This window comes from Vanellus vanellus (assembly GCF_965231255.1).
Source record: "Vanellus vanellus genome assembly, chromosome: 16".
NCBI classification, from domain to species: domain Eukaryota; kingdom Metazoa; phylum Chordata; class Aves; order Charadriiformes; family Charadriidae; genus Vanellus; species Vanellus vanellus.
Genome location: NC_138921.1, coordinates 6020273 through 6133546, shown reverse-complemented (window position 1 = coordinate 6133546; position 113274 = coordinate 6020273). Strand labels below are relative to the sequence as shown.

Here is a 113274-nt window from a genome sequence, read left to right as displayed (position 1 = left end):
ATGGGGAACCCAGGCAGCTGACCCCAATTAACCATTTTCCAGAGGATGCTGGGAGGGGGGGGGGGGGATCTGGGGCATATATAAACCAGAGCCAACTCGTTTGGAAGGGTAAAAAAAAAAAAAAAGATGGCAGCATGCAGAGGACAGAGAATGCAAGCAAGGAAAAAGAGGGAGAAAAAAAAAAAAAAGAAGATGAAAGCAGCTCTGGAAAAGCAGCACAGCAACATGGAGACACCCTAGGAAAAAGGTACTGTGTTTGAAAAGGGGCTTTCAACAAGCTGTGGCTGGCATAGCTAGGAAACTTTGGAGAGATAAGGGAGCCTGCAGAGAAATGGGTATAAAAGGTGTACGTTTCAATAAGAGGATTTTATCAGTATTTAGGAAGTTCTTCTGTTTCACTCCTCTCCTACCTCTCCACACCATGGCAATCTGATCACCAAGTAACAGCTTGGTGACAAGCACTTCTACACTAGTAAAACCACACTTTCAACACTGCAGAAGAGCTGTATGTAGACCAGGCCAAAGTGTTTCCCTTTAAAGCTCACTTTCTACAGTTAGTGCTTGCAAAAATCAACAGAAATGCGTTAAGTATGTCAAAAACAGGTTACAAGTATCAGCCCTCCTAAGTTTCCTTATAAATAAATGCCTCAGCTTCAATGTAGCTCAATCAATGGTTATTTGCATTTAACACACACTGTTTTGGAAGGTCAACAACAAGCTTAAGAGTTAACAGAAAAGAGCAGCTTCTAATACAACTGCTTAGAATACATAAGCTTCAATTATTGTCCTTTAAAGAGACCATCATTTTAAATGTACTACCTTAGGACAGGTTCTCTTAAAACTAAGTCTTCTTCAGTTCTGAAATTGCATTTTTGTTGTTGCTTTTTGTTAGACAGTAATGCACAAGTTGCATGTTTGATCTAAGATTAGGGCTCTTCCTACTGAGCAAGCCAGAAAAAGTCCATGGAAGTCTCAACAGGAAAGTTTTTCTTCTCATACTTCTCTGCTATATACTGGTTCAGTCTTCTCCAGCTTAAGGCCCAATAAAGTTTTAAAAGTGAAACTAAATTCTGGATGACACAACTATGGTATGAAGGTCAGGCAGTGACTTCAGTTGTATGTATTCCAAATGTATATTAAAAGAACCGTCTAACTGCAGCAAGCTGGAAAATGGGCAATGCTAGCAACGTGCCATTAAGTCATCATCCCACCTCAAACGATGCTAATGATAGCCAGGAAAATGAAGCAGCAGTGTAAATCGGGCAGAGGGAATCATTCGTTCTCATCTGGGTTTTGAGGGTCAAATATTTTGACATGTGTGAATGGGAAGAGCCCTTTTCGACCATTGACTTCTCCTTCCCACTGACCATTTATATTCATCCTTGTAACCTTCACAATATCTCCAACCTGTATAATTTAAAAAAAAAAAAAAAAAAGAAAAAAGTTATCATACATGGGAATCTCACTTCCGATACAAATCAAATGAAGAGGAACAACAACTACAAGCCCATCATAGGGAAAAAAAAAAAAACACCCTCTTCTTGGCATAAGGTTCAATTGAAAAGAAAAGTTACTTAACTAAAATACCAACATTTTGCTGCTGAACATGATAATGTTGTCTGCAGTCTTTTTCAGACTCTTGATTAAATGTATATTTACATATTCAGACAAATTGCTGAACTAGACCTTTTCCTATAGGAAAGCTTACAACTTCATGCAACAATATATTTAGCTTAGATATAAATTAACATCAGTAATGAGATGCAATACCCATTCAGAAGAGCATAATACTCATAATGGTTTTAGCATCAGCTGGCTTATTTCAAAGGAAATTTAGTTTTTCAAAGTGAGATTCCTAAGGTAAAGAAACCATTACTTGAAGTTCTAGTTCTATCACAGTCTAAGAAGCTTCTGTAGTTTCTAAAATAATGGTACACTTCCAAAGAAGGCAAAAGCAATCTCAATTTTTTTTTTTTTTTTTTAAGTGTTAGATGTACAGATTCTAGCTCTATTTGCTGTTTTCACCTCTACTTCCTGCCAAAGAATTTGAAACAGGAACGATGACATCTCAGGCCTTTCCTACAATAACTGTGTCTCTTCCTATGTGGTGGTGAAAGATGAGAAGATCTAAACTATGATCAAACAAGAAACACCAGCCCAAATGATGATAAGTTATACTCTTATCATTGTTCAATGCCTGTATTTAATTTGGATTAGGATAATTTACAAAGCAAAGCACCCAATGTGACAAGTAGCATTTAAGACTAGCTAAATAGTCATTTCTCCCTTAAAGGCTTCAGAATAGCTGAACGTGTGGTCTGTTGCAGTAGCTCTCTAACTTCACACCTCCCTTCCTGTTTACTTCATTTACTCTATGTGGTAACTATAGTAAATATTAGAAAAGTGACATTAGCATCTAATAACTAATTTCAGAAAAAGTAGAACCAGCCTATGACCAACACCAAACAGTTTGTAAGTTTCTTCCTTAAACCAGGTCCTGAGCTCTTTGTAGTTGAGTCTCAGCTTACCAAACCACTTCTGTGAAATCCAGGTAACCAGCTTTGATCTTCTTATTTAAGGAAAAAATAGATTTTAGTCCTGATACAGTGTGTATAACAATTTGTCTACTTTATTTAAATAGTATTAAAATTTAGACCTGATGCAGATAGTTTAAGGACCTCGGCCAAGAGCCTTAGATTAAAAGTTTTCAGGTAAGACCTGTATATTTTCCCTTAAAGAAAGCAAGCCTGAGTTTACAAAATAGTGTGCATGTCACTGGATGATCTGAAACCTGTTTTAAACCAGTAACCATTACTCCATAGATTTTTATTTTTTTTTATAAAGATCACTCAGAAGCAAGAATCCTTAAGTGAAGTTTAAGATACTATAACAAACTCATCGGCAGTCACTCGGTGTTACATCTCTTAAAATGAAATTTCTCAAACTTCGAAACTTTTTAGAGATTTAAGCTTTATGTTGCACATTGGAATGAAATATTAAAATGACATTTAAGCAAAATGTGTTGCTCCCCCCCCCTAAATATGAGACTGTCACACTTGGAACAATTGTAATCTTGTGCTTTTAAGAGAGGAGAAAATCCTCTGAACTCACGTAAATTCTTGGGATATAACTGAGACTATATATCTTAAATGGACATCTTTACTTATACTGTTCCTAAACTCAAACATGAAGCCAGCATATACTATTATGTAGTTATACACTGCCCATGATAGTCAGCACATACATAGAGCATTACTTTGACTGGTTTTCATCTCTTCACAGACTACTGCAGCATGCTTTAATTGTGTGTTTGATAAAAAGCAAAATTTGTCAGACTTTTCACTGGATAGAAAGTCTAGAGAAAGCTTTAAATAGTAACAAGATGACCCAAACAGGAACCTAACAAATGTCTCTTTAGGAAAAGGCCAATAACATCTATAAATACTCAGTGTTACACTGCTAGACTTAAATAACCCTTGAAGATAGATCTAAATTCCAAGTTTTAGACCCAAATTCAAGAAGACACAGCCAACATCGCAACAGTTAAAACCTAATAAGAAACTGTGTTTGCACCACACTGTAAAACCAATCCACTCTCAAACACTGTAGTCTTATTCATGGGAAAAAAAACAACATCTATACTACACTGGATCAAAAACATGGACTTGCATTTTCTGAGAGCCTGACAATTTAATTTTGTTCATGTGCTGTACAGATCAATCCATTATTCATTTTGAAGCTCTAGAAAAATATATCCTTCAATTTGACTCGGAATGATTTCTACAACATGAATACCTTTGGAAGTCTTCAGCTGAGTGAAAAAAAATATTTACAATATAAGTCTACTGCATTGCAACAAACTACCATGTAGATTAACAATGTAAAATATTCTTTAGACTGCTGGGTGGGCAAAGTTACTACAAATCAGTATCTGCCATTGAAGAGTGCTAGCTGACAACAGCTACTCAAAAAATACTCCCATATGCCAAGAACCACTGGAATAGTAAATTGATTTGCACTAACTTTAGTATTTTTCAAGAGTTGTTTGAGGTTTTGGGTTTTTTTTAAATGAAAGCTTCTGAATATCCTCCTGTGCTATACTATTACAAAAAAATGCAGTTCCCCTCAGAAGATTAATGAAACAGCATGTCTTTGGAGAAGGAACCTTGATGTCACGATAGGATAATTAATGGATCTCATGTTAAAGACCTCTATTTTGACAATGCCTAGAAGAATCTGGTCAAGTAGTCCTTCTGTATTTTTTTCCCAACCTACTAAAAGCAGTATTTGGTAAATGTATCTATAATATGGTCAGCTGAGGTATGATCTCCCACTAAAATTATTTAATGCACTGTTTTTTTTTTTTTCAAATAATGTTTTAAGCCAGTCAGAAGGACTGTCTTATGATTAGGCGCAGGACAGAGTCAGGAGATGTGGTTCTATTCTCATCTCTGCCACAAACTTCCTGTATGACTCCGGACAGCTCATGGCCCTTATCTATAAATTAGGATAATGCTTCCGTAGTCTCAGCTTCTCTCAGATAAGTTAATTCGCTTGTAAAGCATGCCAGCATCACTGGATGGAAGTATCAACTGTTTAAATGAGTAATACTTCTGAAATGCAGCCATTTGGTTCCACCCAAATGATAAAAATCAAAACATATTTTAGATAGTATCCTTTCATTTTGTCCTTGCTACAGCACGAATTCAAAGCCCTGGGGAAACACAAGCTATGGAACATGCCAGCCAGAAAGGTTACTTCATTCACTCTAGACTCTTCCATACCTGTCTTCCATTTGAAGCTGATTCATACCCTCCAAAAAGTTTCCTGCATGCCATTTTAGTCACACAGTCAACCAACTCAACGTGTTTTACAGATACTCCAACAACTGTATATTAATATTTCTACGGCTGATAGAGTTCTGTAATATAAGTTTAAGGAGATAAAAATGCATTAAAACTCTAAATCATCGTTTTAGCCTGCCGGGTCAATAGCTGTAGAAAACATACTGCGCTCTGGAATTTACAGGGTGCTGAATCTTAGTCATCAACCTAATTAGTGTCACAACTCACCTTCTTTGGTAACACTAGCATTAGTACCAAAAATGAAACAATTGTTAGACCAGCTGCCTGTTCTGGAGAATAATAAACAAGGCTCAACTCTAAGAAATTACTTGATAGCCCATTGTCCCCAAAAGGTATAAAGCTGAGCTACACAAAAGACGCAGAGTTCAGTCCCACTGCAGACAGGACAAAATGACACTGAAGCAGGTGGTGCTTTACGTATTGGAAGATTCAAGAAACCAACAGGCTGAAAACACAGCTTAATTATCCTTCACTTCTGATGTTGCATGCCAGAACAATAATGGTTAATGTCCGAACCAGAGAACTGAGTAGTTGAGAGGAAAGACCTTCAACTATTCTTAAGACATGAAAGCATGTCAAAGGGCAGTATAGAAATGTTGAAGTCCTAGATGCAATTAATCTAGCCTCATCTAGGAACACAGTAAAACAATAGAAGTTTGCATTTCAAGCATATCTAGGACAATTGCCAGAGTTGGTGTTCCAGCACTACAGATAAAGTGCTGCTTTTCATTAAACGATGGTAGCTTGGCTCCACCTGATTAAGCATGCTGTCATGATTGTACAGAACTTGGAGAATTCAAAACTCCCATAGCCACACTAAATCTCACTGTAGCACGGGATCTTGTCTAGGTTATCCATGTCACTTTCAGTTTCACCTGAGAACAAACTCTGCAAGCAGTTCTGAGGGTGAATGTAAATTGTGAGGCACTCAGCACTATCACAATGGGAACCGTCAATAACTTCAACTGGAAAAGGAAGTTACAAAGATTAAGATTGCACACAAAATCTCCCAAGTAATTGTAAGTTGTAATTTCAAAGGTAGCATACTGAAAAGCTGGTGCATGTCAGCACAGAAGCAGGAATCCTACCACCAGTGTCACTTTCCATTCAATAGTTATCAGAACTAAAGCTTCCTGATCAATACTTCACAAGGATAGGCTCAATGTTTTGCTTAAAAATTAGATCTTGTGGCTTAGATGCATTTTAATGTTTAACACAGCAATACTCATTTCCTTGGCTTAAGAAAAGCACAATGCTTGCTGTCTAGTGAAAGAAGTAGCCTAATTTCCTAATTAAGAAAGTTGACTACCAGCACATTTTGGCCTACTTGTCTCAACTTTCCTTTGAAGAGGAAAAAAGTTGACTGTAACCTAATTGTAACGAGCTCAAGAGAAATACTGTAAGTCAGTTATATAATTATCGTGAACAGATATTTATTTCACCAAAACATTTCAGTGACGGGTTAACTCTACTAGCAAACAGACGTGTATATGTTTGATGTATCATGAATAGAGAAACTACTTAATACTATAACGCTGACACAAAGCTAGAAAAAGACATCATTAGTATAAAAAAAAAGCTATAAAAATATAGTGAAGCTCTTGGTTAAAAAAAAAATCTTCAGATTTCATAACACTGTCATGTTAAGTCTGGAGTTGAACTCTAGGACTACTACTGCCTTCAAAGTGGTCTATGACACTTATTGCAGTGTTTGCAATATATTTAAGAACCATTTTTAAACACATGGCAGACATAAATCTAGTGGCTGCTGCTGGTCTCCCATTTTCTGGTTCCTTAAGCTATTTCATTCCATTTTATAAGTGAATTCCGAATTTGTTGTTCATGTCCTGAATCAACCTTCAAACAGTTCACTAATTTTTAAGGGAATTATCCACCATTAGTTTATCTACTCCCTATGCTGGGCATAAAGAAATTTGTTGTATAGAAGTTAGCGAGCAACCAACTACTCTGGATCCAAACCAGAAGTACCCAACTACCAAGAGATAAGCTACTTTGAAGTAAAACATACCAGGACTTAGTCTACTGGGCACTGCATACATGTCACGTGCTGGTTAGAGCATGTCCGTTTAAAACAAGGCCTCATTAGCATATTATTGTTAACAGGCTGGCTATAGAACTACAGGTTATAAAATGCTGAGAAACTTTAAGGTAGACCTTGCTGTTCTTTATCATAGTAACAGTGCCAAAGAATCTCTGCTCTTACAAAATTCATCACCTTCTTAAAGTTCTATCCTGTATGACCTTTGAACACGGAATTGTCCTCCTATTGTTCCCAAAGAAAAGCAGGACTGAAGAATAACAGTATATAACCCTATAATGTAGAGTTCTAGTCCCAATAAATACAGGACACTGTATCTCTGTCCTTCATATTCCTTCCTCTAGAGCACCAGAAAGGAAGGAAATGCTTCTTGGCTAAAAGCACACAAGTAAAGAAACAGATCTGGGTCACTGGTTGGTTGGGGCTTTTTTGGGGTTTGTGGTGTGTATTTTTTTTTCTAATGCAGTACCCATGAAAATACTACACACATTAGTAGTAAAGTTAGTTATAGTGAGAAACTGCAGACTTTAATAATTTCATTAAAAACATTAAATCTGAACTGCCAAGGTAACTCACTCAACTGACACAGTGTATGTAAATCTTAGAAATATGTGTAATTTATTATAGGCTTTACTAATTGTTCACTGGTGCAGGGAGACGCCCAAAGCTATATGTATACCAACTGTATGTGTTAAGATAGTAGTTATACTTAGAACTTTTATTTTAGCCTATAAACAGATTACTATTTAACTTTTTTATTTTAGAGAATAAAAGTCAAGCATATAATGCAGTGGGACCAAGTCAACATTTAGACACTTCAATAATACCAATGTGAGTGCTAAATAATTTTAGCCCAGCAAGGTCTGAATTGTAATAAATGCCGTATTAACTAGTATCCTTACAGGAACAACATTGTAGTTGCCCTTAAACTGTGACACTTAAAATACTATTTAAAAGTTAAACAGTCCGTCATTATCCAACCAAACAGATCTTGTTTCAGATTTTCAGTAGAACATTCATTTGTTTTTACAAGTTACATTTTTCATGTGAGAAATTTTTTTTTAAAGTAAGTATACCTTCCTTACAAAACAAAATTCTCTGTAACAAGCTATGAATCTTTATCTTTTTTTAAAGAAAACTTCTGACAGCTTACGTAAACAATAGTGTACAATAGAAAAACTGGACTTGCAGGCAGAGAGCTTGTCCCATTTTCAAGCTGAACCCAGGAGAATGACATCCCTCCACTTAAAAGGAAGTCAAGCAGATTACTACGCAATAGCTTTATTTACTCCAGATGGTGTTCTCTTCCTTTTAAGTACTGTCTGTGTGCTGACCACACAAAGCTTGAGCCAGTAAACAGATATTTTGCTCTTATATTGTTTTATCAGTTTAAATGTGCAATCAGGCACTGTATAATTATGCTAACAAGTACACCGATACTAAGGTGGAATACTGGCAAATACTATTATTCTGAAAGAACACCATTAACCTTCTTCCCCAAAACATTCCCATAACCCGTTCTTTCTCTACCACTAGCTACTTTCAGTGCTCTTACAAAATAAAAGCTTCAAATAGTCCAGACTATTTAGTGAGATGTAGAGCCCTGATAAGGCTGGGATTAAATACATCATCAGGGCCCAGGAGGTGTTAAGCAATCTGAATGAAGATCATGAAAAAAAATGTAGATATTTTTCTTTAAGAGTAGTGCACGTGACAAAAAAAATATTGCTATAATGAGGTTGCTAAAGTTCCCTATACATGGATAGATATGGAGAAGCTGTAATCACCGATTTTAACGAAAATGTAGATCAGTTCCCAGAATTTTGTTTCTGAAGCCTCTTGAGAAGCCACAGTGTGGCTAAGGTGCACTTGCAAAGAAAACAGACTACATAGGAAGATGAAATATGCCAGTGGTAGCAGGCACAAAGACATGAGGCAATAAGTGATTAGAACTCAGTGGAAGAGAAGAATCTCTCAAACAAAGCTTCTGCAATTTGAACGTTCAAAACAATTCAAACATACATGTTTGTCACAGAATTAATCCTACTGGTATACCAGAGTAGCTAAAATGACAGGATTAATGAGGTCACTAAAGAGCAAGCCAGAAAAATCTGTTTGTGAGACCCATACTTCCAAGTGGTTCTGCTACCCTGCAGCAAAGCAAGTTCCCTGAAGTAATTCCATGACACACTGATAACAGAACAAAATCAATCGCTTGCCTTGCTTTGTTTTCAGAAGCATAAGTAGTTTTGGGAGGAATCTTCTGTACAGTGCAGCTGGCAGTGAATTTACACTCTGCTCTAAGATAATTTTCACACACTGCTCACAAATAACAAGCTGCTAGATTTCATAAGACTCATGGAAAATTCAGTGACACATTTAACCTGTAGAGGTTTTACAAATACAGGAGGAAAAACACTTAGGGCAGCTATTATGAATAACTGGAAAACACAAATACAACCTTTCAAATTTCAGTCAAAAGTATCACCTATAGGCAAGAGCTTTACCTTGCAAAGTAATTGAGCAAAAACAACAAGAAAAGTTCAAAAGTATTTTTAAAAGCACTATTATTTTACTTGCTAAAATGGTGTTGCTTCCTTTGTTTGTTTCCTCACTATTGCTCCTTGAAGTATTGTAGCACGTTCAAATTTCATCTTCGAGACTAGCACTTTTTCTAGGCGAGACCTTTTTGAACTATGGGTTAACTAGCCTTCAGTATAATCTAAATGTAAAAGTAACAGTCTCAGTGTTCTGGATATAGCTTTAAAAAACTTCTTCCAATCCATCATTTATGCCAGTTGAACTAGAATTGTAACATGAATTCTTTACCATTTAAAGAATAAAACTCTAAAGTCTTAAAGACATCCCTAATGAAAATAAAATAAAAAATGCTTTGGCAAGCACAGGAACTTATTAAAGGTTGAACGCAAGTTTAGAGGCCACACTACAGCCTTTCATCTAACCCCCTTGCCCTCAATTTAGATCTCAAGGTTTCTCAAATTCCACTTCTGAAAACCAAAGTAAAAGGGACTAGAGAACTTCTGATATATTTCTGCCCATATTTCAGCAAGATACTCAAGAGTATCTCATACTACAGCTGAGGATCAGAAAGACTATGTCTATCAGCAATCCTTACCTTTCCCTGAAGGACGCTACTGCCAGTTCTCAACCTGGAATACTGCAATGATTAATGAAACATCTGTTTCCTTCCCCAGGATTAAATGGAGAAGCAAAGTCATCCTCTCGCTAGCACTTGCTTCCAGAGCAGGATGCATACACTCCACTACCCTTGTAACATATTTGCAGGCAAGAAGAGAGGGTAAATACAGGTCCTGAAGTAACTTGGTCACTTTTCTCAAAGGAAGTGGTATAGATGAAGCAATTTTTGTAGATCTTTCTTCAGAATGTAACCTAACTTCTTCTCAGTCTCTTGACATCAATGAGCAGACTCCATATGAAGTCATCCACACCAACTTTGCCACTAACAATTTTTAGTTTTTTATTTTATGAAACAATTGAAAACCATAAGACTTGAGAAGAAAAACTTACCTCTAATGCCAGCGCAGTCTTGTCATAAGCACAGGGTACTCTCTTTTGGATAGCTTTGGCATAGACTGGTCCATTCTGTGTTGATGGCAGAGGATTAATCACTGCTCCGGGTGTACTGGATACTGAGGGAAGGGGACTTGCAGTTTGAGGCTGAGCATAAGCATGGGCAGGTTCTGGAATACCGTAACTGTTGGAATTCCTGTTTCCATGCTTCCCATGAGTAGATCTGACTAGCTTTTCTACATAAGGAACAGGAATCATCCCAATCCGACCATCCTTGTTTCTGGCACTCCACCACTGTTCTTCGGGCTTCTCTACAATTACCAGTATCTCGCCCTTTTTAAATGGAAGATCCTCAGCATCATTGCCAGGAAAGTCATACAGAGTCCGAACATACTCCACATTTTCTTCTGCAGTGGACATAGCAGGGGCAGATCCAGATCCCATTGGTGGGCTTGGATACCTAAGTTTAAAAAAGATTTGGTGTAATCAATAGCTATTGTTTTGTATTTCCAGTAACAAAGCTATGTACCAGTTTTACAGTAGGAACACCAATTAGAGAAGAATTACTTATTCAGCTTCGTAACAAAAGTATTAGCTTGGTAGCACTGTGAAGCATTTAACAAGTAGCTCATGCTCTCGAGCAATTACTTAAATACCCAAATTAAACCAAATAAAACGTAATAAAACCCCAGAAACCCAATAAAAATCTATCATGGATGCAGAAAATTGAAAGAAACAATGCAAAATCTTCATCCACCTGTTTTGGATTCTTGTGAGGATCTTAGGATAGAATAAAATTAATTCTATGGCTTAAGTTATGACAGTCATGATACATAAAACCAAATGAAAATTATTTGGGTGACTTGGGGTGGAGGGGCTCTAATGCTGTCCAGTGTTGTCTTTCTGATTAGTAGTACAGCATCCTTCTAAACAAATCCTACTACTTACATGCAGAATTTTGGGGACAGTCAGTCAGGTTTATACTGAAAACACCTTTCTTTAAGAAAAGATACAGGCAGATCTTGTGTTTTTAGGAGATGCTTTTCCCCTCTTTTCTGGAAAGTAATATGGAATTGAGCTCCCTACTCTTATTTTCACAACTTCAGCTCTCAAAGGGTTGTTACAGAAAAAGTATTAATTTCAAAGTACTTATCTTTACTGCATATTTAAATACCTAATAACCTAAAGGTGACATCTTCATAAAAGACAGTATGAAATACATCCACTGGTAAAAACGGAGTAAGACATAAAAAAGTTAACCATCTAGAAATATTCCTGTGTTTTATTAACCATATTACCTTTAATTTATTCACATCATTGTTTACTACTTTGCCCATCATCTGTCCAATACAGTCACTTCATTGTCTGTGATAATATGTAAGATTGTTCATCAAATGAGACCATTTTCACTGCAATCTATTTTCACCATAAACTTTACACATTTTATTCAAAGCAGCTGTCAGAATAAATATCTGCTATGGCCTATATACGTTAAGACTTATCTAAGCTACAATAGCAAGAATGCATGTCATTAGCCTACTTCAATTCTCTTTTGCTACTTGCAAGATAAGATGGAAGTCAAATCCCTATGATTTTAGCAAGATATGCCAGAAGCCCCAAACAGAAAGATACATACTGCTTTAAGACACCCTGCAGCAGCCAAAGCCCAGGGAGAGGGGGAACCCTTTAGAGAGCAGTCACTCCTCATAAGCAAGAGCTCAGGAACATCTCCAATGACTGTCAGAGCTCATTACTGACACAGAACAAATAGAAAGCTTAAAACAGTTGGTTTTCAACTGTTTAAAATGTCATTTCCAAGAGCTAAGAGTGTTGTATGGCTATATACAACAAATTACTTAATTCTACCACAAAAACCACTTCATACTCTACTTTATGAAATTAAAAGAATCAACAGTCTTCAAAAGCTCAAGTACCTGCATGCGATGTTCCCCTGAAAATGCCAGAGAAATTAGAATTAGTAATAACAGTTCTGAAGCATATACTTGTCCACTCCTATTCTAAATACAGTCTATTAACTAAAAATAAATTAAAAAAAAAATATCCAGAAATACTACCTCTCATCCTCCCTCTTGCAGCAGGAAGTCTCCTTCGAACAGAATTTCAAACCATCAACCATGTCACTGATTTTTAAAAAAAGAGTTTAGAATAAAAATCATGCTAAGGAAAGCCACCTAGTTGATCTCATTTGTTGCTTTATAAAAAAGCTTGTCATTTCATGGTAGGCTAGGTCCCATCTGCCTCTGTATGCTGAGAGAACAATATGCAATCAAAACCTTGATAATAAAGTGGTACTGTAAAACATCCATAAAATGTTCCATGCAAACTTCCTAACAAATACCAAGTGGAATCAGCTAACTTTTCAAGTGTTTTGAGAAAACCAAGTCAGTCATTGCCATAAATTATTAAGAACAAGCTTTTACATCCAGAAAGGCACAACAGTACCCAGGTTAAGGTGAACCGAGATAAGCATAAAAACTGCTTCAGTGTAGACTCTTTTCCTCATAACTGTCCACAAGTTTAAGCATGCACATAATACTGGGCACCTCCATTTAAGGTTCCTGCAATGGCGAAAATGATATTTTTTTTTTTTTTTTGCCTACCCATCTCTAGCCACAGCACAATCACTACCCGGACTTCTCAGCAACTTTGAGTTATTGAAGCTAGTGCTTTCTGTCACATCCCTCCCATCACCTGACAGCTTTAGAGAAAGACTTTTTTTTGACCACTTGAGTTTTGCAACTTGACAAGCTATTGTCAACCTTTGTTAAGTTACCGATTTGTCATTAATAACTGGCTTATGCCAAGGTTAAATTGTGACTATAAACCTCAAAGTTATTCTTCCTCCGTAAGAACTTGCTGATCTGTAAAACATGGTAAGATTTTAAACTGCAGAATTTAAAGCAAACCAATTTGAATTTATTTTTTTAATGTGTCATTATTTTTCTAGTTTTTATTTCACTTCATTCTATTCAGGAAGCCCAAAAGCTTTGAAATGAGATACTGGGAAAGGCTTCATTAATTAAAAATAAGGAATATGTTCTAGAGTTCTTGGTAAGCAGTTTACTGATGCAAGTTGCAGGTATGTCTCATGTTGGGAAGAGGACAAAGAATGAGCTCATAGCCAAGTCACATTTTCCAATCCTCCTAGAATAGCATTTCTCAGTGTAGTGCATGCAGTATGCAGATATAGATGAACAGTACCATAACCAAACTGTGAGAAATGTATCTTTTACCTTTTTTTGGTGGGTGGAAATGACACTTTAAAAGTTTGGGAAATGTTGTCCTAGAATCTATTAAAGCTGACTTAACACGATGAAGCAGTCTAATCACATAAAGGCCTGTTCTACTGTAATCACTGTGGATGCAGGGACAGACAGCAACTTAAGCTCAGCGGCTATACTTCAGTCACTGAGAAGACTTGTGAACCAGCTTCTCAACCATCCTAGGAGCAGGACAATACCAGAAGAAAAAGTTGACACAAAGCATGACCACACCCTCTTGCAAGGCAATTATAGCCCGTGGTAGAGATGTACATGGTAACTTTACATATGTGTACACACACTGTAAGGACAGGCCCCATGCGTGATCTGACTGTAAGAGCGATCCATAACGGTCACTGAGATTAGAGGGCTAAAGACCACTGTTAGAAACAGCTTCAAACGAGGGCGATAAACAAGTGTTTCCTTAGCATGGCCCCATTAAGTTAAGATCCTGGAGCTACGAGGTTGGACTAAGACAACACCCCTCCTTGCGCCACCTCGAGCAAAGATGGCAGTGGGTGGGGCGGAGGGAGGGTGGCACTCACCTGGGCGCAGGCTCGATGAGGGTGGTGGTGTCCAGGTAGTGGATCTTGTAGAACTCCAGCAGGGCGGGCAGGTGCTCAAACTCCTGGTCGCCGATCTTAAAGCGGCGGTTGGGCAAGGAGTTAATGATGTAGTGGGAAACCCGGGAGTTCTCGGACACCGAGAGGACGTAGTCCCCCGGGCAGGTGGACGAGTCCCGCACCAGGAACATGCCATGCCGCTGCCCTTGCAACCGCGTCTGCGCCTCCGCCCGAGACACCGGGCCCACGTACCAGCTGGAGCGGTCCGACGAATCGAAACGAGCGGCGGAGGACATGGCTCCGGGCGGGGAAGGGGAAGGGAGGGGAGGGAAGGAAGGTGAAAAGCCCGAAGGCCCAGGCGAAGGAAGAGACCCGGGGAAGGGAAGGCCTGGGCAAGGAGGCCTGGGAGGCGGAGCGGGCTGGGGACTAGGAGAAAGAGGCTAGCGCTCAGCCCAGCAGAGAGCAAGCCCAGGAAAGGTGAATAAGGGGGAAGGAAGCTTCGTGCCTCTGGAGGCGGAGGACCGCTGGGGTGGGGCTGGCCAGACGCGGCGGTCAGGGCCCCCGAGTCTCCCTCAGCGGCGGGGTGTGCAGGGCATCCTTCCCGCCTCTCTCTCAGGCCTGCGGCGGGCCCGGCTGGGCGGGTGGCGAAGAGCAGCGGCGGCTGACAAGGACAGGCGGCGCGGGAAGGTGGCGAAGGTAGCCTGCTACGGTGCCTCAGCGCCGGGGGAGGGGGTGTGGGGGAGGCAGAAGCGCCGGGCTCCCGCTTTCTCCTATCGGTTCCCTCCCCTCTCAGAGCCGAGCACCAAAATGGCGGCGGCGCCGGGCGGTAGGAGTTCTCCGGAGACACCGCCCCGCGCATGCGCGTTTGCGGCTCGCGCCGGCGGCCGGGGCGGGGGGGAACAACGGCGCGGGGCTGCTGCGTGCGGCGGGGGGAGGGGCGGGGTGGGTTGGGGGAGCCCGCGGCTGCGCCCGCCTCAGCGAGCGAGCGAGCGGCCGGCCGCGCTGAGGGGGGCGGCCGTGGCTCTGTGCCTGGAGGGAGCGCCCTCTCCTTTCCCGGTCTCTCCGGGCTAGTCATTCAAACCTTCCCCGGTGCGCAGGGCCGTCCCGGTTGGGGGGTGAATGAACGTGAAGGGCCCCGGTGGCGCGTTGAGTTAGGCGGGGTGTGGGACCCCCGCGCCTTCTGCAGCCCCTCAGGGAGTAGGGCCGCCCTCCCCACACACCACTTCCCAGCTGTGCTGCAGGGATGCTTTACCACAGGTCACCCCAAAAAAACTGCCCAGTCCTTGGGCTGAAGACAACTGAGGGTGACTCGCCAACGTACCTCCTCCATCTTCTCCCCATCCCTCTCAGCACCTCCTCAGTGCTGCCTGCCACAGGCTTTGCCATGGCACCCCGCGAGGCACACTCTGCTTCCCTTCCTTCCAGGGTCCCCCCTGCCCTGCCTCAGCCTTCCTTGGGCCTCCCTCCCTCCCACACCTCCTAGCTCTGCGGGATGCCCCACAGCCAGGCACCCTGACCGCAGGCAGTTTGGCGGCAGAGGTCACCTTCCCTGAGGTTTTCTTTTTTTTGTTAGTTGATTATTTTTTTTAAGGAACAAAATAGACCGCTGCGATAATCTCCTCTGATCTTGAGGTAACTTCCTTTGTGCTCTGAGAGGCAGTTTCCTGTCTCATATAGCCCTGTTCCCAGATAATGGGGGTCAAAGCCCTGTCCGTCGGGGCGCAGGCAGGAGTGAAGATGGTGTTTTAGCCACTGAAGAGGAAGGAAACCCCGGAAAGGACTCAGCAGGCCTCAGGGGCTGGGAGAGCTCTTGGCGCATGGTGCAGCGTGAGCGTTTTGAATTTCAGAGGGAGGTTGGTGCGGGGTGACCTCAGGCGAGTGGCGTGGGCCTTGGCGTGGCCTGACTCACGTTTGGGAGGGCTTGCAGTGGCAATCAGCGTGTCCGGTGGCAGTAGGCAAGGGCGCGACAAAGTAACTGCACTCATTCCCCAGATGCGCTTTTGCAAATAGTGTGATTTCAGCTCTGTATAATTTGTGCTTTTGTTTGTTTTGTTTTGCTTTGGGGCTGGCCATGTGAAATGAAGCAGCGCTTGAAAGCAAAAAGCATTTAAAATGGAGAAATGGATTTAAGATGACTGTCTTGAAGCACTTAACTGGACTGTTGTGCAGTCTTATGCCAGCTTTGCTGTCTTGCTTTCACACGCTGCCTTTTCCAAAAGCTCAGTCACAACATGGTCATTTTTTTTCTCTTTGTTCTTCTTCCTACATTGGCAACTAGTGCCAGCTGAGGTATTTGGATTGGAACATATTGGTTGTGTCTCTGTAGACCTTTAGCAGAGTTCAAATCATCTAAAATGGGAGACTCATCCAGTGTAATTCTTTTGTTTTAGACAACATCATCCAGGAAAGTCTCATAACATCACTAACACAAAAGGATCTTAAAGTAGGACCTGAATACCTACAGGTATCACTTTACCAGCCACTAAAGTACAGCCATCTCCTGGGCGGAAAGCAACAGCTGTTTGATCATGTACAGCAATACTAGCAAAACAGTAGACCCAGAGATGAATAACACTATCTGAAAATTCACATCCATGCAAAAATATTTTGTCCATTGCTAGGGAAGCTTACTTAGTAGCTATACCTTTGATCCATTCCTACTGGATTAAGTGCTTGCATCTGCCAATGAGAGTCAGTTTTAAACACATGTAGATAGGCTACAATAGATTATGAAAGTTACTATGTTTCCTTCTGTCATTCGAACAGATTTGGATCGTTTTCTGTTTGGCCATGGCCAAAATATAGATTAAAAGATAGTACTTGGACTTGCAATAACATGCTAAATAATGTTTAAAAATAATTACAAAAGCCACAAGTTAGCAGCAGAATTAGTAACTCATAGTATATAAAATAGAATTTAAAATTCCTATTGTTGCATTTTATTGAATTACAATTTTTGTTATAATAAAAATAAAATGTAGTAGGTCAAATACGTAGTGATTTTGTTTCCATTTCGTATAGATAATACTAAAATCTCAAAAAAGTTGAAACATGTCAAGAATAAATAGTATTTAATTATAAACCGGTTTTTGTGCAATATTGCACAGGCCTGGGCTGATGCTGGAGAACCAGCACACCCACTTTCCCATCCAGAGAGGTTTCTAAAGCATGGAGAGGCTTTCAGTTTGGAAGGAAGCACCACAATTAGCTGTTCTGAACTTGTATTCGTGCAGGCTGTGTGCATCCTTCAAGTAATTCTCCACTCAGTTTCAGTAACTGTGGTTGAACTAGGCCAGGTATTCTTGGTAAAAGATCCCATGTTTACTTACATATGAGAAAGATGACTTGTTCAAGATCATTAATGTTATCTGATAAGACTGGGCTTCAGCTTCCTAGACTACAGACAATTGTCTCAGGTATCTTTACATTCCTACAACTGCATTTGGTTTAGGAAGAATGGAGACATATATGATACCACTTTACCTTTTTATTGCATAAAAACACATTTATGCTCTTTGTCTTACCTGTTGGCTGCTTCCACCCTCAGAGCATGGCCAAATAGTTGTAGCACAACTGAGGAGGTGGGGAGCTCTTGAAGTGCATCAGCTGCTGATGAAATAAAAACTCGGTTGGCAGAATGTTCGCTTGAGAAGATCCTGTCCCTCTTTCTCCATGCCCAGCTGCTCCATCTTCCTTATGCCAGAAGCTTCTGACCCCATCAGTTGGGCTGAATGCCAAATAAATTGTACATGTGGCTGGTTTCTAAGTAAGGAGAAGTAAATTTCTGTCAAGGGTATAGAATGAGAATCCTTATTTGTTTCAAATGAATCATTGTGTATGCTTCCAATGCAAAATTAACGACCCTAATTTAAACCACGAGGAAATGGGAAAGGATATGTTGGATTTGGAGGTAGACAGCTGGAGAAGAAATACAGTAGTGAAAACAGTTATGAAACAAAACCTGAAGCAATTACAATCACTTCTCCAAATGTGGAAGCCTGAAATACTTCAGGATACAAGTCCACTAATTACAATTCTAGCAAATATGCCTATACAGCTTTACCTCTGTGCTGGCAGGAAGTAGGAAAATAGATCATCAAGAAACCTAGTTATTATTCTTTTGGACTTCCTAATGTATCAGCAGTTTAAGTGTTGGTATTTTGATCACTCAGTTCTGGAAGAGTTGTTTGGCTATTCTCTTGCAGACCAGAAATAACTTAAGAGTTTTCTTAGTTCATCGTCCATCTGTCCACAATGTCTCGTGCTATGCTGTCTCTGAGGACTCGCTGTAAAAAATGAATGCTTTTTACTGTAAGATACAAGACTGAGAGGAGATCAGAGAATTTATAAATTTAAAAATAAGGAATCAGCTTAAAATCCGTATGAGTACATGGTTTTCCTAAGATAACACAAAGTTTAAGTGGGCTCTTGAACGCCAAGCTCCCAATGCATTGTTCTTGATAGGAAAACCAATCAATAATAATTATAGCTCTGCGTATCAATCTGTAACCTCTCCTGCAATTTCTTTATATAGGTAACTGTAGTAAACAAGAACAAAGCTCTTTCTATCTGCCGAGTTAGATAAAATTGCCAGCTGTATAGCAAAGCAATTTTATTATTGTTTAGCCTAAGTGTTAGTTTGAAAAGTTACATGCTGGACTGAAATGAGCTACTGCTAAATGATTAGGACGGTTTGAGCTAAACTAAACTCTGTGGGTCTTTACCTATACAAAATACATGCAAGTAAGATAGTACATACCTTAACTTTCAACAATATTATGCTCAGATGAAAATAAATTTTGGTTGTGAAAGCAACAGTTTTGGTTTTATCAAATCAAAATGCATAATACCTGCCCTTAGGTTTAGTTCATGTAACTTAGGGGTATTATACCAGTAACTAAAAAAAAAAAATAGAAAAAATAATGCAGCACTTCTCTCTAAGGTAGGTGATCTGCTTTAAGGAAAAGTAATTTACTTGTAACTGCATTCTAAGCCTTATATTGATTTGCTTTGCACAGCATCCAACTGCAACATTTAATAAATAATGCAATCACAAAATTGCATATACTGATAAATGGAAAAACAGATCACCTGACTATCTAAAAATTAGTACTCAAACACAGAAGGAGTGATAGGGTAGAAGCTGGAAAAAAAATCCACGAGTTTTCTCAAGATGTTTCTTTAACTTAATAGTTACTCATGAATGTCTTATATTCTCCTATGTAATCTAAGAATTAGCCTATATCAGCTTGGTTATTTGTAATAGTAAGTAATACCCTCTAGTGGTATACATAGGAAAAGGAAAAGAAGGCACTAGTTGAAGTGGACAATGCGCTGCAAGCATTAGACTTGTGTTAGATGTCTGGGTTTAGTTAGAACAGCTGGGTCTAGAATATGACCTGGACCACTAGAAATCTTGAATTGCTTGTTGTTTGCAGACAAACCAAATTGCCACTGCAACCCTTGCAGTCTGGAAGCAGTGGTTCTAGTGATGTCCAGGTCAAAGAGATCTGTCCTTACATCTGAGGGCTACATTCAATTTCTACACATTAAAAGTAACTCTGTAGGCAAAATAGGAATACTCGTCAGTCTCCAATACTGCAGTGTAATAAGGTCTGTATTTCCAGACTCCATATGCAGTTCAGAGTTCATTATAAAAAAGATTTTCTGAAGAAGCTCATATACAGGTTTTCCTGCAGTTACCAGATCTTTTCATTTGACAATTTGCAAATGGTCAGAGATTGAGGTGAAAACTGATAGTGCTGGAGAAAAAAAGTCCAACAAATGCCCCTCTTTCTTACCAAGAAAAAGCTGTTGAGCTTATTAAAAGACATGTGCAAGTACTCTTGAATCTTTCCCAGAAGCCCAGTCTACTAATGTAGAGTCATCTAGGTCCATTTTGAAATCATCTTTGTTTATATAAATAAAATAATCCTAACTAACAGTAATATCCAGGAACTTCTTCCATTTCTCTAAAGTCAGCGTGCACAGTATTTGTCATGATGTAATGATACTTGACTAGTATCATATCATTCTGATTGTCACTTTGGTTTTGCCCTTTTCCTGCAACCCCATTATTGCTAGAAGATTTAAAAGCTTTTGGTAGTTTGTCATGATTTTCTGGTGGCACCAATTACTTCCTGCCCCTCCAAGAAGAAGGATCCCATACTATATTCAGGTATCCCACTGGTTCAGACTTTAAATCAGCTTCTAAACTGTTAGTTAAGCAAGATGGTAGTCAGAAGCCAATTATTTTTAGGGCTCATGAAGGAATGATTTACTATGCCATATCTTTCTGAGCTGTAGTAATTCTGTATTATGTTCCTGGCATTAGTTCAGCTACTGCAGGGTCTTGGACCAGTGCAATTTTCAATAGCTCTAGTTATCTCCTTATTACTTTTTTTCTTACGCTGTGGCAAACCAATCTCTGCTCTCTTTATCCTCTTCTAAAGCATATAATAAAAGAATGAAAAAAAATTGCCCATCTCCCAAGCTGGTGTACTTTCACTGATATTAATGTAGTACTATAGGATCTAGTTAAACTCATTAACTTTCAGAGTCCACATCACGGTTAATAAAACTGAGACAGTAGTTAAAAAGATAAAAGTTCTGATGAGGATTTATTAATTTATGCTTGTGAACAAATGTGTCTGACAGTTGAATGATGAGATTGCCATACTTTGTACAGAGAGTTTTTTCAAGAAATCTTCTTTCCACTGTGTTGACAGAACTTGCAGTATAGAAGTTCAGGAGTGGGTGTCAGTTCACAGACTCTAACCCAGTTACAAAGATGGCTGCATGCCCAGATGAGATGAAGGTTCAGACTTTTCTTGCTACTGTTCCTGTTTCTGTATGTTCAATCTTGCTGAAAAACCAATCAAGCTGTCTGACACCTGGCACAGGAGGAAGACACTAGGTGTTACCTTCCTGTGTTAAGCTGGCTAGGAAGTTTTATTACCAAAAAGAAAAAAAAAATCTCAAAAAGCTCTTTCAAGCTAAAAGCTGGAAGGAGAGAAGCTAGTCAAGCAGAGCCTTCTGTGCCTTTTTGTCTGTCTGTGCTGAAGGTTAAGAAAAGTCTCCTTCAAAGCAAAAGAACCTCTATACTTTAACTGGGGGAAAATGGCAGTTCTGAGGTTACTTTAAAAATGCTGCTTTCTGGCAGTCAGGCAGATACTGACTGTAAGTGGCATTTTGTGCAGAACACTTGCAGATGGGCAGATATTGACTGTGAATGGCATTTTGTGCAGAACATTTATTCTTCAAACCTTTAAATACTGATTTATGTATATAAGAAAGACATATAAAATATCTAAGTATTTTCTCCAATCCTTAATTTCATCATCCACTGGCAAAAAATAAATATTAAAGTTTTCTAATCTTCACTTGAATTGTCAAATTCCTCCCAGTCTGATACGCTCATAACTTCTGATGGAAAGTCAAGGTGATACTTCACACGGTCTGCATGCCATTCTGAGAACCATTTCTCTGTTTCCATTAAAATAGCCCTGGGCAAAGTGAGGACACAGGCAGCCATCCCAGAAATATCATCCTCCAGCTGGGGTCCTTCCTCCCAACAGTCTCTCTCTGCATCGTAAATGTGGACATAGTCCATGCGGATTCCTCTGTTGTGGGATCTGCCTCCCAAGACATAGATCCTGTTGTCTAAGACTGCAATACCTGGCTCTCCATGTCCTGCAGGAAGTGGACATACGTTTGTCCACTGATCAGTGCTTGGACTATAGCAGGCAACCTGTACAAAAAAGAAAGAGATTAGCCAAAATCAAACATGTATCTTAGTGACAGAGTGTCAGAGCCTGGCCATGTGGTAAACTATTTAGGAAGCCACGCAATATCATCAGTCTTTTGACAGGGTGTTGGTAATGGAGAGAGCACATCACTATGTAGTAGAAGCACAGTACTCGGCAGAAAACTGTGCATAGTTGCCATATAGCTTTGAATCACAACTTCGGACCCTACTGCTGGAGTCACAGCTGTATGTCATTCAAAAAATGTATACAAAAGTGAAAGAGATGGGGACATGTGCTAATATAAGCTCAGACATAATGCATCTGTTTGCATTAGGAAAAAATGTGCTGGAACATACAAATATGACAAAACTGCTAAGCTGTCTCCGCACCGTATGTTGGGAAGTTTTAGATTTCATTGGGTACCTACTTGGCTAACTGCTTTTATTTGTAAGCACCTTTTTATCATTCAGATACACTTTTCAATTAGATTTATTACTGACATCTTCATTGACTTTATAAGAGCAGTTACTTTTTGTGTCTTCTTTTCATGTCTCTAGGAATTCTAGAAACTGGAATAAGACTCAAGAATTCTCTCCAGCCATCACTTACCATCAGGTACTGTATATTTAATTGCATTATGCAATTGCCATCCAACATATCCTTAATAACTCTGTTCTGCAATTAAATGTTGGTAATTCAAAAGTCCTCGACTTTTAGAAAAAAAATGCATGTGAGAAGACAATACAAAGTAAATTTAGTTGGTGCACTAATTTTGGGTATGTGCATCCCAATGAATGTTATCCTTCAAAGATGTTTTAAAATTGGTAGGAATTCCAAGTGCTAGACCTTTCATGCTTTGTGGGTTAGACAATGCGTTCAAGACAGACAACAGTAAATAAATCATTGCAAGTTCTGCAACTGAGTGGGGGAGGACTGGTGCAGTAGCTATCACTGGGCAGACAGTTTTATTTGCATACTTAGTAGGAGAAAGACATTACATCAGAGTACAAGCATCCATAAGAAAGAGACTCTTCCAAGAAAGACACAGGTATGACATGTTCTCACCTGGTGAACATCCCTTCTGTAGCCAGAATCATTGTTGCTTCCTCCAATTACATAGAGCTTTCCTAGCAGTGCAGCCATCCCATGCCAAGCACGTCTCACTGGACCATCTGCTAAAACATCCCAGCGGTCAGTCTTTGGGTCATAACATTGTAGCTCCTTCAAATAGTCTTCTCCTCTCCTCCCACAAGTAATATACATCTTCCCATCCAGGGCTGCTCCAGCATGTGCATATACCTGTATCACCACATGGGAAAGGAAGAGGTTGAGGTCTGGATTTATGTATTTCTCCCAGTTTCAAAGTATGGAATAGACATTAAGGGAGTGACGTTCTTCATGAGTTACGCAGATATCAACATCTGAAAGGATTTTCTTACAGACAATTGCTTTCTAGGTGGTTATGCTACACGCATGAATTTCTGAACGAAAGACTAGTATTTCTAAAACTTCCAGAACTGCAGTGGGTTCTCATTCTTTATTGTTCCTGGATTAGAAGATCATTCATACTAGTATTTTTCTCCCTAGTCTGCTTGGAAGCCTTTCTGTTGGTGATTATTCTTATACAAGCAGTGTTATCAAAAATGCAAAATACCCTACTTAGCACTCAATTGGACCTTAAGGCTTTTTATATTCTCAGCATCAACACACATTTATTATTTGTGACCTCAGGCAAGCTGTTTATCCTCTTCTGCCTCTGCATCCCTTTTGTAAAGTGGCAGTAATATTTATATTTTTAAAGTGTCCTGAGATTCTCAATTGAGAGGCATTATGAAATCACAAATATTATTTTGTACTGGTCACTTGACCCAAAGCTTTTAAAAGGTGTAGTAGAAATCAGCATAGTTTCTTGAAAGATTACTCAGGATTTTAGTTTTCTTCCTGAACCAAGATTCATCAAGCAGTTGTTTGTATTTATCTTCCTCCTTTGCAACACTTCTAACCTGAAAATGGAAATTCTTGCCTTTATTAGCAATATAAGAACTTAGAACAAACTTTTCCACTCATAACCCCAATTCCCATGTCACCACACCGTTTCCTGGTTCCTGCGGTCACAACTGCTAGTTTGGCAATTGCTGTTCTAGAAGGATAAATGGTACTGATGACAAAAGATAGCTATTCACTCACATATTTCAAATGAGTAATGGTCTTACGTTAGCTGACTGAGACGTGATTCTGCATCACATAAGCTATTGTCACCGGAACTTGTTACCCAATCTCAGTTCTGTGTCCAGGAACTAAGTAGTTTATAGAAACTGATGTACCTTCTTAGTGAGGCATTATCTCTTCTGATCAGGAGTAAAGCATGTTGTCAGGACTGTAAATGAGAAGCTTATACTACTGTGGCTCATGGTTTACCTGCCTAGGAGAAATGGGAACTTCCTGTTCCCAGAGGTTGTGTTCAATTTTAAATGGTTTTAAGGATTAACACAACAAAGATGCAGGGGAAAACAACAAGAAAACAGGAAAAAATAAGCATTTAACCTCAAAAAGGAATTTACAAATATTATTATTCTTTCTTGATATTAATTTATCCCATATACAGAGGCTACTGTTTCCCATCTGATTATCACCAAATTAAAAGCTAGACATGAGAAAAGCATCTAAAAAGATGAAATCAGTAATTGTAGAACTGTAGTACTGTGTGTGGCTAATGCACTCCTTACCTCCTTCTTCAGAGGTGTCACATATTCCCAAGTGTTGCTTTTAGGGTCATACCTCTCCACTTCCCTCAGGTCTTCATGGTAATCTCGGCCTGCGACAGCATATATATAGTTGTCCACAACACAAACACTGAGGTCAGCATGCTCTTGCTGTAGGGACTGGATCTGGAACCATTTGTTGTGTCGCGGGTCATACCTTGTAAAAGAATGGGATCAAAGAACATTATTCATACAGCCACAGAATCATTGCTGGAATACCAGACAACACCACAGATGTGGGTTACTGTACTGTCTTTGGCTGAAATTGAGCTCAGCTGTAAGTGGAGTGAAATTTGGCCTTGTCAGCATTTTATTATTAGCAATGTTGGTTTACTCTATTTTTAGAAGATTTATTTTAGCTGATATAATCATGCTATAAAAGCCTAGGTTTTCCACTGTCTTATACGCTGCTGTCAGGTTATACATCAAAATCTCAGCTTGCACAAAGCCATTCTATAAGGTAAAACAGTCTAAAAATAGCACAAAGACTGAATGTGAATCTTCAAGAGGCCAAGAAGGGCATAAATATGTGGTGGGTTCTTTGATTCTTTTCCCCAAATATCTGCTGCTCAAAGTGATCCTCATGATTCATTTTCAGATCAAAATATCTATCTGGTCTGGAAATTTTAGTTACAGAGAAAACTGGTCGTGAAGTGAAACTATGCATGCAATAAAATAAGGGCAACTCAGCTAAAACTAGTAAAAATGACCACAATATAAAGACAATAGGGTTTATATCTGGTTTTGCAATGTAATGGGCATTAAAATTTAAAATTGATCCTTCCTCCTGTTCTTTTCCCTGGCACAGAATGCTGATACTTCCCTGGAACGCTGCTATTGTGCACACAAATTCTCGATAATCAACCAGTAAAAGCCTTTTATTTAAAAATCCTTTTTGTTAGCTAAATCCCTTTGTATTGGGACCAAAACTACACACAGGAGACTTCTAGAAAATCCTAGTTCAAGAGCATCTAGACAATCTAGGATTCTATGTAATCCTAGTTAACTACGGCTTCCCACGCCTTTACTACTTCCCCCCTCCAACAAGGCAGTAAGGTAGCACACGTAATACTCTTGAATGAGTAGCTGTTTCTACCCTGTCAGGCTTGGCTTTGTCCCATAAACACTGCTGGAAGCTTCCTGTTACTATAAGGTTCATTTCTTTATTTCTTGTTTTCTTTCAGTGAGGTCCCTGCTCAGTTCCTAATCTTTTGGCTGGCAAGCATGCAGACTGCACTACTGGCTTATTGACTCAGAGATGGGCAACAGGGTGGTAATAAAAATAATAGCAGGATTATCCTTATCTTACCTCCAACACCTTGACTCTGCTCGAAAACCACTTACATTGTTGTCTCCGCCAATTAAATATACAAAATTATTGAGAACAGCAATCCCTTGGTTGGACATTCTGGGGGCTAGTGCAGCTGTAAAATGCCTCCACTCTCCCAACAAGGGGTTCAGATACTTGGCTTGATCACTGAGGACAATGGATGGAGTAGAATGCATCCCTCCAAATCCTACTACACACTGGAACTCTGATCTCAGCTGTGTCTGGGAACTCTGAAGAATTGGCTGAAGACATTCATTCTTGTGGTACATTAATGCATCTGCCACTGTATCTTTTAAAGGACAGGAACTTAATTTGTCATGAAGCCTTTGCAGGATCTGAGGTTCCATCAGAGGAAAACGAACTGTCTCAAGTAGCTTAAGGGGCTCCATCAGGGAGACCTGATCTGTCTCCAGTTGCTCTGGAGAATAATGATAAAAAAGTGCCCCTTCATAAACTTCAAACTCATAGTTAACCTCCAAACGGTTGCTGCTAAGAAGGGAGTAGACCTTCTGCAAGGGTAGCTGTCGGTACACTTGTGTCCTTGAGAAAGCTGCAAAGTTCTTCAAAATGTAGGAGTCCAGTTGATCACTCAAATGTCTCAAGTCATAATGGTCAGCTAGTCTGTATATGTCGAGGATGTTCTCTTCATCTACCCAGGACATGAGAAAATCACAACAGAACTTAATGACTTCTGGAATCTGCAAGAGAGAGAGATTTTTCATTTCTGACACCACTTGCCTCACGCTTAGGAGACAGGTGACAGAAGCCTGGGATGACTGTAAGAAAGTTGTCCACAAGACGACTGCTCTCCTCACAGTCTGATTACCATGTTCATTTGCGCTCAATTCACCTTTCTCCAGAGAAAAAGAACAACTCAACATGGGTATGTAGATGAACATAATATAGATCTTCTAGCCACATTATACCGAAGCCGATGAATTTGGCTTCAGGTGCAGCAGCAATGTGTCTTCCAAGATACACAGGACACTGGACAGCCAGGCTGCCTGGTTTGTTAGCATAGCACCAAGCTGCAGGCTGCCCAGGAGGCAGTTATGTAAACGGAAGGCATGAAGCACATGGTAAAAGCCAGGTTTACAGCCACTCTGTAATTCTTCTTTCAGCGCACTATAGACATCCTGTATCAAAGATTCTGTCTGTAACAAATATATCTGCATCACTCAAGAGCACAGGAAGCCATTTGAAAGGAAAATTAATATTTAGTGTTGTCTTCTGAATACAATTTGACTTTGTACCTGGCAGGACGGACTACTGGCAAACAAAGAACTAACTGCTGTTCAAGAGCCCCTCCACTAATAAAGTGGTGCTAAGTGTGTAGAAACCAACCAAAGCAAGCACCCAGAAAGTTTAAGATTTAGTACCAAAGCCTTGTGCAGCAGTTAGCTGCAGGGGAAATAAGAGAAAAAACCCTTGTCGTTAAGGCACATGAACTCTGCACTTAGTGCAGAAACCATAGTGGTAGGATTTCCTGTAGTGACGGGGTCAGGGGAGGTTATGTGCCTGTGGACGCAATCTGGGGAAGTTCTTGGCAGGCTTCAGCTGCACAACAATTTCTCAGCAGCAAGCCCTGTCCTTTACCATAGGCCAGAGGTATTCTATTCTAGGGAAGCTTTCATAAGCAGATCACTGTAAGCGGGTGCTGTATAAAATAGTCCTCTAGACAAAATGGTAAATTTTTATAAGTAATAAAACCATTGGCACAAATGAGATATGCATGCACTCATTCATTGTTCCTACCCTTCCATAGTTACTCCCAGTGGATACAGCATCCCAAAGAAATGCTTATCAGACCCATGCTCTTTTTCACCCCCTAGCCCTCCATCTAACCAAATATCCGTGGGGTTTTTTTTCATTGTTGCTTTTGCTTCTTGCTTCTTTTTTGTCACATCTCCCAGTACCTCACCTGAAGCTGACAGGCTGCAGCTAAGGTTTCCTGTACACTGTTCACACTGAGTTCCAGCTCAGAAGTGTAAATGAAGTTCAAGATTTTACACATTGCATTGTAGGAGATGCCATGAATATGAACTTCTTCTTGTTCCATCTCTCTCAGTCCTCCTGCAAACATTCCTCTGTAAAAAAGACAATGGCACATGCTGTGGCAGATTTGCATTGAACCTATATTCAGTTTGCTTATCTTATGTTGTCCTGGGAACATAAAAAATACTCAGAAAGAGAAAAACCTAGCCAGACACTTTTATGGGATTACCTCTTCTCTAAGCCAAGGATAGGAAGAGTACAGGCCTTTAGGACCTAAGGAAGTAACACTCTTCATTGTGCAGCAAAACAGTAGGGGCCATCTGCAAGGTACAATTCACAGCTGAAGGACTTAAATGCAGACACAGTACATATGGATAGTCAATGGGCAGAGGCAGATACTCTGAGTGTGGGGAAGAGGAAAAACAGAGGAACTTGGGACTGTAGGAATTTTTTTCTAAGCTAGAGCAGTTCTTCCTCCAGTTAGAAGTTTGGCTGGATTGCCTTGGGATTTGCTTGTTTGCTCTTTGAAAATAAAGTCAGTTCAAGAAACTACTAGTCAAATTGACCAGGGAATGCCTGATTTAATGGACAGCAAGCCATACTACAGGCATGTAACAGAGTGACCCACTTCTACTGTCTTTTTGTATATTATGAAGTGATCACGACAATGGACAGTCTTACAATGCTAAGGATATGTTAAAAGCCACCTAGAGTGCATTTATGCAGAAGACACCTGTTCAGATAGTCTCTTCTCTTTATATACCTCCAAGTACCACAGGCAGTGAATTTAGTGGAGGTAAGCTCAGTGTGCAGGATCTAGATCTTTATTTCTGTAGAGACATAATAGAGAGATGAATAGAGCCATACTTAGTATTTTGAAATACATTCAGCTCCATCTTATGGGTCTAATTTTACCTCAAGAAGCAGTGTGCCAAGACAGAAGATTTGGATGTTGCAAGTTTGAGTAACATTCAGACACACGTTTGTTACTGCTGTACTGAAGTGTACCTGAAATAGTCACAGGATGCAGCTAGAAGTATGCGATGAGCCTCAATAGGTTTCTCTTCCACTACCAGAACTACATCGAAGAGGATGCTGCTGTCTCGGAGAGATACCAAGCCACTGAGCAAGGCCTGAGAGTGCTCTGCACTGCGGTATGTGTTGCTGGTGCGCTGCTGAAGGGAGGGCTCGAGTTGAGCTTTGTGTGGCTGAGTCAGCTCCTGATCCTCCGCCATCCCAGGCAGAAATGCTCAACCACCAGCTGTAGCAGAATGAAATCTGTGAGACAACAGAATCAGCAAAGGTTTGTACCTTTTGCTTTATGAATGGTCCTCTGACCCCCGCCTATCACAGTAAAAAATCAAACCAACTCTTTATTCAATGGAAAGACATTCTACCCTGAAGAAATTATTCTGAACGATGATACTGAAAATAAACAGGCATATATCAGCACACCAAACTGGCAGAACATGGTTTTTCAAGCAAGTATTCTGACTTTTGGGGTTTCAGTCTAAGAGTCAGAGTGGGGATATTTTTTTCTTAGCAAGAGTTTCTTTGCGTTTCTGCATAATTTATAACAAAGAACAAAACTGACATAACTTTTGCCAAATTCCAAGTTTCCCAATATCCTTTGATAACTTTGCTGGAATATAAATTGCACCTTCGCTCTTTCTCGTGATATTTTACTCCAGAATCTGAAAGCTCTCCTCTCTCTGTCTCGTTTTTCATTTTCCTTAGCTGAGCCCATTTCCATCTATCATTCTCTAAAATACTGTATGAAACTGTAGGCTTCAAAGTGAGTTTCTTTATTGTGACAACTTCAAACTAGCTTTTCACTTCACCATGATTCCCTGCAGAGAGAGGGTATTTCCTCCAGCATAGGCACTGTAACAGGGCTATCCCGTACCTTTTTCTAGGGCTGCCATTGACACTGTAGGAAGGTCCCCTATGGCACATGGGGAAACACCTGTAAAAAGCTAGCTGGAAGTGATTGTGTTTCACGTCTATGGTTAAGCTCTCAAAATCTCATGAGTCCTCTTCTACCATCCTGTAATTTACCCTTTCTATTGTCTTTGAAGAATGTCAGAAGTTGTAGCAGTTAGAGCTCGTAGACTCTATGCAGTTGTCAGAGCGCATTAAAAAAACCCAACACATTAGCAAAAGGAAATAACTTAGCTGATATGACTGCTTAGGACACAGTTATGCAGCCTGGGAAATAGTTTAGTGGCACAAGGGATAGTCACAAGGGGTTATCAGCAGTCAAAGAAGCAAAAGCAGAACAAACCCAGCAAATCCAAACAATGAAGAAATGGAGCCATTGTTTAATTGTGCCAGCCATAGACAGAGAATGTAGCATTGGAAATCTCTCAAAGTACTGCAAGGTATTCTGTGTATGGTCAGTGAGGAAGGAGCTATCTGGATGACACCAAGAAATATGAAAACGTTTATTGTTCTGAGGGAAGTTACCCTACACTGTCCAAAACAAAAGGAAGCTAGGTGGCATTACATGGTAAATGGGATGGAAAAAAAAACTGAAAAAGCATATTAATGGTTGTCTGCTTTTTGCCAGCAAAACCAAGACAATCAGGTCAGAAGAGGAGCTCTGATGAGACAGCCTTGTACGGAGCACATTCAGGTTGATTATATGGGGAAAACTATCCATCATCAGCTGAAGAGATAAGTAATGGATTATTTTACATGACAGGTAGATGCTTTCCTAGAAATAAGATGACTGCTTTTGAAGCAAACAAAACACTACTCTATCATTTGATTTGCTCCTGGGGAATACTAAAAGTGATGGATTGAGGCAAGGGAGATAATATAGTAAGAAAGGCAAGTGAAGGAGTGAGTGTTACTAAATGTTGATCAGAAATTTCCCATTTCACTAGAAGGGAATAAATGTACCAAAACCAAAGTACGGTGACATATGGTCCAAATGAGGAACAGACTCAGATAAACCACATTAACTCTGTTAATGTGGTTTAATGTGGTTAACACTCCAGAGTTAATGTGGTTAATGCCCTCAAAAAGGTTGCATCTTTTCCGCTACTTATAGAGCTATATCAAAAGAAGTCTCTATGAGAGTAAAATCATTGCATCAAAAAGCAGAAGTAAATGTAACAAATGAACAATTTTCTGAATTCAAAGACTTGTTGGGTAGAGGAAACAGCATGACCTTTGATACAAGCTTATAGCATGTCATATTGTGTAGCCATTGGTGGAAGAGAGGCTAGGGAGAAATAAGTGGGATATATTAAACTACACAGACCATTGAACCCATGCAACAAGTATTAGAAAAGAAATATATTGTAGGAGAAGTGGCTTCCTGGCAGAGAGAGAGAGAGATACATGATACATGCAGAGTAGTGTAAAAAAACTGTATAATCATGCCAAGCCTTTATTTAAATATAAGTTTAATTAATATAGCCATAGACAGTTACTATTCAGAATACATTCTGCATCCAAATAATCTTAAAAAGGAACAGAAAGGGGGTGAAGCTTTCAGCAAGTAAAGCCCCAAAAGGGATCCTATCTTACAAATATGGTAACGGGAACCAGGAAAATCAAATAGTATTATCAAAGAGAGTAAATAAAAAAAAATAATAAATTCAGGGATTTTGATGCCTGTATGAACATTAGTATCTGCAGAGCTTTCAATGACAAATGGGGCTGTCTTGGAGGTCTGCAGAGAGTTTATCTCACTGCTAGTTCTACTAGATACGGGCTTGACCTATCCCACAATTGTCAGCAATAGCTGAACAAGCCAGCACTTCCAGCAGACCTGAGGTAAGCCCAGTGTGGTCATACATAGATGCTGGGAGTGCAGCTGAACCATCCCCCACAGCTGATTTTTGGCTAGTCAACAGCTGAGCCAACAGGTATTTTGCTACGCTATATTTCATGAATTTTGGCGGTTCCTACTTCTTGTTCTCAACTTCTGCCCCTGGATTGTATCTTAGCTATCACTGATGAGCTGGACTGTCTTCAGGGTGGTCACTCATGCATGTACATCAACACAAGAGCCGTCTTGTGCGTTTGGAGCACAGAGTAACTATGATATGGAAATTCATCACTCTCTATAGCTACCTGTGAGTATTTTGCCATCCACAGTAACATTTGCTGCCAACCAGTTAGCTGTAGGTTGAATACCAATGCTGCTGTGGAAAAAGGGTAGGAGTCTACTGAGCAAGTACAGTGCACATGGTCTAAAACTTGCCAGTGCTCGTGAGCTCTTTTTATACACAGAGACATGAAGTTTCTTAATTACACTGCGGCTACTCAGAGAGCCTATATCCTGTCATGTATATCTCCCTGCTCTCCTAAATCAGGCTTCAATGCTCATAAGTAAGTATGAATGCCTATTGTCACAGTTTTAACCAGTGGTAACACTCTAGAAAAATTCTCACTCCTGATTTTTATGAATTGTTGCCTACTTATAAAATTAAAGGTAAGCACTTATGGTATTAGTCCATGTGTCTGACTGACATAGGTGGTTAAGTCCTCTTTGAGCCAAAAGCCAAGGAAAGTCTCTTAACTAGTACCTAGGTAGCCTTAGGAGCTGATAGACAAGACCTTTAAGACAAGGAAGGCTTGTGGGGAGTGGCCAGCAAGATTCACTTTGCTGATTACTGAGTGCCCTCAGCTTTGTAATAGGTGTACAAGGAGCAGCTGGGGTTGAGTAGGTAGGAAGTTAAAAAGAGTGGTTGTTGAAGCAGGGTTAGTGCAGTGGTATTGTGGGCTTCTTTGAAAGAAAAGCGGGGTGGTTTCGGCATTGAAGTTTTCTGGATTAAATGCAGTATGCTTGGTGAGCTGACAGTTTAGTGTATTTCTCTGAATAATGTTCTAAATATGCTGACTATAAATTTGCTGGGGAGGGATATTGGTGTTGGCACACCACCTTGCTTCTTAGGCTGTGTGGTCTAACTATGACCTTTCCCCTGTGTGCTTTGGGCCTTTGTTACTGTCTGGTACCCGAAACAGTGAAGCGTGCTGCTTTATGTGTGGTGTACCAGCTGGGTAGGGGGGAATGACTGTTAATGTACCTAGGAATTGTTATGCCTTTTAAGTGTCCATCAATCTTAAAAATAGCAAGGAACTTTATTGAATAACATCTGTATATTTTTAGCTGAAAATAATTTAACTTTGTCTCCTCAAAACTGTATTTTGCTTAATCTTTATTGCCCTTTTAAAAACCAAAAGGTAAATGAGGTACAGGCACAACAGCTCTGAATGGAAAGGCAGAACGTGTTTGTTCAGCTTCTTGTGTGCTGCAGAAAACCTTCTATTTGCTGTTTTTCCTTTCTGACCACACACAAACTTTGCTGCCTTTTAGGGTTTGAGACACTACTTTCACAGACTGGCATATCTGTCCCTGTAAATGAAGGAGCTGTAGGCAGGCCCTTACTAGCTAATGTAAATGCACGATCCCTTGAACCATGCAGCTAGGTTCCCTATATCCTGAGCATCTCTCAAGGAGCATTGAAGGGGGCTTGGAGGATGTTCTTGAGGCCTCTCTGTTTTCTTGCATCTGTTACTGAGAAACTTGCTCTATGACTGAGCCAAGTTCTTAGAAATCTTGGTAATACTTTTTTTTCCTCTCCTCTTGTGTAAGTTTTCAGTGCTGGTCAGCTGTTAACAGTCAGATTCAGTGGCTGAGCATTGCAGGACTGACCTTAAGGTAGAAGAGACAAGGAACTCTTTCTGTTAGCTGTGCTTTTTAACAGTAGTAAAGATAAAAAGTATTGTCTTATGTGCTGTGGGATGCTGTCTCCAGGAAAAAAAAAGGGAAGGCAAGTCCTTGTTCCAACCCCTTTGAAACTGCAGAGAAAATCAGATTAGAGATTTTCTTAGCTGGCTGCAAGGGGTATTTGAGACTGCAGTTATATATGTTTGCATTTGTCTTTTAGAGGATGTGGGTTGATGTATTGATTAATTTTAGGGTATTACACTTGATTGCCCAGTATGTAAAGAGAAAGAAGGCATATGAGGTCAGTAATTGTAAGTGCATTTCTATAGGCAATGCTAATGTAGGAAGACATGCACTGTTTGGTCACTTCACATAAAGGAGTTAAAACAACAAAACAAACAAACAAAAAATCCCCCATAAACAGCAAAACCCTCAAAGGTGCCTAGAAAGACATGACTGCTCTTTTTCAATAGACTGAATTTTTCCATATTCTGTACCTGGATTCCATTTAGGAACTGGGAGAAAGCAGCCATACCTTGCAATGGTAGACATGGAGGAAATCTAGTATTTCCTTCTATTTCCTGTACTATACTGAAAGTTTGCTGTGTCAGTAGTGGTCTCTCGTAATAAGCTATGGACACAGTGGAAGCTACAGTGTCTCAGTAGCTTGCTGATAGCTCTGTCTGATTGTCTTGTATTCAACTTTCATTGCCACAACATGCTTCTTCAGATTACTTGTATGGAAAAGTACAAGTCTGTGAGGCTTTTGATTATTCAACTGAAATAATTGCTTATTTGTACATCAAAAGAGATGTGGTTCGGTTTTTTTACAAAATCACCCCTCTGATCAATGATAGAATATTTGCTTTCACAGCAAAGGTATGCGGTTTATGACTGAGGAGGTTGGCACTGGGACAGGAGGAATTGAGGGAGTGGATTGTGGCTTGATCATTCAAACGGCAAAATGGTGAGACTGGTATGCTGGCTTGCTCTTGTAGTCACTGAAAATCCTCATCCTTTTAAGAACACAAAGTATAGGAATGGAGTAACTGAACTAGAACAGGGAAAAGTTAAAGGCATGGTAAAATAGACGTGGTGGAACAGAATGCAGTGTTTGTCCTACTTGAGTTTTTAAGTGCAGATCAATTGTCACACCAAGGTGTTTGTATGCTGCTCCAGTAAAGAACATTCTGGGGAGCGGGAGTTCATACGTCTTACAGCATACGCTTCCCGAGATTGAGAACAAAGTCATACTTCCTTAAGAATATATCTGTGTTGTACCTGGGAGAGCTTCCCAGCATCTGGGTCAGGGCATATAAATGGATGCATCCTGCTGCCATTACAGATATACTCAGCTTTTATTCTCCAGGGAGGTAAGCTGTAATCCTGCACTTTAAAAAACATAGCATAGAAAACTTACAGTGCTGAAGTCTGTTATTGGTGTTGCATGGTATGACATACACCTAGACAAATATTCACCCCTTCTACGACTAGCATCTATGTCATACAGTGATGCTTATTGGTGTGTGGGTTGGTTTTGGTTGTGCTGACAGCCTTGATTCTGTACTGTAGAGAAACAGCTGGATACAGGAAGGATTATCCAAGTTAGTTTCTATGGAAACCCAGACATTTTTGTATTGAAGAGCTCACGGCTGTCAGTTACATCTCTATAAAGAGGTGTTTTATGCAGATAGTGATATTTTCTTGTGCATCAGCTGTGCCCAAAATAAACTAGTGCTTGCTGGTGTCGGGTATCCAAATCTGTTTAGCTTACTGCCATATGGACAGGTGGTTCAAGCTTGGTGGGAGTCCCAGGCTTTCTTAGAATTGTGGAATAATTTAGGCTGGAAGACACTTGGGAGGTCTCTAGTCCAATCTCCTGCTCAAAGCAGGGAAATCTTCGAAATCGGGTCAGGATGCTGAGAGCCTTGTCTAGTCAAACACAGAATCTCTATCCTTGTCAATATTTGGAAAACTGAGTGCTTAACCATCAACTTTGTTTTCTTCTTTATCCTGTCTGAATTTCTTTTCCTGCAATTTGTGACACTTGCCTCTCATCCTTGACACTGTGCACCACAAAAGAGTTTGGCTCTACGTTTTCATGTAACCCATTAGGTATCTTAAAAAACAGCAACTGGCTCTCCCCTTAGCCTTTTCCTCTCTGGACTGAACAAACCCAGCCTTCTTGCCTTGCATGTGCTTGTATCTCCTTGTACATGCTCCTGCCCTGTATGGTCGTGAACGAACTCACAGGTTTTTCTTTCAGGAGCTCTTTCTTTCATGGAGCTCAAAGCTGGGCATGGTATTCGGGTTTTGTGGGCTTTTAAGTGCTGAACGGAGTGGGAAACTAATTTCCCATGATCTACCGGCTATGCTCTTATTAACACATCCCAGTATGAAGCTGGCCCCTACTGGAGGAATTGTATTCAACCTGGCTGCTCATCAGGACCCTCAGGCTCTCTTCTTGCAAAGCTGACTTCTAGTTAGGTGTCCTGGTTTAGTTTTTTTCTAAACTCTAAGTCTCTTTCTCTCTCCCTCTCTCTCCTCTCCCTGGAAAGAGAGGTGGGGGAGAGCATCCATCATTCTTTTCAGTGGCCAGTCTGGCCCAAACCACGACACTAGGCTTGTCTCCAACCTGCTCTGATACATGGAGTTACTCTGACCCAGATGAATGACTTCACTTTTGCTATGGAAATTTTTGTGGTTCCTCTTGGTCCATTCTTAAAGCTTGCTCAGCTGCAGCTCTGTTCTCTTTCTTGCAGGCCATCTTCTTCATAGTTTTTTTCTAACGCAGAGCAACCAGTATGGCGTACTGGTTGTGATCCAAATAGATCAGGCCCTTAAAAGTCTTAGTGCATTGGAGGAAGTTTAAAATCTGTGCCCTAAGGCTTCCCACACCTTCACCTCTCCCTAGGGAGTAACAAGAATTAGGATCTAAGCCAGGCTTCAGCTGAAAGCCTGACAAGAGGATGAGATGCAAGACTAGAGCAAAATGCTAGTTATGCTGACTCTCGGGGGTTGCAAATGCAAATAGGCAGAACCTGGCTACGTAGCAGAATTTTAACAGGGTAGAGGGCATGCAAACAAATAGATCAACTAGTCAGGGAGTGTGCAGAATGGGGAGGCAGCTGGGTGCCTGCCAAAGTAGTTCAGAAAACAGATGTGATGCCACAAACAACGTAAAATGAAAATCCAAACTATTGTTCATTCTAACTGGAGTGCAAATACTGGAATAATTCAACAACTATATAATAATTTGTAATGGGAACTTGTAAGACTGTTTACTACATAGAAGATAACTGAGTACACCATTAGGTGTGGACAAGACTTAAGCCAGTTTCATGCTTTTTGAAGAAAAAGGGAAGAGAAGAAGAGTGAAGGAAAACCAGAAGCTTTGCTTAGCAGTGCTTCTTTCAGAATTATCCCTCTATGCATTCATAACTGCTCAAAAAAAAAAAAAACCCAAACCCCAAAAACTTTCTGAAATATCACTTCACTTTAGGAACCTTCTACAAATATGGGAAACAACCCAAACAGCTCCTTTTGACTGAGGACCCCACAAAAAGAAAGAAACAAAGACATCTGGTAGTATACAATATCTCAACATTAGTTTTGAACCCTCATCAAATGATAAGATGCTTTTGCTAGGTCTATACACACCATCTTTCTTTAAGTCACTCATGATGGAAATATGCAAGCACATCACTCTGGGCTGAATTTCTGAACCATTTTCATTTTCCAGGATTAGCAGTATACCTGAAGTGTGGGAAGAAGCCAAAAGGCATGGTTTGGGAAACGGCTTTTGCAAACTATGCTGTCTCTCAGACTTTGGCATTCACTCCTTTCAGAAGCAAACACCAGTTGTGTTTTTTTTTTTCATGCCTATTAAAAGTTATTTCTAAGGCATATCGAGAATAAAACATCTCATATTTAATATTTTTACGGAAAAAATCCATAAAATTTATCTCTGTCTAAATATATAAATATTTTAAAAGATTTCTTTTCCCGTGAACAGTAGCATAATGTAAAGAGTATGAGCTTTCTAACTTGAATCATTTTCCCTTATCCATGAGTAATTTGCAATTTATCCAAATTCATAGAATTGTAAAGTTTTCCGTGGCACGTGTTTGGGAGGTGGCCTGTGGCCCAAATGCTACCAAGAAATTGTAATGAGGAAAACAAAAATTCAATACAGTGCTGAAATGCTTTCTCTTACAGCTTCATCATATTTTTAAGAGTTTTATTATCTCTTACTAGTTTTGGGTTTTTTTCTTTTGTTCCTAATCTTGAAACAAGATTTGCTTGTCATCTGAGTCTTTCAATAGTCCTGTTCTGGTTTGGATGGAGCAGCTGCTTGCCTTTGAAAGGAAGGAGTGTTAACCAGCCCTGTTTCAGGCAGGGGGTACCTGCTTACCCTAAAGACAAGTGGCCTACCACTAAGGCTCCAGCTTTTTCCAGAATCAGGAGGTGGTGTTTAGTTCTCTGTCCAGATAGATCTGGTAAATCTGTGAGGAATATGTTCTTTTGACAGAATTGCTTTATCCCAAGAACTCTTAGAAAGCCCCTCAAAAATCCTAGAATCTTTTCCATAATAATAACACCACTGCTTTTTTTTTTTTTTTTTTTTAATGAAGCCTCTATGGGATCAAGCTCTCTAAGTAATAACTATGCCAAAATTGACAGTTTATAAATTAGCCACTCGTATACATTCTGAGAATCCTGAGAGACATAGCTAGTTCACAAGACTTGAACCTGCTTTGTTGAGCTGCTAACCACATTATGAATTTTTAATAGTCTAAAATACAAGGAGAAAAAAAACGTTAGGAAGTAATTAATTCTGTGCCAAATACAACAATTAAGTGACCTGGAAGAGAGTGAAGAGCTCTTCCAGAACACTTCAGCTCCAATTTCTGTATCAAACATGAATTCATTCATATTATTCACCACATTAATTTCATTCCTGCAAGTATCTGTGGGGTCATGTCGTCTTCCCCCCCCTGTAACTTATACGTTTCCCCATCAGGAGCACAGAATGAGTGGTTTTCTCTGCAGGGGGAGGTTACAGGGAGTTGCAAATCAGTAAAAAAGATAGCCTGACTCTGGGCTAACCCTGTGATGAAGAGGTGAAAGCCAGTTCAAGCACATTTATGTTTTTACTTTCCCTTCCCCTGCTGAAAATACCTTTGCAGGTCCTGAGATCCAGACCCCCCCCTCCTGCTCATCCCACCTCCCGAGCGGGCAGCCCAGCTCGGGCAGCTTTGCGCGGGGACACGGGCGCCGACCTCGCCCGGACAATCCTCAGGGGCTCCGTGCAGGCAGGGGGGCCCCGGCGAAGGGCGGCCTTGGCCTTGCTGGGGCGCGGCGGGCGGTGGGGCTGGCAGCCCCTTCTCCGGTGCCCGCCGCGCCGCCCCCAGACCCGCTCTGCCGGTCGCACCTTCCCCCACCCCACCCCAGCCCCATGCCCCCGGGCATCCCCGCGGCGCACAGGGAGAAGCGGGACGCCGCCTCACCCGCTCGGGGCTCGTCCCGCCGGGCCGAGCCCCAGCCAGGCTCCCGCCGGCGGCCCCGGGGCTCGCTCGGCCTCCTGGGGGGAACAGGTAATGCCGGGGCCGGCTGGGGGGCGCCACCTCCCCGGGAGCACTGGGCGGCTCGGCGCTCCCTCTCCCCCCTCCGCCGCCGCCCCAGCCACCTACCGAGAGCGGCGGCGGTGGCGGCTTCCGCCTTCATGTGCGACCCGGAAACCGCGGCGACGGCGCGTGACGCGCCCGCCCGGCGAGGGAGGGGCGGCAGCGGCCGGAACCGGGGCGGGCGGCGGGGGCGAGAGCACCCAGCGTCACCCGGGCACCCGCCAGCCCGAGGGACCTGCAGTGTTCCTGGGCGTGGGTGTGCCCGGTCGTACGGCGGGGCCTGGGGCTGCAGGCGGCCGTACCGCCTCGGTGCCGGTGTCGGTGTCGTGGCCGCTACCGCAGGTGGGGGGCCTGGGGGCGGGACTACATTTCCCAGCGAGACCCGCGCCGAGCCCTCAGCTCTCGCGAGAGTTGGTGGGTCTCGCGCCGGGACTTCATTTCCCCCAAGCCTTCAGCGCGCCGGAAGTGGCTGCGTGACGTTTCCGCGGTGGCGTGCGGCGGAGCGACGGTGAGGAGCGCGGCGGCGGGCGGTAGCGGCCCTCGGCGCTCGCGGTGGAGGCAGGGATGGACGTGACCGGGCCTGAGACCGACTGGCGCAGCACCAACTTCCGGCAGAAGCTCGTCAGCCAGATGTGAGTGCGGGCCGGGGCCTCAGCGCTGAGTAGGCCGCAGGCGGGCCTCAGCCGCTGCCAGAGGGGCTTCAGGGGCTCCCTCGGCCCCTGGGGCCGCCCGCGCCCGGTTGGGCCGTGTCCCATCCGTCTCCGGTCCTCCCTTTGCTGCCTGGGTTCGCCCGTGGTCCCCGGTGTTTCCTCTCCCCCGGGCCCTTTCGCCGTCCCCTTGCGAAGGGGCCTCGTTACCAGGATTTGCTCAGACCCTGTGCGGGGGGTAGCAGGGCCAGTTCTTTGAGCTCATTTCTCCGCACCTTCTTCCCTTTCACTTTCCTCTTCCCCAGGAACACCGGCTTCCTGTCCCGCTTGACAGCGTCTGCTGTAGGGCTTCGATTTTGGTAGTGTCTGTAGTGTTACCAAGTTTGACATGTTCTGTCCACTGTACTACCTTGCATCTGGCTTTTTTAGGGCAAAAATGAAATAAAAAAGGTCAGTGACTTAATGTTTTGGTTATTTTGGGCAGGCATTTGTTTTCTTACTTCCAAAGCAAGCATCATCACAATTGGTATCTATCTGATGCTTAAAAGGCTGTTAAAAAATAAAAGTTCAGCTTTTTGCCTTTTCAGTTGTCGTTTGCGAAGCAATACCTTTAGTTGAATGACTTTGCTCTGCATGCTTTTTCTATTTTATGGAAGGCTCTTTTATGCTACGAAGGGTAGTTATTACAGAAGTGAAAGCACTGTTCAATGCTTCTAAAGTAATGTTGAAATCCTTATCTATGTATGCTTGTAAAGCTTGATCTTGCCTTGTTGCTTATGAGAATCAATATTTAAAAACAGACTGTCTTTTTTTTTAATAAGACGTAAACAGTTTGCTGTTTCACTGCAGGTGGTTTTACTGCCTAGCTGTTGGCTTTACTTAAGGTGCTGTTTCAATATTAAACTGTTATGGTATTCATTAAAGAGATACTATCATGTGTGTCTTGTCAAAGCCATGCAAATTTTCTTGGTGCACAGAACTGATGTTTTACTTTCTAAACTTTCTGCAAAGTCATTAATCTTGTTAGGTTAATCCCTTGCTTTTTCTTCTCCTCTTCTACTCCTTCATCAAAACAAGCAAACAAAAGTGCTCTTGAATGCTCTGTAACTTTGAGGAAATAAATACGAGTAAGCAGATACAAACCTTAACACAATAAACCTTTGGTTTTGTGTTTGCCTCGCAAACTGTAACTGTTTGTTTTTTTTCTCTGAGCAGTAAACAATGCTGATAAATGTTTCAGTGGAAACATACAGCAGGAGACAAAAAAAAATCACTACTACTGACCAGTAAAATCTTTAAGGTTAATGCCATATGAAGAGATGACAGTAATCTTAAACTTTTAATTCTTGTTGTGAAAAAGTAGAAATAAAATGTCTTCAGTTTATTGTCTTTTACATATGTTCACAGATGTCTGTATATGATCTGTGTGCTTTTTGTTATAGATGTATTGACACAGGTTTTTTTTAAGATGGTGTCTGTAAGTGATGTTTATTCCTTGCACTCCATACAGTTTTATAATATACATTATATGTTTGTATTCACTATCTTGTTTAAAAAGTGATCAAACTTGTTACTGGGATAAGTGTACAATGACCGCAGTGGATTTTTTTTTTTAAAGTGATTAACGTGTGATAGGTGTCTGAAGACAACTTGGCTTGTTTTCATGTTGGTACTTGGAATAAAGTGAAGCTAGCCGGAAGCAGAGTTTATAATAGATAGATTTGTTGAATGAGAAATGGAAGCAATATATTGCCTAAAAAGACTTGAGCTCTGTATGCAACAAATTTCTATTTCTTTCCATAAGCTTTCAGTTTTACCATTAGTGAGGTTTATGTAGTAGGTAGAAGAAGGAGGTAATTAAAATAAATATCTGGTGAATCATTTGAAAGTTTTCTTAATTTGTGGGAAGGTTGTTCCTAACAGTTATGAAAATACACAGTCTTCTATGTATGTTTATCTTCCAATTCATCCTGCAAATAATAAGTAGTATTTCTCAAGACAAATATTAACACTTGGTCTTGAAAGTTAACTTAAATATATGGAACCATTCACATAACTCATTTTTGAGTGCATTGTTACAGCTTCTGGATACGGTAGTCTTAATTTGTTGCTATTTCACACTTGGGTTTCCTTTACAATACTGAATTTAAGTTTTGGGTGGGTTACGTTTGTTTTTTTGTTGGTTTGTTTTTTTTAAGAGTGACATTATGTGGATGAACATTGCAAGGATGCCGTGTGGAATAGGTATCCTAGTGAATGCGTCAGTGGTCAATGTGTATGATTCGGTTATCATCATTTGAAAGAATCCTGCATTTGATGACCTAAGAAGCCCCTTCAGTATTAGGTTCTTGTGTGACTGCAGGCCCAAGAAGGACTTGCATACTGTTACTAGATGAGCTCAGATGATTGAGGATCATCTGCATTGCTGCTCTCTATGACACACTTCACAAAACCAGTTCATAAAGCAGCCATAATTTTATATTCCAGCCCAGGTTGCCTGATGAGAATTCAGGCAAAAAAGGCCAAGAAGTCGGATGATTCTACAGTCCCAGGAAGGGAGGGATTGGTTTTATAAATGCTTACTTCGACACAACTGTGAACTGAAGAAGCTACTGCCTCTGCAATACCTCTTCATTGCAAGTGTTTGGGTTGCCATGCAGCAAACCTGATGGGGAAATTTCTCAAAAATAACTCAGAAAAAGTGGTTATTTTAAACATTGGTTGTTCTTCAGTACTGCTGATGGTGCAGCCACACAGACGTAACTTGGCAGGGGCAGCTTTTTACCTAGTCACTTGTGCTGGAGGGTATGCTTGTGAAGCTATGAAGGGGTGGTTCTGTGTGTAGTGGGAAGAGTTTTGGTTTGGTTTTGTTTTGTTTTGTTTTTTACCACTGCAAAATTGGAAAGAAAGGTAATGCTAGAACAAGGCCATAGGGAGGCTGGATGGTCCTTTGCTTTCTTCTCTCTAGCTGAAGGTGGTGTTCTGATGACCGAGGTCCTTCAGGCCTTTACATGTTCTGTCAAGCAAATGTGAATAAGTAATATGGGTGATTCCTGCTTTGGTCTTCTGCTGGTCTGTGTTATGTGAGTATTCCTGCAGTGAGGGCTGCTATTGGTGAAATTTGTTATGTCATTTCTGTTAGTTACAGAATGGTTATGTGGGACAGTGTCATGTGCATAAGATCAAGTGATTAAATCTTAAATATATTTATTGGTGTTTACTTGGAGGTTTTGAAACCTTATAATGTGGATAGGTGTGGCTAATGGCTTACCAGCACCCTGCACCCCCCTCACCACACTGTTTTAAGCAAGAAAGGTTTATTGAACTGAGTGTTACAGTAATCAAATAGTCTGTTTCGTGAAGCAGCATTTGGTGATGTTTAATATGATGTTGGCCCTGGAATTCATTGCCCTTTTGTTTCATTGGAACAACTGATTTGTGCAGTCATGCTGTGATCTGGATAGGGAAGCTGGTATAGTTTTGAAAGAGAATGTGTTTTGCAAGATTTTTTTTCAACTAGACCAGCTGGCCTGAGTGAGAGGTTGCATGTAGTTGGGCTGGAAACAAGCTTCTTAAGAATGGATGGGGAATTCCTGAAGCTAGTGTTGGTGTTGAATGCTTCATCTTGTAAAGCCGCAACTTTGAGTGTTCTGCATGAAATGAAAAAGGCAGAGTTTTACTGTGCATCTTATGTTGTGTTTAGTAAGTGAGGCAGTTGAAGGCTGAAATGGCTGGTACCATCTAGTTTTCAGAGTTGTTTTGAGTTTGGTGTTCTGCAAGGATATGATATGTTATTTGGTATCCTTAACTCTATGCTAAAGCTATGGCTTTTTTTCCCCTAGTGACTTTCCCAGTCTTTTAATGTAAATATTTTTATGTTGATTGCAGATGAATATGTGAACAAAAAACAAGTTGTGTGTTTTATTTTTTTCCATCCTCCTAGTATAAACCTGTATTGGAATGCTAACAGATATCACATGGAGTGCTTGGAGTGGCATTATTGGTAATGCAGATGTAGTCATTATAAAATGTCTTTCATGTTCTATAACATCAGAAGGAAATGGTAGCTACATATAAAAGTACATAACTTCTTTGCTGTGGATTTTTTTTCTAAGTTGCTGATAACACATTGATCACTATCACAGCCACTTAGTACTACTTACACGTTACTTCCTTTACTTCCCTCTGCATAATCTTTTTCTTATCTTTCTGCCTGCTCAGTTCTTGGTGCTCTCAAAATGAAAGGCATTGTCATTGACTGAGAAGTTAAGTAGGATTCAGAGAGTAGTGTGGACTTAGAGGGAGCCTTTCTGAAAGGGAAAGCATTAAAAAAGGGAAGTGTCAATAAAGAATTGAATATAGCTTCTTCCTCTGCAGCAGACCATCTTTATGAGCAGCTCACTTTAAGGCTTATTTGCGCCTGGAGGAATAGTTATTCTGCATTATGTTTGGATTCTGCTTCAGTTTAAGTAACCTTCATGTATTAACAGCATTTTTTTAATGTCTACCAGACCACATGAGCAAGTTACCACGAGGGTGCCTTATAGCAGGTAGCTGTGTTCTACTGTCTTGTACTTTGCAGGCTACAGCAGGTTAGCTGTATGCTACTAGGCTGCTTGTTTGCAAGGTAAGGGTGTGAGTTCTGGCAACCTAAGCTCCTGCATTTTCAGGCTATAGCATCTATTCTCACCTCTGTGACTGTGTTATTGAGTTAATTCAGGAAGCCGAACCAGCTCACTGTTAATGCAAGCACAATTCCTGCTGCAGGGGAGGTGGTAGAAGTTCAGGGGGAAGAAAACAGTAGTCCCCCTTCAGACTCGCTGAAACTTTCGGGGAGCACTACCCTGACACACAGTTAGTGTAGGGTGGCTGCTCATGCAACAGCAGTTAGTGAGAAATAAGCTGCTGCGATGTTAATTACAAGGTGATAGTATTTCCTGATAACTTGTTTGTGGAATTTAGACTGTTGCTGCTTTAAAACAGAACAGGTTTTGCAGTGAAGTGTTTCCAAGAATGAGACTACCTGGAGGATTTGAATGGGTTGTTCACCTCACTGAACTCATTTTAGGCCATCTTTATCTCGTTGCACATTTCACAGTTGAATTGCTTGCTACTTTTTGATGTACTGAGAATGCCCCATCTTTTTCACCCATGTCCTTAGCAATATGTGGGTTTTTTTGTTTTGTTTTGTTTTTCTTTTCTTGCATGTTTAATATCCCATCCAGAGGGCAGATCTAGATCCAATTTAATAGAGGTGTGATGGAGAAAGGGCAGCAAGTCCCTGTGATTCTGGCTTATAAATGGGAAAGAACAGTAAGGGAATTGAAAGCTTTTTATTACCAAACCTGTTACTTTTCTTCCCCTCAACTTTCCATTAACGGGGCCTTCTTTTCATCTTATTCCTTCACCTGCTGCTTTCATGTTGGTTGTCCCCTCCCTGCCCTGCACATTGCTGCACCTCTGCTCTTCTCTGTCACTAATCAGTTCTACTGGTTATTCTCACTCATTGGTGAAACCTCTATGTCTTTAGGCAATCTTTTTTTTTATTTTTTTTATTTTATTTTTTTATTCTTCCACCTTATGTTTAGAGGATCCTTTTGAAAATGCAGGCTGAAGCCCATTGTTCTCCAAACATGGATTACATTAATGCTGTCATTCAGCTTTCCTCAAATGAACAGGTCCTGGTATTTTGTCTGAATAATATGTCACGTGGTAAGATGATGATCTGCTTAGCCGTTGTTCTTGAATTTCTGCAAATAATATTTGTGTTGCCTTTTAGAAATTGGTTGCCTTTTTTCTCCGTTACTTGAAGACATTTTGAAGGGTGACAGTTTTAAGTGATGTACATGGTGATTGGTTTGGCGTTTTCTTTGATTGTTTTTGGATTTTTTTGTGGTTTTGTTTGTTTTAAATTTATAAATGAGAGAGGAGTAAAAAGCTGTTTTACAGACCTTTCGAATGACAGAAGGTATTTTCTGATGTCCTCGATTAATACCCAACCTCCTTTTTTCCTCTTTTTTTTCAGTGATGACGCTATGAGGAAGGCTGGTGTTGCCCATAATAAATCCAGCAAAGATATGGAGAGTCATGTGTTTATGAAGGCCAAAACAAGGGTAAAGCATCTCTATTTGTTTCCAGAAGTTACTGGGGTATCAAAAGAAGTTTGGAACAATGCGCAGGAATAGCAAACCCAATGCACTTAATTAACTGTCTCTGCTTAAGAGTAGATAGTTAAGCAAAGTATTTGATTTATATGTGCTTCTTTTACCCTGAGGGGAAGTGAGGTGTTTTGCATCCAATATATGTATCAAACTGGACTTCAGTCCAGGATAGCTGCAGCACTTAATGCATATATGGGACTGCACTTATTTCCTATCCAAAGACTTGCGTGTAGTGAATTGCATAGAATTTCCTTTATCTGCAGTGTAGCACCATTCCTTATGATCAGTTTGGTGGTCCAGAGAAACTAAGATATCAATGAAAAGGCTGTCTCAAGAGTAAGACCAAGGAAGTGCTGTGGTCTCTCTGAAAGTCTGGTTATCATGTACAATTCTAGACTCTACCCAAATGTAAACTTCTTTCCTGGAGCTGTGTTATAAGAAGTTGGATACTGTTGCTGTCTCCAAATAAGCCACGTTTGAGAGAAAATTTCTCTTGGTGAAAGTTTTGTAATGCTGATGTCACAAATTTATGCCCACTGATGGCATCTTCACTGGTGAGTTCATATTTTCACAGGCAGAAAGGCTATCTCAGCCTTGTGCAATTTCTCTTACACTTTATGAAGCACACTAATAAAATGCTGCAAAGAATATTTGTCTTTTCACTTCTGACACTTCTATCATACGTTAGGCTTTAAAGTTGCTAACTTACTTGTAATATTAACTTAGCTAAAAAAAGTTCTTGTAATATGAATGTGACATAGTTCAAGAACTAAAGTAAGTCCGTGTACTACATAAGCAGGTTCAATCCTTAAGGAAAAAGGAATTAGAGTGGATAAGAAGTGGAAAATGGATGTATCGGTTTATAATTATGCCCACATATTGTGATCCTGGTAGCGTGACTGTCACAGAGGTTCTTTCCAGTGAATTTTGTGGTTTCTTGGCCTTCTTGTACCGTCAACCACGGTGACCTATTAGTAAACATATTCTCACTTAGTTAATGAACAGACTGTTCCTTGCAAGTGAACTGCTCTGAAAAGCCCACGGACATTGTAAAGTGAAATCTGTTATGTGGAAGAAGAATACCGAAGAACCAGAAGTTTTGTTTCCTGTGCTAAAATACTGATTTTTCACCTTTAGGAGGAATATCTTTCTCTTGTGGCCAGACTTATTATCCATTTTCGAGATATTCGTAAGTAATTGTTTGGTTCGGGTTTTTTTTCTTTGGTAATGGGATTACTCATTCCATCCTCCCAAAAAAAGTAAATTTCAGGGTTTGTATGTGTGGTTCTGCATGTGACAAGTTGCTTTAAAATATTTTTCCTGTATTATACATGCTTAACATCTAAATACTGTTTCTTTGACACATCCATCTATAATTGAAAAGTCTTTGAGAAATTCTTTAAACTTACTACTTTTTCCACCTTCCTGATTTTTTTCCTGTATTTTTGCTTTCTTTCCATTGTTTATGTATCATTCTGGGTACCAAATTGGCTTAAGTTAATGTGTCTTGTTAGAACTACATAGACAGTGATGTTAATTTTTAAATTATTATGTGAATATATTTCTTGTAGAGAGAATATCTGAAGGGCTAAACTTATGTGTGACAAGATTAACAAAGGCAATTAATTGTTCTTCCTTTGCAGACAATAAGAAATCTCAAGCCTCAGTCAGTGGTAAGAGGTTTTTGTTTTTGTTTTCCTTCCTTCCTCCCCCTTCATTTCTAAATAGAACAGCTTAGAAATCAGGGCTGTGGCATACTAAGAATAAGAAGGCTGCGAATTCCCTAGCTGGAATATTGAGTGCTGCTGGAAAGGTAGCATGGTTGTCTTGGAATTGTTCAGTGATGAGGGTCACAGGCTTGGACAGTATTTTTTTGACTTATTTGTTCTCTGTTTGTATTTTTGTTATCTCACAACACTGAGATTCTTGAAAGAACAGGAGTGATTGAAAATAATCATCTGCTGAGCAGGTTTCTCCGTGTTACCAGCTTTGGGTTCCTTGTTGTGTTGCATCAGAGGCAAACGTGTTTGTGGGGCGTATACACTCTGCCATTTGACTGAGGTTAAATCTGATCATGTCTTCTGCCTCTCTGCTAGTTCTTACAACAGTATATGTTAGGAACATAGTACGATCCTCTATTTTTATCCCTCTGTAGGCTAAATACGCAGTGTCTGTGATTAACATTCGGCTTAGACAGTTGGAAATTATATTAGAAATATTCTTAAGAAAGACGTGGTGTTGCGGTCGGTACATGATTAACATTGCTTCTGCACCCCATGTTGTGTTTTGCCCTCTTGAATTGCTATTCCCTCGTTGACTTCACTTTTCTGTGTGCCCAGGATTCAGATTATGACAATTGTCTTGAAAGGCACTGAATTTATCCACTGCATAATAAACATGATGTTACAAGGGGAACTGCATAGCAAAGTACTTCCTCTGGTCTGAGCAGTGCTTCTTTGTGTTGACCTCAGGAGGAAGAGGCTAATTGGATCCACAGTAGGACTCTTTTCTTGGGTTTTGAGGTTACAAGCTGTATATCCTCATGGATTTTTCTTGGTGGCTGTTTTTGACTTGCATATAAATTCAGAGGTGGCTAATAAGTTCCTGTTCTCTAATGTATATAGAATCTGTTTGGAACTTTGCCAGTCTGAAGCACTTTAAATAATCTCTACTGTACTTACAGAGAGGCAAAGACATGCCAGAAGACTCTTGTGGTCTCACAGGCAGAGCATTGAATGTTAGATTCTCAGGGTGGTGGATCTAGTCACGGTCTGAAGCCAACAGATCAGAGAGTGCATGATGGAGAACAGAGGATTTGGGGGAGGCAATTGCATGGCTGGCTGCATATTGGTAACTATTTTCTTTGTAGATCCAATGAATGCCCTGCAGAATCTAACTGGGGGTCCCCCAGCAGGGGCGCCTGGAATGGGCATGGCTTCCCGAGCTCAAGGAGCACCGATGAGTGGGATGAGTGGCCTCGGTCCAATGGGACAACAGATGACTCTCCCAGGGCAGCAGCAGCCTCCTGGAACCTCAGGAATGGCCCCTCATGGTATGCCTGGTGTCTCTACAGCTACTCAGCAGAGTAAGTGTTCCCTTTGCTTCAACCACTGAGATTGTTTAGATGAGCTTTTTGGTACATAACTGCTTTCCACAAGGAAAGGGTGCTGAAGAGATTTCATACTTCCAGCTAAATCAGCCAAGTGAACTGCAGGAAGAATTGATTTCAAATCTGCTACCTAATGGGATAAATGTCTTCCAGTCTAGGTGTTGTATGAGCAAATGCTTCATTCACCCTACAAGATATTAACTTCAGAGCTTTGTTTTTCCAGAGCTCACCTGTGTTTTCTATGGGTATGGTGCTTCCTGCTGGTGACCTCTCTGCATGTTTCCTCCAGCACATTTTCACATTCTTTACCTAGGTTGCTGACTCAATATAGGTGGTTAGAATTAGAGGTTAGTAGTAGGAAGTATCATTAATTCTGCTGCTAATGTGCCTCATCCGTTTGGGGAAGCAAAAGTATATGCTGCTAGCAAAGCACATTGATGTACTTTAGGGATTATCTTCAATTATTATGAGTTATACTGGGTAACTGTCTCTCACACTGTCTCGTTCTCATGTTTTAAGTACAGTCTACCTTCTTTTTAGCCCAACTTCAGCTTCAGCAGATAGCTCAGCAGCAACAGCAGCAGCAGCAACAATTCCAGCAGCAGCAGGTGGCTTTGCAGCAGCAGCAATTCCAGGCCCAGCAGTCAGCCATGCAACAGCAGTTTCAGGTCCAGCAGCAGCAGGCAGCAGCAGCTGCAGCAGCCCAGCAGCAGCAGCAGCAACAGCAGCAGTTGCAAGCCGTTCAGCAGCAGCAACAGCACATGCTGAAACTGCAGATGCAGCAGCAGCAAAACCAACAGCAGGTGATGACAAACAACTACAATGGCAATTGAGGTGATCTGTGGTCGGTTACTTGTCTAGTGAGGCTTGGCTTGCATGGACGTACTGAATATCAGCTCTGCCGGTTATTAACACATTTCCACTTTAGGGTAGGACTTCAGTTTAGACTGGCAAGTTAATTGGCAATAATATATTACATCCCAGAGGAAAGGCTTAACAGTCATTTGGTTGCTTTCTTCTGTCATAGCAATAGAGAATTAAAACCTTTGTGTATTTGTCTTTATAAACATCAGGATACTCTTTCATTCTGACAAGAACAGGGATGTGGGAAAGAACTGGAAGCACTTGTATTACTCTAGAAATAGTGGCTGTTTTGTCATTGTGTGAATTACATATTGCTACTTTAAAAAATATGTGCCAAACACATCATGTATATGTATCATCCTTAGGCACAAAAGCAGAAGAGGAAAATTCAGCTGTCAAGCTTTTGTGCAGTTTTTGGTAAATAGTGGTGCTGATGCAGGCTGCTTACATTTGAAGTGATTCTGAGCCCATTTGTACAGGAGAAGCTGATGGACTTCATCTTTGCTTTTGAAAACTTTTTAGTAGCAAGACAAGCTTGTAATATTGAAACCACGGGATATGCACTGTTTAGAGTGGAGTTATATGAAGAATGAGTGGATAAAAAGTTAGGGCTTTCCCTTTGGGCTTAAAACACTCAGCCTGATGCATTGGGATTCTGTTTGCTCTTGGTTTATACTATAAAAATAAGACTGCTATCACATTGCTGGAGGCTTTAGCTTCCTGGCTTTTCCTGCTTTCAGATGCAGCAGCAGCAGCAGCAGCAGCAACTGCAGCGAATTGCCCAAATGCAGCAGCTGCAGGCAGCACAGGCTATGCAGGCACAACAGCAGCAGCAGCAGCAACAGCAACAAATGCCACAACAACAGATACAGCAACAGCCGCCTCAACAAGTAATGCAACAGCAAATGCAACAGATGCAGCAGCAACAACAGCAGCAGCAGCAGCAACAACAGCAACAGGTTGCTCAGGCACAACAGTCTCAGCTTCCACCGCAATCCCAGCCTCAACCCCAGCCCATGGTATCTCAGCCACAGGCAATCTCAGGACAAATTCCTAGCCAGGTTATGCCTGTTACTCTTACGCCCCAGCAATTAAAAGCGATGCAGGTAAGGGCTAGTGACCAGCTGATTGTTGGTTCATTATGATCCTCTAAATGAATAAAAAAAAAAATAAAATCTTTGACTTTTGCTAATAATGACATAGGAAAAAACATAGCTTATGAAGAGATCTGTAGTTAGCATGTTATGAATATGGAGGTTTTAAAGGTTTGTGTCTGGGCCTGCCTCTGTCCTCTAGAGGACAGTTTTGTGTCGAAGAGTAGGACTTCTGGAAATCTATGAAACCACTTATGAAGCTAATATTTAAAAATAATTTCTTGTCTTAGTCTTGAATGGACAAGTGGGAAAAAAAACCCCAAAACTAAACCAGCTCTGGTTAAAGAAACATCACCTCCATGATGTTTGCTGTTCTAGGACATGAGCAAGTGCTTTGAAGTGCCTAGTGCATGTGACTGGAGCCAGTGTTGGCTGTGTAGTATGCTGGCTTTTCTTCTGCTGCCATGTGTAGAGTTTTCGGTCACAGTTTTAGATACTGGTAGTCCATGCCTTGAAAAGAATGTGAACAAGACAATAGTTTTGCTCTGTTGAACCTCTTGCTGTGTCATCCTCTTAATGGTGCAGCTTTTCAAACTGTTGCATTACAGTCATTTTTTTTCTGTGCTGTTGAGCAAAAGCTCAGATCTAATCCCAAGACCTGTTTTTCTTTGGGGCGGAGTGGAGTTTCAGCCACACTTGAGAAATTTTTAACCCCACATGGACAAGTTGTTACATCCACTTTGTGCTCCCGCCAGCTAAGCTAGGAGTAGTTAGATGTCATGTACATCACACTGGCAGTCCTAATGACTGTATAAACATTTGAAATGTCAGTCATTGGTAGGTGCTTGAGGGAAATCAATACTTTAAAACCAAGTGTTGAGGGAAATCAACAGGTATGTTGTTAACTGTGTTTGCCAGAAAGTTGAAATATCTAGTATTGTCATAGGAAGACCTGATAGTACAGGGAAGAAGTTGCAAGAAAATATCAAATCTTGGGTGCACGGTCTGTAGGAAGACTGTTCCAAATATTAGAAACATGGGAACTTGTTTTCATAAAAAAAGCTCAAAAAGTCTTTAGAAAGAGTATGTATTTGAGGCTGCTCTTGTCTCCATACCCCTTTGGAGTGTAGTCAATGTAGTTGTAACATAAGTGTCATGCCCTAATCAGGTACATATGTTTACTTCGTTCTTTCTTTTCATACTCAAGGTAAGAGCTCAGCTGGTCCAGCAGCAGCAGGCAGCGGCAGCAGTGCAAGCAGCTCAGGCTCAAGCTGCTCAGATGGGAGCGTCAGGGCAGGTAAGGGCCCAGGAGCCAGTGTCACTAATTATAGGCCTGTAACAAGTGCATGCTAGATACTAGCATGGAGGTGGGTTTCTAGTGGCTTTCTGATGAGGGGTCTAACATTGGTCATCCCCTTTATGAAGGATATGTGGGCTTTTATGCTGTTTCTCCTTTGGCTGGAGTCAGAGGCAGGATTTCGTTGACAACCTCTCTGTGCATGCTTTCTGTCCCGAGTAGGTAAGATTGTTGCCTGTACTGACACAGGAATGCACAATCAGTAAGACAGCCTACTGTGGTCACACTACAAGTGACTGTTGGTACCTGGAGTATATCACCTCTTCTTTTGTTAAACTTTCTTAGGTGACTGCTTTGTTGTGTAAACTGATTTCTGTACTGTGACTCTTTGCCTGCTATCTTTACTCACGTGTGATTTACCTTCCATCTCCATGTATCGACCATAAAAAATAGTATAGACAGTGAAATCTATCTGCACTCCCCTTTCATTCCTTTCATCTTTCATTCTTCTTCTGAGTGAAATGGGCAGTAGATATAGATTGCTCTTGTTCTGGATGTGAATTGTGAAGAAAAACTGGCATGTGTCACAAGTGCAGAGTTACATTTAAAAAAAAAATAGTGCTGGGTGAAAGCTTATTGTCTAACAGTTTTCTTATCCTGCAATATGCTTGTAGCCCCAGTGATTGTTCCTTGATGTGTGTCTGGTATGAAGGAGACATGGGGGGAAAAAATGGGAATGGCTTGAGCTGAACCTCTCATCCCATTTTGCACAAGAATATGAAATAGCCTTTCGTGGCTTACCTCTGTAGTATTTCATATTGAGGCATTTTACAGACATGGTAAGTACAATTATCACCACTTTGTAGATGAAGAGACTGAGGCAGACAGATGAAATGAGGTTGACTAGGATTAATGGCAGAGTTCTTTTTGTATATCCAGAAGTTCCATGTCTGCATGCACCATTTCCCCTTCGGCACACAAGTAATATTATAGACTCAATGAGACGTTTGGAAGCTTTTTACATGGACTGTGAGAATAGTTAGTTCTTCAACATACATCTCCAAGATCTGTATCAGGAATAGTGCCTTGTACCATCATTGTACATCCTTGCTGGTGGCTAACTTCTGTTTCTGTATTGGTCCTTTTGCTTGTGTCAACATAACACAGGATGTAAAAGTTGAGCAGTGGTAAGTACAGTTGGTACAGTACTGGCAGCAATGCAGAATTCTGTTTCTACAGTTGAAATGTGAATTAAAACTTCTGTTTATTTCTTAAATAATTTCCAGGTGGGAGCTGCAGGGACTTAGGCTGACTGGAAGGGGACTCTGACTTTTTTTCTTTTTACTAACTTAATGGTGCTCTTTCAACTCCTAAGCAGATGGGTTCTGCTTATGTAGATTCCACTTAATTCTTGCCCAGTTTAGTGAATTAATAATGCCAGGGGCTTAACAGCACAGTGCATTTGAAAAGGTTCCGGTGATAAGACGGTTGACAGTGGGTTCTGTATTGCAGCTTTATTCAGATATGTAGTAAACTCAGGGATTGCTGTCATGGGTAGAGTTTAGAAAATTCCACATAAAGGCTTTACTCCATTTTTTTTGTCAAGCCATTGCAATACGAGTCTACTAAAATTCACTTAACTCTGTGAAGTCCAATAATTAAATGGGTTTCTTGTACTTGTGTAAATATTGTCTGTATATAATATTTAGTTTTAAGATTGTGGCTGTGTACAGTATTACAATGCAGCTTCAGTGTTGAGTGTGTAGTATATGGAATTTCATTAATTTATAAGAAGTTTCTTTAAAGAGTAGATCTTGCTTTGTATTAGTATGTTTTTCACTGGCACCAGCACTTTTAATAAATCTGCCTAGATTTCTTCATTTGGTTCATGGAAGCTTTTGTTACAAACAAACCCTATTCTAATCTTTGCATATTACATTTAAACTTAGTCTCTAGGGGCTTCCAAACTGGGAATTTTGGTGGATATGGCTGCGTTTTTCCTTTTCTGCAAAGTTTCTGTTCATCCTTCCTACATAAAAGTAAAAGCAATCCCAGATTTAAACATGGATCCATGTGAGTTTTGAAGTTCTTCTCTGAAGTCGTAAAGACACCATACTGGTCAATATTACCCTGCTTGGGTGTCTAGTCCTTGTGAGCATGTAACTTATGGGTGAAGCTGATAAATAAAGTAAGTAGTGTCCTAGTGACCATGTAGTGCTACACAAGTGCTTGCAGCACCAGGAGAAAATCTGTAATGAACTGCAGTTAAGTATTAATAAAGTTTAAATCGCTGTTCTGGTGCAACTCCTTCAGGTGCTCAGAATGCAGATTGGCCATTGCTCTTCGAAAATCAGAGCTGCCTTTAGTGGAGTGACAGCGGCACAGTACTTAACATATGCTCACCAGAAGCTGCATACATACGGAATTCTGAATATTTGGATTTTAGATGAAATAAAGTTACAGGTTCAGAATTCTAATTGTTATATTCCACTTCATTTTTATCAAATAATAGGGTTTGTATCTTACAGTGGGGGTAGATTCTCTTCCTCTGCTCTCTGTTTTTATGGGGTGAAATTCTTGATTCTGTAAATTGAGATAAGTGAATTACACTTGTGGAGGAGGATTTGCCTTCAGTTTAAATCTTTTTCAAAAAGTACTTGAATACTTCTGGTTGTCTTCTGTTTTTAGACTAACAATAGCAACTCCTTCATGAATATATTGCTTTGCATAAAATGGTTGCAATCTCTGGAACCCCCTTTCCTGACTCCTTTGTCAAAGGGTCACAGGCTTCGTAAGTGTAAATCAGCTGAAGAATGGGAAAAATAGACTACTTATGTTAACAGAGTGGAATTGGTGTAACTTTAAATATACACTTCCTTTCCAAAGCACACGTTTCAAAATACAGAACATCAAAACCAAAATTGTATGCACGTGCATACATGTTTTACCAACTGCAATCTAACAAACAGCTGAAAGCCTTTGAATTGGAGTTTGTTATGCTGGTGTTCAGTGATTTGCCAGACACTTAAACTGCGAATACACTTCTAATTTCCTTGACCTCAGAGGAAGTAATCTAAATCTTCACACTTTGGTGGTGTGGCATGAGAAATAGGACCAAGATGGGACATGTGGGTCACCATAACATCCCTGGGATTTCACACACTCCAGAGATCCATGTGCATTCACGAGGGTCTAAGATGGGGTGATTGTGCCTAGAAGGATATGTTTCTTTTTTTCTAGCAATGTCCTGTGTCCCGTTCCCCCCCCCCTCCCTTTTTTTTTTTCTTTTTTTGTTAGGGTTGTGTTGCTTCACCAGCTCTCATGTTGATACTGTAGCTCTTCACTGCACTTTGTAGCATCCAGCTGTGCTTTATGCCAGTGCTGGGTTGTTATGTTTGCTTGTGGTGGCTGTTGCATGCTGTGTGTGTACATGTGCATGTGTGTGTGATGTCTGAAGCTCTCTCATTTGTTTCCCTTTTGAAATCCTGTCTCTGACCATCCCTCTTTGCCTGGATGGAAAGGGACTGCATTGCTCTGATGTTGTGAACTAACAGCTGTGCTGAATTTGACACTATTTTATTTATCAGTTATTGCTTTCCTTTTTCAGTCTTGCTATGTTGTATTTAATTTTATTTATTTTTAACAATTATAAGCACATGCATTCTCTGACTTTCTAGAAACATGTTGCTGGCTGCTTCAGTCCATTTACATAGAACACTAAGCAAGAATGACCCAAACCATTTACTGAAAGGAGACTTCCTTAGCTCGTAGTTTAGTTAGGGCCCGTGTAGGTTCCTTGGTGATATCTATGCTGGAAATAAGGTAGCCCAGAGAACTTTACTGTAGGTCTTCGAAGTACCAAACAGAAGCTCTTTTACTGATAACTGATATTACCCGAATGCTACCTCAAAAATATGCTATATTCGCTGTAAATCCTCAGCGTGCATGGTGTAATATCAAATTTTAAGTAACAGAGGGCTATACAGATATGTATGATTAAATATGTGTGGCTCATGCAGACTGATGGTTCTGAAAGGCACTTCTAGACACTGCAGAGTAGTGTAGTCCTAAAACTATTTAAAAATGCAAATCAATTCTAATGCTAATCTTCATTATTTGTCCTAAATGATTGTAGTTTAGGGTGTGTTCAGTCTATACATCTGGAGAATCAAATAGTGCATGAATAAGCTTGAGGCAGATTGTGGACTCATAACAGATTATTTTAGCAGAGCTCAGTAACAGAGAAATGGGTATTTGTTAAAATGATGGAAATTACAAGGGTATATTTTACTTATTCTGTGGGTTATAAAAGGAAGGAAATAGCTTCTTCAAACACAGAAGTCTTTTTTGTTGTCTTTGGCATTGTTATACTGTCATACGTTAGGTTGTTCTGAAATTTTGCTTGCTGTGGAGTATTCCTACTGACAGTTGCTGTTGAACTGTCTTCCAAATTCTTTTGTACTCAGTGGTGGCGTATGCACATACTGCTAAATTCTTTGAGTCCACGGGGGAGGGGGAAGCATATCAGAAACCTATGGCATATAGCTTCTTATATGGAGTGTTCTTGACAACAATATTAAAGTACTTATTTCCAATAATTCTAGAAATTCAAGCTGTCAGGCAAAATTTAGGAAAAGCCCTTCATGCAAATGTAGCCTAGTCAGCCCTTGACCCATGAATCTGAATCTACATATCAGCGTTCTTAAGATACCTAGGATTCATTAGATGCTTTCAAAAATTGATAGAAAGGGTATAAAAAGGAGTTTGATTTATGCTAGCATGTTAGGTTAACCTTTAGAGAAAAGCTCACTAACCTTCCCTTCATGCTTCCCCTCCCCCTAATTCCTGGAGGTTGCATGTGCTTCTCATCCTGCCAGTGCACTGCATTTCTTGTTTTGCGATTACTTTTGTCTGTTGTCCCTCTGTCCTCAAAGATGATCACCGCACCTATGGCCCGAGGTGGGATGCAAATAAGACCACGGTTCCCGCCTACCACCGCTGTGTCTGCTACACCGCCAAGCTCCATTCCTTTGGGCGGACAGCAAATGCCACAGGTATTTACTGAGTCAAAGCACATTGTGTCAGGAATTGTGCAAAGCATTCAATACATGATTGTATAGCACTTGCATTCAAGCAAGGGGAAGTTCACTTTTTCATCAAACAACTACCTTGTTCGTGTTACTCAGGGTATTTGGCTGTTTAGGATTTTTATGGATCCTTTTTCATTTTAAATAATAGGTTTTCCAAAAGCTTGGGATATCAAATAAAGTATTTTTAAAGCAGCGCAGATCTTTATTTTAACATTTAAAATGTTTCCATGTTCATAATTGATTCAAGTCTCAAATTAGAACTTTGTGGTGTCTGTTTAGTCTTTGTCCATGCTCCACAAGCGTGCATTTATAAGAGTGTTGCAAGTCAGTACTGCAGTGTGCTGGCTGAGTTGTATCTGGGACCTTACTTATCACATGTCCATGCTCTGTACAGGTGCTTCTTTCATTAATGGTAAACTTGGCTCATTTCAGTTTCAGTAGCTTCTTGGAATGGTATCAGGACCAAGAAAAATGGAGCTGTTCTCTTCTTTCGTGGTTGTGTAGGAGGAATTACCAGAAGGATTCCACTTGTACCTGCATCAGAGAAGAACCTGTGTAGGCAGCCTGGCAGCACCTATCTGGCTGTTGCTGGAAGATGCGTGAGGTCACAGTGCTGCATCTGCCTGCTGCAGGTCCGGATCTGCTAAAGACATCACAGTCACGTTTTGCAAGCAAAATGTGTTATTTTGAGGGAGCAGGAATGGGGAGAACTAGAATGAAATAGAACTGAGTTTTTACCAGTAAGTCACAAAACAAGGCACTGGTCTGCTCTGCAGAAGTTTGCTGAGCCTTATGTGATTGGTATTGGTTTAAATACGTAACTCATTATGAAGGTGGAATAGCATTCAACTGTGTTTTTCTGTCTGTTATTTGTGAACCTCATGTCTTGTTCTTCTAGATGCTAGTTTTCAATTTAATACCAGGTGCAGTATTAGTTCTTAATACTGCTGCATTTTGTTCATAGGTTTAATGAAAGTTTCTTCACTTTCTGCATTTTTGTTTCCATTGCACGCTTATCATGGGGCTGTGGAATATCTGAAACTCTGCTTCCTGTTGCTGCTGCATCAAGTTTAGTAGGCACAGCTTTTTCTTCTCAGAAATTTGCTAGAGTAGATACAGTGGCCAGAAAGATTCTCCAGACCTAGGCAAACACATCTGTTGTTGTTTCTGGTTTAAGATGGTAATTTCAATCCAGGTCATTGTTTATATGTTAACTGAAATAAAACCCAGGCATAGCTGTTGAGTCAAAGAATTTACTTTGAGCCTTATTCGCTGTAGCTGTTTTTACTATATACTGAGAGAATCATCTCCCATATTTACAATGTATTTACAATGTTTATTTAGTTTGATGAGGCCTTCCAGTAGATATTTAAGTATTAGATTGGCTTATAGTTAATATTTGAGTCATAACAAAAGACCTCTAGTTTAAGCATTCAGTGCTATGGGCTATCTTTTAGTGCTGTCATGTCTGTGGTTATTGAGGAGTTTTGATTTCTGACACCAAATGAATCGGTCATCAAGGATTGCTTTTAGTAGCATGCCAAGAATTGTGAAAATGATGTAGAAGACTGAACAACTAGAGAGGGCAGAAGAAGAAAAGAAATTTCTTTATGAACAAAATGATTGGAGTGAAAATGGCTCCTAAGCAGGTGGTAGGATGAATGAATGAGTCATAGTTTAAAGGTGGCGGGAAGCATGTTTTTAAAGCCAGTCTGACATGCTGTACACTTGACAGCCCTGGATCAGCATGAATCTCTAGTGCTGTCTTGCCAAAACATTTTGTTCAGGTTCTAGGTGGATTAGAAACTAGAAATTTAATTTATGCCGTTTGTCATAAAATGCTTAAATAATATTGTCTGTTGGATATAACTACCTTGTCGTTAGAGCCCTTGCAGCTGTTCACAATAGGAGTAAAGGGCTGTAGCATACATCTGGTTAATTACTCACTTAAGAGTCTGTCATCTCCTTGACTACAGTGTCAAAAGGAGTTTAGACTTGGTGATAGGTAGTTCAGAGTGTCTTTTCTCTTTAGAAAATAATCTTGGTATTCCACTGGAGAATCTCTTTCAACAAAAGGACCAAATGTGATATCAATACTGTGTGGCTATTTATTTTTACCCCATATGACACAAATGTCAGTCTGTCCTTTTTTTGTCACAGGGCTCAGTTGATCCTGCAGTGGGTTTGGTTTTGGTTGGCTTTTTTTTTTTTATTGCGGTCTTTTCAATCAAAAGAATATATTTACTGACATGGCATTGTATTCCACAACTGGAACTAGAACTGACTTTTTTTTTTCTTAGCTGAAGTTTCTTTGTGCCTGAATAGTTACCAAACATGGACTATAATCAATGTTAGTGACATTTTTTGAACAGCTAAGAGAAGTTTCAGATACCATATTTGGATTGGCTCAAGAAATTTGCTGATCTTGACATTTTAAAAGATTAAACTAATACTTTTGCTTTAGCAATTTGATTGGGTTTAGTACCTTAGTTATCTTTCACATGTATCTCTAGTGTCAAAACCTTCCAATTTCTGTCCACAAATTTATTGCAGTCTGCAGTAGTATGAACTTCCAATTTACTGGTGGCACAGAAATCCTCAGCAAACTGAAAATATGGGGGGAGGGAAGTAAAACTGAGTTAATATTAAAATAAAGCAAGGGATATTGGCCTGACTGGGAATATGGAAACCTGTATCTGAACTTTTTGAAGCTCTGCAGAATTAAATTTTGTTACATAAAGCAGCATAAGGGTGAACTTTAAACCCAATTTGCAACAGAGTAAGCAAGGCTGTGCTTACTGGCTTAAAATTGAAACTGTAAGTATAGTAGTCTAAATGCTTTCTAGAGTTTTCCTTTAGACTAAAAGTGTTTCTGCTGTTCCTCATTATTACCTATCACTTCCTTGTTGCAGTCTCCTTTTCCTTGCTGTTAGCTTCTGCATATTGTACACTCTTGCTACCAGGAGCTTCTGAAAAACTCGTTAGCCTTATCCACTCAGTTCCTTGCCTGAAACTCAGCAAACTGGAGGTAGGCATCATAGCTAAGTTTATCTTCGAGTGTGACATACTCTAAACACTAAGAATAGCTTTGATTTAGTGGATATTAAGTGCAAATTTTTGTCATGCAAGCCTAAATATCTTTTGGGCAAGCCTTCAGAAACTTAGGGCTTGGTGTCATGATCAGGTCACTGTAGAGTCGCAGATTAAATTCATGTTCATTGGGCTGTAATAGCTGTCCACGAATGTGCTTGTAGATGCAGGAACTCTCATCCCGCAGTGAAAAAGTATATAGTTGCATTTCCTTATGTATGGTGAAGATGAAGGGTATACAAATGGTCAGTAACCATGGCTTAACTCTGGAGTTGAATGAGGAGCTAAATGAGTTTAATGGAGTTAAAGCTCCAGAGGCAGGGGCTTTTTTGTCTTTTGGGTTTGTTGGGTAGTTTTGGGGTTTTTGTTTGTTTGGTTTGGTTTATAAGCCTTCTTTTTAGTGGGAGTCAGTTGGAAAGAGAATTCCCTAGAAGTTGACACTTCATTAAAGCATTATAATCTTAATCTTTTTCCTGCAAAGAGTTTAGCAATCTAAAGCCGAAAGTGTCTTTAGATCTGTTCTATAGAAAGACATCTGAAGTTATTGCATAGCAAATTTACTTTTCTTTATACACAGTTAGGCAGTAAATTCAGAATTGCATATTTCTGAGTGTATGTTTTTGAAAATGTCTCAATTTTGCTTAAGTTTACATATTAGATTTGGGTATTCTGAAATGAAGCTGGCAGAGGGCAAACCTGTTGCAAGGAAAGCTGTTTGCCTATGCATATATTTAAATGAGAAGGAGTAATGCAAAAAAAGATCTAATTCATTCTATGCTTATGTGCACAGTAGATGCTGCATGTTCTTTTCTTTGCTTTTCTGCAACATTTGTAAACTAACGTGCAAGGATCTTGGTGTTGAAGTAGGTACAGAAGCTTAAATTGGGCAAAAGACCTAATGAAATCTTTCTCCTTCCTTCCCAAAACACACGGATTTAAATTTTCAGTAGTAATTTTATGTAACCAACTTAAAACACTTAAAAGGGGCCTGATTTTCAGGAAGTGATGGACCGCTCAACAGTGATGAAAAATGGGTGCAGCATCCATATGAGTATGTTCTAAATCACTTGCTGTTTAATAGAAAGTTAAATACAGTTGTAAAAAAATCAGGGAGTGCTTTTTGCAGTGTTCATCCTAGCTTTCTTCCAAACAGTGGTGAGATGCTTGGTTTCTTTGGAGGCAAGTTGTGCTTTTCAATCTCAGAAATGCTTTTCCAGCTGTTGAGGAGACATGCTGTTAAAGAGTCCACCTCCTGTGAAAAACAGTAAGCACAGTCTTGATATTTGTTGATTGTGGAGAAAAGGAAGTTATAATGGCTAATTTAAAATATCATTTGAGCCTCACTTGTTATAGATAGGGTCTTTGTAGGAGAGGCTGTGAAGAAAATAGGGTTATTGAAGATTTAAAAAAAAAAATCATAGTATGTCAGGCTTCATTTAATTTTTTAAACCGTACTTTAGTGGATGATAAACTAGTATCTTCAAGTTTTAGTAGCTTTACATTTGCACCTAGCTGGGGATTGTTGTTTGGGTTCTTTTTTTTCTTTTTTTTTTTTAAGTGGAGTGTGACCTCTTGCATAGATGTAATGTGATATTCCAAGCAAAGCATTTCCTGTCATATTCAGTGTACACACGAAAGTGGACCTTTCAGTACTTTTTAATGTGCTAAATATCATGTCCTCTGGAAACAGTTGGATGATTTAGATGGATATTTAACCAGGGAGTGAAGGACAACACCAAATTGCAGTGCCTCTGAATTGTCTGGGACTTGTGGATTTACTGGAACCTCTTCTTAAAAATGGTTTAGACTGAGGGAAACAGAGTTGTTAATTCATAAAGGTGCTGACTTCAGAATGGACTCATGGGTTACTGCCCTCTGCAGGCTGATTCAGTTTATCTTTGTATGTACTTATTTATAGCCTCCGGTCATAAGAACTCTGCAATGTGCCTTAAAAAAACATGATCATTTAATATCTGCATTACTACACCATGGTATGGGTTTTTTTGTTTCATTTTAAGTGATCGGGGGAAAAATGTCCATTAGCACAAACATAAGAAGTTGCTCTAATTTGAGCATCAGTTTGCTCTGACACTTTAGAGTGTACGGAATAAACTTAGTGTTTGGTGTTCTGGAAACGTTCTTATCCATCTTTTTGTCCTTTAGGCACGTCTCATCATTCTCCAAAGGTCAGAAGGCTATTTCATTTTTTTTCTACTCAGCCATTCAGTTTGGAGTGTTTCTATGTCCACCCAGTTTCAAAGCTGAATATTTAAACAAGATGTTGGTGGTTTTGCTTACTTAATCTTTTTCTTGCTCCTAAAGAAAACCAGTTGGGAAGCTACAGTCAAGTCTGACAGACCTTTGAAGACTGTAATTAAATTATCAAAATAAGGAGAGGGTTTTTATGGCTGTTAATTCTCCAGTTAGAAGTGTCTTTTCTTCCTGCTTTTCTTTAGTTCTAATAAAGTACAGGTTTTTCAGATGGCACTTCTAACATTTTAATTGCAACATGATGGTTTGGGAAATGAAAAACAATTATTATACAGCTATTCAAATTATGTGCAACTTTAATGGTTATTTGTAATAAAGTTGGTATGAAGTACTGCCCTGAGAGCCTCAAGAATGATACAGGTGAAACTGTCATTATAGGGGAAACAGGAAACTAACACTTTCATTTCTTGTAGGCCTGAGGATATGCTTCTCTCCATAGGTAAAGCCTTTCAGTTAGGTTCCCATCCTGTACTTCCTTTTGTTGTTATTGATCATATCTTTTTCCACATTTCAGGTCAGCCAGAACAATATTACCATGATGTCATCCCCATCTCCTGTCCAACAAGCTCAAACACCCCAATCAATGCCTCCACCACCACAGCCGCAGCCATCTCCTCAGCCAGGCCAGCCAACTTCCCAGCCAAATTCAAATGTCAGGTGAGCTAGACTGCAGCTTTTGAGGACTTTTGTCAGTGGTGCAAGGGTCAGGTTTTCAGACGCGTTCAATGTATCTTACTCTGTTTCTATTGAAGTGAATGAATTTTAACATGAACTTCAGTGAGAGCACAGGGGAATTGTGCTGATTACACTCTGAAAAACCCCATTTTAAATAAAGAAGCCATGTATGAAATCCTCACCAAGTCTACTGGCAGAGCTAGAGTGCCCCATAGCAATGCTTACTAAAAGCTTATCTGCTCACAGGCTGATCAGGCTTCCTTGTCAGATTCTGACGGGTTCAATTTTATGCTTACTTTTCAGCTCTGGCCCAGCTCCATCACCCAGCAGCTTTCTCCCCAGTCCATCTCCACAACCATCCCAGAGCCCAGCAGCTGCACGAACACCTCAGAACTTTAGTGTCCCATCCCCAGGTCCTTTAAACACTCCAGGTAAATGACCTGAGAACTATACTGCAGACTGTGAGTTGGAGTATGTTTTGGTAACTGTAATAGTTCCCAGGAAACCTGTTATTGTTTGACGATGTAAACTTCAAAGAGCTCTGCAAAGCAGCCAGCATTGCAAGCAGTGAACATGCCACAGGCACCACATAACAGAACAACATGGATATCTCAAACCAAACCCAATTGAATCCTCTTTTCCCATCACTGAACTATGTAATGTGTTTTTTCTGACTTCCCCAGTCTTGTGAAAAAAGAACTATATTTAATTTAATGGAGCAAGTTTATAAAGGTATAAAGATTCCTTGGTTCCATGCAGGAAGGAACTGTTAGCAACCGTATGCAATTGGAAAGGATGTAACCACTTAATCACAGGTGGCAGGCTGCTTTGCTCCAAAACATCTTCCTGGGTGTACTCTAATGCTTGTGCTCTTCTCTCTCCCGGATGTAATAAGCAGTTTCTGATATTGTAAATGGAAATAACATACTGGCTCCTTATTATACTAGTGTTGTGTGCTCTGCAGTTTGGAAAGCACTGACTTACGGAAAACTGCAGCAAATTCAGTGTGTTGATTTAGTGTTCAGTGCACCAGAGTGAAGGCAAAATGAGGACCTAGAAAATGGGTATATGAAACTTTGGACCTTTTCAGAAAAAAGATGTATTAAATGGGAATTGCTGTTCTGTCCACAGAACACGTTATTTCTACACAAAGATTAGAGGGTTGGACAAGCACTTAAACTGAGGAGGGTATCCAGTTGTGGATTTGGATATTTGATGTGAGCTACACTTGGAGAGCGCCACATTTCAGATCTAGATTCTGAAATGTGAGAATGTTGTTCTGCAGTATCTTTATCATCCCTGTGACATGCAGTCTTTACTTCTTGCCAGGAAATCCAAATTCTGTCATGAGTCCAGCCAGTTCTAGCCAGTCAGAGGAGCAACAGTATCTGGAGAAACTCAAACAGCTATCAAAATACATTGAGCCCCTCCGGAGGATGATCAATAAAATAGATAAAAATGAAGGTGAGGTGCCCTATATTTAGTCATGCATTTCTCTCTGTCAGGTATCTCTTCTGGTGAAAGAAACAGCACCTTGCCTTTTGTGATAGTTTCTATTCCAGGGTTTAAAAATTACAGAGAAAGTTACTTCTTCTTTCTTGCCTATGACTGCAAAGATTTTGCTGTGAAAAGAGGGTAAAATCCTCATCCTTGAATTCCCATCAGTCTTCCTTTACTTCTAATGTTTTTGAGACACATAGAGCTTATGTAACAGATATACTTATGGTTAGATGAGAGATCTTTGATCCTCACTACTTTCTTCAGTGTTGGCTCGTGTTTTCACTTTTAGCAGAATACTGTATTTCTGTCTGCAAGTATGGAAGCTATTTTTGTAATCAGTGCTTCTCTCTCTGATACTATTTCAGATAGGAAGAAGGACCTGAGCAAAATGAAAAGTCTCTTGGATATCCTGACTGACCCTTCAAAACGGTAACTCTTTGGCTGGACATCAGATTCTCCAGTTCTTCCAGAAATGTGGTGTTTAGCATCCAGCCATGCTGGCATTGAAGCTGTCTGTCGGGCTCAGATAGCAGAAACACTTCAGCCATTTCATGGTGATGAAATTTCTTCTCTTCTGCAGGTGCCCTCTAAAGACACTGCAGAAATGCGAAATTGCTCTGGAGAAGCTGAAAAACGATATGGCTGTGGTATGTAATGCTTTGCACTAGCAAGAGATAAGCAATTAATTCCAAAAGGTCTTAAGATTTGGCAAGATATTTTTTTTGCGTTTCTTGTTGCTCATGATGTTGAGACTTGAACTAAGGTTGGACAAAATAAGAAAAAAAAAAAAAAAAATGGGCGGGCATCTACTTCATAAAAGTCACCTGTATGTATCTTTTAACTGAAATTTCAAATTCTTTTGCTTTGTGCTAAGGCTTGAGTAATTCTTTCTATGAACTTTTGCAGCTGATTTCAGGAATGATTTCCTGAATGAAAGCTGCAGTGTTTTATGTTTGGTTTTGGTTTGGTTTTTTTTTTTTTTGTTGTTTTAGGGTTGGGTTTTTTTCCAGTTTTGAGAATCTTTTGATTTTCATGCATTGGAAGTTTACTGCTATAAAATTTTGCAGAATCAATAGCAGAGATTTCTTTTTTGGTGATGATTAAATGAAAAGGGGCTTCTCTTGTGTTTTAGCCTACTCCACCACCTCCCCCAGTGCCTCCCACCAAACAGCAGTACTTGTGTCAGCCACTTTTGGATGCTGTTTTGGCCAACATCCGTTCACCAGTCTTCAACCATTCCCTTTACCGTACATTTATGCCAGCTATGACTGCAATTCACGGACCGCCAATCACGTATGTATCACTGACCTGCTGTCTGTCTTAAATATTCATTGTTTAAGGGAAAAATATTTATTTGTAGAAACTATTAAAATAACAGGTGGGTTTATGGATGGGTGTGAGTTACATCTTTCCTTTTTACACCTGTAAAATATTTGACAAATGTGGTGTTGGCATAACATTTTCACCTAGTCCTTTTGTGGACTGTATTTTACGTAGGGCCCCAGTTGCTTCCCCTCGAAAACGGAAATATGAAGAGGATGAAAGACAGACTATACCAAATGTCTTACAAGGGGAAGTTGCAAGATTAAATCCTAAATTCCTGGTGAACCTGGACCCTTCCCACTGCAGTAATAATGGCACGGTTCATCTCATATGCAAGCTAGGTAAGCAAGAAGAAACTGAGGGCTGAATTCATTCAGAAAGAAGTGCTGAGCTTGACTGTGAAAATTGGAAGAGTTTTTTTTGCTAAGTCTTGAGTCTTGCCAAGCTGTGACTTCTGCATTAAGCCTGTACTTACCAGATTCATAGTACCGCTTAGTCATGACATCCTGCACAGCCTGCTTTGGGGTACACTTGGAGATTTCGCTCACACTGATCCTTTTTTGCACTGAAGTTGCAATTGGTAATTTCATTAAATGTCTAGAAAATTACTTGTTGCTAGCAATAATCTTGATTCCTGATTTGGCCTATACTGATATGTAAGAACTATTCTGCCTCCAACAACTAGCACAGAGCTAGGAAAATGTTGAGTTAATTTTTGGGAGGGTCTATTTCAATTTATACTAATGATCACTGACAATTATGTATGTTCAAGATAGAAATTCAAATTGCATCTTTCTTTCATCTCAGCTGAATAAGTGTAAAGCGTTATAGTGTATTAACTTGTTTTGCTCTTGGATTCCAATGGGGAAAATAGATCCTCCCCTTCATTTGAGAAATCTGAACTGGTTTTGTCCTGAATATTAGTACATAAGGCACGTAATTTCCAAAAATGAGCTGTCTGACTTAGTGAAGTTCAGCTGATAAAATGTTGAGATTGGCAAGGTGCAGAAATGTATGAAAGATAGAGCTATGTTTTCCAGGCTTTTCTTCCAAGAATGTAAGAGTGTTGTTAAAGTGAGCAATGAGATTGCCTTCCAGTGAAAATGGAGATTACAGCCTGGTTTCTCCTTGGGGTTCAGAGGCTAGAAACCAAGCTGAATTATGCGCAACCCCCCAGCTCTGTTCAGCCAGCAATGCTTTGTCCTCATGGGAAGTGTGTTTGCATTCTAGATGACAAGAATCTTCCAAATGTCCCACCACTACAGCTCAGCGTTCCAGCGGACTATCCAGATCAGAGCCCTCTGTGGATCAAAAACCCTAGACAGTATGGTATGAGGATACTAGCATGACACTTGTTGGGCATTTGTATGTGGTAATAGTGGGGAAATGTGAACACCTAATAGTACTCTTTTTTTTTTAAAAAAAATCTATATTGTTTTTACTATAACTCCATTTATCTGTTATCTTTTTTTTCCAGCAGCCAATCCCTTTTTGCAGTCAGTGTATCGGTACATGACTTCAAAACTATTGCAACTTCCAGACAAGCACTCAGTCACGGCACTCTTAAACACCTGGGCGCAAAGTATTCGTCAGGCCTGCCTCTCTGCTGCATAACATCTCACTTTCTAAATCGTGAAGCAAGAAAGAAGGTCTCAACAGCTGGCCTCTTCCACATGCCACTGGAAAATCACATTTTGGGGAGGGTACTTCAGAAGAAAGAAGCCTTATGTTGTTTTGTTTCTAGGTGTCAGGTTCAGTAGAGAACCTGATGTTAGATTTAGCTTTCGTGCTTTTTATCTTCTGCCTCTGTGGACTTCTGCCAGCATTTTCAAATATACAAAATGTGTATATATGGTTCTTGAGACTGTATTAGGATGAGGTTTTATTGTCTTCTTAGAGAAGAAATTATTTGTGGACTTCCATCAGGGAGTCTGGTATAAGAGGGAGCAGGGAGAGAATGTCCTAATTTGCTTCAAAGTTTGTTCAGTGCCAGTATTCCTTTCACACTGTATGTTTTGTGACCTGATACTGCCCCAGAAATAAATTAGCTGCAACTAGAATGAGCTTGCAAACTTCTCAGTTGTTGCAGGAATCTTTTTGCATATTAGCTTTGCCCAGAGATGGGATAAATTGCAGCCTTTTAAGGCATCCCTCAAATATGTGAGATAAATCTGGATAAGTATACTTGGGGGTGGGTGAAAACCAAATAGAGGAAAAAAATGTATTTTTTAGCTTAAACACTACTTTGTATAAGCGGTTTTTGGTTGGCATGGACCACGTGTTTCTCACTCCAAAAGAGTGAGGTGATTAGAAAGAAGAGATATCAATGTGCACACTGACTTCCTCTATAAACTCAGTAGATGTGTATGTAAAGGGGGGCAACCCAACAGTATAAAACACAAATCAATCCAGCAGGCTTGTAGCTACATTTCTTCTTTTACTATGAGTCACTATGAGTCTCTCTGATGTGTCTGGCTTCCTTTGGAAGTTGATGCTGTTCAGTGAAAATGCTTTTATGCTACATCAGTTTGTTTTAAAACAACAGAGCTCAGGAGTAGAACTGACAACTAATGTTTTGTGCCTTGAGCAATGAAAATGGGCACTCAAGTCAGTCATCAGCTGCCTCATTGTTAGGCACTTCTAATGAAAACATTTGCCATGAGTAACTAATTTCATGCATTGTGTGATTGTTTTATAAAAATTACTCGCTCTTAATTTCCTGGTGCAGAATAATTTCACATTTCAGATATTCCCATTATATCCTGCTCCATCTCCCTCTATTGTGCAGCAAATCTTAAAGAGTAGCTGGGCTCTCTTACAGTAGTGTCAAGAAATTGCTATGACCTTCGTAAATCTGTGTGGTGTCATCAGTTTTAGGATGTTTTTAAATGTGGGTACTTAGTAAGCACTGACTGAGGCAGCAGAATGCTATCAGTATTTTGTACATGAACTAATGCATTATCTGTTTGTTTCTATTGTAATAAATTTATTATTATTCCTGTGTTGGATGCTAACATTATACTGCTCTTCCCATGTTGACCCTTAGATACCAGCTCTGTTGAGTCCATTGGATGATGGTTACTTTGTTCTATGGTAAGTGAAAACTTGCAGGCTTTGAAGGTTATAGGAGGAAATCATAAATGGCTCTTCATCCCATACACCGTCTTTACTGTGTTCTCATAGTGAATTGGAAAACCTGATCAAGAGATTAGTAATGGTATCTGCAAATCAAAGATGTAGGTTTTTTTAACCAGTACTGTTACACAGCTGACTCTTTCCTTAGGGCAAAAGGACCAGCAGCACCAATACAGTTTGTAATATGTAAATAAGTCATAACCCTAGAAATGGGGGATGGGGGGTGGTGTTAAAGATAGTGCCAGGGTCTAACTCTGACACAGTTATAGCATTTATTTCTTAACAATTTGATTAAAACATATCTGGAAATAGATGCAAAATATGCACATCCCTCAGATTTACAATAACTTTCCTAGTGCAGTTTTTAGAGCTGTCACTGCAGTACCTTTCAGTTTTCCTTCAAACAAGGTGTAATGAAATGTTGACTTAAGAGGGTGGGGTAGGCATCCTGACATAAATTAGTTCATAATCAGCTTCTACTTGAAATGAGGTGACAATAGCAGCTGAAGAATCTAATGTGAAACATCAATGTAAATGTTCAAAGCAGTAATAAGGAAAAAAGAGAATTAAGAGTGTTGAATTAAAGTGCAGTTTGATGAAGATGGCTTCTTGAAATAGCCCAAATTCTCTGTCTCTCAACAAAGCTGTTCGCTGCTAGTGTCTGTTTCAGTGGTGGCAAACCTGCCTTTTTTATGGTAGGCACTGATGTGGCAATCAGAATGCAGAGGTGAATGCAGCAAATCCATGTGATCACCTGAAATTATTTCTTTTTCAATCAGGAAAGCTCTTGGGTTAGGATTACTGCACTAGTGGTGAGCTCAGCGATTGTGTGATGGACTGTCCTGTCTGGCTGATGAGACTTTAAATGTCAATGAAAAGTTTTTTTCCCCCAAAATTTTGGTATTTTAAAATGAGTTACTGTTTTTCTTCATACAACAAGGATATTGTGTGTGTAGCTGTTCATTTGTTTTTCCAAACTTGTTATCATCTGTGGCATAGCTTTTCTGTGTTAAATTCCAGCTTTGTGTCTCTGCTATATGAGCTACCCTGACATTGTCTTGAGCCTGTGACTGTAGAGCTGATTACAGGAATAGTCTGCCCAACATGGGGCTGTGAGATGCCACACTTGCTGCCTTGTCCCAGCTTCTGGGTGGTTGGTTGTTTTGTTTGTTTGTTGTTTTTTTTTTTTTTTTTCTATCAGTGCAACTTCCTAGAAATTTTCTGGTGCACTGCAATTTCTATTGCCTTTGTAACTGCTCTGTCTGAAAGCATAACGTGCAAGTCCTACAGCTAATTCTTCTTTTAGAACAGTGTAAGAGGCTCCAATGCAGTTATTGCTGAAACAAAAATGTCTCTACATATGGTATGGTTCATTTCAGTATTATAAATACTGATGGCTCGTTCCCCGCCCTCCCCAATAAAAAGGCATTTGCTACATTCCATAGGAACACTTTTATAAAAATAACATTTACATCGATTAACTTTGCTCAATAAGACCACATCATTGTTTATAAAACTCAGTTAACTTTAATATTAAAAAATACTTTAGGAAGATATGATAATTCAGACATTTTAGTCATTGAATCCCAGGCTCATCCTTAAAACACTTATTTTTACAAGTGTAAGCTGAAAGAATGAAATTAGTGTTCATGTGGTTTCCATCCTTCAGCGAAAAAAGTCATTATTACAGCATAAAGAAAATATCCAATGACAATAATGAATGTGCAGCCCACTGGCCCAATGTAAAACCAGGATGCAATGAAGTAGATCATCAGCAAAGAAATGAGAGTCCTGTAGCTAGCCAGAAACCTCAGACTGATTCTTGGTCCCCAGTTCTGGCTTGTTCTGTCCTTTACCACAGGACTATACCTGATTTTCTGTATGAGGTGGGGGTTGGTAAGATGATAGCGACAAAGTCTACCAACAAAATCTTCCCTGGAGCAAAGCACATCCATCTGATCAGCAAACTGAGGTAGGAAAAGTTTAAACGTTAGTATTCTACTGCAACTACTGTCATAAAGTGTAACTTATTTTAGTTTTCTTCATTTATAGGATGGGAATTATAGGAAATGGAGGAAAAAATATCAAAATGCACTTTGAAATAGTAGAACTGCTTTAGTGCAGACTTGCCTTTTATCTGTCATGCCTATAGGAAGAAAAGGATTTGCTTTTCCTGTTTTAGAAACATTCATAATGAATGATATTCCCATTGTTCATCAAGCATAAAGAATACCTTTAAAATGTTATTTATTAATGTTTTGTGTAGGACAAGCAGAACTACAGGTAGAGAAGCTGATACTATTGGGAAATGCCCATCTGGACTACACAATAAAGGAGACAGACCAAGAACAAACCTAGTGTTGTATATGTGCAGGTGCAGTGAAGACTAGGAATTTGCAGTGGAAAATATAAAAGGAGGCAGTGCTGTACTTACCCTTTCATTAAGCACTGAGGATAAACGAAACAGGAGGCGGACAAGAGTGGCGTTTTCATAGCTTCGGATGGGCTGAAGCTCAGTATCTCCTTGATACTGCACCTCAAATCTACGTAAGCCATTTATGATCTAGAAACAAGAAAATAAACCCCTTATCTTGTAGCAGCCATCTGAAATGCCTTTATACAGACATCTCTCTTAGCCCCAGATAAATTGCATTTCTCTTGATGTAGAAGGACAACCTGTTTTTACAAGAACAATCTAGAGTAGCTATGTGGAATCTTTCTTCTCTCACCTGGTACCTTCCAAGAGGTGTAAGAATGAGGCCATCCTCACTTTCAATGCAGTCTGGAAGCTGTTTTTTTCCATTCTCATCTTGAGCTGTCCCACACTTCATCATCATCTGGGTCAGCTGGGCTTCATTCAGCTACTCAAGAATAAAACAATTCTAAAGCATGTTTTTGATCTACCCCCTCCTCCTATTTCATTCCTTCCTGCCTTTACAAACTCCTTAGCAGTGGAACCCTTTGACAGCCAGCACAGATGCCAAGAACTACTTAATAGCACCTCAGTTAGACATTAAAAGGAGATAGAAGTCTCCAGATTTCTTGTCTGTGCTTGTTAAATCCAAGAGAGGTATTCTTTTATATGTCCCTTACTCCTTGAGGCTGTCAAATAGCTGTCTTCTAGGTCAATTCTGTATAAGGGAGTGTGGCTGACAGAAATTAATCTGTTCTTTAAGTTTAATCAAAGAAACAGCCTACTTCTGCTTCATCCATTAATCTATAGCTGCAGTTATACATTGTATTTTTATAGCTTGTTACATTTAGAAGATACTGGACTTTTTTTAAAATTTAAGCCATGTCTTGCCTGTTTGTGAACATGAGAGCAAGGTACAAGTAGAGAGACAGGTTTGATATAAACTATAGTCCAAGAGTGGTCACTTGAAACAAAGTGGGCTTGATATTTAAAAATTAAGAGCATCTAGTTCTATCTATATTGAAAGTGGTTTTGAAGTGGTCAGGTAAAGTCAAGCCTGAAAGACATTTCCAGCAAAATTTGCTAGCAGGATCTCTGGATGTCTTTGTGACCCCACAAAGTACAAGAGTGATAAAAGTACATTTGAGGAATCCTGACTCTTGGTCACACTGCCACATAGGAAAAGTTCTTATAAAGATGTTACATACCTTAAAGATTTGGCACAAGTATTCCAGCGCCTTTTCCAAATATTCATCTGTTTTTTTGATGCTGTCTTGCCCAATTTCATCAAGGTCATTGCCTGTGTAGGAACCATTCATCTCAGATGGTGTAAATCTAAACCATGAAAAGAAGGACTGGCTAGCCGTTGTCTCTGCAGAATGGTCCGATATGGATTTTGCCGTCTGCTGTGCCTGACAAATTAACTGAGCCAGTTTTAACACCTAAACAAACAAAAAATAATAAAAGGACCACTAAGCATCAATATATGGATAAAACTGTGCCTTGATACCTGGCAGTGAGAGCAAACCCAGCAAACTCACTCTCTTAGCTCATATGGACTTGTGCCAATACTGTTAGTTGTATTTCCAATATGGCAAAGGTAGTTCTTTGCTGTTGAAGCATTTAAAAAACTTGAGTGCTTCTTAGGTTTTTCAGCTGCTTTTTTTTTTTTCCTCCTGCTATTTTTATCTGACTTGCTGATGGGTACTAATCAATACAATGAATCAGAAGTTCACAGTAAGCCCGTTTGAGAGGAAATACTTGCAATATACTACTCCAAGGCAGCAAGCTGTTACATTAACTTCTCCTTTAGCAAAGAGCAGATTTTTACAGCTGTGCTGGCTTGAGACCCCCTCAGGTTCCAGAAGTCACCATCAGTAAACTTAACTATACAGTAGTGCAGAGTGTAAAGTTTTCCTCTCTTAACTTCTCATAGTATGGATGCTCAGCATTGAAAAAGCACCTGTCAAAGTAGAAAGACATGACAAGAAATTTGTTGCTTACCAAATTTCTGACTTCTGTGCCAAACATCTGTTTATACTGGAAGTCCTGTCCTTCCAGGCTGTAAACATGACTCTTCACCTTAAATGAGGCATCTGTAATAGCTGGAGGCCACGATGAGAAGAAGTTCCCACCAAGTGTGGGGGTCATAAAAAGTCGGTGTTGACGATGTGGAATTACAAGTTCTGGCTCCAGAAATAACTGTTCTCCTAAAATTTGATAAAAGTAGCGAAGGTGGTTATGTAATACTCCTGTTTCTGCCTGGGGAAGGTCTAGCTACAAAGCATCTTAAGTCTGCTGGGCAACTTGTTTTTAGGTAGGCAGGTAGTTCTATGGGGAAAGAGGCCTTTTCTCTTTTTTTTCCCCACTTCATCTTCTCCACCCACAGCAGAAAGTGTCAGCAGTCCACACAGCATTACAAGCCTGTAAATTTTTTTCAACAAAGGCAGTGGAGAATCGTGACACTTAAGACAGATACTTGTCAAATCTTGCCTCTCCCAAATTTACTGTATCCCAGTTATCCTGAAGTGCATACATGTTTTAATCCTGAGGTAAATAATCAAGTAAGACAACTGTAAGAAAAACTGAGTTTATTGTAAGCACCCAATATTGTGTTCTTTATTTTATAAAGAAAAATTGTGGAATGACATCTAAATGACGGTGGCTAGAAAAGAACAACAGACATATTAAACTGATGAGACAAACATTAGTGAAGACACACAAACTTCTGAATAGCAAAATAGCATGGAAAATGAAAGAGTAGGTCTATTCACCTCAGTGCTTCCAAGGTAAGATGTAGCCATTGTGAGGAGAGACTGAAACAGGACAATAAATATCCATTTACCTTTCAGGATCATTTCAGCTAGATTGGGCTGAGCAAAGACCTTGGCTACTCGGAACACCATGAGAGCGTTTTTTGGACTGACCAAGTCTGTTCGAAGAGCTCTGTTCAGAAATCCTACAAACAGCTTAGTATACATGAGCAGGTTTTCTTGAATGAAGGCAGCCCTGTCAAAGTGAGTACAGGATTTGTGAGTACAGCTATTTAAATAATTGTTCTTTTGTCTTCTGCCAAATAAGTCATTAAGGGAGTGTTTTATACTGTCTCTGGAAAGATGGTTTACTTGCACTGACACACACACAAAAAATACTCCTCTCAAAACAAAAGCTTGTAAGAAATCATCTCTAACCATGTACGGGAAGCTAATTCGGGTTGGTGGATGGTTCTTGCAGTCCTGCTGGTTTACTCAGGATCTGCATAAACTTGGGGTTTGGTTCAGATTACTCACAACTGCTTTTTCCTCCTTACCATTTCTCTGACACACTGCGAGGCAAGGGCTCTGCACTTTGTGGCGGCTTTTCTGGAGCGTACCTCCAAGGCTGCAAGTAACTTAACCACATCTCAAGAACCTAAGCATAATCACACATAAAAACACGTGAGTATCAATACTTTTTGGAAAGGATGACAAAGGTTTTTTGTTTGTTTCAACAAATTTTTTTTTGTTGTTTCTTTTAAACCTAGTGAATATTACCTTAATGACACCTAAAAGTTTTTAGGAATGAAGCTCTTTCTAGTAATCTGAGTATTTTTGGAAAAAAACAAAACAAAACAAACAACCAAACAACCTCACATGGAAAAAAAACAGTGCACATTCATTAGGACCAATCTGGATTTTCTGTAATACACAAATAGAGATGCTACATTAAAATAATTTGAGCTCGTCTTCTGCATAGATGTACCCACCACCTTGAGGAACCACAGTGGAGTCCTGATTGCACTGAAGCCAAGAATAGTTTGCTGTGGCCTCTGTAAACATTCTTCTGACATTCTGCCTTACATGCGTACCTCAAACACTGTGACATAGCCAACTATAGGTCTAGTGAGCAAGATCTAGCCCTGTTACATTCTGCACTTGTAGACTCCTACGTTAATTACCAAGAGCCATGGTCTAGATATATTTCTTTTCCTGGTTGCAGAAGGTAATATTTGCAGTATCTATTGCAAATTAATATCGTGTTACTTTTGTTTATGACCTATTGTATTAGATAAGATATTAAGAAATTAGGACCTATAAGAATGTATCGGTTTTAAAAGTAACATCTACTGCTTTTCAATCAGCATCTATTTTCAGTGTCAGGAAACTCAGTCAATAACCTGTTGTAATTCTCACCAAGATCTATTCAACTTCCTTCCAATTGGCACTCTTTTTCTAACATTAAATGTACACGTTATATGAAGAATTTCACTGCTATAGGAAAAAAGATTTAAAGACCAAGAAATAGGTGCTAAACAGCAATAACTAATTACTAGGTTTGTTGAGTATAGACTTAGAAAGAGAAGCAGGAACATACTGCTCTGAAAGAGGCATCCAGAGGCCAGTGGCCAAAACAGTGTTGCAGAAAGATATAAAGTTTCTCCTGGACAAACCGAGGAATTACAACCCTGCAAACAGATCCAGAGACAGTTGCATGTATAAACCAGCAGCAAATTTTAAAAACAAAAAACCCAACCCAGCCAATCAAAAACCGAACACACTTCCACAAATGCAAATACAGGAAGGACTGATCCAAACTTAATCTTTCTTAACTGAAGCTACTTCTGGCCATTGAATTTCAACTCAAATACATAAATATAAGATTCTCCACTAAGCTTGGCCAGAATCTTCTGGTAGGATTTTCTTTTCTCTGTCATGTGCCAATTTATAGACTAGACTAGTTGCAAGACATCCCCACCCCCCACCCTCCCCAAAGCTGCCCCCCACCCTTCATCTAGTGGATGTGAGAAACACAATCCATTAGCTTTCATGTACTTTTAATAACACACTTCTGTATTTAGCCATCAAAACAACCTATTTCAACCTCTTGGTGAAAGCAGAGCTTTGTTTCAGAGACAGGCTGCTCATGTACCTACCTTTTAAACTCCTCTAGTGGGCTGGCTGTGTGGGAGTGGGCAGAAGGGGAGAGAGGCTCTGGTTTCAGGCTGTTGCTGAAAGCATGCAGATGTTTCACAAGCAGTCTTACCACTAGCACATGCTCTTCAGTGGGCTTAAATGACTCCTAGATTCAAAGCAAAGACATGAAGATTGTGAGTATCGTATGCTAAATGTCCAGGAGATAATTCAGGAAAATTAGATTTCTGATCTGAGAATATAAATACAAGAAATGCTCTCTTCCTTCTAGATTCTTCACGGTAGTTTGGAGCCACCTTATTTTAGACATACTTGCTCCTCAGGACAAGCTGCACCAGCTTCGGCATCAGTTCACTAGGAAACAGTAGCATATTTTTGATAATATGATTGTAAGAAAAAGTAGCTACAGTAGTCTAGTGAATTGAATTTCAGGGTAGCATTAAAGAACAGAATCACTTATAGATTTCAACTTACCCTTTTCTGAAAAAAAGAATATTCAGCCTTTCATTATGGTTATAAGGTCATTGCTGTGGACAGCACAACAGATCCTTTGTTTATGCTCTTGGCTGGCTTTACCGAGTTCTCTTTTCTATGCTGGTACTCATCTGCTTTATAAGAAAGAATAATTCTAGAAAGTTATGGTAAGAATAAGAACTGCTTCAGGTCCTGAATGATCCTGTTGCTTCTAGCATCGTTATGGGTAGAAGTAGCCTGGGCACAAGGCACGATGGTGAGCCACAGTTCTGTTACTAATAAACGAGTGAGTGTATGATATAGCGGGGAGATGAATGAGCTAAAAAAGCTGGTTTTCCTGGGTGCCCAGCACCAGAACTGGTCTGCTGCAGAGTCTAGGAACAATGCACTAACTCTTTTGCTACTGTCATCTGCTTTAAGAGTAGTGAACTAATCGCAATCCACCACTGAAGGCAGATTTTAAGATATCATTTGTATTCTAAGTTTCACAGCTCTCACGTTTCTCAAAAGTTGGGAAGAACATACACGAAACAAAAGTTACAGCTGCAGGTATAACAGAAGATGCTGGAAGAGTGTATTAGACAATAGCTGCAAGATGTTTCCAGAGTGCCAAATGCAGCCATGCTGAGGTAAGATGCTGAATATGACTGTAGGGGACTGACAGGCATTTTTATACAAAAAGCTTCCACTTCTTAAATCCATTCAACAGTATTTCCAGTACTGGGGGCAGGGAGCAGGGGCTATCTGCATACGTCTTTGTGTGTCCTTTCTCTGCAATGCCTGAGGCAAAGCAGATGTGTTTTTACAACCTCTTAAGATTTTTAATACACCGTGAAGTATGCTCCAGAGAAAGATTCAAGGCTTGATGATAGATACATTCATGTAGAACAGCCAGATCTGAGACTCTTGCAAGAGAGAGGATAACCTGTTACCAGTTCTAATGAAGGCTAGTCTTGTGTTCTTGACAGCTCCTGGTAAGTCAGCATGTTTTCTACAGTCCTGAGGAGAGTTTATTTACAAGGGTGGAACTCTGAGAAGTTATTTTGTCCTAAGAGTTTAGATCAGGATCTCCAAAAGCAATCAGAGAGGTCGAATACTCTGCTATAAGCCTTGAAAGGGTAGAATTTTAAAAAAATTCTAGGCTCCCCTTGAAGATACCTTTTTAACTTACAAACCCACCAGTACCACTATTTCAATACATCATTTCAGGTGATTAAACAGCAGGAAAATTACATGTAGTGCTAAAGAGCTTTATAGTACATATGCTCAGCCCTCCCCTTTCCCCAAATGAACACCCAATGAATAAAGGGCTGAAGTAGGGAAAGAGGAATCAGCAATCTGTTCCAACAGGAATGTTTTGCATGCACATTTCCTGAACAATCTGCAAATGTACCACTTGTGTGCTTTTGCAAAACTGGACAGTCATTTCACATTGCCACTACAAATTTAGTACTACCCAATGACATTTCACTGGCTAAAAAATCCTACATGTTACCTACCTTAATTTTAGGGGACAGCCATGCGAATACTGATCTTCTCTTCAATGCAAGTTTGCTTAAGTGACTACTGCATGAGGGGCAGAAATCTGCCATTGGTGAAGCCAGTTTTGGTGTCAGAAAATGTCAGCATAGCTGATAAACCTTTTTCTACAATGCATTACAAGAACACATCTCTAAAAAAATGGAGTTCCCAATTAGACCTCATAATATGCTAGATTTTAACTATTTTCTCCATGACCTTTGCTAACACCTCTCAGTATCTGTTTTCACTGAAAATTTAGTAAATCTCAATGCAGCGTTTAAATCAAGTTGTAAAACCATACCTTCGCAGAGAAAGCTGCTGGACAGTAAGCACCAAATACACTTTGCAGATTATATGATGGAACGAGATTTTTAAAAAGGAAACAAAATGAAAAGATGATAATACTTGGTATGCGTGGAGGGCCTGGTAGCTGGATTGGGCAGGACTACCGTGGTGTTTACTGGAGATACTGAGTCGGTAGTGGAGAACCTCCAGCTGAGACAACAGAAACAAAAAGGAAGGGGAGGAGGGAAAAAAGGAGAGAAGAGAGCAAGAGAAAAAAAAAAGTGAGAATGAGCCCAAGGAAGAAGGGGGGGGGGGGGAGGGGGGGAAATGAACATCACAAATACAGTCAGGGACAACATATCACAATAACAACTGCAGCCACAGTATCCTCTTCTTTCTGGTGTTCAGTAGATGTATTCCACGGTAGTTCATACCCTTTATGAACTTGGAAATACAACTGGGAGCAGGTGTCAAAAAAGTATAGCTGTAAGTGGCCGTGGCTGTTCTCATTGCTGACCACAGAGCAAGTACTGGTAGGGCATATGAAGCTTTTGCCAAATAAACTCCCTGTTTCAGAAGTTAACTGAACTGCAGCAACAAGGATTTACACTCTCTTACAGTGTTTTATTGAATAATGGAGTAAAAGCGCTCAATATTCTGCAAGCTTTTTAAATACTTTTTTGAAACCAATTTCTTCCTGTGCTGCTGGAGAAGCAGGGTTTGCATACTGGGAAGAAACTCAAATTGATACTTTCTTCTTTCCAAGAAACAGGAAGAAAAAAGATTTGGCTTTTTCACTGTGAGCCTGTCCAATAAGTTTCCAGTTTGGAGAGATTCTCTTCTCCTTCTAGTTAAAGGCCATTTGGGAGGGCTGCAGGTCTTGTGAATTTCCTCAAAAGAGGGAATTACTTTTACTATTAGGGAAACGTCCTGTGCATGAAAAGGCAAAAGATATGCATAGCATCAGTGTTACATGCTGAAGCAAAAGGCATCTTGCCTTAACACTGAAATCCTGTAAGCCTCAGCCAGATCCCTTCTTGGATGATTAAGGTAAAGAGTATTTTTTGACAATGGCGAAGAGGATACTGTAGCAACAGTAACACACGTGTATGAAATTAATGAAAAAACATAAAACAAAAAATGTACACTACACAGATCCCAATGACTATTGTCAGGCATCTAAACTAACTCTCCAGATCACACCTCTGCTGTCTTTGAACAGCCCCTACCCAGTCTCCCCTAGTGCCACTTTGGCATCTTTTGGTTTTACACTCTAAGAGCGGTAGGATTATTACTGCAAGCTCCCAGCAGCTCAAAGACATTGTCCACTTCATAATCAAGTCCCCTGCTACAGGAATCAGCAAGAGCCCATAGTCTAATGGGTGTTCCACATACAGTGCTGGGGTCTGTGGCACCTGGCATTGAAAGATCAGCAAGCATTACACAAAATTTTGTCAAACAACTTCTTTTTAAGGGTTCACTGTGATTACAGCAGAAGGGAATAGGAAAAGAGGTGCTGCACACTTGGGCTCTGGATCATCTGAGAAAGAGAAAGCAAATAGACAATGTAAAAGAATGGGAAAATAGTTGAATTAATGGGGAAAACAGTGAAACTCAGCATAGCAAATAGTGTCAACCTCAGGTTCACACCAGACCTAGAAAGAATTCAAAGCAGTAAAGTAGAAAAGAAGTACATCTTCTCAAAAGAAATTACGTACTACTCATTTCCATTCCACCCCCTTCTACTTGCAAAGAGAAGTCTGTGGTGAGATTAACAAGGTTTAAGGAAAATCTGTCATTCCTTGAGGCACTTCACAGGAAAGTTACATATCTGGGATTTGGCTTGGCCCACCAAAGCAAACAAGTCTGGCTGCTGGACAAAGAAAGAGCAAGTTCTGTGGGACCTCATCCCACCTTCCAATGCAGGTATGCAGCCATTTCAAATCACTGATGGTCAAACAGGTCTAGATCCAGGGATGAGTGGTCACTGATCACCCCTCCTTCCAAACACACAGAAGGCTAAAGGGAATCAAGTGAAACTGCTAAATTATTAATAATTTTAAGAGTAAGTTTAAGGGTGATCTTGGGTTTCCAGTCAAGCTCTTTAACCCTTATACTAAAACAAAACTTGCATTTCTGCATATTCTACTTCCTCATTTGAAGAGCTATGGAGCAGACTATCCTCCTTTAGCCCACCCTGAAACCAGTCTACAAAGCTTAGTTTAAACGCCACAGGCTTATGAACAGTCCTGTCCCCAGCTGACCTGGGACCTTTCCTCAGTCCTGCAGGGAGGGATCCTTAGTCCATTTATGGATGTCATGGGGAATTCCAGTCCCCTGTTCAGGTGTTCTAACCCCCAAAGAGTGAAGTCTTCTTTTGTTACACGCTTCCCATCAAAGATGAAACTAAAATACCATCAGGGAGTTATGGCCTCAAGTTGTGGCTCAACACACCTTGTGAAGGATCCTGAAGCGATGATTTTAGAGAACTTTAAGCTCTGCCTAGGCCCTATTCCACCATAACATTCATAGTTATTGTCTAAATTGCTGCTCCCCAGTGTTAGAAGAGAGCATCTGAAATACAGAGGGTGAACAGAGGAGAGAAGTTTAAAGCAATCATTATTTCTGGCCTAAGCACAGCACTCGATGCACAGAGACTGGACAGACAGACAAACCAAAGGTACTTCAAGCAAAGCCTTTCCATTACAGGTGCATAGCCATGCTGCTGGGAGTCCCAAGTGGAGACTTTGCAACATTAGCAAGTTTGCATTTTGACCTCAACTTTAAGAATAAAAGAAAAAAACCCATCACACTTCAGCTCTCCAATGTTTTTCCCTAGCAAAATATACATGTTTGTTATTTTATAGCCTGTGGAGTGAAAGATTCAGAATTTCTTAGTGAATCAACTCTCATATTACTCTTTCACACAGGAATAAATCCTGAGTAGCTTTTGTATTTCTCTCCCCTTCTACGAAAGTCCCACTGTGACCCAGAGGGAATTCAGAGGATCAACACCTTCTCCTTCAAATTACCTTTACATTTATAGTGCCTTTGATCTTAGCCTCCCCAGCACTTACTTCGTTTTTACATGCAGTAGTTTGTTAGTGAACAGGCCACTATAAACTGCTTAAAACAGCGTATTACCCAAGCAAGAGCTTGTAAGATATTCTGAACTCTGTAGCTACAGAACTGCTTCTGACACCATTATGGTGAAAGCGTATTTTGAAATATGAAACAAAAAGGGTTTATTCCCTTAAAATTGAAGGACAGTTTAATAAGATTTCCTTTCTTAATATGGATTTATGCTAAAAAGTGGTTACTGATCATAGAAATTATTAATTGGTGTTTCAGTAACAGTTGCTGTCACTGCTGGAAATCAATTCAGATAATTTTTAGCAGCCATATTGCCCGAGTGGGATTTAACACTGTGGTTTTATAGTGGCATCTTCCCCATCATTAGTACTTTGATTATTGGTGTTCAGATTGTTGTGACCATCCCACAAACTCGTCTTTTACAAAAAAACACAAAACAAAACCAACACAACTTCTGCAATGAAGGCAAATCTGGATGACACACTTATTCACAACATTATTCATAACTAGATTAGCAATTTTGACACTCTCATTACTCTGATAAGTTATTTTTTTCCTTAGTACAAATATACCAAAAAAATTCTCCACAGAATAGGAGATTTACCCCAAGATAACCATCAGATGAGGCTCATGAATGAAGTACAAACTATTACCTTGACATGAGGGGACTGCATTTTCTGATACATTTCCAGTGAATAATGATGAAGCCACATTTCAACAAAGATCTGCAAAACAAATATTTGCTCAGCTAGGGAAAAAAAGTAATCCAGGACTTGTCAGTCACAAGCTAGATATAAGGGAAGACCCCAGTATATAATTTGAAAACTAAACTGTACTTGTAAATAGACAGGCACCGATTCAGCGATGTTTCAGGTTCAGAATTCAGTTCAGCAACATGGTAGGAACTCGTTTCAGAGCAACTGTTAAGTCTGGATTCTCCTTTCCCTTCCCTTGATGTTAAACAGAAACAACTCTGTGCTCAACCTTTGTTTAGAGCATAGAATTGATGTAAGATCAAAGGGAGGGAAAAGAAATCAGGTTTAGAAACTTTTCTGGAAAAAAAAATTCAAATGCTTGAAATCAGTTGCTAGATATGCAGTCAGAAAAAAGATATTAAGTGCCTTTCTAAATTACAACTTAACTGTTTCACAGCGCTGCTTTGTTTCACTAACAGAAAACAACAGCTGCGCTGCTCAATTCCAAAAACAAGCTAAAGCAAATAGCATAACTGTCTCTGGTTTAAAAAGAAGAAATTCCTCAGCAGCAAGAAATGCTGTGGGGGGTTTTCTTCCTTAAATCCAATTTACCTGAAGCAGTGTTTCTGATCTCCAGATCTCCTGGGAAGCTGGGTCAGCATTCACAGAAGGCTGATGGGCAATGTGCCGTTTCAGCAAGCTGGTGTGATGCATGCCGTAGGAAGTGAAAGGCACTGCTGGAGACCTTTAAAGACAAATGAATGGAAATACTGAGGTCAGTAAGTCTCAGCAAAGGGTGATGTATTATTACTTAAAGTAATCACTGGTTTATAAACCGGAAAACAGTCTTTGAGAAGTAAAACTGCATAACTGATTACATATCTTAAACTTCTGCAAGGTGTTATAATTACTAGTCGCTTTAACTATAAACCAACACTATATCACTGCACTGAATCAGCTTAATGCAGACCTGATGTTACGTTTAGTAATGCATGGGTTTATACTTTCTCCTTTTCATTTTTTCTTTCACTCTTCCTGCCATATTCATAATTCATTTGATCTGTATTTTCCTAACTACATGCTAGGGCTCAACAGACCATGGAAAGTGACATTTGAGATGTATTTAAAATGCAGCTATAGAAAATATAATGGCTATTTATTTTTACATTAGTATTAAATTACTAATATTGATAACCTTTTAAATTTTAGTAGCAAAACCAATTTTGAAAGTGTGGACTTTCACACACTTAGCCATTACAAAAAGAAAAAGATTGGGTTCTTGTATTGGAGAATTTTCAACTTTGCAAGTTTGTTTTTATGCCATTATCACATAGACACATAAAACTTCAGTAAGCGGTCAAAAGTCTTTCATCCTCTTCCTTCCAGTTGTGGCTAAATAGCTTGATCTATTACCATGCAAAAAGTCACCTAAAATGAACTAAGAAACCTATTAGCACTATCAGTCTGCAACAAGCACGGTCCTGACACAGCAGTTTGGAAGAACTGCAAAATAGGTAATGAGATCATTAAACAATTAAGGATGGCAAGCTTGGAACTGAAACAAAATCACCAACTGCCAAGTTGTCCGGCTTTATAGCAACATTAATGAGAGATCCAAGTTTCTTTGTAACAGTGGCTATCACCAGTGCCATCTTTACCACATACCATATGTATCTGAAGATAGTAAAAACTACTGACAAGTTACAGTCAGGTCTGTCCTACTCCAGTTGCAGGGCACAAAACAGAACTGGAGCTGCTGAACTGATGAATTTTTGTTGCTTGTAGGTGCCTTTTCTGCTCCAATAATAGCTACCTTTCAGACTTTCAAATGAAGCCTTTGTGGTAAAATTAAGTGACCATAAATCTATTTTATTTTTGTAATTATATAATAAGTACATATGGATCATAAAGAGCAGAGGTGTTCTCTACTTGTTAGAGATTTCATTCCAACAAGATGTATTTTGTAAGCACTGTTCCCACAATTTGCCTCTGGCACTGCAGTCATTACCTGGGAGTTGGGGAAGGGATGGCTCCCCCAGGATTTGAATAAGGTGGAGGAAGGACACTTCCTTCTGTGGGTAGGAAACACTTCAGGTACGTGTCCACCAAGATGAAATAAGCGCTGTTGGAAGGGCTGACATGATGGGTGACTGGCGAGTTCTGAAACACAGGGATATACTTCAAGTTACATACTGTTACTTTAAGTCACTACTAGGGAGTGTCTGCTACACAGCCAGACCCATATTATATAAATAAACAGAAGCCCAGTGGTTATAAAGGGTGACTTGACAACAAAGACACTTTAGAGCAAAGGTAAAGTAACTAACTGTAAGAGAAGTGTTGCTGTAGTAGTGAATGTAACCAAGTATGAGAAGAGTGCAGTGTTATAGAGCACAAGTAACAACAGGAAGAGGAACCAGATAACCAGACACCATAGTACAAAGCTGTGGTTATGACTGTATAAATGGTTTTACTGGATAGAGGGGCGAGAAACCCATTTGGAATCCATTGGCTGTTCCATGTTGGCATGTTGTTGGACAGACTGCTTACTGGTATATCTAAGGTGGGTATTTTGTTTATTATCCAGCCTTACCTCATCAACTGAACCAAAGCACTAACAAGTTCTAAAAGTACAGATAAAACTGCTGTTAATTTAGCTGGACAGCATCTCAGCAGGCTCCTAAGGCATTGTGAGGAAAGGCTAATACTATTTTAAGGGAAAAAATGTGAAAAGTACTTACCTTCTGTGTAATCAAACTAATTGCAAAGTAAAACATGTAATATTCAAATGGATCTGGAAGAACAGAGTCAAGGATCAGATAATAAAAAACAGGTACAGTTGCTAGATATCCAGGGATGCTGACTAGGCATTAAGTTTTTATTTTGTCAATGCTAAATTAACTGGCTAGAGCTTAACAGCAGATTCAGCTTTGCCTTCTTGCTTTCCAACTGGCTGAAACATTGGTAATTGAGGTTTTCTCCATGTGGCAAGGTGTGTTTGCATTACTCTTCTTAGCACATTTGACTATCTCAGACTGAAACCAGGGCAGTTGCAGCTAGACTGCTTCCAACAAGCACACTGGCTGCAAAGTTAACATGCCCCTTTTCTATCACATTACATAAACTATGAGTAGTTATGAAAACAAATATTGTGAAATACAGGATCTACTGAAATCACTGGGAATTTTGTTGTTGACTTGAAAAGGCCAGAAATTCCCCTACAAGAGTTTAAGAGGAGGACAAATTTATTTTTCATTGGAATATAAACATTTCTAATCAGCCCAAACTCCTTAGCATAGCCATGATTTACCATGGACACACAATAAATATACAACAGAAATGCTCGTAATCTCTTAGTTTTAGATATTTAAAAGGAATTAAATATCCAGCTGTTACAAGGATACTGAGAGCCAAATTCAAACCTAAACCACCAGATGAAGGAAACTGGACTTTGTTGTGGTATAAAGAGCATTCAGGTAGGACTTGCTCTTGTATTGAAGCCTTCACGGGACCCTGAAAGACAGAGTAATGAAATATTAATCAGGCTACTCAGCATGCTGGCAGAGTATGTTTTCAGATACTGAAGTTCTGCTGCATTCCAGCATTCTGGGATCATACGTACATTCAGCTCAGTGGGATTTTACTGCATTGCAGTAGCTCCTTGTGCAAATGGATATCCTTTAGATAACTGCCAACTTCCTCACTGAAAATGAGTATTCAGTATAAGGAAAAAAAAAAAGAAAAAAAGAAAGAGCCTTCACTAAGACTTTTCCAGTTGGAGTGGGAACAGAAGACTGGTGTTTGCTTGATGGCTGACGGTTTTGTTAGGATAACTGAGCTGTGGACCAGCAATTACTATATACACAATTGATGTTTCTTTTTGTTAAAGACTGTAGAACTATCTGAATCAATTTCTAGATAGGAGGTAGCTGGTAGCAATGGAAGAAACATAGCAAAACAACTTTGCAGATCAACATTTTTGTTTGAAATGTCATACTTCACACCCCAAATAGCAGTCTTCAAACACATGGGCACAAAGCGCTGCCAGGAAAGGCATTGCTCTGTGACGAGGTTGGAAAACTAGTTTCAATCCTGCAACTAGTGGTACCCAAGATAAAGCACACAACTTTCTCTGGGGACAGGATTGCAGCTTTCTTGGCTGAACAGCACAAATATCTAGCTGCTAACAACCACCACCTCCTACAAAGTTTATGGGAACTCTCCTTCTCTAGCAACTGTTTAAAGAAACGAGTGTGTTCTAAACCTTGAGCATTGAGGCCTATGTTGATCTGTACGTATAAAGCGTGCACAAAGTTCCAATAGCTGTAACAACAACTACATTCTCTTCTTGCAAATTTTTCAGTTACTCACTGGAAGATATGAGACTGGGAAATCATATCTATACTCTTCTGCTTGGAGTTTGTAAACCAGCTTCATCATTGGGCCACTGCAAACAAGCATCAGAAAGAAAATCTGTGGTAAATACCCTTTCCTGTTGCACTTTTATGAATATATGTTTGCACTATGCAAAAAGGTCAACCACCAGTTCTTTGTTCCCTGTACATTTTCTAATCTGTGCTAAAATGAATGAGTTCACCTGGGATCCAGGAAATCCAAAGCCACAGGATATTCGGTAGGATTTGTTTTTCCTTGCAAACAGCGAAGATTCCAGCCTACAATGATGCCATCCAGGCTACCAAAAATGCTCTCCACCAGCCATGGGAAAATGCCGTGTAGTTCCTTTAGGGAAAACAGATACAAACAGTAAATGTGTACAATTCCTCATTTGAACAGTCTCTATTGCAGGTAACAGAATGCACAAAGATACCATCTGCCAGCTATTAACAGCACAGGATTAGTTATGACCATTGCCAGATTATCACTGTCTGGGCAGAGCTTCCATTCAAAAGAACGTATTATAATACAGCAATTATAGGAAATCTATCCTGATTTCCCATCCCACTAGAGTTGTAAGGATACTGATCAGTGTTGCATGCAACTATTTGTCCCATTTTAAAAACTAGTTTTCCTCATAAATTGAGGCTGAAAGTTAAAAATGAAGTGCAGTCAACTGAAACAATCTTTTAATGACGAGAAAAGGTTTTTAACTCTTGGCAAGTACTGGATTCCCACTGTTTCACCCGGAATCCTCAAAACTCTTGATAAGAGAAATAGCAACAAAGAAAACAGTGTCAGGAAAAAAGCAAATTCCCCCGAAATGTGTCGGACAGTGAGTTTCTGAAAAGGCAGCGACTGCTCACCTTGGCAGGAAACTCCTCAATCACCCTCTCCAGATCGTGGCACCTCTGAACAAACGGTTTGTTTATACAATCTGCCTTCAGCGTGGCCTGTTACAAACCGAAAGGGAAGTCAGATCACCGCTGCCAGAAAGGACAATACTTATCACGGCCATGACGTAAAAAAAAAAAAAAAAAAAATCTCCTAACGACGCCGCTCCTCCGCTACACCATTTCTACTGACACGCCTGAAGATACCCTGACCGGCCTTATAACTTCACCGGCACGTAACAAAACCGGCCGTTAACCACGAACCGCAAGCGCAGCCGAAGCGGGCGGCCCCCCCGCAGCCCCCCGCCCGCTGCTCGGTGCGCCGCCTCCCCGCTGCCCGCCCACCCACCAGCAGGAAGCTGGGCTGCTGCAGGTGCGGGCCGGCCATGCCGCCTCTCCCCCGACCGCCGGGCCGCGCTGCAGGAAGAGGAGCGGAATCGGCCGTTTACACTTCCCGGCAGGGCCCCGGCCCCGGCCCCGGCTCCCTCACGGCCGCCGCCTCCCGCCCTCCGCACCGGCACGGCCTTTCTGCGTCATCACTCTCTTCCCGGCGCGCTGCGGTGACGTCACCCCTGCGGCCGGAGGGGCGTGCCGCTGTTGCCGTGGTGACGGGCTCGCCGCCATTATTCCTCCAACATGGCGGCGCTGAGGGTGGGCTTTGCCCTGGCCTGCGGCGTGGCTGTGGCTCGAGTAGCTTCGGCCCCTTCCCGAAAATCCCTGTGGGGAGTTCCGGGGATCTCTTTTGCGGACATAGCTGGAGAGGCGTTAAAAATGAACGGTATATGCAGACAGAAGGGACCGCGGTCCGACAAGCCCACGGCAGCTTGGGGTTTGGTGGTGGTGAAGGTGGAGCCACCATTTGCTCAGAACTGGTGTTCGGAGAGAGCATCTTGCGAGCAAATTAAAAGCCGTATGGACAAAGAGAAACCTCGTTGAAAATACATACTTCCTGACTGATCAAAGGGGCAGTTTTTGTCCAAACTATGGGTGAACTTAAAAACTGTGTATTAGAAGAACATCACAATCCTGTGGAGGAAAAGTAGGAGCTTTTAAACAGGAGTGTATTAAATGGCCAGAAAACTATGTCAGAAAATGAGGCAGCTATGGCATGAGACTGTTAGAAATGAGAGCTGCATGCATCAGTTGACCTGTAGGAAACAGTAATTACACATTGAAAGTCAAGAAAATTGATAAGGGAAGCTGAAGTCACCAGGAAAAATACATGGTTATAGAGGTAAGGATAACCACTTCTCAGTGTGTAAGGAGAGCGAAAGAAATCCCTGTGATGGTAATATCCCACTGGTAGATAGACAAAAGTAAAATTAAAACTGCTAATAATGCAGAAGAGTGGTATGTGCCTATAATTCATATTTAGAAGGAAGCAAGACAATATGTTTAATTGCAAAGCCCCAGTAATTTGTGTGCAAGAAAAACAGATGGGCAGAAAAACTGTGTGCTGCACGTTTTTTTAAAAATTTGGAATCTGGGGGAAATTCCATAAAAACAGGAATGCTCATGTTGTGCCAGTATTCAGAGAGAGAGTATTCCAGTCAGAGGTCTAGAAAAGAATAATAAATTTTATAAAATACCAAAGACAGCTATATAATTAACACCAGTAAACATGATTACAGAAAATAATCTTGCTCAGAAAACTTTGGGTTTGTTTGTGTCAAGATTTACAATTTTTTCAGAAAAGATCAGTGTGGGTAAAATGTAGATTTTCTTGATCATTTTGATTCTTTTATGCAAGGAGGTGCAGGAATAGTTGAGTGAAATGGTCTGGTTTAGGTTGTGTAGGAGGTCAAAGTGATGTGGCCTCATACTCCACTGCTGTCATTAACATTGAAACAAAGTGAAAAAAATATGTTAGAGAGAATGACAGGAATTCCTTTTTTAATATCAGCTCTTACCATGCAAGGTGAATTTATTAATCCAGTTTAATAGGATTATTTACCAGTGTAAAATAATTCAATATTTACATAAATGTTTACAGGATCAGAATTTAAAATGGTACATTATTTCTTGGTATTGACATGTGTTTTCACTCTAATCTGCTTTTCCCAAACTGGATCTCAAAACTGCTTTTTGATCTCAGCGGTGAGTAGAGAGAAAGCAGCAGCTCAAGTGGCAGTAGAGCAATCCTGACTGCTGAAAAGACAAATTAACAGGTTTCAGACAGCCCCTTTTGGAATTCTGCCAGGCAATTAATTTTCTTATTCCTTTCCTTTTTTATATTACATATATATATTTTTTTTAAACAAATGTCCAGTATTTTGAATGCAGCAAGCTGGTAATGGATGATAGAACAGTTGTTTGACATGTATGAAAGTGTGATTGAATAGCACTGTTTGAGCTGTATTTGCTGTGATGCATATACGTATTTGAAATGCGTGTCCTGGGTGGAATGCTGGCCATGTTTTAAAAGTGCATTTTCAGATGGAGACTGTCTCAGGCAGTGACCGAACACTTTTATCTGAAGGGTCGGTTCCTCCTCCAGGTGGGGATAAAGAGCTGTTTTAGCTCCAGAAAAAGCTGTTGGGACTTGGTGGCAAAGCTTCTGCAATGTGCTTATTTAGCTATAAAAGTTGTGGGTGTGATTGCCAGAAGTTAAGGAAACAGTAGACCTGATTTATTTTCAATGGCTGATAGAATTGGTGAAAGAAAACAACAAGAAATAAATGACTGTTTGAATAACTGGAAACAGAACAATGGAGGTGCTTGGTAGGGATGGCTCAGTAACACTTGTGCAAGTTAATAAAATAGCTGCATGGGAGAAATTTATCAAATTATTTTAAGAACTAGGGAAACTGCTGAGGAGAACTGTGGAATGATGGTCTATTTTTATTTACAGGTTTGTTCTGGAGCCTACTGAAATCAGTGGTATAGTTCCATTATCACTCTTACATATGGCATTTTCAAATGTATCTATCAGGATTATATATGTATTTTTTCCCAATATGCAGCTGCAGATGGAGGGACAGAGGCCCAGAAAAGTTTTGTCACCTGCTGATATGCCACTTACCAAGGTTTCCTTTTTCCCTTTCTCCCAAATTATAGCTGCCTTTAAGCCATGGCAATAAGAAGGGGTTTTTGATTTGTTGGTGTGTTTTTCCTGAGAGGAATATTCCTGAGAGAGTTGGAAGTTGAGCTGTTTTCTGAAAGTATGAATTCCATTCAATAATCTGCTTTGGTGCTTGCTCAGTGTTTTTATCATTCATTGTGAGAGGGGTTTCTGTTAGGCAAAGAAGTACACAGCTGAAGTGACTAACTTCAGCCATACTAACGCTTCTCCTAGGTAGCTTCAAAGGTAAGCCAGCATTTTCTCACCTTGGTGTAATCACTACAGCATTACAGTTTCAATCAAACTCTACAGAGATAATTAAGTTCATACAATTGCCATAAGGATGAATTACTCAGTAGAGCACCATCAATTTGTGCGTAGTTGAGTGAGCTAATACAACAGTCAGTACCAGAAAATCCACTCTAAATCCTCCAATGGCAGCTTGCACCGTTACTGATGCTCAGGTTAAACATTTGGGATACGTAAGAAACCAGACTTGTGTGATTCTAGTGCTCGCAATATTGTTTCTGGAAGTCATATAGCCTTCTTTTCTGAAAGCAGTACTAAAAAACTTCGAATTAAATTAATATGAGCCCTCCACTGCAGGAGGAGTTTTGCATCAACGCGTTAGTAAGTGGCTTACCCACTTTAAAATTAAGCAGCATTTGTAGCAGAAGATGCCATCTTTTATAAAGCAAATGGGTATCAGAGGGAGAAACAGACAAGCTTTTGGGCATTCTGGATTATCTTGAAGTCTGACTCAGATGCAGCAAGCAACTCCAAGCCAGGAACAAGTTACTGTAACTTTAACCTGATTATGTGAATCTCAATGAATCTGAGAGAAAAAGATTAATTAGAAATAATCTAATTTAAAGAAACAGCATATGTTTCTGATAAATTAGACAGACATTGTTGCTTTTGCAGGATTAATTTCGTCTCTTCCTGTAAGGACAAGTTAGAGTGTCGTAACAGCAAAGAACTCTGTCAAATGTTTTCTTTTGGCTGGAGAATTGTTTGGGTGTTGATATGTCAGGGATGAATGAAATGACTAGAAAACATATAACCTGTTCAGCTTTGATGGGAGCAAAACCAGACTACCAGTTAATGAGAATTCAGCTGGAACAGAACCTGGAGTCATATAGGTGAGGTAAAAAGGGGAATTTTCAGAACGGTGATAATGTTTCTGGTCCAACTGAAGCAACTTCGTTTTCCAAAGCTGTCCAGCTCATGCAGACATCAACATTATACTGTCCCTAACATGCACAGACCTGCTAAGGCTGTAAGTCAAAGTTTCACATGGATAAAGATGAGAATTCCTTTGTAGTCTGAGAAAACATTAACCCACTCATTGTGTGTAATGGCTTCTCTTCTGAATAAAGCTTCAGCAGGCTCTCAGGATATATTTAACCATTGCAGGGCAATGTATCCGCATGTCTCCCTACTTTTAGTGTACAGCTCATTGAGCAGTCTATTTTACATTTAATTTATTTAGCCAGGACAAAAATTTTAAATATTAAACTTCTCTCTCAGGGTATATAAATAGATATCTAGTAGCAGGATCTTACAGAAAACGAATAGATTCTCAGAGGATAGGACTTTCTGTGGATTCCTTTTTGGATTATAAAAATTCATCCTTAAGAAACAGGAGACTATTGCACTTGTGCACTACTGATGCCAGGACACTCAGGAAGAAATGGAAAGCTTCATAGAAATGTTGCTCTAGCTTATCTCTTATGTTGCAGCTCTTTTATTAGATCAGAGAGCATTTTCTTTGTCTTTTAATATAAAGTAAAAATTGCGGTAACCCTTGGTTTGAAAAGACCCAGAAGCAGGGGACAGTGGTGCCTAGGAATGGGTACCTGCTGAAATGTGTGATCTCCAGGGGTTGATGGAAAGCAAGAGGACAACTCTGCAGGGAAAAGTGTTCTTTGAAATCTTGCATTGTATACAAGAGGGAGAGAAAAAAGTCTGAGTTTTTTTACATATCAGTTAATTGCTGTTGGGGCATATGCATTAATTTCTCCTAATGATTTCTGCAAATTTGTTACATTTTTACCTAGCTTCTGTAAAGAGAGATTGCTTAAGATGTTGCATGACAGCATGATATCAGTAGTCCCAACTCAAGCTTGCCTCCCACAGTCTCGAAAGTACCTTAAGAATAGTCTGATTTACTAAGCAGTGTTTTGTGCCTTTGTGTGTGTGCTTCAAGTTTTGCAACTTTAGCAGTCCCACTTTGAAGATTTTCTTCTCAATATGAAGTGCTAGAAATTTGTTTTTAATTAAAACTGGGTTTCTTGCATAATCACATGAATCCAGGGGCTTGAGGCATAAGTAAACTCAACATTTCAACATGTGGGATAAAATATGAGTACTGGTGGCAGAGAGTGTATAAACATAATGCATTATGCAGGTAGCTAAAGCAACTCGTGGATCCAGAGTCTGAGGAAGTTTGAATACAGTGAGCATTACTACTGAAACTACTTTCTGAGTTTTGCTTTATTAATATAGGTGTTGAAGGTCTGTGGTTTGGGCTTTGAGAAGTAAAGCAACAGTTAATGTACCATTTTCCATTCTAGTTGCTGGTGATGCATATTTTTATTTTTAATTTAGCAAAGTGAGCCTGGGGGGAAAAACACTTTGTTCCATTTGTGAGAAGATTTTCATGTTGATTTGCAAGGAAATGGTACTTCAAGCTGTTAAGTATGGTTTCATTTCATTTCTGGGTATCTCCCCATGTTTCTAAAGCAAGATCCTGATGCAGTAAGATAAGCATGAATTGCTCAGCATTGACTAATATTTGAAGCATGCAGTTAGAGCTCTGCTTGCTATTTATACTTTGCCAAATTGACATTCCCATTTCTCAGTTCACCAGGTTTCTGCAAAATGCCATTGACCACAATGTCACCTTTTCCTATCTGAGTTGTAGTTCTATACTCAGGGCTAGACATGGGCACCATGAAGAAGGAGGATTGCCTTTGGCTGCACCTCCATCATACAACTGGATGTGCATCCTGCACCATATAATACTTAAGGGAGGAGAGGGCTTCCCGTGAAATGCTGCTCTGACTGGGGACTTTGTTACAGAGCCCCAAATCCACCTCTAATTTCTGTGCATTTCCAGCTATAGAGTCTGGGCCTTACAGAGAATCTGACGTCTGTCAGGTAATTATTGTCCTAATTTAGAACAAATGTCTCTGTGTTCCCACACGTTTCCTAGTGTCTTCCATAACTGCAGGATATTCAACAGTGTGGTGGAGAAGCGTCTGCCCCTCAACAAAGGAGACAGTGACATTCCTTGCTAGGCTGTGCTGGGTACCTACAAATGTGATTCCTCTTTCTGTCTGCCTGAAAGGCAGCTTCTCTGAATACAAGATGAGGTGAGTTTTCCCAAGGATCCTATCTAGCCATCACCACGGCGAGATGTCCTTGGATTAGTTTAGCACCCAGGTCCTTTTATAACCTCAGGACTCCAAAAAACCCTAAACAAGTAAATGCAGCTCTAAGCTGCTTAATAAAATGAAATATCTTAAAGAATAAATAATAGCCTTAGGAAGGGAGACAGTTCAGAGCCATAATATGGATGGAGTAAGCTGTAGCTGGTTGTTTTTGTGACTGATACAGTATTTCATGTTATTTTTATCCTTCCAGTTAAAACCAGATACTGCCATTCTTAAAGAGCATTGAATCTATTTAATGATACCTTTAATAATCTCCTCTTTCCTTTTGAAACCAGTACTTGGGAAGCAGAATGTCTCTCCCACTAATGGCTGACTGCCAACAGGCTTTCATCTTTATCCTTTCTGATTCTGCAGTCATTTACCCATGTGAAGCATTTGCTCTTAGAACATGCAGTTTTTAGCTCCTGGCAGTCAAGATGAAAGAAATCAATGTAAATTGCTGGGGTGAGTGACCAGGAGGTGACAGTGAAAGCCTGGTGTATTGGGTCGTTCAGCCTGACAAGCAAGATGAAGTATGCATGAATGGGAAATTGCATAGAGCTCATGAAGGAAAATCAGTTACAGAACCTCAGAAAAGAATATAAAAAAGAGCAAATAAAGAAGATCCCCTGAGGTAGAAAGGAATAATTTCTTGAGACTTATGTAAGAAGTTTCTGCGAATACTGGATGGGGCTCTGGGTCTGTAGAAACCAGTGGAGGAACCTGAGTTGACCTCAATATTGGGAGATCATCATCTTTAAAACCATTTGCTTGTGGACCTTTTAAGATAAGGAATAAGGAAGCTAAGTATTCTTTGACAGAAGTTTCCTTAAGTAAAATCATCTGCTATTGAGCAGGTTTAGGAGGGGGAGCCTTGAAATGGCTCCTGGAATTTGTTTGCTTACACTGATCTACACCACTGTTATTTGGGACTAGGCTCCCTGATATCTGAAGGAGACACACTTTATTTTGACTCTGATTTGGTATTACCTGATCCGAGTGCTCCAAGTCAGGTGAGCATTTATGAGGTCTTTTTAAGAAGCTGTTGATTCTAGATTGTTTTTAAATTATGTGCAGCAACCCTAAGAGAAACATTATATATCGCACATCTTGTTGTAAAATCATGGCAGTTGGCATTACTGCTGGTCAGTTGAAAGGATGCACGGAAAGCACTATGAGCAGATTTGCTGCATCCTGAGACATCTTTCTACTAGAAGAATATAGATTCAGTTACTACGAGACTTCCAGTGAAATATTTGGAGTATACGTGTATTTGACCTAGAAACAAACATCTGTCATAGATAATCACTTCATGTAAGTTTGAATGTTGCCTTTGAGCTTGGACTTTGAATCCTTTTGAGTTTGTGGGATAGATGCTGTTGATTTTGCTCTATCTCCCCTTGGCTACGCCTCTAGAAAACTCAGCATTGCATTTCAGAACTTCTGGTGTTGATTCGCCTTTCAAAGCTTTACACAGGTTTATTCTCCACTCTCTTTTCTTTATTTGACCTAACTATCTGTGTAGGAGACCACAGATTTGCATGAAGTTATTTACAGAAATGGCCTGGACATTTGTATTCAGCCAAATACATTTTTAAACATAGTTTGGATTGATATGATCTTTAATTTCTTTTCAGAAGCTGACACTTTCTTGTTCCATGAAAATGGAAGATGGATGTGTTTCATTGCAGTCCAAGACAAATTACATTTTGAAGCTGCTTTTCTAATGGTGGTCAGGTAACACTACTTCGAATGCATCAGATTTCCCATTATCCACTATTTGTTTGTTTTTTTTTTTTTGTTTGTTTGTTTATTTTTTCATTTCAAGTGCCCAAGTCTAAGCAAAATTTTCATGATAAAATTTCACAGTCATATGAGACTGGTACTTGCATAACATTAGAATGGAATTAAGAGTTTCTGCTTTGGATGCAGAGCCAAGTATTCAAGAGCGTTTGAAATGTTGGGATGAGAGAAACTGTTTTGGAACAGGCTGTTCTTACCCTGAACCAAATTTCCTGGTGTATTTCCAGAAGTACTGAACATAACTGTGAAATGGGACCCCGAAGAAAAATTTGGGACCCAGTAGGACATAACCTGCTCTTCTAATGCTTTGCGCCTTTTGGTGTTAGAGCCAGCCTAAAGCAAAGTGTCTGCCAGGGGCACCTAGCTCATGCCTGCCACGTGTAAAAGCAATAACACAGAGCTAGCTGGAGGAGATAAATTACCAGCCAACAATTCATCTTATGCACATAAGTTCTCAATTGCCAGTTTTCCAAGGTTGAAGTCTATTTTGTAGCATGAGACCAGATTTAAAATAAACCCTGCAGTTCTTCCTTGAGTGTCAACCTGTACTAAATGTAGGGAGGTCAGTGGGATCATATCAGGTGCGGGATAGTATCTGAGGGCTTACAGGAGTATTATAAAAATGGAACATCACATTGTTCTGTTCTCGAAAATACTAAAACTTTATAATCTTGCATCTGAACATGAAATACTGGATAGTGAATGTCACAAATGGTGCCTTTAATATAATTGAAGTTTGGAGAATAAGTAAAATGTTTGCCTGAGGGGAAAAATAAATTTTTATTTCCACTTTGGTGGGAAATGAATGTGATTTGGAGGATCACTGTTGGTTAAATAAAATATAGTTTATTGCATAAAGATGAAGGGAGTCAGATGAGTGCCATGTGCAGTGTTATTTCTGTTGTGCAATATAAATATATGGATGTTAGCTATCGACAGCTCCTATTCTAGGGAGCTCAGAAACAGAGTGAGAGTAGGAATTGTGTCTGGACTGGGCTATCATTCAAGGGGGATAGAGTTCGGGTTGTGTGGGCAGGCACCTCGTGTTTTCATATCCTGTTCTCATATCCTTCATATTCAGAAGCTTAGGAATTGCTGAACAAGCCACAATAGAGGAGAAAAAGACGTTGGCAACCCTAAGTGTCTAAGGTGATATTACCTTAAAGTTATTGAAATGCTGTTCCCCAAAGCAATGAGAGGACTTGTAGACAGAACGATCAGCTCAATTTCATCCTGCCAATATTTATGCTCTTTAGTTTGTATGGAGCCAAATGTGCTTCCTTTTACTGCCTTACACTTTGACCTTGTCTGAACATCTCCAAGGGCATGTCAGCTTTCTGTGAACAAGGGATTCACAGAGTGTTTAAGCATGTGCCTAACTTAAGTATGTAAGGAATCTCACAGAAAGCAGTAAGCATGTGTTTAAATGCTTTGCTGGATTGCCACTAGTGATGTAGCTTTTTAGAGCCTCAATTTCCCCTTTCTGTAATGAAGGCTTTCCTACTTCACAGGAGTGTAGTGTTGAGAAACATTGAACAATTGCTCTGGCACTCAGGTGACTGTGTATCATAAATACCTTCAGAAGAGCTCTTCTAGACTTCAATTTTTCCATCAGCTTCTGAATCTTATTTACATTAATTCTTCTGCAGCCATACAATATGCTCTGAGGAATCAAAAGTAAGTTCAGTCAATAAATGATGCTGAAGTCACTGCTATTTATGAACTTGCTCATTTTCTTAGAAAAAAGGACATGCTTGATGCATAATACAGCTGCTTTGTTTTACTTTTAGTTTTGGAAATAATCATAAAAGGAAGAGTAAAAGGTTCACAGATATAGAAAACAAGACTTCTGTGTAAGTAAAGACACTTTTTTTTTAATTGTCTGACTTTAAAAGCGTATTTCAATTTTCTTCCCTGTCTGGCTGTGAAACTGTGGTATGTCTTTCTAAGACTTCTACAAAGAGGAATAGAGTGCCTTTTTGATACACGCACTGCTTTTTAATCTTCTAACTCTTAGTTGTGTTAGCTTTTTGACTGTGGAAAGAGAGCTGTGTGGGTGTTGTCTGACAGGTGGTGTGAGGAAGATTTCCTCCTTGGTTTTAGTCTTAATTCTGCCACTGACTTATGCTATAGCCATAAATTAATCACATATCTTTCTGTGGATAAGTCACTTCTATCTCTCAGCCTTTGCTTTGCTAAGGATAGCAAGGTTTATTATGTGACTGTGCTGTGTGTGTTGAGGCAAACTGGAATTCTGCTACTGGGTTGTTGCATTCTGCTGCCTTCACCTGAGATAGTTAACTGAGCACCAGACACTGCTGTAGCTTCGTATGTGTTTGAAGAATGGAGGGCAGCATTCATTGTGCTTGGGTAGGACAGACTTGACTTTGTGCTGTTGTGCACGAGAGACAGAGGTAAGAAAACCAGGCTGATTTACGAGGCAAGTAGAGAGACACAGATGAGGAAGTCTGATGGTGTAATTCAGTTCCGGGTGCTTAGATAGGTTTTGGGGCTAGAATTGTCTAGAAGAATGTTAGGACTGAGATGAAGGGAATTGTTAGCTCCTGTTGACTGGATGCAGTGTCCAGGATAACTTTGTGCAATTCTTTGTATACAAAAAGGCATAACCAGAATAACCCACAGGTCAGAGTGTTGGTCAGCTGCAAGGGTTAAAAAATCGACACCATCAATGCCAGAAGAGCTATGGCTGGACCTAGAGCAGTATCAGTTATCTTCTGCAGACCTACCAGCTGTTCTGTGCAGCACATGGACAGGCTGATGTAATGTCAACAATGTTATTGAAGCAATGCTTAAGGAAGATCCCTTAGCCCTCTTCCTGTAGGTGTCCTCATCTCCCAATCTATTAACTAAATTGAATATTAATTTCTAAATGCACTGAGGCACTGATGGATCATGCATAGATTTTTCTCATAATGCAGCCCACTTGATAGGGCAGAGTACTCATCAAGGCATTACTAGAGAACAGCAGTAGCTCTGCCTTTGGGGACTGTTGGGTCCATCCCCATCTAAACTTTACCAAGTTTTGTGGTGTATGCCATTGTGTAAGACTTAATGCAGGCACAGATTTAGGGTTAGGAGTCTAAGAAAGTGCAATCCTAGATGTACGGTGAGAGAGGGATACTCAAAAGGGGTTGCCAAAATAGTTGGAAGGCTGTTGGTAGGGTTCCCTCAACACTATGTGACCTGAGGATGTGGCTGAGGTCCTGGCTTAGAGTCCAGTCTAGGTTTAGAGTCAAGATCAGGGTTCTGAGAATGAGAATTCAAGCCATACAGTAAGTGTGGAGTTCAAAGGGAATGTCAAAGTAAAGTGACAGCTTTTACTAGGGCTCTCCCCTGGGTGGTCCTTTGCCTGGGGGACTGGAGTGCCCCATGGATAAGTGCCAGCCTAGGGATAGGTGAGGCGTAGGCCCAAATGGCTCTTAGGCTGGGACAGTGGAGTCCTTCTCAACCAGAGCTTTATACCCTTCTGGCTCCTTCTGAGTTTTATTTCTTGCGCAAAGTGTGGAGGTGTGCATGCTAGCACCAAGCAGGGCACCACAGTACACTGGAAGTGTAGCCAGAACCAGAGGTATAGTGTGCCTGCACAGTAGCCCTCAATGCTTGGGGGCAGGGGGGGGATTCACCCAAGCCAAAAGGATTAGGGCTGTCATTGCTAAGAGGGGAAAGAACACACCATGTCTATTTTCTCCTAGCGCAACCAGGGTTAACACAATACAACCTCAACACCCACTCATTTTTCTGGGGACAGAGCTACTCTCCTATGTAAACAGAGATTAAGTTCTTTGCATCCTTATAAAGGACCTTGCTATCAAATTGCATTTAGAATTGCACAGAGGTCCAGGGAGAGGGCAGAGATCCCAGTTTCACTAAGGAACTTTGTCTTCAAGCCTGTATCTTTTTTTTTTTTTAAAAAAAACCAACCTCTTATTTCCCAGAAATTTGTTCTGCTTTTCAACCTTTAGTATTCATGTCTCATAGATCTCTCATGCTGAGAGACTCCAGCTCATGCTTCTTTACTTCCTGTCCTTGATAGTTTAACCTCTAGGCATTCACATTGCTTTACCACCATCCTTGAGCTGTAGTTTGCGATTCCTTGCCTATTGCCAGCCATTTTATATTGTTCTCTGCTGTTCTCAGAGTATTTGGATTTGACATTCCTGTTACTTTTAGTAAAAGGAAGTGACTAAACACCAGGGAACACAGAAGAGGTGACTCTTTGTTTGGTGTCAGATTGCATGAATGTTGCTGTATGTTGCAGAACTACTGGAGCACTAGTTCTTCAGCATATGTAAAGCTGTGATCATAGGCATTTATCCTTGTTAGGGATTTCCTGGAAGTGTCTTGAAAAGCCAGCCCCTTGACAAGAATCCCTTTGCTTTGTCTAGAGTCTGGCTAGAGCATAGTTAAGTCAGCCCTGAAGAAAATCACAAGTTCACTAGTTATCTTTTAAATACTTCCATTTCTTTTATATCATTTTACTATTACTGACACTTTATGGCTGATCAGAGATGCCAAATTACAAGCCCAAGAAAAACAAAGCTTCTGTTTTCTTACAAGAACAATATTTGCAGGATGAGAACTCATGCTGTGCTGTCACAAACGAATAGCCATCAGCTTGGAGCAAGGAGGAGACTGAGGGCTAGTTCTGACTTTTGGCCTTGCTATTGAGGATACTACTGTGACAGTGGCTTTAAAAATGTAGACACCTGTCCTCTGCTGCAGGTAGTCACCCTTAATCCTCACTTTGCTGAATCACTGAAGAACCACCAATGGAACTGCTTGGACTCAAAAGCGAGTTTTGTCTTTAATTTCATGTGCAAGCTGGCTATTGTGGATAGTGGCTCTTAACTGTAGTCTGAACTAAATATTATTCTCTGTCGTATTCTCTGTTGGAAATGATTTCCAGTCCATTGTGTGTTTTCAGTGAGACAGATATGTTGTCACTGCTTCCGTTGTGATTGTCAGTTCAGCAGTTAACGCCTTTAATCTCAGTTGACTTCGAGTGTCAACGTAAATGTAACTGGGATAAGAATTTGCTTTTGGGTTCCTAGTGGGTCATGGGAAATTAAGTTTATCATTTGTAAGCTGTGATTTGAGATGGTTCTATGTTTATGTTGAACTCTTCTGTCATGGCATATTTGCATTTATCAGGAGATTCCATTTAACTGGCCAACACATCCACTAGGCATGAGCTAAACATTGACTGTAGGCACAGGGTTATGGTTGAACAGATAAAGCCTATGTTTTTGGATGAGTAAGTGGTTACTCAAATCTCTTTTTTCTTTCTTGTTATGAATCCCTTTTTAGTTCATATTCCAGGACTCCTGCTGGGCTGTGACTGTACTTCAACTTGTTTCTCAGTTGGCTCAGTTGCCTAAAGCGTCCTTCACAGTACAGGCAGCTCTTTCAGCCTCAGCAGGGTTCTTTCTCTCCGATTGTTCATTTAGAGTAACATTCCCAAAGCCTTTATTCCAGGTCCTTTTATGGGCTCCTCCCTGGGACTTGAGGGATGAAGGTCAGACAGGAGAGTGTTAAAGGGGAGATGATTAGCAGTGGGTTTCAGTAGAAATGTTAGTGCTGCTTTGAGAGTGGCTCATTCCCAGTAACCTTATTGCCCTGGACTCACAGGAGGTGCAGCAGTAGGTAACAGGCCTGACAGCACAGAGTCCTCTCAAATGGTGAAGAGACAGTGTTTCTTTCAGGTCAAATACAGCTACTTTGACAAGTCCTGTTTTTCTAAAGTGGAGACTCACCACTGTTATTCCACTGCTGGAGTAACAGCAGTCTAAGGGCCCTAGGGTGAAGAGCCTGAAGGGGTGCAGCATGGTGAAGATGTGGACTGCTTCTCTAGAAATTCAAGCATAACCAGGTGTGTTCACAGGCACTGAAACATGACCGTTGGTGCTGGCAAACTCACCAGCACATTCCTAATAGTGAGTTTGGCCTTTTCCAACGAGCAATTTCCTCAAACAGCTCCTGGGTGTGGGTTGTCAGTTAGGGAAGTCAAGGAACTGTCCTCAAAAGGCAGATTGCTGCAGCCATCCAGGTTTAGGACTAACCTAGACATGGCTGCTCTATACCAGCTGACCTCCATGTGTCCAGTTAATGTTCTACTATATATGTTGTCATAGAGCCCAGAATAAACCAAATCTCGGATCATGTTCAAGCAGGGCTTGATGGTGATGGAGTGATAGCCATTGTGTCTTTTAAGTGGGTCACTCCTCATCTCCAGATCCAGAAGCTGATCTTCTAGTAGGACCTAGAGGAATCACAAGATTGCCTTTGAGGCTTGCAAAAGGAAATACAATTTTGCGGATACTAAGGCACTACTTAATGGTTAGGGATACCTCATTGTGGTGTAATACTTAACCAGCTTTATTGTGGTGCTGTGGCTTTTTGAATTATAAGAGCATTAAAAAGCAGATAAAAAGCAGGCAGTTTCCTTAATTTTCAAATAAACAATAAGTTTGTATAATTCAGTGTTTTGCTCTGAAAACCTTCAGCATCCAGTAAATCAGAAGCTGGACGAAATTAGTGAAATTCATGAAACTAAATTATCAAGGGCTACCAGATACAAAAACCTCACTTGTGGCTTAGGAATTTTCTGAGTTGCAAGTATTTGGAGTCTGGGAGAGCATTTAGGGGAAAAATCACTGCATATTTATTGCTATACTTTCCCTTCTATGGTCTTCCCTGGGCATCCACTGCCAGCTGCTGTCAGAGGCAGGATACTGAGCTATGGGGCTCTCAGTTTGACATACCTGTCTGGTTTGTGTTCTTATGTAAATATAGTCAACATCCAAGCCTATTGTATAGAAAGGGTGGAAACTGAATGGAAGCAAATGAGGCAAATATTCTTCAGCATGTATGACCACGAAACCAGGAGAGTGCCACACTAAATGCCTTTATATTTGAACGTTGAACTATTTCAGTTTTTTTAAAAAAAATAATTTTTCTCTTTCTAAGCAATGTCTGGACAGCAGAGAAGTTTTCTGAATATAAGCACTTTTGCTTTTACTGAGTTTATATTTCCAAAATGGCTGTTTGTTTTGCCTTGAATAAACAAGCCTCCAAAACACTGTCTTGGGCAATATTGGCCACTAATGTGTGTGTGATGTATGTGTTTATGTGTGTGTCCAACCCTGTTCAGGCTGACTGAATTTCATTGTCAGGCAAGGAAATATAAAACATGTACAGTCTGGACTTGGCAGGCTTCTGGAGTCCATCACAGATCTGTCTGTAGCAAGTGTCAGACCTTGAGGAGAAAGGAGAAGAGGGGAAATCTGGCTTGGCTCTGAGACTGATAAGTGGCACCTTTTTAGCACTTGACATGAAAATAGAGACTGACGTCCAGAAACTGAGTATTACTTGTCTCTTTTACTCACCCCAGGCTATGGGAAGTGGGAGCAGGCAAAGGAAGGAAGGAAAAGTGGTGATTGCCTTTTAGCAGGAGCAAAAGGCCTGCTGAAGGTAGAGTCCAGAAGAAGTCTTTTGGACTTGGGGTATCCCTCAGTGATGGCTACCTGGGTTTGAAGGACTGTGTTTCCTCATTCCAGCAGGTGAGCTGGGTAGAGCTGCTGAGAGAAAAGAAATGCCCCTGTGACAGAGGCATGACCAGGCTCTGCTATGCCAGGAGGGAGTTACCAGGGAGAGAGTGGCCCCAGACACCAACTGACTAAGAAAGAAGGGAGATGAAATCTTAATAATAAGGCACTGCCCACGCTTTGGGGCAACACAGAGGATCTCTGTAACCAATTATAGACTCCACATGGGTTTGGGAACTACATGCTTTATGGTGGTATTTTTGCTATTCAGCACTCGAGACTGCACTGCGGATTGCCAGCTGGGAAGGTTGCGTGTACATGATGTGGATCTCAGAAAGGCAGCACAGAGGACCGATGCTGTCTATGTGATGGGAGCACCTGCAGTCACCTGATGGGAGAGCTGTGGATCTCAACCCCCTGTAATTCACCCTGGGGCCTGAAGTGACAGAAAGGTTGGTCACGACTGGTGTACAGCATCCAAACCACTCTGCCTGAACCTAGTACTAAAAGTGGAAGTATTGCAAAAGCTACTGATGCAGACAGGGAAGGAGAAGAGGGCCAGAAAGGAAGCCAAGATGCGATTAGCCCCGTGGCTGTGGCGCTTGGAGTTGGGTTTTGGCTTCTTGCTTTCCGGAGAGGAGGATGTGTGAGGCTGAAGGACCAAGTCCATTTCCTTTTTGTTTCAGCGCCATTCTGACTGCTAGCATGAAGCTCTGGAGATGCACTCAGAGATCATCTTTCTGTGCTCCAAAAGCTTTCAAATTTTCATTCCAATAGGACACCCTAGCAGTCACTGCTGGAAGTCTTTTAATCTATAGCAAACAAAAACTAGATGTTTCTGTGTGCCTTATTTACTTTACGTCCTTTCTACACTGACCCTGGTGCACAATGTAGAAACCAGTCTGTTTCTCTTTGTTAATGCCGCTGCTTCCATCTGCCATTTGATATGGAGGCCAGTAGCTCTGCTTTTTATGCAAACAACAACAAAAAAAGAATATCCAACGGTTTTCTTGAGTCAATGTTTTTCCTCATGCCACTACCTTTCTTTTGACGACTTCTGTGGAAGTCTGTGCATTACTAGCTTAGGGTTTGAATCCAGAGAAGGCTTGTGGTGAATAAAGCAGAAGTAAATTAAAGCAAAGAGATGAAATATACTGTGCTGGTGTAGCTACTGCCACATGATATGGAAAGGGACTGTGTCATTGCTGGGAACTTTGCTTTCTTTGTCCAGCAGGAACCTTTCTCAGGACTGTGTTTTTTAATGTTTGCTATTGCACTGTTCCACTTCCCAAGGTCTCTCTCACAGGATTTGCAGGAGGTGGCAGGCACCGAGGGGTATTATTTTACTGCTCTCAATATTTCTGTTTTCCATATCTCTGCTTTTTTTGATTTGTACTACCTGTAGTTAACAGGTGTATTGATTCTTGCTGTCTCTGAAAGAATACTCAGCACGTATTTATGAGCTCAGATATTTTGGGGCATGTTCCAACATTGTCTTGGCAATCCTATAGTACTACACATAGCATTCCATATAGCATTCATTAGTCTAAATGCTGGTCTGAGTAGCCAATCCAGATTTTGGGTATTAAAAAAAGGAGAAAAAAAAAAAAAAGACTTGCTTGTGAAAATTGTAACTGTCTAGAATTTATTGCTGACAACAACTTACTTGCATTTTCCGATTTGGTAGGCTGAAAATGTCTTAGTCCAATGTGGCAAGAAACCTAACCAGCTATTGTGCAAAAAAAAAGGTCTTAAAATTAAATACACAGTTTAGAAAAGAAGGATGTGCATGAAATTTTGCAAGCAGCTTATTCTCTATTGAACTAAAAATAGGTAGCACTCATCCAGCTTGGCTCAGATATTCTTACACTACATATTTAACATCAACAAAGATTAATATTCCAATTCTGAATGCAGGGAAACAAGGTTTTTTTCCATTCCCATTGCTCATTCTCATGAATGAGCAACAGTTGAATTTTTGCAGTTTCTACCCCATGTTCCAGCTGAGTAAATTCTGGGACTATATCATTGTGTCCCTAGAGGAAAGGGTGTAAAATTTTGAAGGAAGACAGGAGCCATTTCCAGTGATCACTGTGTGGGAAAGTGGTTAAGGATAGATAATAGAACAGCTCCAAAGGGAATTGTGCAAGAGCCTGGAAACACCATTTCTTGAAAGGATTTGAACACTGGGGAATTTCCAAAGTAAAACAGCAGTGAAAGATGAGCAGGGAAAACAAACTCCAGAAGACTGAATTTCTCCCTTCCTGCATGCTGCTCCTCCACTTTCTGGTGAAGAAAGCAAACACTTTCTTGTATTCTTGCACAAGAAAAGGGTTATTTCACGCGAGCTCCCAGGGCCGTTCAGAAGGAAGTCATTATGAAGGAATGCTGTTATCCCTGGGACCAAGACAGAGCTATGAGCCTATGTCTGTAGTTGCACAATCAGCAATAACCCTACTTTTTTGCACCAGGACATGGCAAGGGCTGTTTGTGGAGCTGCTTTTTTTCTTTCTGTAAGCCTCTCCATTACTCTGCTTGTGAAGTACGTGAGGATCATAAGGGCAGTTAAGAACTTGCTCTTCCCCCCCTCCCATACAGAAAAACTCAGCTTGCACTTGTGTTTGCTTATGTGCTGCTTCTCATGAGATATCCATATTGACTTACAGCACTCACACATCTGGCTTGTATTTCCAGGACTTAACCTTCGTGAAGAGCTGGAAGTGCAGCAGGGAGAGAGGGCAGCAGTGCTGAGTGCTTAAGCTGTGTTTAAGCTGGGACTCATGAGAGGGGAGTCTATGACAAGTGTGAGTCTCTCCAGCAGCTTGTGGCTTCCCAGAGGCACATCCTGGTCACTTTCTGCACCAGCTGCACATGTTCTACCTCCCTCCCTCCCCCTTTCAGCACCAGCTCTGATGCTGGTGGATGTCACTGGATTCCATTGAGGTGGTAGGATACTGCAAAACTCCAGTGGCGATGCTGTGTGTATGCTCTTGTTTCTCAGAAAGAGCTATAGAGATAGGCAGAGAAGGGGCTTGCTGTCTCCAGGGGAAAGTGGGATCTGTTTGGCTTTGTTTGTTCTCTGATTGAGCATTCCTGCTCATTTTGGAGAGGAGATGAAATCCAGATGCTAGTCCTGGTCTTTATTCTTGACTCAAAGATTTCAATGTGATTAAACACTTTGGAAAGGCTCGCTGTGTGCAGCAATGCAGCTCTGTCATTTACCTGGGAATCCCAGAAAAGCCTGGTCTCATTTTCTTTTCAGTTCTCATTTAGGGGATTTCTAAAAACATATTTCCCCTCCTTGCTCCTCTTTCTGAGAACATGAGGTTGTTTTCAGATGGTCTCTTAAGACAAAAGTCCCTATTGTTTCTATATATCAAGAACTTAAAAAAAAAAAAAAAACAAAAACAAAAAAGAAAAAGTTGTACCAGCTGCACAAAAAGCCTAATGCAGACACAGCATCACAGTTGCTTGTGGCTCAGTATGTGCAGCCTATGGAGTGTTTGCCCTCTATCTCCTGCATGGTGCCAGCATGTATCAGCTGACTATGTGAGGCAGCAGCATGGACCAGAGACTCAGAGTGTGTAGGGATGGCAGGGGGTGGAAGATGGGGGAATGTTTGGTGGGGGAGAGTCCCTGCTTTGTGAAGGTGCAGTTAGGAACCAGGGTGATAAGGGCTGGAGAAGCAGGTAGAGTCTTGAGAGAGGACACACAGGCAAGGTTGTGGGTTTTGCCAGCATTTAAATAGTCATTTACATGTATTCCTCTCCACCACGACAAACAGTCCAGCCCAGCTCCAAGCCCAGGTCTTTCAGCCTCCCATGGCATGGGTGTATTGAAACCAGAGGAGTTTCTAAAGCCTCTTTGTGAGGTTAAAGAGGACAGCTCAAGCTGACCTAAGGATTCACCACTGCCCAGGCAGGGAGGTCCCAGTGTATTTCCCCTCTGCACTTGTTGCACCTCCTCTTACTAGCAATTTGACTTTTAACATGCTCCTTTTGTTCAGCTCCTCCTGTGCTCCCAGGGCTCAGCTCTCATGGCAGATCACAGTATTTCAGGTGCTGCCTGAAAAAGAGGAGAATAATCTCCCTTGATCTGCTGACCACACTCCTGAAGGAGTCCAGTGCCTGCCAGCCAGGTTTGCAGCGTGAGCATGTTGTTGGCACGTGGTCAGCCTGGCTCCTGCTGCAAGCCCAGGCCCTTCACAAGAGAGCCTGTGCTGAGCATGGCATTATTCTGTTTGGGCGCAGACCTTTGCCCTGCTCTTTACCAAACTCCATGAGGTCTCTGTTCAAGTTCATCAGGGCCCCTCCCCTTAATTTAGTTTTAGCCAAAGATTTGGTGAGACTGCATTTTTGTCCTCATTGCTTCCTTTTTGACTTGTCAACTGTACTTCAACCAGCACACCTTTTTCTGAACATCCTTCTAGGGCTTTTGGCATTAAAAAGTTCAGGACTTTGGTATTTTGCTTTCTTCACGCTGTAAAGATCCCTGGCAAAATCACACATCAGTTTCCTCAGCTTATCTGCTTCCCTCGTACATTCAGAGTGGCTCATGCTGCCTTGTGCTGTGCTCTGTGCAGACCAAGAGACCTCTAGGCTGCACAGGACCTAGTGAGCAAACCCTGATCTGGGCAACTCTTGAACTGAGCATGGCACTGAACCATTATTCCACTGATTGTGGCTCACTGAGATTGTATAAAGCATATGATGGCAGCTGTATATGTTGTTACATATAGGTACATGTGCATTTACTATAAATATGTTATATTTAGTACTTTCAGTGAGTTTAGTACTTTCATGTGAGTTAAAACCCTGCACAGATATCCTTTGATGTCACTACCATAATACTTTGGCCTAATTTAGTCAATACAGAGTTGAGACAGAGTTTACTGTTGGTGTCTTTGGATGCACACAAAGCTCCCTTTTGTTTTCTAGTGTCAATACTTTCAGCTGCTATAGTAATTGTATTAATGAGGTTTCATTTTTAAGAAAACATTTCCTGCTGGATTTGCTCCAGAAAAGCACTCAAGAGGTAAAGACTGAATCAGAAGGTTTCACTGTTAATCTAATCTTGAGCATAGCAGCACTGTTATAGAAAGAATAAAACGCTGATGCTGTGCAGTAAACTGTGCCTGGATATATTAATCAAATAAAGTTCATGGAGAAAAGTTTCCCTTGGGCAGTTCTCTGTGCCATGTGTCCCACTAAGTAGAGCCATGCAAATAATTGACTTTCAATATGCTGATTGAACTGTAGAATAGAGGATATTCAGGTTTGGGTTTGACAGAGCATTTCTTTCAGGCATTACTTTGTAACCAGCAGGAAGTAGGCAGCAGCTCTGTCTTTAACCTAGGAAAATTCAACAAAGATATAGGAGTCTCTGAGATGCTGCTGGGTCCTTTTCTTTATTTCAGTGATGTGAAAAATGGTGCATGTCTTGTGACTGTCTTGTTCAAGTGCTTTCCCTTTGTTCATGCTTGCAGCCCACAAAGAGAGATCCCTCACAGTGGGAAACTGAAAGTTAGTGTGACTGAGGAAAATAGTGCCAGAGTAGTGTTGGACTGTTGATGTATGTCCTGTTCAAGATGTAGGTTTGCCCACTCCCAGACATCCCATCACTGCCCTGCTGCTGCACTCCTAACACATGGGACTGCTTGTGACCACCCGCAAACCCTTTCAGGGCTTGTAGGAAGATTCTGTGTAACTAACAGCTGCAGCCAGAAGTGTGTTTTCAGGATTTGAGATTAAGTACTGCCAAGTTTCTCAGCTAGAACCAGGAGAGTTGTTCCCTGGCATTCTTTGAAATTAACAGGAAAACCAAAAAGCCCTTATTCAGAAGGTACTTAAATGTTAATCTCAGTGGAACATAAGTCCATTAGTAGTTTTAAAACGTTTCTCTTTTCTGATTTCAATAGAAAAAGAAGCAGAGTTTAATTTTATTGAGTCAGAGGAGTTTATGGGCTTAAATTTCATCATGAATTCTGAGAAATAACAGAGGAAAGACAGACATGAATGAGAAGTTCTTCAAAATTTCTGGTTTCTGAGTATCTGTTTTTGCACATGTCTGAAAACTATACAAATTTGATTTTTGGGGGGAGCAAACCCATGGGCCTCAATAAAGAACACTTGTTTGTGTGCAAAGGAAAACAGTGTGCAAAGGTTAGTATTTCTCAGTTTATGAAAAATTTTACTGAGACAAATGGATCATAAGCACCAACATCTGTGGAACTCACAGCCATGTCTCTTAGAAGATTTGAACAATAAATTCCTAGCATGTTGCCTATGTTTTTGTAATTTGATTGTCATATAGAGACAACGCATATTCCAGGGTTATAAATAAACATGCCTGGAGGAGGAGACGAATGGTGTATGAAATACATCCAGTTTGGCTTTTGGCTGCATGCTTTTGGAAACTTTCCTAGACTCTTGACCAATGGTTTAAACTTAATTTAGACTTGGGAAATGCAAAATGCACTTATTATTTATTACAATAAGAGCTTGGTGAATGTAGACAGTGCTCTGCAAGCAAACACCAGCAGAAAGGGGCATTCTCTTGAGTATGTTGCAATGTAATTTAGACAGTGTAAAGACAAAGGCAAAAGAGGATACTTAGGACACTGGCGTGAGAATGCCTCATGAGTTTGGTGTGTGTTTAGGGTTCTTTTGGTTTATATTTTTAAAAGATGAGATGAAGAGTGATAAATTGAGGGTCGATATCTTAGTCAGCTTTTCTTTGCTGAGTAGAAATGTCTGGCTTTCTGTCTAATGATGTTCTTTTCTTCCCCCTTAGTCAATGGAAAGCAGCACTGAAGAAAAGGAGGCATGGAGAAAGCACAATGCTTGAAATGCCGTTCATGCTGCAAACCTACTCTTTTGGTGCAGACAAGGCAGCAACCTTGTTTTCTTTAGTCTGATCCTGGACTGTCATGAATCTTGCTTCAGCACAGAGATCTCCATCTTCTTAGAAGATGGCTCTTTGATTTGCATCTCCAACTTTATTCTGCTGAACAAAAAGCATGCATACAGCATGTGTAAGTGCTGGTGCTCTTTGGGATTGTCTCCTCACCTCCAGGATCCTGAGGCTGGTTATGAGGGCTGGCTTTCAAACAGCAGCCACCTTTTTTTCCTCAAACATGACTGAAACCAGCTTTGCTGTCAGAGAAACAGGCTCTACAAAGGATAGCTCAGTGTGTCAAGAACATGTTAGAGCTTGAGGTAAAATTACATTGGCTTAGTGCAATATACTGCTGCCAAAACAAGCAAAGGTGCACTGCACACACTGTGCACACCAGGAGAAGCTCCTGGTGCCTCCAGAGCCTGCCCTGATCCCTTTGGTCACGTGATGGGATTAGACTAACTGCCCCATGTACATTCCCCACAAACTCAGCCCAGTGGCCGAGGCCCTTCAACAGCTCTGCAATAACTGTAAGGGGAATTTATTCCCAACTCCTTCACTAAGAATTTTTGCTCTGCTCTTAAAATCTGCGTATTTCTATACCTTGATGATTTTTTTTACCCTCTATGAGGTAGCTGTGGTGTTCACATCAACCTTATCAATGCCTATACTTCAGACGTAAATAACTTTCAATTTTCATCTCATGACTGGAGATTAGGACAGAGATGTAACAGGACGCCAACAGTATAAAGGACAATTTAAAGATACTGTGCCTGTTTATTAGTTAATAAACAGTGATTCCCTTAATAATTACAATTCTAATTAAAAATCTCCTTGAGCATATCTTGGCCTGTAAGGGTCTTTAAATACCTGTGCTCCTTTTCATGCAGCTTACAAAGCCCTTCATGCTGGCAGTGGAGAACCAGAGAGTCCTTGCAGTGAAGTGCTATGTTTGGAGATTTATGTCAAGGCAAACTGTGCTCCCAGACAATGATGATAAATGTGAAAGTTTTGAGAAACAAACAAACAGACAAATAGAGGTCACAGTCCTGAGCCCCAGCGTGTGAACAGTGAAGCAGTATCTCACATGAGAGGGTCAGTGCAGACTTTGTATAACATGGTCAAAGTTGAGTGTTGCACCAACAAGACTGTAAAGATTACATATTGAAAGAGAGAAGTAGGCTCAGTCTTCATTTATGTATCTAGAAGACAAACGGGTTTGCCTGTGGGAGGCATCTGTTAGCTGGAATAGATCATAACCATGTCTTGGCCTTCCCATTCCCAGACATGGTCTGGGAGATGACACTCTCTCTTACCTTTCCTGCCTCTTCCAGGTCTCCTCCTTGGCAGCACAAAGGTAATTTTCCAGATATGGATGTTTGGTGTGCTGAGTTGAAAACCAAATTTGATGGAAATTTGAATACTGTGGTTGAATTCTCCATGGCATTTGATGAAAGCAAATAGGCAAAATACACTTGAGTATTGAGTCCATTGGTACTGAGTGGTCAGGGCTTCCAGCCCTGCTATGAATTTACAGGAAAGAGCTTTCCCAAAAACCACCAGAGTGATGATTCTTTAAGTGTTACAGAATAATTTGTAAAAAACTAAACACAAATGAAACACAAAAATGAAATGAAGTCACATGGGGATTGAGAAATTTTACAAGATCAGCCATGTTTTGCAATGGGGTGAAATGAAGAGTCACATTTGAGCTGTGGAGGCTTGTTACACAGGCCAAGTATATTCGCCAGTCAGACAGAGATGTGGAGATCAAGAAATTATTCCCTAGGAACCATAGTTTTATCTTGGACAAACCCATATATTTTTCTTGGACTATTCTCACTTCCCCAAGATAGCCTTACAGGAAGATAGAACTGCAGAAAAAGACAGTCTAATCTATCAAATCCATTTCTTGAAATATGATACATAAAATAGTATTACTTAGCTATGAGATAAAGTTTTGTGGGTACAGGTTCAAAGTCTGTACTGAAATACAGGTGTAAATCTGCGCAGGTGAATTCCCCTTCTTCCAAATCACAAGAAAAGGATCGCAGATAACATCTTTTAGAAAGACAGCAGGCAGATGTGGGTCCATATCTTTAACTTTT

General features: G+C 40.4%; 4 protein-coding genes and 1 long non-coding RNA gene across 5 annotated transcripts; 2 read left to right on the top strand and 3 right to left on the bottom strand.

Moving 5' to 3' along the window:
- Nucleotides 1-815: 815 nt before the first annotated feature.
- On the bottom strand, nucleotides 816-14788 carry CRKL (CRK like proto-oncogene, adaptor protein). The gene is made up of 3 exons (XM_082491618.1): nucleotides 14303-14788; nucleotides 10474-10936; nucleotides 816-1407 (listed from the first exon to the last, which is right to left on the bottom strand). Exons 1-3 carry the CDS (start codon nucleotides 14614-14616, stop codon nucleotides 1273-1275), a joined length of 912 nt encoding a protein of 303 aa, XP_082347744.1. The 5' UTR covers nucleotides 14617-14788; the 3' UTR covers nucleotides 816-1272.
- A 6124-nt stretch (nucleotides 14789-20912) lies between these two features.
- KLHL22 (kelch like family member 22) lies at nucleotides 20913-39561 on the bottom strand. Its single transcript, XM_082491464.1, has 7 exons — nucleotides 39535-39561; nucleotides 29164-29433; nucleotides 28082-28247; nucleotides 26140-26858; nucleotides 24795-24987; nucleotides 23134-23367; nucleotides 20913-22070 (listed from the first exon to the last, which is right to left on the bottom strand). The coding sequence occupies exons 2-7, from the start codon at nucleotides 29388-29390 to the stop codon at nucleotides 21693-21695; spliced, it is 1917 nt and encodes a 638-aa protein (XP_082347590.1). The 5' UTR covers nucleotides 29391-29433; nucleotides 39535-39561; the 3' UTR covers nucleotides 20913-21692.
- Nucleotides 39562-39985: 424 nt separating this feature from the next.
- Nucleotides 39986-69594, top strand: MED15 (mediator complex subunit 15). Its single transcript, XM_082491617.1, has 18 exons — nucleotides 39986-40100; nucleotides 46141-46228; nucleotides 47414-47465; nucleotides 47920-47949; nucleotides 49146-49361; nucleotides 49926-50188; nucleotides 50990-51355; nucleotides 52551-52640; nucleotides 57575-57694; nucleotides 63606-63748; nucleotides 64070-64197; nucleotides 65096-65230; nucleotides 65632-65695; nucleotides 65847-65913; nucleotides 66399-66559; nucleotides 66764-66930; nucleotides 67820-67918; nucleotides 68067-69594. Exons 1-18 carry the CDS (start codon nucleotides 40033-40035, stop codon nucleotides 68201-68203), a joined length of 2394 nt encoding a protein of 797 aa, XP_082347743.1. The 5' UTR covers nucleotides 39986-40032; the 3' UTR covers nucleotides 68204-69594.
- Nucleotides 69595-71161: 1567 nt separating this feature from the next.
- On the bottom strand, nucleotides 71162-88985 carry SMPD4 (sphingomyelin phosphodiesterase 4). The gene is made up of 19 exons (XM_082491407.1): nucleotides 88753-88985; nucleotides 88377-88463; nucleotides 87713-87855; nucleotides 87487-87562; nucleotides 86520-86628; nucleotides 85857-85909; nucleotides 85124-85275; nucleotides 83728-83860; nucleotides 83074-83145; nucleotides 79448-79537; nucleotides 77050-77195; nucleotides 76491-76581; nucleotides 75448-75548; nucleotides 74983-75146; nucleotides 74142-74347; nucleotides 73346-73579; nucleotides 72454-72585; nucleotides 72159-72287; nucleotides 71162-71691 (listed from the first exon to the last, which is right to left on the bottom strand). Exons 1-19 carry the CDS (start codon nucleotides 88789-88791, stop codon nucleotides 71365-71367), a joined length of 2484 nt encoding a protein of 827 aa, XP_082347533.1. The 5' UTR covers nucleotides 88792-88985; the 3' UTR covers nucleotides 71162-71364.
- Nucleotides 75495-83833, top strand: LOC309678391. The gene is made up of 3 exons (XR_014269748.1): nucleotides 75495-75574; nucleotides 78005-78150; nucleotides 83753-83833. It is a non-coding gene; the product is annotated as an uncharacterized lncRNA (long non-coding RNA).
- Nucleotides 88986-113274: the final 24289 nt, after the last annotated feature.

Coding starts and splice junctions, on each gene's coding strand:
- CRKL (XM_082491618.1), bottom strand. CDS start 14,616: ATGTCCTCCGCCGCTCGTTTCGATTCGTCGGACCGCTCCAGCTGGTAC. Junction 10,937..14,302: donor CTCATCGAGCCTGCGCCCAG/GTGAGTGCCACC, acceptor TTTTAAACTTAG/GTATCCAAGCCCACCAATGG. Junction 1,408..10,473: donor AGACTGCGCTGGCATTAGAG/GTAAGTTTTTCT, acceptor TAAATTATACAG/GTTGGAGATATTGTGAAGGT.
- KLHL22 (XM_082491464.1), bottom strand. CDS start 29,390: ATGGCGGAGGATCAGGAGCTGACTCAGCCACACAAAGCTCAACTCGAG. Junction 28,248..29,163: donor GCATCCTGTGACTATTTCAG/GTACACTTCAGT, acceptor TCTTTTTTACAG/AGGAATGTTTGCAGGAGGAC. Junction 23,368..24,794: donor TGACACCTCTGAAGAAGGAG/GTAAGGAGTGCA, acceptor GTGGTGATACAG/GTATATGCACATGCTGGAGC.
- MED15 (XM_082491617.1), top strand. CDS start 40,033: ATGGACGTGACCGGGCCTGAGACCGACTGGCGCAGCACCAACTTCCGG. Junction 47,950..49,145: donor ATCTCAAGCCTCAGTCAGTG/GTAAGAGGTTTT, acceptor TTTTCTTTGTAG/ATCCAATGAATGCCCTGCAG. Junction 67,919..68,066: donor CAAAAACCCTAGACAGTATG/GTATGAGGATAC, acceptor TTTTTTTTCCAG/CAGCCAATCCCTTTTTGCAG.
- SMPD4 (XM_082491407.1), bottom strand. CDS start 88,791: ATGGCCGGCCCGCACCTGCAGCAGCCCAGCTTCCTGCTG. Junction 85,276..85,856: donor TTAGTTTGATTACACAGAAG/GTAAGTACTTTT, acceptor CCTGTGTTTCAG/AACTCGCCAGTCACCCATCA. Junction 75,549..76,490: donor TGGATGCCTCTTTCAGAGCA/GTATGTTCCTGC, acceptor GATTATGCTTAG/GTTCTTGAGATGTGGTTAAG.